The 135063-nt window shown below is 46.3% G+C and overlaps 49 protein-coding genes across 49 annotated transcripts; 22 read left to right on the top strand and 27 right to left on the bottom strand.

Moving 5' to 3' along the window:
• Window positions 1–201: 201 nt before the first annotated feature.
• On the bottom strand, window positions 202–2158 carry NRPS1_0 (Nonribosomal peptide synthetase 1; the record flags this gene model as incomplete). Its single annotated transcript, XM_014684911.1, has 3 exons — window positions 202–646; window positions 701–1204; window positions 1266–2158. 3 exons carry the CDS (start codon window positions 2156–2158, stop codon window positions 202–204), a joined length of 1842 nt encoding a protein of 613 aa, XP_014540397.1.
• Window positions 2159–2287: 129 nt separating this feature from the next.
• Window positions 2288–3386, bottom strand: TES (Nonribosomal peptide synthetase TES; the record flags this gene model as incomplete). Its single annotated transcript, XM_066130549.1, has 2 exons — window positions 2288–2897; window positions 2971–3386. The coding sequence occupies 2 exons, from the start codon at window positions 3384–3386 to the stop codon at window positions 2288–2290; spliced, it is 1026 nt and encodes a 341-aa protein (XP_065986932.1).
• Window positions 3387–3481: 95 nt separating this feature from the next.
• On the bottom strand, window positions 3482–3937 carry NRPS32_1 (Nonribosomal peptide synthetase 32; the record flags this gene model as incomplete). Its single annotated transcript, XM_014684909.1, has 1 exon — window positions 3482–3937. One exon carries the CDS (start codon window positions 3935–3937, stop codon window positions 3482–3484), a length of 456 nt encoding a protein of 151 aa, XP_014540395.1.
• A 2012-nt stretch (window positions 3938–5949) lies between these two features.
• Window positions 5950–7753, top strand: G6M90_00g052670 (uncharacterized protein; the record flags this gene model as incomplete). Its single annotated transcript, XM_066130548.1, has 4 exons — window positions 5950–5986; window positions 6060–6535; window positions 6611–7372; window positions 7430–7753. The coding sequence occupies 4 exons, from the start codon at window positions 5950–5952 to the stop codon at window positions 7751–7753; spliced, it is 1599 nt and encodes a 532-aa protein (XP_065986871.1).
• A 1188-nt stretch (window positions 7754–8941) lies between these two features.
• On the bottom strand, window positions 8942–9803 carry G6M90_00g052660 (uncharacterized protein; the record flags this gene model as incomplete). The annotated part of the gene is made up of 2 exons (XM_014684907.1): window positions 8942–9588; window positions 9641–9803. The coding sequence occupies 2 exons, from the start codon at window positions 9801–9803 to the stop codon at window positions 8942–8944; spliced, it is 810 nt and encodes a 269-aa protein (XP_014540393.1).
• A 1269-nt stretch (window positions 9804–11072) lies between these two features.
• On the bottom strand, window positions 11073–11517 carry G6M90_00g052650 (uncharacterized protein; the record flags this gene model as incomplete). Its single annotated transcript, XM_014684906.1, has 2 exons — window positions 11073–11375; window positions 11434–11517. The coding sequence occupies 2 exons, from the start codon at window positions 11515–11517 to the stop codon at window positions 11073–11075; spliced, it is 387 nt and encodes a 128-aa protein (XP_014540392.1).
• Window positions 11518–14581: 3064 nt separating this feature from the next.
• ustYa_1 (Oxidase ustYa) lies at window positions 14582–15197 on the top strand (the record flags this gene model as incomplete). Its single annotated transcript, XM_014684905.2, has 3 exons — window positions 14582–14657; window positions 14738–14859; window positions 14913–15197. 3 exons carry the CDS (start codon window positions 14582–14584, stop codon window positions 15195–15197), a joined length of 483 nt encoding a protein of 160 aa, XP_014540391.2.
• Window positions 15198–16569: 1372 nt separating this feature from the next.
• On the top strand, window positions 16570–17995 carry G6M90_00g052630 (uncharacterized protein; the record flags this gene model as incomplete). Its single annotated transcript, XM_014684904.1, has 3 exons — window positions 16570–16638; window positions 16691–17447; window positions 17511–17995. The coding sequence occupies 3 exons, from the start codon at window positions 16570–16572 to the stop codon at window positions 17993–17995; spliced, it is 1311 nt and encodes a 436-aa protein (XP_014540390.1).
• Window positions 17996–18824: 829 nt separating this feature from the next.
• G6M90_00g052620 (uncharacterized protein) lies at window positions 18825–19560 on the top strand (the record flags this gene model as incomplete). The annotated part of the gene is made up of 2 exons (XM_014684903.1): window positions 18825–18991; window positions 19365–19560. 2 exons carry the CDS (start codon window positions 18825–18827, stop codon window positions 19558–19560), a joined length of 363 nt encoding a protein of 120 aa, XP_014540389.1.
• A 596-nt stretch (window positions 19561–20156) lies between these two features.
• Window positions 20157–21205, bottom strand: G6M90_00g052610 (uncharacterized protein; the record flags this gene model as incomplete). Its single annotated transcript, XM_066130547.1, has 4 exons — window positions 20157–20330; window positions 20387–20904; window positions 20963–21146; window positions 21203–21205. The coding sequence occupies 4 exons, from the start codon at window positions 21203–21205 to the stop codon at window positions 20157–20159; spliced, it is 879 nt and encodes a 292-aa protein (XP_065986881.1).
• A 1297-nt stretch (window positions 21206–22502) lies between these two features.
• On the bottom strand, window positions 22503–28065 carry AUSA (Non-reducing polyketide synthase; the record flags this gene model as incomplete). The annotated part of the gene is made up of 4 exons (XM_014684901.1): window positions 22503–23771; window positions 23826–26192; window positions 26256–27657; window positions 27716–28065. 4 exons carry the CDS (start codon window positions 28063–28065, stop codon window positions 22503–22505), a joined length of 5388 nt encoding a protein of 1795 aa, XP_014540387.1.
• Window positions 28066–28957: 892 nt separating this feature from the next.
• On the top strand, window positions 28958–30193 carry TPCB (Atrochrysone carboxyl ACP thioesterase; the record flags this gene model as incomplete). Its single annotated transcript, XM_014684900.2, has 3 exons — window positions 28958–29011; window positions 29063–29278; window positions 29345–30193. 3 exons carry the CDS (start codon window positions 28958–28960, stop codon window positions 30191–30193), a joined length of 1119 nt encoding a protein of 372 aa, XP_014540386.2.
• Window positions 30194–31527: 1334 nt separating this feature from the next.
• Window positions 31528–32074, bottom strand: ptaC (Anthrone oxygenase ptaC; the record flags this gene model as incomplete). The annotated part of the gene is made up of 2 exons (XM_066130546.1): window positions 31528–31952; window positions 32020–32074. 2 exons carry the CDS (start codon window positions 32072–32074, stop codon window positions 31528–31530), a joined length of 480 nt encoding a protein of 159 aa, XP_065986660.1.
• A 545-nt stretch (window positions 32075–32619) lies between these two features.
• On the bottom strand, window positions 32620–33414 carry mdpK (Monooxygenase mdpK; the record flags this gene model as incomplete). The annotated part of the gene is made up of 1 exon (XM_014684899.1): window positions 32620–33414. One exon carries the CDS (start codon window positions 33412–33414, stop codon window positions 32620–32622), a length of 795 nt encoding a protein of 264 aa, XP_014540385.1.
• Window positions 33415–33928: 514 nt separating this feature from the next.
• Window positions 33929–34903, top strand: atnD_0 (Short chain dehydrogenase atnD; the record flags this gene model as incomplete). Its single annotated transcript, XM_014684898.1, has 1 exon — window positions 33929–34903. The coding sequence occupies one exon, from the start codon at window positions 33929–33931 to the stop codon at window positions 34901–34903; it is 975 nt and encodes a 324-aa protein (XP_014540384.1).
• Window positions 34904–35321: 418 nt separating this feature from the next.
• Window positions 35322–37700, bottom strand: ptaJ (Oxidoreductase ptaJ; the record flags this gene model as incomplete). Its single annotated transcript, XM_014684897.1, has 1 exon — window positions 35322–37700. One exon carries the CDS (start codon window positions 37698–37700, stop codon window positions 35322–35324), a length of 2379 nt encoding a protein of 792 aa, XP_014540383.1.
• A 910-nt stretch (window positions 37701–38610) lies between these two features.
• On the bottom strand, window positions 38611–40489 carry 4CL2 (4-coumarate--CoA ligase 2; the record flags this gene model as incomplete). Its single annotated transcript, XM_014684896.1, has 2 exons — window positions 38611–38892; window positions 38963–40489. The coding sequence occupies 2 exons, from the start codon at window positions 40487–40489 to the stop codon at window positions 38611–38613; spliced, it is 1809 nt and encodes a 602-aa protein (XP_014540382.1).
• Window positions 40490–40935: 446 nt separating this feature from the next.
• Window positions 40936–42443, bottom strand: tpcD (Trypacidin cluster transcriptional coactivator tpcD; the record flags this gene model as incomplete). The annotated part of the gene is made up of 3 exons (XM_014684895.1): window positions 40936–41511; window positions 41583–42149; window positions 42201–42443. 3 exons carry the CDS (start codon window positions 42441–42443, stop codon window positions 40936–40938), a joined length of 1386 nt encoding a protein of 461 aa, XP_014540381.1.
• A 1510-nt stretch (window positions 42444–43953) lies between these two features.
• On the top strand, window positions 43954–45252 carry mdpE (Monodictyphenone cluster transcription factor; the record flags this gene model as incomplete). Its single annotated transcript, XM_014684894.2, has 1 exon — window positions 43954–45252. One exon carries the CDS (start codon window positions 43954–43956, stop codon window positions 45250–45252), a length of 1299 nt encoding a protein of 432 aa, XP_014540380.2.
• A 1850-nt stretch (window positions 45253–47102) lies between these two features.
• pdh1 (Pyranose dehydrogenase) lies at window positions 47103–48894 on the bottom strand (the record flags this gene model as incomplete). The annotated part of the gene is made up of 2 exons (XM_014684893.1): window positions 47103–48610; window positions 48675–48894. 2 exons carry the CDS (start codon window positions 48892–48894, stop codon window positions 47103–47105), a joined length of 1728 nt encoding a protein of 575 aa, XP_014540379.1.
• A 1255-nt stretch (window positions 48895–50149) lies between these two features.
• Window positions 50150–52444, top strand: gedJ (Dihydrogeodin oxidase; the record flags this gene model as incomplete). The annotated part of the gene is made up of 8 exons (XM_066130545.1): window positions 50150–50326; window positions 50441–50510; window positions 50588–50635; window positions 50690–50811; window positions 50864–50942; window positions 50995–51012; window positions 51082–51465; window positions 51537–52444. The coding sequence occupies 8 exons, from the start codon at window positions 50150–50152 to the stop codon at window positions 52442–52444; spliced, it is 1806 nt and encodes a 601-aa protein (XP_065986714.1).
• Window positions 52445–53874: 1430 nt separating this feature from the next.
• On the top strand, window positions 53875–54549 carry tpcF (Glutathione S-transferase-like protein tpcF; the record flags this gene model as incomplete). Its single annotated transcript, XM_014684891.1, has 1 exon — window positions 53875–54549. The coding sequence occupies one exon, from the start codon at window positions 53875–53877 to the stop codon at window positions 54547–54549; it is 675 nt and encodes a 224-aa protein (XP_014540377.1).
• Window positions 54550–54813: 264 nt separating this feature from the next.
• Window positions 54814–55345, bottom strand: ptaG (Monooxygenase ptaG; the record flags this gene model as incomplete). The annotated part of the gene is made up of 2 exons (XM_014684890.1): window positions 54814–55056; window positions 55139–55345. The coding sequence occupies 2 exons, from the start codon at window positions 55343–55345 to the stop codon at window positions 54814–54816; spliced, it is 450 nt and encodes a 149-aa protein (XP_014540376.1).
• A 1943-nt stretch (window positions 55346–57288) lies between these two features.
• Window positions 57289–57582, top strand: G6M90_00g052470 (uncharacterized protein; the record flags this gene model as incomplete). Its single annotated transcript, XM_014684889.1, has 1 exon — window positions 57289–57582. The coding sequence occupies one exon, from the start codon at window positions 57289–57291 to the stop codon at window positions 57580–57582; it is 294 nt and encodes a 97-aa protein (XP_014540375.1).
• A 1747-nt stretch (window positions 57583–59329) lies between these two features.
• Window positions 59330–61115, bottom strand: Arp1_1 (Scytalone dehydratase-like protein Arp1; the record flags this gene model as incomplete). Its single annotated transcript, XM_014684888.1, has 4 exons — window positions 59330–60216; window positions 60316–60523; window positions 60574–60674; window positions 60827–61115. The coding sequence occupies 4 exons, from the start codon at window positions 61113–61115 to the stop codon at window positions 59330–59332; spliced, it is 1485 nt and encodes a 494-aa protein (XP_014540374.1).
• A 1404-nt stretch (window positions 61116–62519) lies between these two features.
• On the top strand, window positions 62520–63303 carry ota4 (Ochratoxin biosynthesis cluster transcription factor ota4; the record flags this gene model as incomplete). Its single annotated transcript, XM_066130544.1, has 2 exons — window positions 62520–62568; window positions 62618–63303. The coding sequence occupies 2 exons, from the start codon at window positions 62520–62522 to the stop codon at window positions 63301–63303; spliced, it is 735 nt and encodes a 244-aa protein (XP_065986895.1).
• Window positions 63304–64898: 1595 nt separating this feature from the next.
• On the bottom strand, window positions 64899–66703 carry G6M90_00g052440 (uncharacterized protein; the record flags this gene model as incomplete). Its single annotated transcript, XM_066130543.1, has 5 exons — window positions 64899–65070; window positions 65134–65297; window positions 65359–65443; window positions 65505–66453; window positions 66511–66703. 5 exons carry the CDS (start codon window positions 66701–66703, stop codon window positions 64899–64901), a joined length of 1563 nt encoding a protein of 520 aa, XP_065986751.1.
• A 2248-nt stretch (window positions 66704–68951) lies between these two features.
• OTAnrps (Ochratoxin nonribosomal peptide synthetase) lies at window positions 68952–74847 on the top strand (the record flags this gene model as incomplete). The annotated part of the gene is made up of 3 exons (XM_066130542.1): window positions 68952–69404; window positions 69461–69686; window positions 69716–74847. The coding sequence occupies 3 exons, from the start codon at window positions 68952–68954 to the stop codon at window positions 74845–74847; spliced, it is 5811 nt and encodes a 1936-aa protein (XP_065986907.1).
• Window positions 74848–76571: 1724 nt separating this feature from the next.
• On the top strand, window positions 76572–84803 carry OTApks (Ochratoxin highly reducing polyketide synthase; the record flags this gene model as incomplete). Its single annotated transcript, XM_066130541.1, has 10 exons — window positions 76572–76917; window positions 76976–77241; window positions 77309–78557; window positions 78634–79769; window positions 79823–81172; window positions 81227–81493; window positions 81546–81607; window positions 81661–83530; window positions 83586–83906; window positions 83967–84803. 10 exons carry the CDS (start codon window positions 76572–76574, stop codon window positions 84801–84803), a joined length of 7704 nt encoding a protein of 2567 aa, XP_065986759.1.
• Window positions 84804–85140: 337 nt separating this feature from the next.
• sirP_1 (Nonribosomal peptide synthetase sirP) lies at window positions 85141–89086 on the bottom strand (the record flags this gene model as incomplete). The annotated part of the gene is made up of 8 exons (XM_066130540.1): window positions 85141–85762; window positions 87252–87403; window positions 87474–87563; window positions 87617–87783; window positions 87837–87938; window positions 88001–88154; window positions 88385–88903; window positions 88991–89086. 8 exons carry the CDS (start codon window positions 89084–89086, stop codon window positions 85141–85143), a joined length of 1902 nt encoding a protein of 633 aa, XP_065986918.1.
• A 926-nt stretch (window positions 89087–90012) lies between these two features.
• sirP_0 (Nonribosomal peptide synthetase sirP) lies at window positions 90013–91363 on the bottom strand (the record flags this gene model as incomplete). Its single annotated transcript, XM_066130539.1, has 3 exons — window positions 90013–90543; window positions 90600–90793; window positions 91084–91363. The coding sequence occupies 3 exons, from the start codon at window positions 91361–91363 to the stop codon at window positions 90013–90015; spliced, it is 1005 nt and encodes a 334-aa protein (XP_065986770.1).
• Window positions 91364–92797: 1434 nt separating this feature from the next.
• On the bottom strand, window positions 92798–94190 carry SAT17_2 (Taurine hydroxylase-like protein SAT17; the record flags this gene model as incomplete). The annotated part of the gene is made up of 4 exons (XM_066130538.1): window positions 92798–92954; window positions 93021–93329; window positions 93388–93874; window positions 93935–94190. The coding sequence occupies 4 exons, from the start codon at window positions 94188–94190 to the stop codon at window positions 92798–92800; spliced, it is 1209 nt and encodes a 402-aa protein (XP_065986760.1).
• A 1432-nt stretch (window positions 94191–95622) lies between these two features.
• Window positions 95623–96411, top strand: GSTO1_0 (Glutathione S-transferase omega-1; the record flags this gene model as incomplete). Its single annotated transcript, XM_066130537.1, has 1 exon — window positions 95623–96411. The coding sequence occupies one exon, from the start codon at window positions 95623–95625 to the stop codon at window positions 96409–96411; it is 789 nt and encodes a 262-aa protein (XP_065986909.1).
• Window positions 96412–96463: 52 nt separating this feature from the next.
• aclN_1 (Aspirochlorine biosynthesis protein N) lies at window positions 96464–97315 on the bottom strand (the record flags this gene model as incomplete). Its single annotated transcript, XM_014684881.1, has 1 exon — window positions 96464–97315. One exon carries the CDS (start codon window positions 97313–97315, stop codon window positions 96464–96466), a length of 852 nt encoding a protein of 283 aa, XP_014540367.1.
• Window positions 97316–98325: 1010 nt separating this feature from the next.
• Window positions 98326–99825, bottom strand: FAH12_1 (Oleate hydroxylase FAH12; the record flags this gene model as incomplete). Its single annotated transcript, XM_014684880.1, has 5 exons — window positions 98326–98699; window positions 98761–99013; window positions 99073–99213; window positions 99282–99671; window positions 99724–99825. 5 exons carry the CDS (start codon window positions 99823–99825, stop codon window positions 98326–98328), a joined length of 1260 nt encoding a protein of 419 aa, XP_014540366.1.
• A 915-nt stretch (window positions 99826–100740) lies between these two features.
• Window positions 100741–101634, top strand: gstk-1_1 (Glutathione S-transferase kappa 1; the record flags this gene model as incomplete). Its single annotated transcript, XM_066130536.1, has 5 exons — window positions 100741–100774; window positions 100825–100903; window positions 100969–101009; window positions 101070–101218; window positions 101266–101634. 5 exons carry the CDS (start codon window positions 100741–100743, stop codon window positions 101632–101634), a joined length of 672 nt encoding a protein of 223 aa, XP_065986709.1.
• Window positions 101635–101930: 296 nt separating this feature from the next.
• On the bottom strand, window positions 101931–103745 carry G6M90_00g052340 (uncharacterized protein; the record flags this gene model as incomplete). The annotated part of the gene is made up of 2 exons (XM_014684878.1): window positions 101931–103487; window positions 103548–103745. The coding sequence occupies 2 exons, from the start codon at window positions 103743–103745 to the stop codon at window positions 101931–101933; spliced, it is 1755 nt and encodes a 584-aa protein (XP_014540364.1).
• An 824-nt stretch (window positions 103746–104569) lies between these two features.
• bphF (4-hydroxy-2-oxovalerate aldolase) lies at window positions 104570–105618 on the top strand (the record flags this gene model as incomplete). Its single annotated transcript, XM_014684877.1, has 4 exons — window positions 104570–104760; window positions 104818–104945; window positions 105001–105209; window positions 105274–105618. 4 exons carry the CDS (start codon window positions 104570–104572, stop codon window positions 105616–105618), a joined length of 873 nt encoding a protein of 290 aa, XP_014540363.1.
• A 536-nt stretch (window positions 105619–106154) lies between these two features.
• Window positions 106155–107993, top strand: Sugct_0 (Succinate--hydroxymethylglutarate CoA-transferase; the record flags this gene model as incomplete). The annotated part of the gene is made up of 3 exons (XM_014684876.2): window positions 106155–106444; window positions 106521–107455; window positions 107521–107993. 3 exons carry the CDS (start codon window positions 106155–106157, stop codon window positions 107991–107993), a joined length of 1698 nt encoding a protein of 565 aa, XP_014540362.2.
• Window positions 107994–108127: 134 nt separating this feature from the next.
• Window positions 108128–108725, bottom strand: Acot13_1 (Acyl-coenzyme A thioesterase 13; the record flags this gene model as incomplete). Its single annotated transcript, XM_066130535.1, has 2 exons — window positions 108128–108535; window positions 108621–108725. The coding sequence occupies 2 exons, from the start codon at window positions 108723–108725 to the stop codon at window positions 108128–108130; spliced, it is 513 nt and encodes a 170-aa protein (XP_065986730.1).
• Window positions 108726–109423: 698 nt separating this feature from the next.
• Window positions 109424–111125, top strand: azaI_1 (Cytochrome P450 monooxygenase azaI; the record flags this gene model as incomplete). Its single annotated transcript, XM_066130534.1, has 4 exons — window positions 109424–109640; window positions 109745–110124; window positions 110183–110885; window positions 110947–111125. 4 exons carry the CDS (start codon window positions 109424–109426, stop codon window positions 111123–111125), a joined length of 1479 nt encoding a protein of 492 aa, XP_065986859.1.
• A 419-nt stretch (window positions 111126–111544) lies between these two features.
• On the bottom strand, window positions 111545–112636 carry G6M90_00g052290 (uncharacterized protein; the record flags this gene model as incomplete). The annotated part of the gene is made up of 1 exon (XM_014684873.1): window positions 111545–112636. The coding sequence occupies one exon, from the start codon at window positions 112634–112636 to the stop codon at window positions 111545–111547; it is 1092 nt and encodes a 363-aa protein (XP_014540359.1).
• Window positions 112637–113778: 1142 nt separating this feature from the next.
• On the top strand, window positions 113779–114537 carry FAXDC2_1 (Fatty acid hydroxylase domain-containing protein 2; the record flags this gene model as incomplete). The annotated part of the gene is made up of 1 exon (XM_014684872.1): window positions 113779–114537. One exon carries the CDS (start codon window positions 113779–113781, stop codon window positions 114535–114537), a length of 759 nt encoding a protein of 252 aa, XP_014540358.1.
• A 1232-nt stretch (window positions 114538–115769) lies between these two features.
• ddh_2 (D-2-hydroxyacid dehydrogenase) lies at window positions 115770–116663 on the top strand (the record flags this gene model as incomplete). Its single annotated transcript, XM_066130533.1, has 3 exons — window positions 115770–115839; window positions 115915–115996; window positions 116063–116663. The coding sequence occupies 3 exons, from the start codon at window positions 115770–115772 to the stop codon at window positions 116661–116663; spliced, it is 753 nt and encodes a 250-aa protein (XP_065986813.1).
• Window positions 116664–122630: 5967 nt separating this feature from the next.
• Window positions 122631–123225, bottom strand: G6M90_00g052260 (uncharacterized protein; the record flags this gene model as incomplete). Its single annotated transcript, XM_066130532.1, has 3 exons — window positions 122631–122743; window positions 122819–122948; window positions 123001–123225. The coding sequence occupies 3 exons, from the start codon at window positions 123223–123225 to the stop codon at window positions 122631–122633; spliced, it is 468 nt and encodes a 155-aa protein (XP_065986668.1).
• A 702-nt stretch (window positions 123226–123927) lies between these two features.
• qorB (Quinone oxidoreductase 2) lies at window positions 123928–124881 on the bottom strand (the record flags this gene model as incomplete). The annotated part of the gene is made up of 1 exon (XM_014684870.1): window positions 123928–124881. One exon carries the CDS (start codon window positions 124879–124881, stop codon window positions 123928–123930), a length of 954 nt encoding a protein of 317 aa, XP_014540356.1.
• Window positions 124882–125272: 391 nt separating this feature from the next.
• Window positions 125273–125815, top strand: G6M90_00g052240 (uncharacterized protein; the record flags this gene model as incomplete). The annotated part of the gene is made up of 1 exon (XM_014684869.1): window positions 125273–125815. The coding sequence occupies one exon, from the start codon at window positions 125273–125275 to the stop codon at window positions 125813–125815; it is 543 nt and encodes a 180-aa protein (XP_014540355.1).
• Window positions 125816–130808: 4993 nt separating this feature from the next.
• Window positions 130809–131844, bottom strand: PRISS (Pristinol synthase; the record flags this gene model as incomplete). The annotated part of the gene is made up of 5 exons (XM_066130531.1): window positions 130809–131111; window positions 131165–131198; window positions 131251–131340; window positions 131403–131559; window positions 131610–131844. The coding sequence occupies 5 exons, from the start codon at window positions 131842–131844 to the stop codon at window positions 130809–130811; spliced, it is 819 nt and encodes a 272-aa protein (XP_065986789.1).
• A 2701-nt stretch (window positions 131845–134545) lies between these two features.
• On the top strand, window positions 134546–134770 carry G6M90_00g052220 (uncharacterized protein; the record flags this gene model as incomplete). Its single annotated transcript, XM_066130530.1, has 2 exons — window positions 134546–134600; window positions 134660–134770. Coding segments are annotated over 2 exons (166 nt in total), but the record flags the coding sequence as incomplete, so codon positions are not given.
• Window positions 134771–135063: the final 293 nt, after the last annotated feature.

The raw sequence follows: 135063 nt of genomic DNA, 5'->3' as shown, positions 1-135063 counted from the left end.
TGATACCAAAGACTGTTATTAGTTGAATTGAGCTATTGCTCCAAGCCCTCTTTCTGAGCCCTTGTCACACAAACAGTGCATCGTCCTGTCCTGTATGCGCAGACAAGACAAGGCCCCAGACCACCTGAAAAAAGGTAGCCATGGTGACACCGTGTTCGAGGCAAGTATTTCGATTCCTTTCCACAGTGTTGACGCATATATCTACATCAAATACTTTGTGTCTTGTCGCAGCTGCTCTTTGGCTGGTATTGGAGACGCCTGTATTCCGCGCGCAAACTTTTGCCAGTAATCGGATGACTTGGCTTTTATTTGCGCGTTTTGCCAAAAGACAAAGCTGCTGAATGCAGGTCCCGGGCCTTCTTTCAGCTGTCCTTGGTACGCTTGTTGCACATCACGAAGTATGAGAGCTGTAGAGACGCCATCATTCAGAGCGTGGCTCATCTCCAATTTGCATGCTTTGTGAGCCCCATCATTACTTGTGAAGATGGTAAGCTGATGATGCGGACGATTGAAACTTCGGTAGTCAACGGATCTGTAGGCTTGCGCTTGTGCGACAAGGTCATGCTTGTCGACACAGGTGATGACGGGCACATTGGCCGTATAATGTGCGAGCACTACCTGTTCATGGAAGCCTGCCCGTAAATCACTAGGTACAAAAATCGTACGCAGTATTGAGTGTCTGTCGATTACCTGCTGCTACGCTGATTCGAGCTTTGCTGTATTGACATTGTCTCCTGTGATGTGAAAGGCGAGCTCGACCTCGTAAATGCCCAGTCCACTCTGCTGAGCCATCAGTGATACCATGTGTTGCTGCAAAGCCGCGCATGGTACAATCTCTTGTACATTTGCCATATCAACTCCCAAATTATTAAGCATCTGTTCTTTTGAAGATAATGTCTCCTTCTTCGTTTCGCTGCCAGACTTGGCGAATAGGGTTTCCAATTCAGATGCGTTCAAGCTGCTCAAGCTTTCATCCGCGACCTTTAGTAAGGAGTGCATAGTCATAACCCATTCATGAATTTTATTCTGGTGTTGCATCCTCCTGTTGTACTTGACTGTCATCTTGAGTCTCCCACCCGTGACGATGGCGGAAACATCAAATAGAGCAAGGCGGTTCAGCTCAGGGCCGTTGTCAATGATAATCTCATTCTCTAATAGCGGAGCATTTGAAAAGAGACCCTCTTTTGACTCGAGTTGTTGGAAGCTGCCAAGGAAGTTGAAAAGAATCTCTATCTGGGTTGAGTGTGTGCCGAAATCATCTCTACCAACACTGAGACGTGGCCCCGAGGAGCTTCATCTGTAACCGGGCCTTCTGCACCTCCCGTATCGTGTTCACAATATTATCATCGACCGACACTACGTGCAGAGGTGTCAGAGTGGTGAACCAGCCAACTGTTCCCGAAGGATCGACATCCTTATCTGCAGACTCGCGGCCATGGCCTTCAGAGAACACGGTAGGGAGTATTGAGTGGTCGGTGAACACAGCTGAAAATGCTTGCAGCAGAGTTGCTACCATAATGTCAACAGACTCGGCCGCAGCAGGTGTCGACCTATTACCATATCCACTTAACAGCCTTGCAGTTTCTCCCTCGTCTAATGAGAAGGATAGTTCTACATCGCTACCGTACTTATTGGCCTGGTCGGTCATGCCCCAATAGGTGAGATCAAGTGCTTGCATGCTATTCAGGGAGGAATCGAGCCCGTTAGCCTGCACCAGATTTTCTTGGGGCTGCTCTTGTTGTGAACACAGCCAGGTTTGGAAGGAGAGGGGTTTCTCCAAAGACGGTAGGCCGGGCTTGGACCTGATCAGGAATTCTGCCATGTCACCAAGAATTACAAGCCAGGAAACGACGTCAATTACGAGGTGATGGCCTGAGAGAAGGGGAAGCTGTTCCTGGCTCCCATTATTGATGTTAAACAGGTGGGCGGCGAATATAGGGCCTTGGCTTATATCGAAAGCAGAGTTTCGCTCTGCCAGAATCTTGTACAGATTGCTTCGGTCCTCTATCCTCTCAACCTGAAAGGTAAATGATTCCTCCACCTTATCACTCACACTCTGCGTCCAATCACCCTGATTCCCGCGGGAGAATCTCGCACGGAGCATTGAGTGACGACTGACAATGGCATGAATGGCTTTGTGGATTCTCAGGGCCTCCATATGTCGGTTGACTTTGAGCAGTATGGTTTGATTAAAGTGCGATGTAGAAGAGCCTCGAGGGGGTCCAGCCCTATCAAAGAACAGTTTTTGAATAGGTGACAGCCCGAATGGTGTATCCAATACTTCAGCTCAAGGGACATCAATCTCCGCAATCGGGAATGGAGAAATGGAGTTGAGAGGTGTTGCAGCCTCGGCCATGCCAAACAGGGTTTTTGCCTTTAATATATCTCTAACGCTCAAGTCGATACCTGCTGCTCTTGCCTTGATTCGGAGCTGCATCGCAGTAATGGAATCGCCACCGAGTCCAAAGAAGCAGCGGTTCATGGGAATGACTGGAATGCCGAGGACTTGGCTGGCCAGAGTTGGAATAACTGTGGCCTGACCCGACACAGCTACCGCAGACTCTACTTTCGTATCATACTCGTTGGAGTCTAGTAGCAGGTCTTGATAAGCCTCATGGTCAAAATTTTCAGCCCATTTGGCAACTGCCGTCCCATCCATCTTGCCATATCTAGTCAGAGTCATCGTCTCAACACAAATCCAGACCGTGGGGATCATATAATCAGGGAGACGTTCTTCCAGCAACTGTCTTATGGTTGCAATCTGATCACTAGCTGCCTGATTGTCCTTTCCTCGCAGTGGCTTCAGTTGTTCATGCTCAGGGACGCCTCGTCCAGAAATATTGGACAGGGCCAGGACTGCGATAAGCTGAAGTGTAGATAGTAGTCTCTGCAGGTCCCTAGATGAAGATAAGATCCAGCCGGTTAGCCCACGTCGTGACGTTCTCGGCCGTCGGAGCTTCGCCACCCAACACGAGAGTGCGCAAAGAAGGTACCGATTCCGGATCAATTGGCTGGGCGACCGTGGGCATGATAGACATCCAGTCTGCCCGGTACTTTGTAGCAGCGCTGGTCAGGTCGTTTATACACTCATATTCGGACGGTATGCAGATTGTAGTGCCGCGCTGGAGTGTTATAAATATATCGGCGCAGCTTATGTCGAAAGTGTAAGCTGCGAATTGCAACACTCTTGTACTCTGGTTGATCTTGAATTGCCCACCTTGGGAGAACGAACTGGATGCAAGATTCTGGTGTTCAACTACAATGCCCTTTGGCCGCTCAGTGCTTCCCGAAGTGAATAACATGTATGCCGCGTTGCTGGGCCCGATTTCTGGAAGGGGTGTATTAAATTTGGGCAGCTGGGCTGTGCATTGCCGATCGATGACCATTGTTGGGACTATGCCAGTAAAATCGTCATCGATCTCGGTCGACGGTACCAGCACAAGCCTTGCTCTCGTGTCTTCGAGAATTTCCTTCTTGCGACTTAAAGGATGTATGCACCCAGCTGAGTGACGACACCTCCGGCCTTCAGGACAGCGAGCTCCGCGACAACAGCCCATTTAGACTTTTCAAAGCACAGGGGGAAAACAGTTTCATGGCCAATGGACTTTGACACCAAAATCTTGGCAACCCATGTTGAGTGCTCATCTAACTCGAGGTATGACATCTGACCATCCCAACCCGTGATGGCAACAGCATTGGGAGTCAGGTGAACCTGATCGGAAATGATATCATGGAAAGTCTTTTCTACGCCCTCCCAAGGTTGCGAGGCGTTCCAGGAAATTACCTGATCAACATCGTCACGACTTGCGAGGCGTATGTCGTCTAATGTGTCCAGTTGGTCAATATTGTCAAGTTGTTCAACAACGTGCCGAAATTGTCTGCAAAGTCCCAGTATCTGCTTCTTTGAGATGACAACTGCATCAAATCTTGCATCCATGGTGATCTGGATGTCATTTTGACCAGGCCCTTCCGTCGTAGAAATGAGGATGCACTCCATCACCAGGGGGTAGTCAAAATACCCTGTCATCAAGTCGCCAAATCCCTCTACCTCATCGAGAAAAAAATCCATATCAAGTTTTGCAAAGAATTCTGGACTAAAAAAGGGCTTTTCAGACTCAAAGCGGCTTGCACATCGGAACCCAGTTCCCGCAAAGCTTACAAACCAGCGTGCTGGTATGGAAGCATGCCGTCTGCTTGATTCTGGACCTGCTGTAAGAAATCGATGACCTTTTGCGTACTGTTTAATCGCACTGGGACATGATGAACAGGTAAGATGTAGTTCTCGGGTCAGAGTTCAACTCAATCGCACAATACGGAGGTAAAGGGAGGGGATTATTTACAAGACCCGTGCATTACAAGCGACAATCTATCCGTCCATCTTTTTCGCTTTCGCAAGCTCATTAGCCAAGACCACGATTACAAGCTGGGAAGCTCCATGGCAGACGTAGCAAGCAGTCCATGGCCCTTTGGTGACGATATCAAATATGCAACAAGCTGGTGTAGTAATTCCTTTTCTGTTGCTTACTCGCATTCATTTTTAGAATGCTTACCCTGTACCACATTTGGCACGACCCAGCAACGCAGGCTCCTTGGAGATGAATAATTCAAGGAACATGAGAGTATGTGTTTATTTGGCCACCCCTCTGGGTCCCGTATTGGGAGTGACTCACATCCTCAACTCACAAGATCGTGGCCAATTCCGCTATAACCCCAGGCCTCAACATTGAATCCCTCATTCGATCACTGGCAGCTAACTGAGCCCGTGGCGGAGACATCAGACCAGACTGCCTCATCCTTATCAGGTCCCGCGTTCCCCCAGCAGCACGAGCTAGAGCTACTGTCGGCATGTTGGCATTTCGCGACCCATGGTATCACTCTTGCCATGTTACTCCACCTGATGGGGCTATATGTGCCCGTTTTTTACGTGACTTTGTATAGCCAGAAGGAACTAGGCATCAATGGACAACTATCTTTCTTATCTGTTGTCCATCTTGAATGCAGCGAGCATCCTGGAAAGGGCGATAGTCGGCCCTATTGCTGATAGAGTAGGTGCTCTTAATCTGATGATTCCTGAGGCATCTGGCACCGGCCTCCTTCAGTTTTCACGGATAAGCGTTAATAGTACCGCTGGAATCGTTATTTTTTGCGTACTTTACGGGTTTTTGTCTAGTGCCTATGTGACTTTGCTTGGTGCGATGGTCGCGGGTATCGCACCCCATGTCAGTAAAGGGCGCACTTGGATAGGAATGAATTTTGGCATCTCAAGTGTTGGACTTTTAACTGTGAACCCGATCGCTGGAGAACTTATTAAGCATATAAACTTGATTCCTCTGCAGATTTTCGGTGGTGTCATGGTGTTTGCTAATTGCTTCATTTTCTGTTATGTCAGATATACTCAGCTGCGCAAAGGCGTGCGTGGAATGCAAAGGCATAGATGTCTTGGAGGCCGGTATCACAGGAAAGGTTTCGGGCGTGCCCAGTAGAGGAAAGCTGTTACAAAAAAAAACAATTGGTAAGGGCAGGCTGCTATTTATTTAATGAAGCTTAATGAAAAAAGGTGAGGTTCTAAATGAGGTCTTTTGCCTGTTCTGCAGTCCGTTGCACCAATCAAGAGACGAGACATGAGGATCCACCTTACCCCGCCCGAGGCAACTACTGTACTAGCTCCCGGCTTCGGTTCTTGGCGGAGCTAACGTATAAAGGCAAGGTCCTCGAACCGATCCTCCTCCATCATCAAAGGCCCCGCAATCCGATCTTTGAATCGCCTCTCGCAACCCTGTCGGGTCGGGAGCTCCTGATAAACTTGAACCACCACACGTGCACTTATATTTGCCAGAGGTTCCTTTGGATAGAGGCTTGCCGGGCTTGTTTCATGCGTGGCGCGCGACTACCGTACTCGCGAACGGCCCTGGACATCCATAAGAGTAAACGCATTGACGGTCCGTGATTATGGAGTTTCCTGCTGTTATTAGCAATTGGTTGCATGGTTGGTTGTCTGGACTCTCCCATTCTGTTAAGTGAGGTGTAGGAGAGACCACTTCTGACTCATTCACGGTTAGACGGAGGTATCGGCGCATTACAGTCGTGTAGCCCGTCAACATTCACACACATTGATCTATTCGGCTCGCAGGTCATCTCCATCGCTGCTAACATCGTCACCAACTATACGAAAACGGCACCACACCGAGAGACGGTCCACCATCCAACCATTGAGGTGAAGAACGCAACATTCTGCAATGTTACGGTGACTTATACGCATCCTGGGCAAGGAGATGTTATCAATGTCGAAACATGGCTTCCAGTCGGCGACTGGAACCAGCGCCTCCTTGCCGTGGGCGGAGGCGGATACGCCGCGGGCCGATTCGTATACTCTGAACTGGCTATGGTCGCAGCACTGGGCCAAGGATTTGCGACTGTCACTACGGACGCGGGCCTAGGAGAATCAGTTTTGGCACATGATTGGGCACTATTAAGCCCTGGAAACGTGAATCTATACAAGCTTCATAATCTCGCCTCTCGGTCTCTTTATGATGAGGTACGTTGGGGTTTCCCATTCGCGCAAGTTGAAGCAAAAGAAAAGGAGGGGCCAAGCGTTGACCTATGTGCTCAGTCGATTATTGCCAAGTCTGTTATTAAGAAGTTTTATGGAAAATCACCAGAGTATTCATACTGGAGTGGCTGCTCGCAAGGAGGAAGACAAGGCCTCATGCTTGCCCAGAGATATCCCAGCGCTTATGATGGTATTGTTGCCACGGCCCCAGCTCTCAACTGGGGGGAGCTGGTGCCTGGTTTCTTCTGGCCACAGGTAATTATGAACGAGCTGGGGGAGTATCCAGCTCCATGTGAGTTGAGCTATCTAGCAGAAGCCGCTGTGGGGGCTTGTGACGGTCTTGATGGTGTCGTCGACGGAGTCATATCACACATGGACAAATGCGAAGCCTCCTTTGACTCGTTTAGCTACGTAGGTACAGAGCTCGAGTGTTCTGAACTGGGACGCTCCATCAAGCTCAGCCAAGCCGCTGCAGTCGTAGCTAATGCGACTTGGTCTGGCCCGCGAGGATCTGACGGCAACTTCCTTTGGTATGGTATTGGTTATGGATCGAGTTTTCAAGAGGCTTTCGGTGCGGGCGTTGCAACGACTCAATGTAGCCAAGGAAAGTGCGTGGGTGTTCCATCATTGCTAGGAACGCAGTGGTTGCAGTTGTTCGTGGAGAAGAATCCGGCCTTTGACGTCAAGGAGGTAACGCGAACGGATTTTGAGAGACTATTTCACACTTCAGTGTTAGAATACTCGACTGTTTTAGGCACTAGGGATCCGGACCTGTCTGCCTTTCGTAACAGAGGCGGCAAGATTCTCAGCTTCCACGGTTTGGTAAGACAAGTTTCTACAAGGTATTCCCAATTTCTATAATCACTGACACAAGAGCAGAACGATCAATTAATCCCGTACAAGGGCACTGACCAATATTATGACTCAGTGTTAAGACATGCACCAGATGCCCGCGACTTTTATCGCTACTTTCACATTCCAGGATATGGGCACTGCGCTGGAGGGAACCATGCCGCGCCAATGACGGGATTTTCCCAGCTCCGCGCATGGGTTGAGCAGGGTAAGGCTCCAGAGACAGTGGAAATTCAGTTTAAAAACGCCCAAGGCAAGGAGTTTCATAGGCTGCTATGCCCGTATCCTCAGCAAGCACATTTCAATGGTGGAGACTCGACAAAGGCAAATAGTTTTGTTTGCCGGGAGTAGGATAGAAAAAGTCGCCTTTCCAGCATAAATATTGTTAGCTTTAGTCCTGAAACAGTTGCTTGAGATGGTTTTAGATTCTACACGCCTTACACGGAGAAGACCCAACAGATCGTGAGGCCCAACAAAAGGGGCTTCGCCGACATAGTGCCTGTTGTTTACACAGATCAAACATGTGCCCGAGCAAGAGCCCTAGGCATAAACGTTACCTCTATGTATATACAGTTGTCACTGTAAGTCCCGCTGCAGCAAAGTTCTCCTCCAAATATTTTATGCTTTTGGTGCCAGGGATGACGAAGATGTTCTCGCTTTGGCGGATTAACCAAGCCAGTATTAACTGAGATGGAGTGCACCCTTTCCGCGGGGCAACCCCAGAGAGCCTGTCAATAAGTCTCAGATTTTTGTGAAGACTTTGCTCTTGAAACCGCTGCAGAGTACGTCGACTATCGTCAAAGACGAGGTCACCCAAGGAGCGGTATCGACTACTCAACAAGCGACGACCGAGTCCACGGAGGTGCTACAGGAGGACTCGCAGAGCATCGTGAGGTCAGGTGTAGTCGTGTTCTGTAATGTACCAATAGAAAAGGCTTCGCTCAATGAGTCAAGGGGGCTTCGGGAGGTCAACTGATGCCATCCACAGCAGTTCAATCAAGTCGACAGACTGCACCTGTGTGGCAGCAACCAACAGTAGTGTGCTCTGGGATTGGCAGGTAGTTTCAACCAACATGCGTTTTCGAGCCGTGTTTGCATATCAGGCTTAGGCAGGTAGTCTTTGCAGCATGCAGTCAAACTTCGTCGCGTCAAGTACAATAGTACCAATGCTCACATGCCAGGGGATGGGGGTGAGATTTTCCTCAAGGGGCCATGTAACGCGGGCTGTTGACACCGCAAGTGGTTCAGCCATGTGTCAAAAAAAAACTAGTTACTTCCGTCTCTAGTACAATAAAAAGGGTAACTTTAATTCACGCGGACCAACTCTTTAAGAAATAAAGGCATAGGATGGCGCATAGAATGGGGCCGAGGATTCCCGTACCTTGGACCAAGACAAGGCAACATTGCTGTCGCATTTCTCAGTGTATGCGAAAGGGATTCTGGCGTCCTGGCATGTCATGATAACTCGGGGAATGAATTATAGAGAATATTTGGAGCATCTTTAGCCAATTCTCGCAATGACTCTCAGAGCACCTAAAATCATGACAAGTATCCATCACCATGAACTAATGTTGCGTCTTTTGGCATTTCCCACTTCGCCCACTTCGCCGTCAAATTATCCACCGCCTTCTCAAATGCCCAGTCCAGCAAAGCATCAAAGTCACGGCAGCTTTTGATCAAGTTGAAGTCTGCCAACGGCTCCGCGTAAGGCCTGTCGCGGTTGTCCATGTTCTCATAATGCACCCAGTTGTGCGTAATGATGTCCACGTCAGCGTGGCACATTATATTCTGCAACAGTATATGAATGCAGTGCTTTTTATGCGCAGCATGCTCAGGCGGTATCGATGTCTTGTCCCAATTCGCGCCATAGTAATAGTCGAAGTGAATCTCCTTGCGGAGTTCATTCAGACAGTGGATTTGATGGAACACGTCGATCTGTGCGAGATACTTGCCATCGCCGAAGCCCCAACTCAAAGGTGCTTTAACGCTCAGATGTGGCGACTTCCCTGATTTTATAACCGTCGTCTCATCCACGAGAATAACCTCGTATCCCTCGGTAGAGAGATGGTCCCATGCTTCATCAACTGCGGGAGATGGGTCGTGTCGGAAGATTGTAGTGTTGTCGTGTATCCTGCCATTGATCTTTTGGGAGTGTGTCGTAAGATTGACAAGGTCGAAAAAAGGTGCTATGGAGCCATGATTAGAGCCGTGCGATGTTTTCTCATGACGAAGGCTTACAAAATGAGGCCGCTCCTCTTGGGCCGCTATTCAGTGAAGCACCCCCATGGTCGTTGATGATTGAGGACGGGCAATCTTGACTGGAAACTCCAAGTAAGAGGAGAGACAAAAGGGAAAGCATCAGTACGTTTAAGACCAAAGACAAAACAAGAACAATACTCATATTTCGGCTCCTTGGACATCCATGGTCACTGATGGTAACGCTTTGACTCTCACTAATGCCACCTTTGTTCGTATCTGTGAGCAAATGTTCGCTGCTAGAGTGATCCATGGCAAGATGACCTGCGCGGGTGAAAGTTGAGAGCCTTGATAAGCTGTAGCCACTAAAGACCAAGATCTGATCGCTTGGGGAGCATAGGCCGGATCTCCTTACTGGCGGAGTCTATGAAAGACTTCTATCTGAATTAACCCCCATAAGAATGGGTAATATCTAGCTCTTTTGCCTGGCCACTCCTCTACATAGCGCTCTGATTGCTTATTATGGCGTCCAAGCGGCATATTCCCGGCTCTGCGAGTTACATGAGTCTCCACACAACTTTTGGAACGTAGTACTGCTACGCCTAGATTGTGGATATTTCGCAAATGTTACACAACGTAGTCAGGTGGCCAGCCGCCTAACTGTCAAGCCTAGCTTGGCCCCGGCCTGTATGTACTATTCTGCGTAAGCGATTGCAGACCTGACGGGTAGGATACCACTCTGTCTTTAATTTGCCGAAACAAAAGAGCTGCATGGGAGAGGCTCGGAGAGTTTAATAGACAAACGGCCCGCCAGATTGCGAGTTGGTTACGGGCAGTCGGCGACCTCCGATTCAGAAGCAAAGTCAACGAACACATCCGCGCCTGTCTGACTCTCGACCGCGGGGTAATGCTGAGAACTGTAAGGATAGGCTGTCATGTGGCAAATGAGAACAGATTTTCGAGAGCGTTATGAACGGTACGTGCATTTAGAAGCTCTAGAAGCTCCAAAAACGGGGCACATAGTACTCCATGAATCTGCCCTTCCTTGTACGACGAGATCTAACCTCTACTGCAAATTTTTACATTGAAAAACGTCTCAAACGTATCCACTTCGGCCCTGTCCGTTACCGCCTCTTTAGCAGCTACATCAGCATCCCCGCTTGTAAGCCACTTCTCACAGTGTTTGCACCCAAGACTACATTAGTCCAAGATCAACAATGATGTAGAGTTCAAGGTCTGCTTGTAAGTTATTTCGAATTGTCTCGTTTTAGCCCTCTTAGGTACAGATCATTCATTCATGAACAATCTTAGCCGAGCCAGGAAGATATATATCAATATTCTTGTTCAGATATCGAGTAGAGCCATAATATTACGAGGGTTCTATATTGCCAACACATGTAGCAATGAATCAACAACACTCGATCCCTCAAATATAACTCTACCTTGAACTTGTCGCGACGCCGTCAACGTCTTCCTAGCGCTTCTCATCGCGTGCTTTGATGTAACTCCAGCCACTTCGTGTAGCAACGCCGTCAACGTCTACCTGGCGCTTCTCATCGCGTGCTTTAATGTAACCCCAGCCACTTCTTGTAGCGACGCCGTCAACGTCTACCTGGCGCTTCTCATCGCGGTCTCTAATGTCCCAGCCGAGACGCTTAAGATCGGAATTTCTGATATATCCGCCCTCAATATGGACGGGTTTGCCGTCAATGGCGACGTCAACATCACGCTGGATAATTTCTCCATAGTCAGCGGCAAAAGAAGGCTTTCGAAGTGCCTATTTAGTTAATCTTGTAATAAGCCTTGACTTTCCATATCGAGAAAATCTTTCATACCTTGACTTCGTTCCCCTTCAACACAGGAGCCGCAATCGCAGACGCCGCTAGCAACGAGCAAACAATTGGGGATGAAATTCTCATCTTGATAGCGGAGATTAAGATCAGGAAAAGATTTGATTTAACAGATGGATTTGAAGTTTTAGTGCCTTTGGCCTGCGCTGCTAGACTGTGACAATAATTCGATGAACTATTGCTGGTTACTGCACAAGTTTATTGAAAGCCTAAGCAAGCATCCTTTTTATAGTTTATCCCACCAAGGAGGGGTCGAATACGAAAAAGAATGTGTAGAGGCTACGGAAAAATGTCTTGCAATAGGCAAATACGACTATGGGAAGATAGTACGTAGAAGAGGAAAGTTTAGACCAATGCAATTACAAACACTTTACCTAGAATTTCAATGCGTCGAACTAGCGATTCGTCTATATGACGTGACCATGCGTGTTGGTTTAACTTCATAAAAACCAAAAGGGCCTTGCAGGTTGGCTATTTCTAGCCATGCATGTTGGTTTGATTTCCTAAACACCAAAAGGACCTTGCACGTTGGCTATCTCTAGCAATGCGTGTTGGTTTGACTTCCTACAAACCAAAAGGGCCTCGCAGGTCGGCTCTGCTTTCAAAATGCCTCATTATTGCAGTAAGCTCCAGAATTTTATATGGCTCGGGGATATTTGCATGTCCAAGGCAAGCTTTAGTAGCTCATCTGTAATACGAGCTTCGTAAGCCGACATGCGGGTAGCCAGCGCGGAGGTGACATTGCACTACCCTGGCGCATTCCAAACCAACGTAATGTATGCCAACTTAGTAGTGTTATTGGACCTCGTGTCGTCGGTATCAATTAGCATACTGCTGCGTCAAGCCACCGCCGGGAACGAATGCGCAGCAGTGCCCCTAAAGAGGCCAAAGCGGAGAATTCAACTGCGCGAGGAATTATGATTTTCAAATAGATGGAGGACATGTATCTTAGTTCCTTTGAAACTACGAATTCAATAGAATCGGTGGCGATTGAGCTCATCAGTTTTGAATAAAACCTCCGCAGCCTGCTCCTTCGTAGTGATGGTTCAAAACTTCCTGGAATCAAATCCTGACCGAATAGAACTATGAAATGCTTTAGTTCCATTGTTCTCCTCAAATATAACATATTCCCACAATGCTAGTCCAGAAGATCGTCGTCATCGAAAGGTTTTGGTGGTGGACCTTCATGTATCATCTGACCAACAGTCCAAGAATCAAATCGGTTCCAATCAATACATTTATGATTTGTGGTTAAATCGAAAAATGGTACAGAAGAGTGTTTGGTCCAGTGAAATGTGTAAATGTTGAGGTCGGGGGCACACATCAAGTGTTGGCGGAGTACATCAATGCAGTGATCTGATAACGAGCCTCAGTAAATTTATTAAAAGGTCTGAAGGTAGGGACAACTTAACTTTGTGTTCGGTTCGTTCTTCGAGCGGCTCTTGGAGCATATCGAAGTCTATTTTGCTGTAGTAGTCCATGTATGTATACATCCTGATGTAGTTCTTGAGGACATTAATTCTAAATTCTCTGTAAACTTGCCGGGTTCATCAAGCTTAGCTGAGACTCACCAGACAGTGCAACTGGTGAAAAGCTTCTAAGCCAGCTTGATAGGTTTTAGTGCCAGGCCATCGTACGGCAGCCTTGGACTTGTTTGCACGAACGAGGGTTTCGTGGTTAACGGCAAAGTTGCGTACTGGATATTCTTGATCAGTCATGTGTCGGACGTATGTTAGGGGCTGTATATCGTACATTCCGCAAGATGGTACCACTTCTTATCTAATTCTGGGGTTGGTTGTCCCATATATGATGAAGGGGGAGTTACAAAATGCGGGTCAAATGTGTACGGAACGTATCTTATTTGACTCTTCAAGTCATCTATGAAGACAAAGTCATTTGATTAGAAACCTTATTGAAGTTTCGAAGAATGTAACAGCACAGAGATCTTACGCCATGCTGTATCAATATGCGCATGAGGTGGAGATGTTGGAGAGAATTTCCATCCTGAGTAGAACGCAAGCAAAGAGACTATAACCAGTAGTCCGTAATACCAAAGTCCACACAGTGGGACATGCCACAATCCGGCTTTCCGAGATAGACGAGGAGGTAGTGTTTCCTCGGTCTCGCCCTTGAGATTAATGTCCTCGATAGACAACGAATCCCTGTGCGGTTCTTTGCCTAACAGAGAATATTGTTGAGTCTTAATGAGGTCCATTTTGTGACTGAAGAATGCTCTAAGTATTGTGGATAATAAGTGGGTAAAATGGAGAGTTTTCCTTCCAGGAGAATCAACTTCCGGACAAAGCTATGTTGCAGGAGTTTCATTTGCAATTTGGACATTTTAGAGTGAGCATCGTTCTCATAGTTTACCCCACCAACGAGGAGTCTAATACGGATACAATGTACAGTGGTCGCGGCCCAAATCCTTGCAATAGGTAAATGCTACTATAGGAAGGTCGTAGAGGCGGAAAGTAGCCGGCGTCTGTGTTGCATAACGCCGTTGTTACATTTCAAGAGTTCTGTCAGCGACTTCCGTAAGCCGCCGTGAATTCCGAGCTTGCCGAGGCACCTAGCAAGATTGTTACGGTCTTCAGCAGAGCAAGGATCAGCGTGGCGCATAGGAAACCATTCTCCTTCCTCTTTAAGAGCTAACAATCTGTGCTCAACAAATTTAGCATCATGACAGCGGCAAGTCAATAATGCAAAGTCACAGAGGCGCTAGCTCCTGCTCTTTTTTTGAACCAAACTTTAGACGTTGCAATTCGATCGACACCTCAGACACTTCAACCTCTCGACAACGTTTGAAGTTCTATAACAGTTAATTATTTCTAGCAGAAATGATTCTAAAATTTGCAAATGCGCCAAAAACAAGCGCCGCGGATGAAGAACCCTTTCTTCCAGGGAATAAATTCACTCCAAGTCGACTGAGCCGACGTTGGATGTTTGTTATTTTCTTCCAATGGATCATCATCGCTACCCTCTGTGCTGCAACTGCTCACGAATTTATTCAACTACGCCGAAGGATTCCGCAGAATGGAAAGGAAATATACTGCAAGTATTTATTCTGCCGGACTGAAGATGACCTTTACCTAATTCTCTTTAGCCCCAGTGAATCATCTCCTCAGCTATAAGAATGTCGTATTCACAGGTGGATTTGGTACGGGAAGAACGAAATATCAAGGCCCCCCTACTCCAGAACGTAACGCCTTGTGGGACGATCTATATAATTGTATTGTCTTTTATGCCAGCCGGGTCTTTCGGTAAGTGTTTCAACTAACATGTAATACAGTCGGCGTTAGTCGTATTCCAAGATCATCAGCCTCGCAGCTGCTAAACAAGACCGTTCCTATTCCCAATGACGAGGGGTATTACGTCGTTAGTTTGAATGTATTCCACCAGTTACATTGCGTCGTAAGCATTGGGAGGTTCTGTTCGTACCGACTTTGACTAAATCATAATTGTAGAACATGATACGAAAACGCATCTGGTCGACTGAGACTTACAAACCTGATGATGAGCTGATGGGAATTGAGCATCTTGAGCATTGTATTGATGCTCTTCGACAGTCATTGATGTGTTCCGCTGATGTTACTCCTATTCCTTGGAAGTGGTGGGAAGAGGATCACGAGGCTAAGGCAGTGGCAGAAATCGCACACACATGTCGCAACTTCGAGGACATCAGAGTTTGGGCAAAGGAGAATCAAGTCAAAGATTTTGACAGGACTATTTATGTTGAAGATAGCGCCTAGAGATTGTTTAGTTGAGAGGGTACTTTGATCAATACATCATCCTTCAGCTTTAATGTCCCTAACCATAAATCCATGCCTCCCCAAAATCCTGCCGCGTCGATCGTTACATGATAACAACCTCATCAATGCCACATCCAACAAATTTCCTCCGAATAATGGTGTTCAGAGCACCCCTCGCCTCATTCTCCACCATCATCAACATATGACCACAGTGGCTCGTATGATTATAATTTCCGATGTAACCATCAATCATTCCGCCATTCTCTAAAGCTCTATGCATTTTTTGCCACATGAAAACACAATGAGCAATATGATATCTCCAAGACACATACACAAGCGCCACTTCTCCTTCCTGAATCGCCTCCAGAGGAACTGGCTGAGTGCCTAACGGGTCGGAAAACCATTCCCAGGATTCTAAGGCGAGAAAATTGGCAACCAGTAAATCATCGTAGCAGGCTGGTGGTAACCATGAGAATGATGTAACATCGAAGCGGCAGCCGTTAGAGCGTGCTTGAGTGGGCGTAACGCCGCATGATTCTATTTTGGGAAATTTGATCCGTGGTGATGGCGAGGCTGATATTGAGGCATAGATATAGGTGGTGATAGTGAGACCCATCAGCACGAGTGATATAGTGAAAACAGTGTACCTTTTGGGGCATTTCCGGGCGACAGTCATCTCTTCGTGATCCTTAGAGCTGCCTTCAGCAGCAACAGGTGAGTATTGTGGCATTGGGATCTTGAGCGGCTTTCCTCGTCACATGTAGATGAGGTTTGAATGTCGGATTCAGCTAGAGACATATATCAAGCAGCTAAGTTGACGAATTCGCATTATACGAAGACGGACGTGTGGCAGATTCCTTTTCCATTTTATGCTGCGCAATAATGCAAATTGAGAGCCACTTGTCAGATGGAAATGGTCTCTGAGGGAATAGACGCAAAGCCAACGAATGTCACGGCGGCCCGGAGTTTGACCCGCATGGATGTGTGATGAACTTGATGCGGAGTCGTGTGGCATTGCATATTTGGCGAATGGGAGTCAGCCCACAGGGGGCTTGCCAAATAAATTCTCATTTATGTTGTTGGTTGCGAATGCTGCTGCCTGCCTAAATATGTAAGCAAGGCCGAGGCCGACATGTCCTGCGAAGACAGGGTTTGCAGTCCTACCTTCTCCAATCGGCCGAAGGTTTTACAAGGGTCTGGTAGTTCTTTCATGCAGTATTTGTCATAACTCAAGCACATCAACAGAGATAAAACGCCCCTCGAGCTGAATAAGTCTATCAGATTTTCAGACAACCATTCTCTCCCTCTGCATTGGACACTCATACTACAGAAGAGCTGTCTAGGGATATCTCCTAGTCGCACTTTGCACACGATGAATCATGAACATTACCATTCGCGTATCGACTTTGTTAAATCAATTCTCCAGCTCAATCATCTAGAAGTACTGTCTTATCTCTTCTGTGCTGGAACGGCATATACTAACGACAATTCAGGCGACGAGCATTGAGCCAGTCGAATATGACATGGACGGCCCCCCGTTTCCCTACAACAATTTCATCTACCTTGTCACTCTTCCATCGCCGACAACCACAACGATCAAGATCAAATCTTCCCAGTTTGCTGAATTCCAACCAGGCACTGTGCCATTCCCAGCGAATGCTACGTCCCTGATTTTCAGACTCGCGAATTCCCATCCAGGAACTGGATTAAATAACACCAACCGTATTGAAAATGAAGTCGCCTTTATGACCCTCGTCCGACAGGCGCTTGCGAAGTCCAAATACAGTCATATTGTTCCAGACGTATACACTTGGGCTGGCACATCTAGTGGTCAGGGTTTTAGTATACAGCAATACATGCATGGGACCATGCCTGACAGAGGATTCGAGGATTTGACTCTGCAGGATAAATCAGTTGTGCTCGGACAAATGGCCGATATCCTAGCCCTACTCCAGCAGTTCAAGATTCCAACGACAGTGGATAGATTCGGAGGACTGAAGTTTGATGAAGATGGGAAGGTTGTCAGCGCGCAGATGACTTTATTCAAGGGCGAGCCTTGTACAACTTACAAGGACCTCTTAAGCGCTATATTCAAAGTCAAGTTTCAAGAAGCTGATGAGAACCCTGTGATCCGAGGTTGGAGAGAGAATGGTGTAAGAGCGAAACTTGAAAATTTTATCGTTTATAGACTTAAAGAGACCTTAAAGGATTATAAGGACGTCCGGAGAGTTCTCGTTCACTCTGATTTTAGTAAGTTACCATCTTCTATACAGCTTTAATTACTTCAGACGCCTCTAATATCGACGTTTCTAGCAACAAATAATCTCCTCTTCGATGCCACCACTCTTCAGGTGACTGCGCTACTGGATTTTGACTTCTCTTATATTGGGACAGTCGCAGATGAATTCATGGGATTCTCTTTTGGTAATATATCAGGTGGTAAACTTCCAGGACCATATGAAAGCCCATCTAATCTCAACCTTCGCAATGCAATGCTCAGGGGCTTTTCAAAATCTTGCCTAAATGCGGACTGCTCAGAGGTCCAATGGGATGTAGCAAAAGCTTGGGACGAGGAGCTCGCCCGGGCAGGTGCAGCAAGGCCTCACACTATCTCACACTTTGAGCAAATCGCAGATATTTACTGGCTCCAGGATAAAGTAAGTCCCTTCGAATTAGATAGCCCATTCATGAGGATGCGCAAGACTGCGGAGCAGCTCAAGGCGGCTCGGGATGAGACGGAGAGCCTGATTGTTAGGTTCTTGGAATGCACGAGCGCACCCTCTGATGGCGTACTGTGAAGGAACAATCAGGTGACTTTTATATTTTATGAGTAGCCTCATCGTCTGACTTTATAAATATCGTGCGAATAGGTTATGTCAGAGTTTGCCTTAAGAATCTATTCCTGACCCTAGTTGTCTGTCAAGATCAAGTTGCTCGCCAAGTGTCACACGGAAGTTATCCGTGTCCTGTCACGTTGTACGGCACGGGCCGCACAGAGGTCTAGGAAGACAGTTGGTACTAATCTATGTTGGCTCTGTATGATGTTGGTCACGATATTGGTTACACAACATGATCAGTGAAGCTTGCTGGGTCAAGGATGATATTGAAACCAAGGACCTTTGATACAATGGTTGAATTGAGAGATGAAAGAAAAGTGTCTGATTCTGATCCCAGAGTCCAAAGGAAGCCCCTGAAATACTTAAGAACGGCTCAGGACTTCCAGGTGAATGCAAATCTGCTCTCGTGTCCGCTCGTTCTGTCAACGTGATTCTGCCGTCCCAACTAGTTAAGCCCGTTGATTTGAAGCCGTCTCAAGACGTCTTTTTGATCATCAATCATGACGATGCCGGGCCACATTTTCCGGGCCTACTTCCGAACGTATTTCTCATCCAGGCAATGTCGCCGCAAATTCAGCCTCGGTGACCTGGCGCAGCTTTGGACGCCAGAGCGAAAAACGATACGATTTTGAACACGTCACAGCTCCCTTCCTTTCTGCTGCACATGGTGCAGCGCTGGCTAACCCTCGTGTTGGGCATGGTTGTTGCAGCGCTGGCAATTCTCATTGTGGTGCTTGCCACACAATTGCGTACGCAGTCGTGCTTCACTGGTGCTAGCATGGTCTCCATCATGACATTTGGCAAGTTCATAGCCGTCATCATCCAGAACTACACGCTACTAGAGACGTCAATAGGCGCTGTTACCTGGTTAAAGACATTCAGCGAGTCCACGCCTATCGAAGATCCCTCAGGTGAGCACACTGGGCCTCCCTCATCTTGGCCAGATAGGGGTGTCATGTAAGTACAAGATGTCTCCGCATCTTATGCGTAAGTACTCTCGATCAGACGGCCCGATAAGGGTTAGGGTTAGGGTTGCCGCTGACATTTCGCTTGAAGTGGTGACAAAAGAGGGCGACAGAAACCTCGCCCTCCGGGGTCTCACAATGAAGATTGAAGCCGGGCAAAAGATGACCTTGTGTGGGCGAACAGGAAGGCAAGTTCACCATCACTATCTTCTTTTTTCAAAACCTGTACAGAGACTAAGAGTAATTTTGTGCAGTGGGAAATCGTCCATCACTCTGCTTCTCCTGGGCCTGCTGGACTCGATCCAGTCCTATTTTGCAGGCTCAGTGCGCTGAAGCATCCGAGGCTGAGATTGACACCATCTCAGCAACACAGCCGACCGTGAAAAGGGCGGCGTGCTCATCCTGGATGACTTCAGCAGTAGCTTGGATGTTGATACCGACAAGTTGATGCAGGAGATTGTTCTGCACGAGTTTGGCGGGTATACGATAATAATGGTAAGCCATCGACTTGAGATGACCATGCGCTCAACCAAGTCGTTGTCCTGGACAAACGGTCTGTGATTGAGCAGGGAGTGCCGACTGTTTTGGCCCAGCAGCAAGGGAGCCGCTTCAGAGACCTATACATGGTATTGAGGGAAGAGGGAGTAAGTATTGGCATATTCCCTCCAGACATGGAGACTGCTAGACTTTGAGATGTCATTGTTACATGTACCTGCGTAAATATCGACAATGCTAGTCTACTTATGTTTGGCCATTTCCATTGAAGACGTCGACGATCGAGCCAAGGCCGCGCTGGCCACTAATGCTGTGGCAACTGGACGCGTTTTATTTTGTTGGACATCTGGAATCTTCCAGCGCTGTGCCTCATGTATTAATTTATTCAACCACTAATCAATTTTGTGTTTCGTTGACACTGCACATGTGTCGCCAACAGTATGAACACCTACACCCCCAACCCAGCTGTAGCATAGGGGTCAATACCAACGAAAATGTGTACATTATATTACGTAGCTTCGCAGATAAAATTATTCAAGCCTTCTCAATGGGGACGCTTTTGTAGAAGGAGCAGCTTTCCACTAGTGCCCTCAATGTTCATAAAAAGAAAGTGTAGGGTATGCGCATTCGCTCATCTAACGCATCACTGTACCGGCTCAAGGTCAGGCGAACTCAAATTGGCCCTTCATAACCAAGGCAGCTCCAAGTATCAGGGTCGATGTGATTGCAACACTGGCGAATGCCAGCTGAGGGTTGGACCACTTTCCTTGGGCGCGTCGCGTACCAACGACCAACATCTTGCCAGCTTGTTGCGACCCGATGGTGTCGGCATAGCTCTGAATCCGTAGAACCATTAGCAGTCTGTCAAGAAGCAGAGCAAACTGGGGGGAACAGTTAGGGTACAAGCCTTTTCACACGCCTTGTTAATCTCCGCGAAGTTGGGGTCCGCGGGGTCGTTCTTCTGTTGGATCCGTATACTGTAACGGCGGAAAATGGCACAAACAACAATAATGTCTCTGCTGGACTCGATCATTAACTGGAAAGCATCGCCCTTGGGGATTTTGATGTTGCGCTGGAACATGGCCGGATTGCGGAAGCATAGCTCAAAAGTAGCCATGGCCATGGATTGAGGAATGGCACAAAAGTTGAAGACGCTTTGGTCGTGCAGGCACTTAAGATAGGAGAAGCAGTAGCATGTATGCAGCAAAGCATTAAGGACCATCTCGGAACTGCAGTTTAGAGCAGCGTCAAGATATTCTGGCTTGAACAAGTCTTCAAACTTGTCGACATGCTTGGACCAAATCTCCTCAGGCCAGAAGCAGCGGTTATCGTCGAAATCCTCACGCACATCCCGGGTGATATTATTTTTCTGCAGCAGCAGACCCATTGATTTGTAGAGCTGCGCGTTCTCTGCCAGTCTTGCGTCGCCCATATTGGCCTCGACAAATGAGGCGGGTCAGACCCTCACCAACCACACCAGCAACATACCAGCAGTAGAGGTCGTACGCCTCGAGGGTCTTGATGCTTACGTCCCCTGAAGCAGCTTTTCGCACGAAATCGGCCGTGCCATTGCCCATTTGAGAGGTGATGTCCTTGATGATCGCTTGGTAGGCGGGCTTTATCTTCTTAAATTCAGTAATGACGTTGTGGAACTGCACCAGCAGTTCCCGATCCTTTTCTTCAGGCCTGTTGCCCGTAAAAGTCCAACCATCTTGATCGAGAAAGTTGTGGAAATCTCACAGGAGGGGCTCTTTTGTGTTGAGAGAGATGGACGTATCGTCTTCGATGGTGTCTAGGCCACGAAGTACCAGATAGAACAATCATATAGGTAATCGTAGCTCGGGGTGTAGTTCCTTGATGACAGGGCTAAAGCTACGACTGGTCTGGTCTAGGAACTTTTAGCAGATTTTGGCTGTTGTCAGTTCTTTGTCTTCGTCTGTCTTGTGCAGGGGATTATGCCAAAGTTTCCTACGTCCATGCAATTAATCACAGGTTAGCAGGCTCGGCATATGGATAGACAGCATCGATGATGGGACAGAACCTCGAGAATTCTGAGGGAGGGTTAAAGCCAACCACTGAATTATCATCCGCAGTTGGTGTGGATAAAAAGCAAAGTAAATGGCTTGTGGTACGAGACCCATGGTAACGGATGACTGGCGCGCAGGAACACTGATGGGGCAAGATATGACGCAAAGGACGATTTTAAGGCGGCTTATGTATACAGCACGGGCGATTGGGTTGTTGTGCGTGCGGCTACAAAATGAAAAGCTACTGCGATACAGGCTCCATGGATGGGGTAAAGTTCTGTTGTGAAAAGGAGACGGGGTTGTCAGGGTATCTAGATTGGGGCGAATGACTAAGTGGCCCGGCCCTGAATGATCATTGATCACTTCCTCTCGTCAGTGCTCTCTCGAGGACCTCATTTGCCGAGGGTTTACTGACATGAATTTGATCCCCCAAGCCCCTTTTTTAACTTCTGCTTAGGGCGGCGGCACAAATGTCCCCATAATGTTCTAGACACTTGTCTCGTTTTAAACAACGAAGCCCAACAAAGGAGCTTCACCGACAAAGCGACCTCAAGGTTGCACAGACTGAACACATAACCGGACAGAAGCCCGTGGCACAGACATTCCCTCAAAGTATATACAGCGGTCACTTGTCCGTCTCTCCATCTTGAGAAACCAAGGATCTTGACATCCTTCGTTATCACTTCAAGCCTTCCGAACCCTTGTCACATATATTTAGTCCCATTTGTGTAATCCGAGAGGCACACCGCGCCGGGCCTGCTCAAACCTACTAGGTCGTCAACGCATACAATAACCAAGTATGGCTAAGCATCAAGGCGTCTGGAAATTGACCATGGTAACTCCTATAAGAAATCACTTATTTTTACGAAGCTTAAGCCATCATCTAAATAAGATGAGTGTCAGATTGCTATTCAGTGAAATTCCACTTTCCTCCGTCTATAGCTACATATCGTTGTAAAGGCATCCTGAAACGGTCTTGAATTAGCCGTAATATTCCTCAAGCCACTTCCGGAAATCGCCAATCGTCGGGTAGTCCAAGAAAAGACTCCCGCCAACTTTGATGTCCAGCTCAATCCTGAACTTCTCCACAATCACAAGCGACATCAGGCTATCTATTCCCAGATTGTCGAAACTAGCATCATCCTCCAGGTCGGAAACTTCCAAGGCGGCTTCTCTGGCAATGACTTGCAGTGCCTTGGATGCGACGCTGTTAGACCCCGTGGCGGACTCCACGGCTGGTACCCCAGCACTGGTAGGTGGAAGCTTGTCTTTGCTCGGTTCATCAGCAACTTCAGCAGCAGGCTTGACTGGTGGCAGATTATTTTTGCCGTGATCCCTTTCAGGACCAGCAGACTTGAGGGCTGGCCGTGTCGTCTTTGGCTGCGGCGCAACAATACCTTGCTTGCCTTCCATAGCTGCCGCCTTGTCTGGAGGCGAGAAGAATCGGCCCAAGAGAATGCGTGGATAGCGACGGAACTGAATGCCGCCAACCATGCCTACAATCATGTCGTCTTGCATGATGTAGACATCACCAAAATATATCGTTGGGTCCTCGACTGTTGGTATCATTTTGACATAGGAGCGATACTGCGCCCCTGGAACCAGTGGCTTCGCAAACCTCATGGAATTCCAGCCAGGGGTGACACAGTAGTTGTTCTTCGTGTCGATGGCGTCAGAACAGTTCATAATGAAGCCCGCCAGGTGTGCCACGCTGTCGATAAAATATGGCGGGACTGTCCAGACTCCGCCCTCTTTGGTGGTGAGCTCTATGTTGGCGAAGCCTTCCAGTTGATGCATCACGACGGACTGCATGCCCCGGTACTTTTCTGCGTAGTCTACCAAGTTGCTTGCAAACAGCGTATACGCCATGTTGCCGGAGAATCTGCTAGCCCTGCCCTCTACGGCCAGGCGCTCAAGAGTTTCAATCCGGCTGTGTATGAGATGAGCAATGGGATTCCAACTGGAGATCCATTCATTTGCATCACCATAAATGATGTTGGCAGTAGCGAACGGCTCATGGACGTAGCCGTTGTTGTCCACATTCTGCCACGTCAAGTCAACAACACCTGAGTGGGCATCAACAGTCGAGGCTGTCACACGGATCAACTGAGGAGACTTTGTGTCGCTATTAGCCACGAGCCCTTTTGTGACGACCAGGTTGCTAATATTCATGTTTGCTTGTTTGGCTTTGGGAAGCAACTTGCGGTGCAGATAGCTACCGAGGGTGTAGGCAATGTCGGCGTGGATAGACTATAAAAATTGTGAGCACGTGGTAGCAAAGAGTCATGCGATTACAAGGCTTACAGAAGTCACAACGCCGCAATCATTCATACGGTGTCCGTAGGCGGCAGCAAGAAAATCAGGTTGCATGAGATCAGACTGCATAACCACTGAACCAGCTGAGCCATTAAAGCTCTCTTCGATAATCTGCTGCACTGTTGATGTCTGAAGCTCGCTTGGCGGGGGCGACTTCAGCGCTGCCTTGGCCTTAGTTGCGTCATTCCCAGTCTCATAGAAGTTGTTGCCTTTTGTCAAACACCAGTCGCCATTGTACTGCATCCAATAGGTCTTGTTATTCCAGGAGTAGGCCGGAAGATGAAGTAGACGAAGCCGGACCTCAAAGGGACGGTGAAACTCATTCCACCTGACGGGGATACCCGCGAGATGCAGAGCCGCCAGGCTCTCGGCCATGGTCTTCCAGTTGTCTTCACCACGCCGGATAGATGGAACGGCGAGCTGTGTGGCGGGGATTATAGACTTCACAAAGCCAGTGCATACAGGATGCGGACCAGCCTCGACCCAAACCGTCTCATCACTGATGGTGGAAACCCTCTGGGCGTTCTCCAAAGCAGACAGAAAGTCAACTGGTTCCCTAGTAGCGCGGCGGACATAGTTGGCGCCGAGTGTCTTGCCATCGAATATAACCTTGCCAAGCAACGGGGAGATGACAGGCAACTTGGGTTCCTGAAAAGTGACTCCAGACTTACATATGGCCTCAAAGTCATCCAAAATAGGATCCGTCTGCTCCGAGTGAAAGGCAAAGGCGACATCCAGCTTGATACACCGGAAACCGGCTTGCTCGAGGAGAATAGAAACCTCGTCTATTTGTTGCTTGGTGCCACTGAGCACCGTATCCGAGGGGCCGTTGATACACGCAATTGTGTACGGCTTGCCTTCTGACCTCGCCTTTATCTCTTCTAGAGAAGCCCGGACGGCCATCATACAGTGACTGCCGCTCTCACATTTTTCCTGCAGCATTTGTGCCCGTTTTCCGACCATGTATAAGGTGTCGCTGGCAGTAACCACCCCGGCTACGTGCATCGCCGCATACTCGCCAAGGCTATGGCCCATGACGACGTCGGGTTTCACTCCGAGAGAAGCCCAGTATTTAGCCAAGGCTATCTCGGTACTAACCAACGCAAGCTGCGTAACAACTGGGGAATGTTCGTGTTCCTTTGGATGTGATCCGTCAAGAGCAGGGATAAAAGAGGGGAAACCCTGAGACTGAGAGAGAGAGTCAAGATGGCGAATGTGATGTTGGAACGTAGGAACATCTCGATACAGCTCTAGACTCATCGACTTGTAAGACGCTCCTTGACCAGTGAAGGTGAAGGCAATTGGCGGCGGGCCAGATTTTGCGACGGGCTTGATAGAATCGATCTGATCCAGGCGCGAAGTCAACTGTTTCCTCAGCTGTGTAATGTTGGATGCGGCGATGGCAACGCGGTGGGTGTGCTGATAGCGTCGCGCTGTCGTCGTGTACGCAAGATTGCCCAAGTTGGTGTTTGGATTTTTATCCAGGAATCCGAGTAAGGACTCGATATTTCCAGCCAGCGATGATCTAGTCTTGGCCGATACAGAAATAACATGAGTCTGCCGCGGGTCCGTCTCATCCGCTGGGCGGACTGGTGCCTCTTCGAGGACCATGGTCGTGTTGCCACCGGCGGCTCCAAAGTTGTTCACTGCAGCAATTCGCTTTTTTCCGGGAACATGTGGCCATGGCGTCATCTCGAGCGGAATTTTGAGATGACGTTTGTCGATGTCGCGGCCAAACTTTGGGTTTATCTCCGTCTTAATACCAATATGCGGTGGAATGGCATTCTTCTGGAGCATGAGAAGCACCTTGATCAAAGCTGTCGTACCAGCAACGGATTCTCCGTGACCCAAATTTGCCTTGACAGCGCCTATATGTAGAGGTTTATCTTTGCTACGGCGCTTGGCTAGAGGAGCATAAACGTCCATGATCCCCTGCATCTCTTCGTAATCGCCGGCTTGAGTGCCGGTGCCATGTAGTTCGACATAGGACACGTCTAAAGGATTAACACAAGCCTGGCGAAGCACTTGACGAGAAAGATAAGCTTGGTGACCGGCATGAGGGTGTGTAATAGATACTGCTTCCGCGGAATGGTTGGTCCCGGCGCCGAGAATGACGCCGAGGATGTTATCGTTGTCCAGCTCGGCATCTTCAAGCCTCTTAATTACAAGAGATCCAACGCCATCTGCTCTGCAGTAACCATCCGCAGTGGCGTCCCAGGTCTTGCATGCGTTGTGGCCTTTGGTAAGGAAGTGACCGTTGCATAATCCAGCGAAACCATCGGGATTGGTGAGCACGTTCACGCCGCCAGCGACTGCCATGTCTACATCGCCAGCCCACAGAGCCTGACAAGCTACCTATCCACGTATATTAGCTTCGTTTGCTTAGGAAACCCCGTCAGATACTGCTGCGTCACTCACTTCAATCGCTGCCAGGCCGGAGGAGCAGGCGGTATCAATACTGTAACTGGGGCCAGCGAATTTGAAGAAGTAATTGATACGGCCCGGGCCAAACGCACGACAACCTCCGGGGATATAGTAAGTTCCAACCTCCTGGCCCTGATTCACCTCACGATAGTCGTCGGCAGCTTGGCCATAGTACGTCCCAATTCGTGGCAATGCTGTCGAGGCGGTGCGGTTTGCAACAAACCCGGCTTGTTCCAGTGCCTCATAAGCTGTGACTAGAGATAATCGCATCTGTGGATCAACTACCAGTGACTCACGGGGTGACATGTTGAAGAAGGGTGCGTCGAACAAGCCGGGCTCATCTATGAAACAACCGTATTGTGTCATGGTCTTGTTAAGCTCTTTGCCGGTTGGGTCGTAATGCGTGTTGATATCGAAGCGGTCAGCAGGTATCTGCCGCGAAACATCCAGGCCCTTTTCCAGGATATCCCAAAACTTTTCAGTACTTGTTGCGCCCCCTGGGAGTCTGCAAGACATGCCAACGATGGCGAGCTTGGACTGCGCGGCACCGCGGGGAGTGTTGCTTCTTGGCGCAGCAAGGGAGAGCCATGGAATGAAGTCTTTTATTAAAAGCTTGCAGTCCGGCAGCGTACTCGTCAAGGCAAGATTGAGGTCATTGAGTGGAATTGAATTCCCAAAGCAATTCAACACCACTCCGCGAGGTCCAGCACACTGAACCTGGTCCACCACGACACGAATAACTTCATCCCAGCAGATTGCTTTTGTCATCAGCTCTGATATGACACACTCAAACAGTTCTGCCGCATTATTTGCCGTGTATGGCAGTCCGGTCCTGGTTGAGTAAACCAACAAAGCTGGCCGAGCTTTCGACACAATGGTGTTCAAGGAGCTACCGTACACTACAGCGTGTATATCTTGTTGGTTGTAGATGTGTGGTGCGTGGCAGAGGCCTCCGTAGACTTGTAAAGGAATGCATCGTGACACGCGGAAGAACTCTGACTTGTTGAACAGACCCTTTAATCTTCCAGGTGGCCCGCTGACTGTGACAGAATTCTGACTGATAGCACTCACAAAGATTTTCGCCGTACTCGGTGTGTTTAATCGAGAATGAAATATGTCGAGCTCGTTCTGGGCTGCAACTGGGTCGACATTATGAACTACGTACGCCCATGAGTCCTCCTTTTGCGACACGTCCCTGGCCTCCAGGTTCTCCGAGACGCTCAGAACGTGGATTCCCAAACGGAAGGCCAACCGAACTGCATCTGCGCCTGCAAGCGGCAACTCCGATAGGGTCGATGACAACGAGATGGCTGTCGAGGCTAGCAACCCAATGCCCAAGCCAAGGAGGCCGGAATTTGAAACGTCGACGGACTCTTCAGGGTGACTTTCCGTATATCTACGCCGTGAACTGTTAACGAGCCTAGGTGACAGCATGGAGGAAAACGGCTACTCACCCAATATACGCCGCTAACTGAACGACGACGAGGAGAACTCCATCCACAGCGCCGCAGATGAGACCCTCGCGAAGGCCGCCATCTTCAGCCCAACTCAGAATGGTAGTAAATGACGGAATCAAATCTTTCAACTCGCTTGGTAGAGCGCGAACTTCGTCCTTGACGGCCCGCGTAGCTTCATCTATGAATTGGGCTAGAACTGGGTGATGTTTGTCCTTGCTGTGGCTATGCAGGAGACGTAGAAGATCTTGAAGATCGCCTTTCGGAAACTCATTGCTGAAGTATATGAAATTCATCTTGCATAGTTCTCCATCGCTGTCTGAAATTGTATTGGGGGTGTGTATAACCATTGTTGGGAGCGAGGATCGATGAAGCAGAGATGGCAACGGAATGCTTAGCACCGATAGGGGCTTTTTGCGGCTGGGGCCACCAGACTTAATTCAAGTTCAGAAGTGCGGAGAGCGAGCCCAGACTTCAACAAACTGATGGTACGGACGGGGCATGTATCCAACAAGATATGCTCATCGGTTGCTGACGGCGAGACATGAACTCGCCAGTTGGACTTGCTTCATACGAAGAAAATGTCTCCAGCTAGGTATATAAGTAAGAATTGTACAATTACAAATTTGGTTGTACCGTTATGCCCTGTGGGAGGGCGTTTCTCGTCTATAGTCCCCAATTTGCCACGTAAATGCAGCCGGATTTGCCCAGTCGTGGCATGCCGAGGTGAGCTTTGTGCTCCGAAACGATGGACACTCCGTAGCCTCCCACAACATCAAAGTCAACGTAAATCTCCTTCTGTCAGAATCTCACAGTGGATCATGGGCCTGTTCTTTCTGAACCACATGCTCCTTCGCCCCGAGTGGATTCATCCGAAGGCCGTTCGACTTGCACCGGAACTTCTTGCTTGATTCGGAACTCTTTGTCCGCTTGAGTCAGTTTAGGACTGTCAGAAAGTGGAGAATTTTGTCGATAGGAAAGCTGATACAAGACTACTGCATGGCGGCAACCTCCTCGGATAGACTCGTTCAAGTGTCGGAGTCCGAGCGTCAGGTTTCCTTCGGCATAAATCGAAATACCTAGCGAATTCATGGTGGCTCATTTTTCATCTGGATTTCGGCGACGCCGCTGCAGACCCTGTTTAGGCTTATTATTTTCGCCACTCGGCTTCCATCGAATTGGCACGCCGGCAAACAGGGTGTTGATGTCGCATTCTATACACTGAGCCTGGCTCTTGCCACGATGTTTTTTTCTGCAAAAAGCATCACCAAATCTTTCCTGGAGCCTCAACTATCTGTAAGCGAGTTTGAAACGAAAGAGTCATTACGACGGCTAAATTGAGTCTAGAGAAATCTTCCCGATACGCTTGATGAAATGGTTCAAGATATCAACACAGCGGTCATGCAAGCAGACAAAGGCGGATACAGGCAGATCAACAAGTCGTTGAATATATGTGCGTTTGAAGACTATCTACAGGGACAAACAACGAATCTGCCGAAACTACCGAATGTCGAGCAGCTCACGCCTCGAGTTCTACGTATACTGGGTCAGAATCCCGGAAAGGTGCGCTTTGGATGATTTTTGATCCCAGAATGTAAATACATGTCAGTGATTAACGCTTTCACATAGTTCACATATCAAGGTACCAACACCTATGTCATCGGCACTGGCACGCATCGACTTATCGTGGATACTTCTGGGGGGGAACCAGCGTGGGCTGAACTGGTCTCGTCCACACTCGAATCCATGGGTGTCAGCTTGTCTCATGTCTTGCTGACTCACTGGCACGGAGATCACACTGGCGGCGTCCCTGACCTTCTGAGATTGTATCCGCACTTGGAAGGGTCGATATACAAGAATGAGCCAGACAAGGGCCAGCAGAATATTACCGATGGCCAGGTTTTTAGAGTCGAGGGAGCGACTATCCGTGCTGTACATGTTCCCGGACACTCGGAAGACCACATGTGCTTCGTTCTGGAGGAGGAGCAGGCCATGTTTACCGGTGACAACATCCTCGGTCACGGAACAAGCGCCGTAGAGGACTTGGGCATCTTCATGGCCAGCCTACAGAAGATGTATATGCAGAATTGCCCCGTTGGCTTCTCTGCACATGGAGTCACCATCACTGATTTGCCGGCGAAGCTGAAAAAGGAATTGGATGGCAAGCTGAGACGCGAGAGACAAGTAATGCAGGCGCTTGGTCGCGCTCGTACCCGTGGTGAGAGGAGCATCACCGTACAGGGCCTTGTCACCGAAATCTACGGCGAGGCGTTGGAGGAGAGCACTCGAACTCTTGCATTAGAACCGTTCATTGACGAGGTTCTAAGAAAGTTGGCGGGTGACTGCCGTGTTGCTTTTGAGATCCGCGGGGGCAAGAAGAAGTGGTACTCTGTAGAGGCAATGCCGCAAAATGCGGGAGGGCTGATGCCGGGCCCGATGACTGCCTCGAGGGCCGATGCTCGTGTTCAAGTGATGTAGGGTGAAAATGAGTGGGTTATGGTGATGATTTAAATGCGTTTCTGCGTTTTATGCTAGCACTAGAGTCTTCAATTAAATATAAAGTTTTTTTTGAATTAGATAAATTAAAATACCAACTTTATCCTGGAACTAAGTAATAATAAGTTTAACCATATTTAATATCCTCAAGCATCTACGCTATTTTAATAAATTTAAAATATAGTACTTGATTAAGAGGTTTAAAAATTTTTAGACTTTAGGTCCCCTTAGATGTAGATGTCATGTGTCCACCACGAAATCCGTGCATCTGGCAATTACCATTTGGTATTTCAGTTGATGAATTTCAGCAAGGTAGCATATTTAAGAGAAACGTGCTGTCGAATAAAATTAATACCCCCAGGTTTGTAAGAGTAGTAATATAGGTTGACATTTTCCGGTAAATGTATTGCTACCTGGCTGCCGATGGCGTCGGAGTCCGTGGAGTGCCCAGTATTTAACCAGACAATTGGCCGTTATAATTGACCCTCCTTACAATCCCACTTATCCTGTTTTTAGAAGCAGGATATTTCCCAGACTAGCGCTAGCATGTCTGACCACCCAGAAATTCCAGCTCCCCCGTCGGGGGAACCCAACACTCACTTTCTTTGCTTGACAATCTGTGGCTACCGCCGACCAGGCATGAGCGAACAAGACTACAGGGAGCACATGACTCAAGTTTCTGCCCCAATGACGAGTGGATTGATGGTGAAATATGGCGTTAAAAGATGGACCATGGTAAGTTGATTTGAGGCATCATGCTTGGCCATGAGTGGCTCCTCAGCATTTCCACCTTTTGTCTTCGTGTTTTGACACCACAATTTCGTTTTTATTGTTTTGAGAATAAAAATTGACATCAGAAAGATTCACAACACGCTTGAGACGCGCGGCCTAATGGCTCGGCTCTTTGACCATCAGATGACAAACTTGGCTGACTTTGACTGTTTCAGCCAAGTTGTGTTTCAAAATGTGGATGACTACAAGAGAATGAAACAAGATCCTTGGTATAAAGAACACTTGGTTGGGGATCACGAGAAGTTTGCTGATACCAAAAGGAGCATGATGACGATTGGGTGGGTTACAGAGATAATTAGGGATGGAGTCGAGGTCAATAGTACAAAAGTCGATTAGACAGCATTCTATTTTGAGACATTTACGTACAGAATAAACATTGCAATGTACTCCCTGACATGCGTTCTTTGCTGAAACGGATTTCCCTTGACCGACGCTCGTGGTACCATGTCAACTTGTTGACTATGGACCCTCTGAGTAAGGGATGAGATCGATAGACCAATGGTATTGATATAATAGCCCAAGAATCAAAATATCCCCAGTGTGCCCAAGATGGCTCCCAATAATGGTAGCAGCGATCTCGTAAAGTGCAACCAGTTCCACGTCTCCAACAGCTCCGCGACTCCCGTAACTTCCACCGTCGGGGAGAGCATCTTGCTCGCTGCCTCCAACTGGAAAAGTCTATTATTCGTGCTTGCCATAATGAACCATGTAAACGGTATCATGATGACTGTTGCCGCGGCAGCAAGGGCGAAGATGCCGTATGGCCTTTTAGCAGCATGGTATTTGATGCACGTAACGGCATACAACGCAAATGTACCTATTGCCAAGACCGGCATAATCTGGTGCCCGTAATGATACATGCGTCTCCACTGGTTAACAAGAAGCACCTCGTCGACAGTCGTGTCAAAGAAGACTGGAACCGTGATAAAAGTGAGAGACATCATTGCTCCTGTGGAAATCATGTTAGTCACCCTGTACCTGATGGAATGCATTTCGTCTGAGATTGGTTTACCAACCGGAGAGGAATGACCCCGTAATTACGGCAGCAACTGGAGCAATAGTTCCCGACATGGCGTTATGATCGTACAATGTTCGCAATGTGAGATCTTGACGGCCAATATAGTAGGTTGTAATATGAGATGACAAGAACGCTCAGGGCAGCAGAGAGCGCTCGCAATGGGAGCAAGCCACTTTATCTCGTCGGCTATGCCACATGGTTGATCTCCGACTCGCATCCGAAAGCCAGAGGTAGGGGTGTCCGGACTTCCGACCTGCTGCGCACGGAAAATTGCCTCGGACGAAGCTTTATCGTCTATATACGGACGTTGATTTGGCACTCTATACGCCGGGTTCAATCGAACAAGGACAATAGCAAGGACTCTCTGTAAAATGTATAAAACAGCAGAAGGTCCAAAGATTGCGTGCCACGTAGCAAGATAACAGCAAATTTGGCTGGTTGTTGTCGCGACGGTTGTAATTATGATGTCCTTCCGCCTCCCGGAAAATACATTCCAGGTCAGGTCATATTTCACAACATCAGTAGTAGCTATAATCATATACAGATTGAGTGTATTTTATATGTCGTTATTCTTCAGAATAATCCCAAAAAAGAATTGTTACGCAGGTCCAGTCTTGGGCAAATAGTTGTGTGCAAAGGGGAAAAAATGCCGAAACAAGCCCATCAAAATACAAAAGGGGGTTCCCCTCGGAAACTTTGCCCCTACGCCACGCGTCTTATTTACCACGCTCACGTTCTTGCCATTGTATTTTCCTTCTTTATCATCTGCTGCCTCGATCATGGCTGCAGAGAGATCCAAGTAACTGATAAAACTCTCCTCTTCATCAAAGCTCAGCTGATGGCCACGTGAGACATCTGGCGATAGTCCTCCCGGCTTGATGAAAATGGTAGTAACCCAGTCTTGATGCGACCGCAAATACGCCTCGGCGAGACGCAGATCTCGATACACATGCGAAGCCGCAGTCAACATGATGGGGCGGAACCAACCCGGCATGTTGCGGGCGAGATGATCGTCAATAGTGGCAGAACTCAACAGGACGAGTTTTGGCAGCTCGATACCAGGGCGCGAATCAGCCTTGATTCTTTCCAGGGCTTGAATCACGCTTGTGGCGCTGTCCTGGCTGAGAGAACAGCCCGGAATGTTGTCGTTGGTCGTCACGACCATGAAGACGGCCTTGGTGCCTCGAATACAGCTCGTCATGAGGTCCACATCGTGTATGCTGCCTTGGAAAACTTGCACCCGTTTGTTGTCGACAATTTCAGGTAGCAGGTCATGAAGTTTCGGCTGGTTTCTGCAGTATACGTTGATTCTGGTGTCGGGAGTCTGGAGAAAGTTTTGGATAAGAGCAGCGCCGCAGTTCCCTGTGCCGCCGAGCACAGCATACGTCGCCATGGTGTTGAAAGAGGTTGGGAAATGGTACAGCAACTAGGGGTATAACCGAGGCGGGCCAGCAACAACGCTCTCCCAGAATGCGACACCGGCGCTTTCCCGATATAAAGTATAACCTGCCATGGCGGGCGGGGATTTCACGGTGCCTGCCTGGTTGCGGGATGATGCTGGCTAACGTAGTGAGTAGTTTCCAACATTGAAATGCTGGTCCAATGGAAACTGCGTGCCATGACCGAACACCTTTATTCCATCTTACCGTTGTTCCGAGACATTCGGAGAGCGAAGTGGGCCCTTGTGCCTCGTTCCCCTTTCATGGCAGGGTGGTGTGCGAAGGTCTGGGCTGTGCTGCATTTGAACTTCGGGGTTGGTTAGTTGGGTTAGTTGCCGACCTGTATGTATCCTGGTCACCAAGTCAGCCATGTCCGATGGCCCGAGTAGATTAATGCGTGTCCGTGATTTAGAGGAAAACTGACATTGTCTCTTTGTGCCAACAAACACCAGACATTCTTGTCACACAATGGGATTCCTCTACAGCCAGCTGTTCAAGCAACTTCCATACCCCACCGGCTCGTACAATGGCAAAACCATCGTCATCACCGGCAGCAATGTAGGGCTTGGTAAAGAAGCCGCCCGCCACTTTGCGCGCATGGGGGCCGGCAAGATCATTCTTGCTGTGCGCAACCTGGACAAAGGGAACAACGCCAAGGTCGACATCGAAACTACAACAGGCTGCGCAAACGACGTCATTCAAGTCTGGCAAGTGGACATGGCCAGCTACGCCAGCGTGGAAAGCTTTGCCGCCCGTGTCAACGCCGAGTTAGATCGCGTCGACATTTTCATCGCCAACGCCGGCATCGCCCCCGCGAAATACGCAATCGCCGAGGACAACGAAGCCAGCATCACGGTCAACTTTATTTCCACATTTCTACTTGCCGCCCTCGTGGTGCCCAAGCTAAAGAGCACGGCGCGGCTGTACAATACGAGACCCATGTTTTCTATTGTGTCGTCTGATGTGCACGCGCACACGACACTTCCGCAGAAATCAGCACCGAATGGCGAAATTTTGACGACTGTCAACGACAGGGTTTTTGCGGAGAAGCATTGGAATGAACAGTATCCGGTTTCCAAGCTGCTAGGGGTGTTTTGTGTGCGCGCTCTTGCAGAGAAATATCCTGCCTCGACGTTGCCCGTCACATTCAACTGCGTGAACCCCGGACTGTGCCACTCTGAGCTCGGCCGTGACTTTCCCACGTTGGCATTTTGGCTCATAAAACTTGTCTTGGCCCGGTCGACTGAAGTTGGGAGTAGAACATTGGTTCATGCAGCATCTCAGGACGCTGCGTCGCATGGCCAATACATGACGGACTGTGGCACGGGTGCACCATCTGCATTTGTTACCAGTGAGGAAGGAAAGGAGGTACAGGCAAGGGTGTGGGACGAGTTGGTTTTAAAGCTGGAATCCATAAAGCCGGATTGCATGAGTAATTTTTAAGCTTTTTTTTATCGTGATAATATACACTTTAGGTTGTTGACTTTGCAGACTACCCTGTGTCTTTGCTTGGCCCGACTACCAACTAAACCCTCCACCAACTAATGGTTTGAAGTGGTCAATTAAATAGGAAACCTCTTGGTAGGTGATATAGTGGAGAATGGGAAATATGTGGCAAGTAACTTGCAAGGTAAATTGGGCCAATACATGCAATGAATTCACTCAACCTGCAAGGACAAGGCCAAGTTTGCCTCTTATTAAGAAGTGATGTCCTCAAGTCCTGTCATACAATTTATTGTCGAGACACTAGCAGACTAATAAACATAGACAGCTGTTCCGAATTAAAGAACCCAAGACAGGTGTAATCGTGCTAAACAAGTCTGGTCGCTCATCTGGCATAGTCCTTTTCGCTGATGCTTCTTCATATTCTGGCAGGGACATTCGCCCAAGCTTGCTCGAATCCAGCGCCCCAAACCCATTTTGCCTCGTCTGCAAGTCCGACAGTGGAATCATATGCCATCCGTGCCAGATTCAGCCACGCGTCTCCCTGAAGAGGGAACATGGCCGGGTTTTGTTTCTCAAAGGGCCGAGAGACATCTTGGCCGCTCTTGAGCGCACGCACAAACTTGGCCACGTGGCCGTCATCGTGCATCTTGTTGATGGCGCGGTAGAGCTCGCTCCAGCCCATCGATGAACTCGCCTTGGCCTCGTATTCGACGATTTCCTCGATGCGAGGCGCAGCGCACCTGCTGGCCGCATACCACAGAAGATCAGTGCGGCCCTTCCATTCCACGATTCGAACCTTGTTCTCGTGGCTGATCCATGTCTGCCGGAGCAAAACTGTCACAAAGATGGAACTCGTTACCGCATGCATATGGAAGAAGTCAATCTTGGGTGCCTTGTCGGATCGCTGTGACGCCCCGGCGAGAAACGCACTGCAGTTGATGGATTCGGCAGCTCGCCTCTCCAAGTCCATCGGGTCAACGCGAAGTTGTGCCGCCAGGTTGGTGATGGCATCCTTTGATCTCCCAAGGACGCCGTCTCTCATTTTGAGCCCCATGTCCTCCCAGCGTGGGCCGTGGAGAATGACGTCGTTTGCTCGGGCCTGCTCGAAGAGCTCTACAAGAGAGGGACTGGGAACATGATGGCCTATTTGGCTGGCGAGCTCGTCACTTCGTAGGAGGCATTCGGGAATACCGGACCACGGGTGTGTCACGGCCTGCGCGAGAGCTTCCGCAATGATGCTAGGCTGTTCAAATTCGACTCCGAGACCCAGGTGGATGATGGGATGATACGCACCCTCGTACATGCGGGCCAGAATAGTATCTGCCAGTCTTGTCCGACTGAAACAGTACCTATGAAGGACCTCCTTCCAGTTGCTTTGGTCTATCTGCCGTTCGAAAAACGCAAGGACGTTGGTGTATTGGGGAATTTGGCCCAGTATCCCAAGCATCTTGTCGTCGTCGGCGAGGCCGTTTACTACATCATTGTCGAGCTCTGGCGCCGGCCGCTGGACCGAGATGCCGTCGTCGTATGCACGCTGCAGTTCGCGACCATCGCCGCCCATGGCAAACGTCGTCAGAAGAGAGTGTGCCATGTGATTGTGGCCATTGACATCTCGCCAAAAGATGTGCAACTCATCATGATTCTTCTGTAGCAAATCGTTGGCCTTCTGCACAGCGTCGGCTGGAATTTCATTGACTCGACCAAGGATCGAAGAGTTTACCGAGAGTTGAACCCTGTTGGCTGTCGTTGGGACGATACCAACAGGCTTGATGGGAGCATCAGGGGCCGCTTTCTTCGTAGCCAGGATCAACACGACGGGAAATGTCACCTTTCTCCTTTCGCCGCCCATGGCATCGCGCAGCTCTTCCAACAAGACCTCCACTTTAGAATATTGATGGCCAGCCTTTTGTCGGTAGTTGGGATAGACCGACTCCAAGTACGCTTGGACGTCCTCTATAGACCAGTCTGCGCCCCAGAAATTGCGGTCTATTGTTTGCTTGGTAATTTCGTTCTCATGTCTTCGATCCACGGGGTTGAAGTCAAAATCGAATCCAGCCTTGCTATTGAAGATGAGGGGGAAATCGCAGTTCCATTTATGGCGCTCAACGCTCTCCCATTCCGCTTGCGGTATGGCAATGTTATCCAGGTAGCTTATCAAAGTCTCAGCACCGCGCAGGTGGAAAGGAAACCCTGGCGTGCCCTTCATTGGCTGGTTGAAGCGGCATATACGCGTTGCGACCTTGTCATAGGCCTTGTTGCAGCTTTCCACATCTCCGTCGGCGAAGAGGCAGGGACCATAGAAGTAAATGCCCAAAGTGCCACCGGGACGAAGGAGTTGGTGAAACGACTCGAGTGCCTTGGGTGCATCTAGCAGAGGCATGCACTCGCTCACGGTAATCAGGTCCGTGTTGCCCTGGCCACCAGCCTGAACTGGTGTTTTCTCTGCCAGCGCCTCTGCTGGGGAGGTGATGAAGGTGACTCTGTCCCCAAGTTCCTGCGGCAACAGAGCCGGCGCGGCGGTTAATGCTTTGTCATTGACATCTGAGCCGACGACACGGTCAAAGTACGTTGCCAGTCTTGCCGCGATGTTACCTGGCCCCGTCCCGACGTCGTGAGCAAGGCCAGTGTTGCCGTTGCCATGCGTCTTGTGGTATTGGCTGATGAGACGGAAGAAGTCCTCAGTCGGGCTTGGACGGGCTTGTACATATGACCTCCAGAAATCCAGACTACTGCCGCTTTTTACGGCGCCGGATGTGAAGGGCGTTTCGATTGTTTCCACTTTGGTTGGAGACATGCTGTTGACTGACTATGTAGCGAGGTTCGCCAGAATGAAGATGGTGACTTGGTTGACAGTTGACCCCAAGGCGATTATGGGAGACGGGGCAAGATACTTTTGGATAAATACCATCTTTGTGAGCTAGGGTCCCTCGGGCTTGTAGCTGTGCCTATCGGAGGTCCTGGCGCAGCGGGAATGTCAAGTTCCGACTGGCATGGCTTTAATACCCCGAACCGACATTTCATGGCTACTGATTGGGCGTCGGAACAAGACACAAGGAAAAGGATTTCCATTGGTGATCAAGAGTCGAGACATAGCTACCAAGCTACGAAGCACACATGCTGGTGCTGCCGATGTCTGAGGTACTTGATTCAGACGTGGTGATAAATATATTACCATAAGCAAATTTGTACATCTATGGTATTTGTTACACGGGCATCATAACACCAGGGAACGAACGGTCCCCAAAGCTCGTGATAGTTAATGGAGGGCACAAGATCCAATTGAAGCATTGGGCGCTTGTGACATGGTCCCTACCTTGCTTTGCATAATGAAGGCTGTTTTGGTTGAAGGACGTTGGGAGAGACCGAGAACCATAAATGCCAAAGATATTTGTTAGAATGAATTGAACGTCTTTGCTCCAAGCCCATACAAGCCTCTGCCACAGTATTCAGCGGTCTCATGGTAAACAGTACGACGAATATCTAACTTCGGACAAATGTACTTTAATCAGACTGCGTAATGAATCACTCTACCTTGAAAGTATGCGGGTCTTTTACAAAGTACATTATCAGCGAAATACGCCCAACACATCTCTCGCCAAGGACGCCACTTGGTTGACTATGCAGGGATGGGAAAATATTAAAACTCCATTGCTGACACAGCTGTTCAATGAGTCCATGGTCCATGAAAATAAATTCTTCCCCCCCTAGTTCACAGTACCTGCAGTCATGTTTGAGTCCCTGTGAGATTGAAGATATTTTAGCAGTGCGGTTTTTATCTCCGATTTCATTATCTTATGTGTAGCATTCACCGGGAACGCGGCTAGTCCCAACTGTTCCAAAGTCAGCAAGCCATCCAGTACATACTGCTTGCCGAGCATTTTTTCAATGTGTCGATTAATATCTCCCGGAGAATTGGAAGCCAAAGAACGCAGGACAGCAAATAGTTGCTCGCCCTGGGATTTACTCGTTACGCTGACAGCGACAGCCTGCAAGAATTAGCCGACTTGGCTCACTATAGGGGTCAATAGAAGTCAATGGGAACACATTTGCACTCACCTGCTCTCCGGTAAGTATTTCTATGCAGTTCTGCAGTGGCGCTGGCATTATCATCACGCCGTCGCGATTAATCATGTCCTTCTCCCTGCCCAGGATATATACGAGTCCCTTGGGATCCATGACGGCGACATCACCGGTGCGAAACCAGCGGCCTTGCCCATCTTCGTAGAAAGAAGTCTCAGAGGCGCCAGACATGTAATTTGGTATTTGACTCCCGCTCCGTATGTGCAGAGCCCCGGACTCGCCGCGCTTGCACACACTCGCTTCTGCAGTATTCCATATGCGAACTACTGACCCCGGAGACACTAAGCCTACCGGACAAAGACCGCCGAAGTGTGGAAGTTGGCTCATGGGCGTATGTTCAAACGGCCAGCGAAATGATCCCCCTCCTTCTGTCATGCCATGAGCTACGACAACCTTTGCGCCTCGAAATGCAGTTGCACATTTGGCCAAGATGCCGGCGGTTACGGCATCACCGCCAACTTGCACTGTTTGAACCGAGTCTGTATTCAACGAAGCATTCGTAACCTCTTTGCTAATCTCGTGTACCATGGGCGGAGAGAGAACGACGAAAGTGATTGGGAGCCGTCGAATTGCTTCGACAATGTCGCTCACACAGAAGCCACGTCCCGTCAAGACGGCCGTGCCACCGGCTCTCCAGGTCAGGAGGATCTGCAGATGAGCAATGGCGCGAGACGGATGAGCTTGCTGTAGAGCCAGTGGGCAGGCCCTTTCATCAACAAGCCATGATTGCGAAAGCATGTAGTGAGTTTGCCCTCCCACCCGCATGGGACAACCTTTTGGACGGCCAGACGACCCTGACGTGAAGAGAACTGAATGAATGCGCTCTGGATCATCGCTACGAGCAGCCTCGATTATTTCGTCTCGATCTATCGCTGGCCCGTTGCCTTGCTCCATGATTTCTGACAGAGTTATCCAGCCTGACTTCTTGGCTAAACGATCCACGTGAATGCAGAGAGGCCTCACAGTCGGAAAGTCGTCAACAAGCCGGTCTATCTCGAGCACGGTTCGTGTGTCTTGTGCTACAATTATAGATGGTTCAAGGGTCCAAAGCAAATGTGGCAGCTCATCAGGCCCCGTGGCAGCAAGGACGTCCGGGTCCGCGCATGAAATCGTCAATCTTGCCATAACCGAAGTCCATAGAAGCAAGCCGAATTCTGCGCCATTCGGTATAAGCATCAAAATAGTGGATTTTGGTTGCACTCCGTTGGTAAGAAGCCCTGCCGCGAGACATTTTGCAATGGAGTGAATTTGGTGATAGGTGAGCGTCAAGTAGTTGTATCCATTTTCTCCGTCATAGATAGTACTCGTCTTTGTATGGGTATATGCATCCTCACGCTCCTGGTCGTCGTGACTCTTGGCTAGGGCGAGGAGATCTGACAGGTGGTTTGCAGGCTGGTGTGTTGATATTATTCCTGGTTTATTGTAGCTTTTCCCCAGGCCTTGTTCGAGATGCCCAAGCAAAGATGTCGTATTGATGAGGGGGCCGCCGTCAATCTCGGCCATGCTCTCTGACCTGCTTCGGTTGTATGAAGTTACTTTGTGTTGGATTTGCCGAAACTGTAACAAGACTATCAGAGCTAAGCTCAGAACACAAGAACATCTCCAAGGCCGTACTAATGAATACTGACATAATATTTTTGGGTTCTGACCGTTTTGCTTCCTCTGAAGAATCTTGCCGCCTTGTCTGCTTGTTTCGGGTCAAGGGCTGCTGATCGGAGTCCGATTCTCGGGCTATACGGCCACAGCCCCAGAACCGTCAAGCTGCATGCTGTTGGCTCGATGCGTAAATCACACTTGCTATATATGTGTCAAATGATTCCATTGTTAGGCGCGTGAATATTACATTGGAGAGAATACTTCTACAACCGGGTCCCTAAGCTGCTACTTTGCTACTTGTATGGCCCAAGGGGGACTTCACCCATTGCTCACTCTTCATCAAATCTACCAACCTATCCAGTGACATATTCATGATACCGAATCTCCAGAGCAGAGGCTCCACTGGTAGGCGAGCAGTACTTATTTTCCACGATTAGACGGCCGGTGTTATCCCCCATACTATTCAGAATGCCCATCATCTCAGCCATCTCCAACTCCCTTTGATTCGCGAGTTGAAACATTGTCAAGTCCCTTAGCCGAGCGAGGGCCTCTACGCTACGGCGTATTGTTCCAAGTTCGGGGAGTAACCCCGACGTAAGAACGATTCTCCCGGGCTTGTTATTTTTCAAGACTTCCACCAGTTGTTTCAGCTCGGCCTGAACACCCTCTGTAACACCTGTGCATGAAGTGAGATGAAGGATATACACTCTGGCATCACGAATGGTCTGTGTGGTACCCATAGGGCGACGCTGAGTAGTCACTCGTCCGTCTACTATACACCCCGGTTGGTCTAGCATAGACTCGTAGGATATGTTCTTCCCCCCGGAATTTTGCCATTGAGCTTCCAAATCGCCCATCTGCACTATAATCTTCAGGCAAGGATAATGACTTGCCAGAGCCATTGCTTGCGTCGTTGACTCGGCCCCAATCTGAGAAGGCGTATTCGACGTCAGCCAAGGGACAGATATGCTGTATGGCCCGATGAAAGGCGGACGCTCACCTCCACAACGGTACATGGTTTACCAACAAATTGGTTGGCACATTGCAGTGACTGAAGAATTTCCACCAGGTCATCGTCCACATCGCCGGTTCCGTAGCGCCGGAAAGCAGACCATTGTCGCCTCAGCTGCGGTCGTTGTTCGCACTCGGCGCTAAATGAGCTCGCGTGATTGCTAGCAAGGTTATACGCAGTCGCCTGCGGAGTGCTGGAGTAGTTGAGCCGCTGGGTATTGACAGCCATTTTCAACGCGGACGGAGTCGCTGTGCCAGCAAGAAACATGACGGCGTCGAGCAGAGAAGGATTGGTGACAAAGGCGGCAGACAAGGCATTATGCGATAGACGTCCTGGTTGCGGCTCGCATAAAAACCCAAAGGCCATTGTCATACGCGCTATTCGACAGAGTTGAGCTTCCGGCACGCCTGCCAAGTCGGAGATATCTTTGATCGGCACGCTGTGACGAAGGGGGATACAAGCCAAGACTTGAAAATCCCCCAGCCAGTGCAGGCAAGCCAATAATTGGGACTTGATGAGGCATTCTTTAGTTGACGTTCTCAACACCTGTGCAGTCTAATGGGGGAGAGCAGGAGTTTAGCATTGAGCGGCTGGGGCAAAGCATACCTGACAGGCGAGCTGTTGTAGCAGCTCCGACGGCTCCATGATGAGTTGTTGAAGATTTGTAACATTAGCCATCATGGACTTTTTGAGCCTTTGTAATTCGGCCGGCCCATCTTGAAGGATTGCATGGATCTTGATTGACTCGTCCGCCTCACTTGGGCACTGCACTCGACACATGGCGACAAGAGCTTCGACATCGGCTGTGGTGGCAGCGGCGCAGGAAACGAGGTTGGCGATACTGTCCATGGCAGCTAGGCAGCATGACGATACTGCTATTCAGTTGAAGCCTAAGCTAAAGCATGTGAGTCTCAGGAGTTGCCCGCAGCTTGACGGTGTCGAACTTTGAAAGTGAATATGGCTCAAGCTCGTTGGGATCGTGGCACTGAAACCCGCACCATCCTACAAGACACCGTCGTAAAGTTTTGCATCAAGGCAACAAAGCATCCCCTTGTTCGACGGCGTTAAGATTTGGGCCGTACTTACATAATTCTCGGAGTGTGGCTTTCTATCCTGGTATGGTATAACCTCACTACGCAGACACAAGGCATTCGCTCTTGATGCTCGTTGGTGGACTAATCCGCAGAGTCGGGCTATTACTCTCAGAGGCTTCCCTGACAGTCTTGCTCCAATGTTCCGTTGAACCGACCTTCAGCGCATGTGCTTCCAGAAACAGGGCAGGAGGAGATATCGAGGGTTGAGCAGGCTTCTAGATCCCGGCCACATCCCTGAGCGGCTGACAACGGCAAGCGCCATCCTGAAAGCCCCCCGTCATGGATCTTGTGCTCTCATATGCATTCCCATTTCATGTGAGGCTCAGTCAACCATCACGTACATATGGTTCCGCCGCAACTGCGAGCATCATCACATCTATCACCACCATCCAGAGCCAAAAAGGCTCGACAATGACGCAAGCCGTCAGATTCATTCCACCCAGGCCGACGGGGCTCGATCGATTTCCAAACCCTTGTTGCTTGACTCGACGGCGCTCACCACACTCGGTAGCAACCGGGCGGATCAGATGCCTTCACTTTGGTACGGCGCCCCACGCTTGTGTCGTATCCGTCGCTTGTGAGTGAGGTACATTCAATGATGTTGCCACATAGTTCTTTTCCAAAGGCAACGCGGGTGTGGCGCAGAGTCGACGAACCAACATTCAAGAGCCCGGTCTTGTTCCTATCGGGCTCGACGTGCGTAAGGGCCGGGGAAACGAGGCTGCGCTAGCAACACCAGGCGGACGCCACAATAGATTCAGGAACTGCAAGGTCAGCACGGATATGGATTGCGCCGTCCTGCGTTTCCGGGCGATAAGGTTGGGGTATCTGGACATGTCCTGGTCCGCCGTTGCGCCCCCGTTTCCCCGCTCTGCCATAATGTCTCGCCGGTTGGGACGAATGAGAACGGGAGAACGGGTGCATGCTGTCGCTCTTGATGACACGGAGGCGATGGGATATACCGATGGATTCGTATCCGGGCATGCAGGCTTCCAAGTCTGTGTGCGGCGCTGCAGGCGTGACAAGAATGGCCATGTCGTTGGGTCAGTTCGTGTCAGCCAAACAAGGTGCAATGCAAATATATCTACTATTATCAAGCGTGGAGGACTAAGCTCACGTCACACCGCGCGGTGCAGCTCTTCTACCTTCTTTAACTTTCTACTCCATCCTTGTCAAATCTGCATACTTCCCACATGGCGACGTTGCAGTCGTCCCGAGCAGGAGGATCGAGCAATATCGTTTCCTCCACCGCGGCAACGTCGACAATGACGACAACGACTATAGCAATGGCAGTCAAACTCAGAGATAGCTGTCACGCTTGTGCCTCATCGAAGCTCCGATGTTCCAAGGAGAAACCGACGTGTTCACGGTGCGCCAAGCGAGGCAAGGTATGCGAGTATTTTGCTACACGACGGGCCGGGAGAAAACATGCGAGAAAGTCGACAACTCGGCCAAGCACGGTGCCGTCTCTTCCCACGCCGTCGCCAACCTTGATGCAGCCGTCCAAAGGCACCACTCCGGCATCAGGCACAATTCAAGTATTCCTGGATCAGTATCATGGCAACTATGCTGATTCTATACCAAGTCCCATTGCCTCGGCCGAAACGCCACTCTTGAGCGCGCCAACCCCCGCCGCCACGGACATGAATTTCGACGACTGCTTTGCTTCGCCTATAGATATATGCGTCTCTGGAGGGCCGGACGCCTGCAGTCACCCAGAGGACTACCTCGGATCGTGGGACCTGAGTTACTCGCTCGATCCGACAACTCTCTGGACCGAGGTGCCCGACAAGTCGACTTCGCTTCTTGATGACGCATTACAAGTATCCCCCAACCACCTTGGGCCGCAGGCTTCGCTCTCTATGCCGCAGTCAGCGGCAAGTTGGCAGCAGCAACAAGGACAACAAGAGTTGAAGGCGACGCTTGAAGGGTCCTCGTGCAACTGCCTCAATCAAACGCTCGCGCTCTTGAGCCAACTTTTCCAGACTTCTACCACTGCGGCTTCTGGCTCCAGTTCTCCGACCGAAGGCCAAGCAGGAGCTTCCAGCAGCGGTCGACCCTCGCCATGCCCCCTCAACGGCTCCTTTGCGGACAGTGAGCATGCCATCGAGTCCATCGACACCATGCTGCAATGTTCCTGCGCCCAGGACGGCTATCTACTCGCCCTCATGTCGCTTATTGTGTTCAAGGCGCTGGCCTGGTACGAGAACGCGGCCCGACAACCACCCGGGAGAGCCGACCCGGCGGACAGCATCAGCAAGGCGGGCGGTCTCGATGACGGCAACCACCAGAGCAGGCTGGCGGCGCAGTCTGTTCTCGGCAAACTCTATCGAGTGCAGGGGCTCATCAACACCATATCGCAGCGGCTCAAGGCTCGGAATCACCACGGGGCACTGGACGTGGCATCCAACAATTCACTTCCGAGGGACAGGCGAGAGGCACCAGGTGGCGACGGTGCGACACTGCCCTTTTCTGCTGCTCTTCTTGATCAACTAGAGGTGGATCTTCGCAGACGAGTGCGGGCTGTATCATCTTGTGTTGTAGATATTTTACGGCATTCATAGTACCCACAATCATGTACATCTCAAATGACTGATTATTGACCATAATTGAAGTATAAGGTCAAGGCGAAAGACTAACGAGACAGGGGTTAAGAGCAACAGGCTAGCAAAGTAGTCTGGTAGACGATTCGGATACAATTAAACTCGACGCATCTAAAGATGAACCATCGCCCCGCGATTCATGTTTACAATAGCACTCATCATCCGTCGGCTACTTTACACCCTTCTAATAAGTTGATAACTCTAATCCGCATAACCGGGTTTAACATGTAGGAGGATCCCGGTAGGGGGCGAAAACATTTGGTAATCTCTCTGATATAATTGGGCACGGAAGTCGACTGGGCCGAACCGCGGATCAAGTCAAAAACATTGCCTGCGGTGCGTGTAAACTTTGTTGCCTTGGTGGAATCGCTGGAAAAATGCAGGGGTGCCTCCCTAGTGTCGCCCGAGATGGTTGCTGGGGTGCTCACGGCTGATGCATGATGATGGTTTCGCCATGGACGCATTTCGAGATTTGAAGATGCTCCAAGTACGGAAGCATGCACATGTAGCTATAGCAGCGGGCGCCCAATCTCGACTAGGAGTTAGTTGGTTTCAGGGATATACGCTAAAGTCCAACTTTATCTTGCTATTTTGTATCAATAGGTTTTGCCGACTTGATAGCCGATGGACTACTTATGTGCGTTTTCGCGATCCACAATTTGCTTACTCTTGGCATTTCACGATGTAACCCCCGCAGTTGTCCATGGCAATTTTGATGGGAATGTAGGCAAGGGCTGACTGCACGGACATGCCTGACTGAAGTTTACCTCCGCGGCTGAGTTGCAAGTTGAAGGGCTAGTTCTGAGCAGAGTTCATTCCACCAACGAGACGTCTTGCTCTCGTTGCAACTGGTTTGAATCGTTGCAACTTTGCGGCTCGTCCAATCTTGGGGTCGGATGGTGGGACTTGAGTCATTTTGCTCAAAGTATAACCTTGATACTTTGTACTGACTGTTCAAGCATGAGCACAGGGAATAACCCCTGCTCCAGGTAATAACTCGGAACGTCGCTGCAGAAGAAAGAAGAGAAAAAAACACCCAGTGTTCTGTTTCTGCAGGCACATGCAAGACTATGTGCTGCTAGTCGCAGCCGTCAGTCTCGGTTTATAATTTTATGCATGTGACACTCCGCGATATGCTTCCTACCGCCTCCTGTGTGTTGTACAACGGTGGCAGTGATTTAAACCGCTTCAGCGACAATCTTTACATGTTGGTCATACGCAGCGCCGGCTTTCTTGTTTCTGGGCCAGTATTGACAACAGACGACAATAGATAAGCATTGCCACTATATTGCGGCTGTGAAATACCCAGCTTGGACGCTAAGGAATATTATGCCGTGCTTATTCCACCCTCGTAGAGTCTTCAATCATTCCGCAAGTACCTGATTGGCTGGCTGTTTCTCTGGTCTTGCACTGCATCATGGTATTCGGAGTAAATCACTGCGTCGCGCTTGTTCGGTCCGACGGTGGAGGGGGATTAGATTGATTTGACTCTACTAAATCAAGGCAAAGGTATCGCTCTACCCTTGCCTTTCAGCTATAAAGTACAATGTCTGTGGCGGGAAGGGGCGTCTTTGGCGCCAAATTGCCTTTAGGAGAACAAGATACTATCGTTGAAAATCTCATGGGGGAGGAGGGGGGTCAATCTGGGTTCCCAGATGTTTCAAGGAATCAGTATTATCGAGATACGCTTATCTTGTTGTATGTACTGTCTGTGTATACTACGGCTGCACATGAGAATTGCTGGTAAGATGATGTACTTGTTGGCACACATATTTTTTCCACCGAGGTACCACGAGCATAAAATATGGACACTACCTCTTGCAATCGGCCTCAAGGATATCTTTCGCCGCCCTGCTTGCCAGTGCATACACCACCGCTTGGGGGTGGCAAGTCGTCGGATAGGGAAATGTGCTCGAGTCAACGACTCTGATACCTTTCAGGCCCTTGACTCTCCAGTTTCTATCCAGCACCTTTCCAATGGCAACAGTACCCACGGGATGGCGGAACGAGTATGTCTGATTCCCCATTGCCGCCCATATAGCTTCGTCTGTAGTCACACCCGGTCCTGGGTAATGCTCCGATTCAATGAGCGGACTTACTTCCGGGCGATGCAATATCTCGCGAAGCTTCTTGTATGTCCACAAGATGGCCGCTTTATCGGCGACGGAGCCGTAGTAGTTGGTGTATATCAGCGGGTCGTCCTGGTAGTTTCCCGACCTGAGGCTCACCCGGCCAGACGCCTCTGGCTGCACGAGGCTCGCCCAGGCCGTGATTGTGCTCGCATTTGGCGAAGGTATAAACGGCACAGTGCTGAACTCTATCATGACGTGTGGCCGATCCTGCGGCAAGGAGCGGAAATGCGAGCCGTCCATGCCATCCCAGACTGAGTCGGGAACACGAAATGTGGCAAAAACGAGTCCGTTGTTCCACCCCAATGGGCCCGAAGCGTTGGCAGCATACTGTTTTTTTGCTATATCTGCCTCGGTCTCGTTAAACGCCCATTGCCAGAGTGTGAGTACTTCTGGCGTGACGCGAAGTTCCACAATAGAAACCGGGTGGTCTCTGAGGTTCGCGCCCACCTCGGGGCTCTCGGCGACAACGGGAATGCCCCATTTTGAGAGCACATCTTTTGGTCCGACTCCAGAAAGCATAAGGAGTTTGGGAGTGTTGATGGCCCCGCCGCTGACTATAACCTCCCTGGCTTTAATCTTGACATCTTTTCCGTTGAAACGGTATGTTGCGCCAACCGCAGTTTGGCCCTTGAAGTCGACCTTGGACACCCAGGCGTCATGTATAATTCGCACATTTTGCCTTCTCTCAGCAATGAGCCCAAACGTGTTTCGAGGGTATGATCTAGTGCGGTTCTTGGCAAAGATGGTGGCAACCCCCATGTCAATGCCGATGCCAGTCCCATCCGTCAGGTCGGCCTCGTGAAGGCCGAGTTGGCCCTGGATGGCTTCTTTAAAGGGGAATTCGAAGCCGGTCAAACCGCTTGAACGACTCACTTCCAGCGGGCCATTCCCGTACCCCGAGATGTTCACATATTGTTCGTACTCGGCGTGGGGAGGGTCTTGGTAGTGGCTCACCTCTCTGAACTCCTGCAACATTGACTTCCAGGCCAGCCCCGGATTGCCAGAAAGCTGTGCCCATTCATCGAACACTGACGACGCTCCTCTGCAGTAGGCCATGCCGTTCACCGCGGAGCCACCTCCGAGTGTTCGACCTTGTGCAATACCAGGCGCATGTCCTCCCAAATTAGAGTCGGGTTCAGTTGTGAAGTTCCAATGCTGCTCCTTGATGAGGGGATAGTGAGCCGGTGCTAGAAGATTGACGGTTAGGGAGTGCGTGGGCGAACAGTGTCTGGTGGAAGTAGCAGCACCTACTATTGACCAATGAATCGTTTATGCTGTCTGGCCCAGCTTCGAGGAGGACAATGTGCTTTCGGGGGTTTCGAGAGAGTTTTTCTGCGAGTACCAGGCCTGCAGGACCGCCGCCTATAATCAGATAGTCGGCGCTGGTGCCGTCAATACCATCGTTCGAGGCCACGGCCAAACTCACAACCGCCGCGCCGAGCACGGCACGAAGCCAGGGGAAGTGGCCCATCAGGTGTAGCACTGAAACTCAATTTCTTTGCGTCAATAGCGTGATATTTGTTGATGATTTGGTACTCGTTGGTGGAGCAGATTCTCATATATTTGGTTTCAGTGTTGTTTGATTATATAGTCCATGGCCTTCTACGCCGAATCCGGTGACAGTCGACCTAATATTCTAGCTCAGCCACGAGTATAGTGTCTCGCAAAGGGGCAGAGTAATCGGGCGTTGGTACCCTAGCGCGTTCCTTTGCTAATTGTTTTGGCAATTTCGGAAGAAAGCTTTTCGGATCCCGACTAGTCCCGGTCATGGTTGTGGCCATGGCCCTGGCTGCTGGCCCCCAACGGAGCTGGTCTAGGGATATCGTGTGACTCGGAAATTCCATCCACGCTTTGCACTGTAATAATTTCAGAGAGACGATCAACTCGTACAGTTAGACTCTCGGAGCCTTAAACACTTGTAGTGCTGTATGCTCGCAATGCTATATTGCGCTGGCAAGTTGTCGCATACACGGTTAACATTACGAACTATGTGAAAATGGACAGATCTAAAGGACGAATCTTGGAATAAAAGCTTTCGCTTTCCATATTAAATTTGGGACTGAATTGAAATATGAATGGGGGCAGCATGACGGATACAAAGGCTTTACATGTCATCGCCAGCCAGATTTCTAACAGGACCGGTTTCGCTACTAAAATTAAACGATTATTGCCTAGACACAGCGTAGCAGCGGTGTGTGAGACCCCGATATGGCAATTCTGAAACGTTATTGAATAGAAAGATAGATGACCGCACGTTCATGCATCGAAACATGAGCTCTGTTGTTCTAGAATGTATGTCTGACGGTTCATGCCGATTGGCTTCCGTAATACTACTACCTGCCAGTGTCTTACATGACAGCCTCCTACCCCGAGTCATGATAGAACCGCTTCGCTAGCTAGAGTCTTGGCGAATTCTGATCCTCAATCTCAGCATAACTTGGCTTCTGATGCAAACATTCGAGGCAGACTGTTGCCGACGCCGAGCCATACCCGGAGCCCGGTGCCTCGGAACCCGGTGCCTGGGGTTGAGGGGATGGTCTCCGATACCCTGAAATGATGGCGGCCGAGTCCAACATGTGGTCCAAGTCTCATCTATTGATGGTTTATACACATAAATGGATTATACGTTCTAGCTAATACTTGCCACATATCTCCACGGCTATGCGTCTCATCCTATTGTGGATTGATTGACCACAAGGCGTTGCTCAACTTCCACAAAGCCTGCCATGGCTCTCTTGCGTCGTCTGACCCAATTGCTGGCCCTTTGCCACGGTGGGTTTGCATCGAAACCCAAGGCCAATTGTTCCTGCACCAACAGCCCCCAACACCGAGATTGTTGGCGCCAGGGCTTCAACATACATTCGGACCCTGACAAGGTCGTACCAAAAGGACGCTTGAGGGAGGTATGTGTTTCGGTCGTTTCCTTTTTTACAATGTAGCATTGATGCTTCATGTTGTTTTTTCCGTTCTATTTTCACATTTAAGATATTTTGTGATTCCGTCCTAAGGAGATACAGTACGAACTTACCGTCACCCAAGAGTTGATTGCCCCAGACGGATACTTGGTCAAGGGGACAGTGTTCAATGGTTCGTATTACAACATGACGTCGAGCCGAATCCAACCGACCAGATAAGGAAGGACACATATTAATACTTCTCTACAGGCCAATACCCTGGTCCACTGATCGAGGCCGACTGGGGCGATACCCTTCGTATGGCTCCCTGCTGATGGATTCGATTGAGTGCATCCAAAGTTGACCAAATAGGCATTACCGTGCACAATAACTTGACCAACTTTAATGGAACGGGGGTTCACTGGCACGGTATCCGACAATCCGAGACTGTCTGGCTGGATGGTGTGCCTGGTGTGACGCAATGCCCCTCAAAGGTAGGCCTCCTATTCCATTTGCAATTCTCTTCCTGGAGCTAATAGTCCCCAGCCCGGATCTTCGCAAACGTATGAGTTTCGGGCCATGCAATACGGTACCTCGTGGTATCACTCGCACTTTAGTTTGCAGTGTACGTTTACCTCGGGACCGCAAGGGGCAACATTGAGCTAACACCGACTCAGACAGCAACGGACTATATGGTTGAGGCGCCCCCCATTTTGAACATGGTTTGAGATGACGGGCAGCACATGGCTAACTACATGTTTCAGGGCCACTTGTAATCCACGGCCCGTCGAGCGCGAATTGGGATGTCGACCTTGGGCCCTGGCTGCTGTCTGACTGGTATCACGACGACGCCTTCAAGCTCTATTATTACGAGATCTTTACACCCCGGGCCGCGATCCCGAATTCCATGGTTCTAAATGGCAAAGGACTGTACGACTGTGACCCGAAGAACGACACCAGATGCACGGGCAAGAAGGATTTTTTCGAGGTGACGCTTGAACGCGGCACCAAGTACAAAATCGGCCTGACTCACACGGGTACTCTGCTCACAGAGACGTTCTGGATTGACGGGCACAACTTTACAGTCATCTCCAACGACTTTGTGGCCATTGAGCCATATGTGACTGACGTTATCAACATTGGTATAGGTATGGTTTCTCCCCCCCCAGGCTTTGCAAACAGCCCCGAGAGTATGTACGTGTCTCTCATGCCGCCATAGGCCAACGGTACGAAATCATTGTCGAGGCCAATGCGAGCCTCGAGAACGGTCCCAACTTCTGGATCCACGCACAGTACTGCAACGAGCCCGACATATTGGACCACCGCGTAGGCATCGTGCGGTACGACGCCAAGAACAAAAGCGATCCCTACACGCCCCCTCGAGCCCACCTCAAGTATGGATGTGCTGATCCAGGACCAAACGAGCTGGTACCAGTCGTGCCAATGCAGGTTGGTCGACGGGTGAACAACATGGAGCCCAGCGAATACCTCAAGATAGGGCTGCAGGGCTGGCCCAACGCCAGTGACCCGAACTCCCTGATTCACAAATGGGTTTTGCGCCACACGCCCATGTATCTCGACTGGCGGGAGCCGAGTCTGAAGAAGCTGGCTCTGAACACCGGCAACGCGTCGTTGTTCACACCCGAGACGGAGCCCATCTATCTCGACTATGAGACGGGCGAGTGGGTGTACTTTGTCATCACGAGCAACTATACCCTGGAGGGCGTCGACCCGCCACGGACGATTCCTCAGTCGGTGCATCCGATGCATCTACACGGACATGACTTATTGGTGCTCGCCCAGGGACAAGGTCCCTTCACCGAGGACGTTGTGCCCAAGCTCGACAACCCGCCTCGTCGGGACGTGGCCAATTGCCCGATAGACGGGTATCTGTGGATTGCGTTCCGCATCGACAACCCGGGCGCCTGGCTGATGCATTGCCATATTGCGTGGCATGCCAGCGATGGCTTGTCGATCCAGTTCCTCGAGCAGCCCGGCAAGATTAAGGGGCTGATGGAGAAGGCGGGCGTGATGCCCGAGTTTTCGCAGCGCTGCGAGGAATGGACCGAGTGGTACGAGAACAATAATATGGTGCATGAGGCAGAGCAGGATGATTCGGGAATTTAGCACCGTCACTCGGTGGATGGTAGTTGAGAGACTGCGAATATGCTCCTCCTGTCGGTTAGCAGACGAGTGGTCTTGATGGTGATGGCATCACTGGACCGCTTCGAAATGGGCCTGGGTCCTGGAACTTGGACAAGATGTATAGTAGCGCCAAGGATACAGTCATGTCCCAATATAGAGCATATCAACTACTCGCGACCACGTAATTTATTGGCTGAAAACAACAAACCCAGACTCCAATCCCTTGTAGCCGCGCGAGGAACAGGGACATGACATGATGCTTGTATATATAGGAATAGAGACTTGCCATGAATACAAGACTGGCGTTGATGCCAAATCCCGTTGGCGGCCCGGAGCCCACATATGTATGGTGTGGCTTGTTCTGTCCATGACTGCCAACAGGTTTTGCCAACATCTGCCCAAATGAGGTGTGTGTTTGTGCTTCACCACCTGGAGGATATTATATACCAAGTCATCGATCTTCGTCGATCCAAACCTGGACCGGGGACCGTCTATCCTAAACCACTTGGACTTGCGGTGCCCTATTATTCTTGTGGATAGGAATCTACATATTCAGGGTATTATTGACTGGGAATTTTCAGGCACTGTTCCGCGGCAGTTGTTCGCGCCACCATCAAGGATCGTCGCGCACGATTCGATCAAGACAAGGAAATGCACGTCGAGTTCCGCAAAGTCTTGGACGAGCAAAGCAACACAGCCGATACGACCAGCTGCGGCACATCAGCACACATGCCGGATAGTGCGGGGAATGCATCCCGACAGACCAATTCGACGCGAGTGCCATGATGAAAACCGGCCACGTCGTGATGCTAGTTTTTGTAGCGCGTACGGAGTATCGGTATGGCATTTCACCACCCACGTCATGTTGGCCCGTGCCCCTCGCATTTGCATCTCTTGTTCAGTCAAGAGAATCGAGATCTTGCTTACCCAGATCGGCCCCCATCAACACCGGCCACACCATTACATCTTCCCACCACCATAGCTACGCGGCCGTCAGCCGCCCGTGCATGTGGCTGTTCATGGTTCTTACATCACGTCTGGTACAAAGCAGGGCCAAATTTTGCATTTGTCATCGTCCCGCGCGGTAATCTCCATGACTAGTTCTAATTGGATCATCGGACTCCGAAAACCCGCAGCATGCAGACGCACTGCCCATGCGAGAATGATGCTGTAGCATTATGTGGTGTCAATAGGACCAGGTGGCATGTTAAAAAATTAAAACCAGCAAATAACATATATAACCGTAGCTCTAAAAGACAACCTACGGGCTCTTCCTCCATCACAGCCAGTAACAACATATACGCCATCTCATTTCGGACTTGGTAGCCAACTTGCCACATCTACATCTCACTCTCCCGCCTCCAGTTTCAACCCTGTCACAACCACCACACCAGAGTCCAGACGCCACCGCCATGTCCAGCATCAAGCCAATCAAAGTCTGGGGCAAGGGTGGCCCCAACCCGCCCAAGGTCGCCATCGTCCTCGAGGAGCTTGGCCTTCCCTACGAGGCCGTCGTCGTGCCCCTGGCCGATGTTAAGAAGCCCGAATACTTGGCCGTCAACCCCAACGGACGCCTGCCGGCCATCCACGACCCCAACACCAACATTACCCTGTGGGAGTCCGGGGCCATCGTCGAGTACCTCGTCGAAAAGTACGACGCCGGCCACAAAATCAGCTTCCCGGCCGGCAGCCCCGAGTCGTACGAGGCCAGGCAGTTCCTCTACTTCCAGGCGTCTGGCCAGGGCCCCTACTACGGCCAGGCCGCCTGGTTCAAGAAGTTCCACCACGAGAATCTGCCCAGCGCCCTCGACCGCTACGTCAAGGAAGTTCAGCGTGTCACGGGCGTCTTGGAAAAGGTCCTGTCGGAGAAGAAGGTGTCCCCGGGCCAGGATGGGCCGTGGCTCGTGGGTGGGAAGTGCTCGGTTGCCGATCTCGCCTTCATCTCGTGGCAAAACGTCATTGGCATCATCTTTGACAAGACAGACTACAACCTCGAGGGTTATCCGCACGTCAAGGCCTGGCAGGACCGCATGTTTGCGCGGCCGGCCGTTCAGGCTGGGCTGGGCAAATCAGAAAAGCTGCAGTAGTGTCGTTGCTGGCTTTAAAGGGACTTCTCTCCTCTGTGGAAAGTGGAAGCAATGGTACTTGGATGTCTTCCCTGGATAGCGAAATCGTGGTTTCTGTAGTATATTTTTCAATCCTGGGCCCAAGACGTCGTTCCCAGCCCACTTGAAGTATACCGTGCAGATCTATTCTCGCAGCTAAGTAACTAGTCTCGTAGTTTTGTTTTAATCCATTAAAGGCTTTAACAAGACAAGCGGTGCCAATATACACATGAGGCTATTAGTGAATTAAGCTGGCTTCTCATTTGATGCCTGGTCGCGCATATACTGCTGGAACTTGGGGAAGAAGTCCTTCATGAACGCTGTATCAACCATCTCCTCGATTTTTGTAATCTCTTGCCCGTTTTCGTTAAAGCTGAAAAACACGGCATATTCATTGTTCCAGTCTCCAAAGGGCGTTTTACCCGAGGACAGTGCATATACAACGGCCTTGCGCTGAGGCACATCGTGCACGACTTGGTGAATCACAAGCTATCTACTATTAGTATTTCCATGGCTCATATCTATATTTGTGGTACAAAATATAAGTGCGCGGCGAGAGCGTTTTACTTACTGTGTAGTCGGTGACGACTTGTTGGAGGAGCGGAAGAGTCGCCTCTACTTGGGCTCGAGACCGAGCTGGATGGCCCATGGAAAACGGTAGAGCCGCTTGCGTACAGTCGTCTGACCAGTTTGCAATCATATCGGCAGCCGACCAATTTCCCCAGGCGACGAGGAATTTATCAAGCGTGGCGTGCTGAGCTTCAGATTCGGTTCCCATAGTTACACGAGTTGGGCTTTACTTTGATTCGGCTTCGTTTGTAACTGTCAGCTCCAGAGTATTGGGAGAGATTGGAGACGAAGCAGCGTTAAAGAGCTATCGTTCCGACGGGGGGTACCGTCATTCTATTCTACTTTGAACATATGGGTATTAATGCCAATCATTCTCGTACTGCACTAGCGGTATTGGCTATTTCTTCCTGGTGGCTTTATTCCCGCGAGCCCCGCAATACGTGTGGTGGAAAACTACGCCGCTTCCAAGTAGACAGATAGTGTTGCTCGATAATGTACTTTCTGGTTGTGGAAACTTTCTATATTACCGAAGTTCTGTCTAATTTCGTCACACCAAGATACAATGCCACACAAAACGATTTCGCTGTCCGACATGTTCTATGACATGCAACTTGGGTATCGGAGTCCGATACATACCTAGGGTAGTCTGGCTACCGGACTGGCGTTATGATGCGACGCGCCTCGTCCATCTCGGCACGTACCTGGCGGCATCCAGGAAGCAACCGGCTGGCAAAAGGCCGAAGTATCTTTGGAAAGATGCGCAGAGACTCGGCGGCGAGGAAGGAGTGCACGCAATATTCCACAGTAATTCGCAACCAGTCTCGGTTCCGACATATTTCTTCACCCAAGAAAACTCTGGATGATAGACGAGCTACTGTCTTTATGAAGCTTGGTTTAAGTTCAATCTCATGCTACTCTCCTCGCTGGTGAGTATGAGTTTCTATAGATAATAAGAGTTCAGAGTATTTACCTCGTTTATCTGTCCAGTTTGCTGGAAAGGCCAATGATGTCTCTGTAAACAGTCGGAGGCATATCCTTCCTTTAACTTACTGGTTAGGGGTCTCTTTTGAAATATTCGTCTTTATTCCTGGGATGACTCCGGACAGACACATACCCAAAGATTGCGTTAGTTTCATCCTGACAGCATCTTGAAAGATTTGATTGTCAATACCAACCACGTTGAATGGTTTAAAACCTTTAAGATATGCATTACATTCCTAGATGATATAGCTGAATTATTGGCATATCATAATCTAATTTACTTTTATAAAAAAAAAATTATAAAAGAGAAACTGGCATACCTTGGCAATAGCTTTCCTAAAACTCAAGTCGTGATGGTCGCGCAGCTCCTTAGTATACCAAGAAGATAATATTATATTATAACTAATATCGCTAATAATACGAAATGCATTTCTTAACTTAACACAATCAAAACCCATCAGTTAAGGTTAATAATAACATTGATATAAGACGCGGTAATTACCGGCCTTGGCGAATCCAGCCCAGATCAAGTTCTGCGCATGAGCAACAAATCTACGTCTTGCATGCTGCGATCTGAATTCCCCCTTTTTAAGGTCATTAACCAGCGGCAGATCAGGTTTAGAAGATGACATGGAAATATACAAGATGGTGCCTAGAACGACTAATCCTAGGAACGAGAACACATCGACGTTGGCATGCCAATAAGGCCTATTAGTTTTGGTCGTATTAATACTACCAGTTCCTACCCTGATATGTCAATGTCACAAATATTAATATCACAAAAAAAAAGGTACTTTCAAAAATTTCATTCTCGTTTATTGTTGCAAGTTATTAATATGACTAGCCCTATAGCTTCCCTCAACGGCCGCTGAACACAAATAGTGTCAAATTGCCGCCTTTTTCGCTCGTCACAGATACTGTATATGCCTTCAACGCTTGCATATTTGGTGAATAACTGCTCCGCCGACAGCCGTTCACAATCATGTCGATTGCGTGGGCATACATGCAGAAGCCAGAAGTATGCTCATCCTTAACCCGTTTTACTCACTCGGAACGTGACGCTTACCTTAAGCACTGCACTATATCCTCGAGTCAGCACCGCGATCGTTGTCGCTTGCAACACCTGACTCTACGACGTCTGCTCATCTCGCGGCCCGCAGTTACCACGCCATGACCTTTGATGGCGACAAAACCCTCTATCTCCACGCGCGATGTCCTTCCCAGGGTGGCCTTTCTGACTTCTGGGCATTCAACATTGAGACTTTAGTATGGATAGAGATCCCGCCTGCTCCTGCTACTGCACGTCGAACCACATCCATTGCGTTTTGTCAAGCGGAGCTCTACCGCATGGGTGGCTTCCATAGAAAGACTGAACTAGGCGGAAATATTAACATTTACGAGCCCTCTGTCAAAGGATGGACCACTACATCGTTCAAAGTTGATGAGATGCACGGCCCAGTTTGATAGATAATTCGGAGACCATAGTATTATGCGGAGCTATAAAGGAGTCCTGTGTTGTTTTGAAGACGAGATTATCCCGACCCAAGTATGAGTCAGATTGTACGCCGCCTCCTGCAAAGGAAAGTACTTGGTATGGCTCGTGATAACATTGCATCCGTTCCTGGCCGCCCCAGGGGAGGACTCGGTATCGCCACGCGTTGTCGTTGCTGCCAGCGATGTTTCCGTTGAAGGATAACTTGAGAAGTGCTATCACTTTATACAATGATCGAAGGACGATAGATATTTCCCCCGGTTAGTAAAACTCGGACGACCACCCCCTAAAACAGAACAAAGCCAGGCTTACTTGCCAATGCTATTCTGCAGGTTATAGGAGTGCTCAGCAAATTCGCACACACCTTCTCTAACAGCCGGTTCGCCATGATCTCCCGGATCGGACGATAGAAAGTGCTCCACGAGTCACCCGATCGTCCCGAAGAGTCGATAACTGGAAAAATATACGAAGAACTTTTGAGCTGGAAGCAAGATGACCAGGGTATATATATACCCAGGCCAAAAACTAGGCTTTCAGTTTACGACTACTCAACGGGTTTGTTGTGTTGGCTATCCCATAAGAGTTTGGTTAGCTACCCAGCTGCCTACTTAACCAGACCTAAAGGATAGTTATAACAGCTTATCTCGGCTTTGTGCGGCAAAAGTTACGGTCTCATTGAGAATCATCACACACCTGACGTCAATCTTCCTCAATTATATCATTCTTGGACAAGCTGCAGGATCTCGTGCAGTGGTTGGCTACTCCTGCCTAACACCATCTTCAAGTAAACCAATAGCTGTTAAAACAGCCGTCGATCATATTCACAAAATGTGAGAACCTGGTGGGCGCTTGCAAAGTCGCCGGCCGTGAATATTCCGCACCCCATCCGCTCCCTTTATGGGTGTCTTGCCGCCCCCCTTACTCTCGTAATGCGTCGTTTTCATTTTCATGACTACCAGACTCTATGGCCATGTCTCATCAAACTGGCAGTTTCTCCAGACTCGTGTGTGTCAAGAGCCCCTGAGCTGCCGTTATAATCCATTCCATATCAGTAATCGGCCATCTCTATTCAACTTGTTGTCTTGGAGTAGGGTATTTAGGGACTTGCACGGGCTCCAGCTATATCTGGCAGTACCAAGGCCGTTAAGGACGATAATACAGGGCAGTCGCGTTCAAGTTTTAATAAAATGGCACTGGGATTCCGCATACAAGGACGACGAAGCGAACATCTAAAAGAGACACACACGAGCAAGAACTAGTCAATTATATAATAAATAACAAGACTAGCTATTAGGTTATACAGTTACTCCTGTCCTGGCTGTTCTGATAGCCCCAACACGATACAGTTCTTCAACCAGGTTAAGAATCATAACATCGCATCCCTTGGCCGCCATAATATCAACTGCAAGTGGTAAACTCTGATTCTTGAACGTTGATTCGGAGAAATTAACATCTCCTAGGTTAAAGCTTCCAAGAGTGAGGGCATAATCCGGCAAATCGGCAACAGATGCAAGACGTCGTGGAGACACTGGGTAGTGCCGCAGTGTAGCAGCCTCTTCAAGTGCCTTTTTTGAATGTTCGCGAGTCTCCTTGGAACCTAGAGTCGTGTTGCAGTTAATAGTTACGTTCTGCTGTAGGATATGTAATTCCTGCTTAGAGATACTACTGATTAACTCTGCAATATATGGATTTGACCAGCCTGGAATTTGTTAGCGCCATCTAATTGTAGTGGTGTCGTAGAACATACTCTCCTGATATATCTGGTTTATAGGACTTGTACGGCATGTTAAAGTAGACATAAATTGCGTTTGAGCATGTATCTTCATCTCGTGTGAGAAATTTCTTCGCAACCCATTCTGCAACTCCCGACTTGTCCTTTAGATCGCCTTTGTAATCGTCCTCTGTCAGTGAGGCATTGGCGAGCAGCCAGCCTACCCGAACATCAGGCACCATGTGAGGGAATTCCCCGTTATGAGTCTCCATGTACTCACTTACAATGGCCTTACCGAAATCGTTCCATTGCTCGTAGCGCGTGAGGTCGCTGTAAATGCGATCCACAGCATTCACAATGGGTGTAGTGTTGAATGCAACAGGCGTAGATTTATTCCACGCTTCGTCAATCGAGAAGGTAGAAACATTGGCGGCTAGGATCTTCGACAAGTGATTCAAGAAATTGTTCGCCGCAGCTGCAATTTTCGGATACTCTTGATCAGCTGCTGAGAGTTTCTTGGCGGAGGATGGATCAAGAAGTATTGACTTTGGAAACTTTGCAAACTCTTTAACAGAGCCCGCGTACAAGACCCTATTAATCTTGGACCAGAGCAAGGGATCTCGCGCAAGCATACCGACGGTGTCCATAGCAGGGCTCAAAGGAATGGCACCATAAAGGTCAACTGCACTATGAGTCGGTCGATTCCCATGCACACCATTCTGCTGCGCCGGTCCTCGAACAGAGCCACCTGTGTCACTGCCCACGCTCGCATCAAGCCAGTCATACGAGGCAACTGAGGCCCCAGAACCGCCAGAACTGTCGCTTGGAAGGTTGTATCCATCACCTCGAGGGTTGAATGGCAGTAAATAGTCAATGTGGCTGGTAAAGTATGACCCTCCAAATGCAAAGTCAGACAACTTTGTCTTGCCAACAACCACAGCACCGGCATCAATAAGCTTTTGGACAGCAATTGCAGTTTAGTTTTTGATGTTACTCCTTGCGTAGAATGCTCGATTTCCTCCGCTTGTTTTGAGACCCTTGAGATCAAAGAGATCTTTTACTGATATTCGCACACCGGCAAGTGGTTTGTCCTTTGTAGGAGCATAGTATAAGCGGGACGGGACTGCCACGGTGAGGCTTGCGTCTGAGGAGATTGCCGCGCGCAAGGGGTGATGCGTATCTTGTGGATCTTGATACGAGGACTACTGAGTTTTGTCAAAAGGGTTGAATAGCATTTGCTGGAGCGACAAACCTGAATAAATGCTTGGTTTGTGTCGGCAAAGAGTCGGTAAGCCTGGTATGCATTTCCTGTGCTCGTATGCAGGAAATAAGGCCCCGAGGGAACAATTCTGTCTGTGTTACCAAAAACGAGTTTAGATATAGTATACTGAGCGGACTTTTCCTTTTACAACAGAGTGCTTGCAGATCCGGTTGAAGACTTAATATAAAGAACTTGTACCGAAGTCAGTTGGAAGATTTGAAGCCAGAGGCAGTAGCTGGCTTACTCTGAGTAAATGACGATGTCCACACATCATCAGTTGCATTAAACTTGTCTAGCATAGCTCTAATATTGGCATCATTTTTAGTTCCATTCAGGTTCATAACCGTAATCGGCACAAACTCGTCCACGGTCGCATTTTGCAAGAAGTTGGAGTCCCACGACGGTACTTTCCAAGAGGAAGATGGAGGCATAAAGTACTCATGTTGACCTAATTGAATCTGCCTGGACACCACCTTCGCAGACACGATTGAGACAAAGAGAGCGGCTAATTGGGCCAGAAAGAGTATAAGCATTGCGAAACTGATAAAGGGTTATAGTTCTCGGCAAAATAGAGAAAAAATACGGGAGACATGGCCCTTTTATATCACCTAACGAACCAACAGTCGTCGTCGGTTGGTCTATATTAAGGTGTAAAATTAGGTACCCATGGGCGTCCATGGGTATCAATTGATCCGTTATAATTTTTAGGTATTCACGGGGGAACTATTTCAGGTAGTGGGTAAAGAAGGCAACCCGTGGATACCTAATTTTATAGATGGGTAAGAACAGGTACCTATTAAGAAACTAAAAGCCTACTATAGCCAATGATAGTAGGTAAAAAATAGCGCATAATTGAGGTCGTACAAGGGTCGAGTTATGCTTACTCTTTAGACTCGGTACCTGCCCGTCTGGGGTTCCAAGCAAGTCGGCTCCTTGTCGTTGTGCTGGCCTGTGAAGAGATTATATGCGCGAAATAAGAACCGTTACCATGTTCAATTTTACTGTAAACGAGAGAGTGAGGCTGCACCTGCGCCAGATAGGCTTCTAGAATACTATTCTGCCGATGTGACGAATCCGACTCCCGGCCGATAATGGAGACGTCCAGGTATTGCCGAGACACCGGGAATTGCAAAAGACGCCTTCCCACTTCTCAGAGGAGAAGAATAACAAGAATTCTGGTTCATATTTAATATGTGAAAGATACGGCGTAAAATTTTAACCTTTTTATTTATTTTTTTACTGGCGCTTAGAAGTGAAAAAGGATAGTTCAGGCAATAAATACACAAAAAGTCGTCGCCAGGTGAGTACTACATTAATCAGGAGAGGATACATTTATGCGGTCTAATACATGCAAGTAGAAGATTTCTTGCGAGTTTAGATAGTGGGCCCTAGTAATTCCGAAGTTTTCCAATTTACTACATGTATTTATCTTTTTAGTTGCGGAATAGCTTACGGAGACTTGCTTACTTAGGAAAATTGTATAGCAAAGAAGTCGTTATAAGCTATTTCGCAGCTAAAAAATAGAAAATCTTTCGGAATTATCGGCATAAACAATATAAACCCATGATTTGACCCGCTTATTCAGCGGGGTTAGCTGTACGAAGTCAATCGCGGATAATCGTACGATACTTTGTTTTACAAGGTGGTATTGGTAAAGCTGATTAGGCCCTATTTCTTGGCAGTGGCTTGGGGGCGTCGATCTTGAATGTACCTTTGAGCCTTTTTGATCGCTGGCCAGATATGGGGTAGAATTGCAAACTACGATACGCGTTACCGATATATGGAGTACGGAGTATCAGGACCAGGGCTGTTCAAAACTGCTGCTAGGAGTCTATTATTTCTCTAATATTTCTCTAAAACCAAGTCTGATTACACAAATACGCCCATCGCTTGAAACCACTACGTGACCATGGAAGTATCACGGCCAGAATCACACAATGAGGAAAGTTTCTCCTATCTACATCTGGTTGATCCAGAACTCTCAAGGTACCTAGTCTCACAAATATCTGGCAAGACCCAGTCTCATATTACTCAGAATTCACGATTAATCTATATGGTGGCAGAAGTCCGACGTTTACATTTAGCCAAAATAAAAAGATTAGGGTGGATGCATTCTCATCTGATAATTTTACGCTACTCGAGACATTCGAACTCAACGATGAGATTGTTAAATCGACAAATACAGACATCAATGATACACCTTTTCTTCAGTTTACATTGCCATCACTTGATGAGACGCCATCATCAGCAACACCAGAGATGAGCCTGCCACTGTGGTCTTCAAATGCGTTGGGTTCTGAGTTTGGACACACCCAAAACGTAGACCCCAAGTGCCAACAAACACCCTCTTCAGACCACTACCAGATGCAACTACTAGCGTCTCAGCAAGACGGTTCTACATCAAGGGTGAGAGACCGCACTAGTAACACGTCCAGCGCTCTAGCACATGAATCAAGCAGTGACACACAACGGTTTCGTGACAGAACCCCGGCCAAGTACAGGGAGAGAAACCGATTAGCGGCAGCCAGGTCGCGCCAAAAGCAAGCGGACCTCATTCAATTACTAGAGGAAGAGAAACGAGACGAAGATAGAAGGCGAAGGGTCATTGAGGCGGATCTTTCGAGCCTCAAGACAGAAGTGACTAAGCTTCGAGAGGAGATACGGCTTCATATTCGTTTGTCAAAATATCTAGCCGTCACCTCATTTAGTCAGGAGCTATAGTTAATAGGTTAGTCCTTTATTGTCGACTAAACAAGACATGGTCTGACCGGAAGCTTTCGCCAATTGCCCCAATATCCAAGGGAAGTTTAAATTCTTTACACGCAACTACTACAGAAGCAATAACTATCCCGACCTTTTTATGTCGTCCCTCCAATATATAGCATGACAGATTCCATCGCCGTTTTCTCGAACTGTACTCCGCAGGTGTCCACTGGTAGAAAGAATAGCTTGGTGGGATTTTCAACATCTGGGCATGTTGAAACATGCTATAATGCCGCGAGTTGCGACGTGGCCAAGGTTTGCGGTCCAACTTATGGTTCACCTTGACAGAGCTGGCCACAGCGTGACTCACCGCAACTTGAAGGCAATGGAGCCGACGATACAAGATGTAGCCATCGAAATCCTGGCATCACATATACTGATAGAGTCTTGGTGGCCAATGACGGCGAGAAAAGAGGTTGCATCGAAACTCTGCCCGCCCATGCATGCATACACTGCATATGTAGCCACCAAGGTGCGAGCATTATTATACGAGCAACAAGATGGAGCGTGACACGCGTAAGGTCCACAAGAAAAGCCCGAGCTTCTCTATCCGGTCGACCTGCATCTTGGTAAGGGTTTCAGTAATAACATTTTGGCATCTTGCTACCGACCAAGTGGCAGGGCAGCATGGCACTCATGCATGTTTATTTACTTGGCAGGGATAGACTGGTAACAAGCCCGGACACAAGCGGAGTTCTGTACGCTAGAAAGCCAATGAGATGGTGGTTCTTTTGAGGCCATCTCCCTGCATGACAATATTGACATGTATCGGCACCGGCGGCCCGCGGGCGTCAGGGTCTGCCGGATAAAAGTGGCTGTCGGGGCTAAGAACCAGGATTCCCTAGGCAATCGGTCCCATGGTGTTTTGCTGAAGTAACAATGTGTCAGCCATCACGACTAGAATATGGGGCAAGTCGTTGGTGTTGACAATACCATGGTGCGGCAATTTATCATTGGACTCCTAGTCTCGAGACTTTTGGATGTGGATGATTGTTCTCGCTTCACCAACGCAACGGAAAAGACGTTTTGTTTCCTCTCGGAACTTTCCGCTTAATGGACTTGGCGCTGTTGGTATAGTCATGCCCGGATCTTATGATCCCCCAATCGTCTGCCACAATGCTATCTGCCCCCAAGGGGAGTGGCTCTGATCGACTCGGCTCCATGCCATGTGCATGCGCTTAGTGCGAGTTTAATAGCCGTCGTGTCAGGTTAGATGGTTTGCCGAGCCAATCCCCTCGGCAGTTGAGCCCTTGTGCCGTCACGACAATCGCAAATATGGACTAAGACATCCGTCGTCTAGGGGTACGCATAATGTATTATAGCAAGCTTATCCAGTTAATTGAAGAAGCAGAAAAAGGACTGGATGATGCAAGATATGCAGTAACACCTCGTTTTGCCCGTACTTTTGTCAGGGAACCGTTACTAACCACGCAATAAACCACCAAATCATTGCTAGCCGAATTGGTGATTCATCCGCGAATAGCAGTCTCATCTTCAAATCCATCCATCTCCAAGAAACTTCCAGAATCATAGCTAGACTCGATAAAGACATCTCAAACAATGGGACGCTTAATTTTAACTCGAACTCCTTTACTAGTAAGCTTTGGCCGCGGAAGCATGACATCATGCTCCAGCTTAATGTCATCTTCAGTCGTTTCGAATAATTGCATTTCGAACTTTCGGAACATGGTGGACACGGTGAAGTACAGATTAGCCAAAGCCAAACTTCGGGCTGTTATTAGCATCTCTGTTCAACTACTCTCATCCACAACCGAGAGAGATGCTTACTGCCTTCCAATACACTGTCGAGACCCTTTGCTAAAGGCGACGAGGTACTTGCTCAATCTCCGCCGTTCTTCTGGGTCAGTCCATCTCTCTGGCATGAACTTGTGCGAGTCGGGGAAGCTTGTTTCGTTATGATGCATAATCACAGATGCCATGCCAATGGCCACCTATACGTCCCAATGGTTAGATATTTTGCTAGCTGCAGTTCATCGTGACTTGTCAACTTGCATTGGGTGGTATGATTGTGTCTCCAAACTGCAGCGCCTCGTCGGGCGAAACGCGCGGAGACCGGGTGGAGAGACCGTAACTGAGCCTGGCAGGGGTGTGAGTGTATTATTTTCATCTAGTAATAGGTGTCAAGGGCTCTGCCGAACCTTAGCCCCTCGTATATCACCCCGGTCTGAAACGCATAGCTGAGATTAGTAGCTGTAGCAACAATCTTTGGCACCTCCTCACCTACCAGGTATGGCAGCTGCTCCAACTCGGTCCAAGTCATTGCGTTTCCGTCCCCAAAGGCTTGATATAGTTCGTCACGCAGTTTTTGCTTTATTTTGATATTGTTTAGGACATGAAATGTAATGGCCGTCAGAGTGTTTGACGTGGTCTCGGTTCCCGCTGTTATGATGGATATAAACTCGTGCAACACCCTCTCCTCGGCATCGGGGGAACTCTCTAGCTTGAGGAGATCATGGAACAAGGTGGGCTCCTGGCAAAATTTGACCTCGGCCATCTCCTTGGAATCCGATGTATTGTGAAACATGTGCGCAACTTCCTTTATACAGTCAGCGCGAAAGTTCATGACAGTAATGAGCTTTGGGTAGATTTGCTTGACAAGACGCCTCGGTAAGCATGCCAAAATTCCGAAGACCCCTGGAAGATTCCGAGACATCATTGCGCACTCGGACAGGTCTTTCGTGGTGTCTGCCCAGATGGGCTGGAAGTCGGGAGAGTCGAGGTAGTTGAAGCATTTGTAGTTTGTATATTCCGAGACAATGTCAACAAGTAGGCAGCTAAACACTGGATCCAGTTTCAGTGGCTGTTGGCTGTGGACAAACTCTTCCAGTCGTCGAACCAGCTTGTCTACCTTGGCAAGGATCGTAGACCCAATGCGCTGAACACGAGCTTTGGAGAAGTATGGTGCCATCAATGACCTTCTCGATCTGTGCACGTCGTGGCTCAGAGTGCCGAAAGACGATTTAGGGACAGCAAAATTCGAGGTAAACCAAGGGTCCTTGTTTCGTTTCCCGCGCAGTGCGTACACGGTTTCATAGAAGTCGGGATTGTTAATGTGTACCTCCCGGGGGCCTACTCGGATAATAGGGCCTTGTTCACAGTGAGACGTTGGTTAGGGCGTAATGCATTGGCAGAAGGCCTTCTTACCGTACTGGCTGTGCATCTCCGCTATCTTGTGCGTATATTTACCCCGTAGCACCACATCGTAGTACAGTTCATAAAGACGAGTAAACGCTGCCAGTTTTGGTCCGGGAATATGGCTTAGTCTAGAAAAATGCAGCTCGTAAACTGCCTTGCAAAGAGTTGTAGCGAAAAACAATAGTGCAAGTTGCCAAAACATGTTTCCTGGTCAAGTGAAACAAACGTGTGCTCTTGGCAGCAAATTGAACAAGATTCAAAATCCAAGTTCCAAGGGTTACGGTATTATTCGTTGACTAAAGCAACACAAGACGGGCGTAGAGTGCAAGCTTCATGTAGTTGGATTATATCATGTGGTCTCAAGGCATGCATAGTCCATCTCGATGACGTGTTTGTGTTGTCCATGACGTGTAAAACATTTTGAAGGAGAGAGGGGCGTTCATCCACTTTTGTTGCATTAAAGATATGTTTGTGAAGCTATTAGTAATGATATTTGCTTTTTCTTAGGCTCAAACTATACAGGCTGAGCGTTGGCCAGGGATTGTTACACGGAAGAGGCCCAAAAAAGATCGTGAGATCAAGAAAGGGGCCTCACGGATCAGGGATTTGATATTTACACAACAGGAACACGTGCTCGGGCAGGAGCCCTAGGTACAGACTTTTTCTTCTTGTATATATAGTGGTCACTGATCCCTTTCTTCCTGTTAGAAAACCAAGGACCTTTGATACCAAAGACTGTTATCAGGTGAATTGAGCCCTTGTCACAGGGATGGAAAGGGTCTGGTCAGACTGACAGGGCATTCATGGAGATCTTTCATTAACATCACCACTATCATCAACATTGTAAAACTCATCATATTGAGCTTACCTTCCGCTGTGCACTTTGCTCATCGATATAGCTGCAAATCCAACATTTCCGCGTAAGCATGTAATTAGTAATCTGCATCCTTTATTCTCCTAAGCCTTAATTTAGAACATTGCAGTTTTCCTTGCTCACTTTTCCCTGTTGTGGTAGGCTGCAAGACATAGAATATTATTTGACGCTTGCTCTATCCACTGCTTTAGTCAATTTGTATGGAAGTAGATTAACTATGAGTAAGTAACCAAGTGAAACACCACTCTACAAGACAGGTAGCTTAATGGAGAGCTTTCACTTGGAAACTTCTTCTGTCCTTGAAGACAATAGTTTCGACCGTGTTCGTGCTCTCGTGTCATCAACCCACTAGCTCCATTGTCATTGCAATCTAAATTATTAATGCATACCCGGACAGCTTCGTGTCATATTTAGCATTTTGTCGATAGCCATGGCCAAATGCCGGTTTGTCGATTTTTCTCGCGTGAAGGCATGTACGAACTCTTCTCGAAGCGAGGTGTCGAATATAGTTGTAAGGCTCTTACTCCAAGCCATGTATGGGTCTGCTAGGCCATACACATGAACCGTGGGTATTTTCAGAGGCTCAAATCCAGGAAAGAATCTTGAAATGTCCCCTGGAGGACCAAATTGACTTGGAGGATCTGCAACAGACGCTTGCTCTTTCAAGTCCGTCAACGTGGGCACCAAGGATTCTTGCATCACAGAAGCATCCGAGACTGTTATAATTTCTGCTGGTAGGACGCCGCTTATGAAAATGAGTATTTTCAAGGAAAATAACGTCTCTCGCTCTATAGCCTTTTTGAGGAGAAAACTGGCGACCAGGCCGCAGGCTTGAGAGAACATCATGATTCCGTCAAACGGCCCATAGGCGGCAAACACGTTGAGAAGCCATGCATGCGATTTTTGCACAATCTCGGCGCCGTTGCTCTCCCAATAGCAATAAAATGGTCCGTTATAGAAAAGATCTAGGCCATGGGCTGCGGAACAAGGAAACGGGCCGTCTACAAAAACGAAGTGGACGTCCTGACTAGAGAGCGAGGCTCTTAAATTTTCTGCTTTGACGTTTCAGCCATGTCGTCAATTATTGATGTCGATGAATATTGAAATCAACTATACCTGACTGAGACCTGAAAATATTTGCATTTGATCCCCCGCCATGTAAGCACAGTATTTTCATGTTGCGCTGCTGCTCTGCGCGTAGCTTCTTGGTAGGGAAATATTCAATTACTGAGGGACAGCGCTCCCTTTACATACAAAGGCGGGGTTGATGATTAAAAAAGAGCAAAGATGGCTCCAAGTATGGCAGAAGACGCGCCTGTTCTCGAATCTCCCTATTTGTTTGTATGTCGGATGGGTTGCTATGACGTGTAACCATGCGGTGTATGGTAGCTATGACGTGTATGACGTGGAACAGAATCAACGCGGCGTTTGCTAATATTAGCAGAAGATTACTTGTTCATCATGGTCATGTTAATATCGGTGGTGCTGGAATGTATTTTGGTGAAAGATGGCATTATTTTATTATTCCCACGCGTTTCCATAGCGCCATCCCACTTTACAACACAAGAACATCAAGATGCATCACAAAGAACCGTGTCTGTTCCCTTCTTTGGCAGAAGAAGAAGGCCCGATAGACAAGACCGATTTTATCCGCGTAATCGAGGTAGAAACTAGTAATGTAACCCTCTCACCCGGGGTCACGGAAAGGAAGAATCTGGTGCAGCATCTCCAACTCGCGTGGGCTGTTTTACTGCAAGCATTTGTCGGAAGCGAGACTGTCACATTTGGCGTGACGGAGACGGATACTTGCAGCACTGATAGACCCGACGCCTTGGAGAATATCAATAAAAATCTTCGAATAATCAGTACTACTGCTGATAGTAGCACGTATCTGCACGAGATCGAATTCACATCAGTCCAAGAGACATCCGTCAAAGAAAAGTTAACAAATACTGGCTTGTGGGTTGTTCAAAATGAACAAAGGCAAGCTCCGTCGTTGGAATGGGTTTTTCATGGCAGTCCCCCGTTGGTAAGTACAGTCAACTGTTTGAGCATCTGGACTTGGTGGGCTAAGAATAGTCACAGGATATTGACCTTGTTTTAATTGTCGAACTGTTCCCGGATGCATATGTAATATCCCTGGCCTACCGATGTTCATTGTTGACACCTCCTCAAGCTGCAAACGTCTCAAGCACCTTTCAAAAAATATTCAATACTGTCCAATCTGATCCATCTCAAACCATTCGAGATATTGAAATGATAAGCAGCCGCAACTGGGATTCGTTCAACATGTTCAACTATGGGTTCCACCGTCAGAAGCTAAATGCCTTCATAGCCTAGTGGAGGCTCAAGCCCAGGAAAATGGCGACCGGATTTGTATCGAGTCCTGGGATGGGAGTCTGACTTACAGTGAGTTGAACCAGTATTCAGACTTACTTTGCTGGCGTCTGCGGTCAGAAGGCGTACAGTCTGGCGATTTCATTCCATTTTGCATGGAAAAGTCCATGTGTGCAATTGTTGGGATTCTGGGAATCTTGAAGGCTGGGGCGGCATGCTCTCCTTTGGACCCTTCGTACCCATCACACATGTTGGATGTTGCCGTCAAATCGTGTGCCTCCAACGTTGTGGTAGTATCAACGACTCAGGCCTCTCGATTTTCCTCTTCCAAAGCCATCATCGTTAGTATTGGCACCTTGGATGTTATTCAAAACCCTACAGAGGCTCAGAATATACATGTCCGATCTTCTGATGTTGCGTTTTTGATGTGGACGTCTGGAAGCACAGGAAATCCGAAAGGTGTTCTGCTCAACCACAGTGCCTTATCCCTCAGCACCAAGGCTTACGCAGCGGCAAATGGCTTCACCAGCACCACACGTACATTTCAATTCACTTCTTTTACCTTTACCGCGAGTTTATGTGATATCTTTGGGACATTCGCGAATGGGGCATGCCTTTGTTTGCCTTCAGAATCTCAAAGGCTGGACGAATTGGAGGCCTCCATCAAACTCTTTCGTGCTAATTTCGCCTGGCTCACGACAACCTCTCTTTCAGGAATATCTCCTGAAAATGTCCCGGACCTGAGCGCAGTTACAGTTGGTGGTGAGACTCTATCTACAGATAAGCTGGTTCAGTGGTCGCAATCGCGCAGATTGAACATCTCCTACGGCACCACAGAGACAACTGGCTGGTGCTTATTGAACCCCGGATTGAACTCCAGGAGCAATGTGCGCGTTCTGGGAAAGCCTATTCTCCCCTGTGCCTTCATCTGCGACAAGGACAACCATGACCGTCCAGTCCCTGTCGGCGTTGTTGGCGAGCTGGTGATAGGCGGGCCATTCCTTTCTCTTGGCTATTTTAAGGATGAAGAACACACGAAGGCGGCTTTCATTCCGTCGCCTACATGGCAAGAGAGTTTAAATTCGTCTTATACTGGAACTTGGTACAAAACGAATGATCTTGTACGCTACAACTCGGACGGAGCCATTTGTTTCGTTGGCAGAAAACAGGCACACGAAAAGATCCGTGGGCAACGCGTCGACCTCGAGTATATCGAACATCATACAAAGAAGGCGTTTCGCACATGTGACGACGTCATTGTCGAGGTTGTTCGGCCAAATAATGCACATCAGTCACCCATCCTCGTGGCCTTTGTCGTCTTGCCACATACGCCACGGTTGAATAATGGATTATCACAGAATATGATTGCCTCTGCAGATGATGCCTTTCGGGAACGGGTAGCCGACACTTTGCAAAAGCTCTCTGCTTCTATTCCAAGCTACATGGTGCCACGCGCGTTCCTTTGCCTCCATTTTGTGCCACTTACAAGAACAAACAAGACCAATCGGCGCCAGCTTCGAGAGCAGGCGGCTTCGATGCCGCGACATGAGCTGTTGGGAATTGACGCTCAATGTTCCAATTCAAACCCATCAGCACCAGAGGACATCTTAATCATGCAGCAGCTATGGTCCAACGTCTTGGGCCTACCCACAACTGTCATCGGATTAGACGACAATTTCTTCCATCTGAGTGGAGATTCGGCCAAGGCAATACAATTGGTCTCGCTGGCCCGACGTGAAGGCATCGTCGTACAAGTCCAGAACATCTTCCAATTTCCAAACTTGTCGGCTTTGGTCCAATATAGCGGTGGGAAGACAAATCGGATTGCCCAACCCGAATCTGACGGAGCAGACCTATCCGGAATAAGCCTCCTGGATGAATGCAAACTTGAAGCTGCTAGGCAATGCCATGTGTCACCAGGCGATGTTGAGGACGTGTATCCCTGCACCGCTCTGCAGCAGGGTCTGATGAGTCTGAGCCTCCGGCGGCCAGGCTCGTATGTGAGCGAGATGGTATACGATATATCGCCTGAAATCGACCTAGAGAGATTCAAGGATGCGTGGTCAAGGGTCACAGAGTCTATTCCCGTCCTGCGAACCCGGTTTGCATATCTTGGGGACCACGGAACATGTCAAATTGTATTGAAAGAGTCTATATCGTGGATCAGTTTTACCGGCCAGCCTGGAGAAATTTCTGGACGCCTTAGAAAGGAAATGTCTCTGGGTTCACGGCTGGTTCACTTTGTGGTTCTCTTGGGGGACCAACCAACACAACGACGATTACTTGTAATGATTCACCACTCATTGTTTGACCGCTGGTCTGCCGCATGCTTGCTTCGAGTGTTTGATGCATCGTGGCAGCTTAGGTCGCTCAGCAAGCAGGACTTCAAGCCATTTGTCAAGCACTGTCTCTCTCAGTCTGATGGAAAGGCCGATGTCTATTGGAGGAACTACATTGGCGACCAAGATTATCCTGTATTTCCCAGACTGCCAAGTGATAATTACTTCCCATATGCAAACTTGACAATACGCAAGCGCATTTTGTTGCCGGGAGAACTGGCGAGTCGACACACACTGGCAACCAAGATTCGCCTCGCCTTGGCTCTTGTGATTTACCGCTTGACGGGGAGTTCTAACGTTTTGTTTGGAACTGTGTCAAATGGCCGCAGTGCCCCCGTCGAGGACATCGACTGGTTAATTGGAGCAACCCTTGCAACGACACCCTTTCGGGTAACTATAGACCCCAACTCAAGTGTCGATGATGCCCTGGAGATGGTGCAAAATCAGGCCGTGGAAATGCTATCACATGAGCAGAGGGGTCTGCAAAACATCTCTCGATTATCACAGAGTTGTAACAAGGCGTGCGAGTTCCAGACCTTACTCGTTGTGCATTCCCCAAACATGGATCCCAGACTCAAGCCGTTCACCACCGAACAAGGACAACCGGATTTCTATTCCTATGGACTCAATCTCTCGTGCGAAATCATCAATAACAAACAGGTTGTGGTCGAATCGTACTTTGATAACAATATGATTGGGCAACAACAGGTGACCCTCATTTTGAGTCAGCTGGATCATACCTTGCAGGAGTTGCATCAAAAGGGATCGACTAAGCTAAATGAGTTGAATCGACTGAGTAAGCACGACTGCGAACTTCTGCAGCAGTGGACAAAAGATCCTGGAACTAACGCCAGCTGCATTCAAGGCGTAATCGAACAGAATTGTATCAAGAGTCCCGACAAGGAGGCAGTCCGCTCTTGGGACGGGGTAATGACATACTCGGAGCTGGACGCATATGCCAATCAGTTTGTTGGTCACTTGCTCAGGCATGGCATGGCACCTGGACAGTTCGTGCCCTTGCTCTTTGAGAAGTCAAAGTGGACGGTGGTTGCTATTCTTGCCGTCATAAAGTCCGGGGGTGCATTTGTCTTGATGGACCCGACTTATCCGCTCCAGAGACTACAAGACATATGCAAGCAAGTCAACGCGCAATTGGTTCTAGCCTCCTTCAAATATGTCGACAAAGCCAAAGAGCTTGCTCAGGTGGTCATCACAGTGGATGGCAATGTTGACGACATTTCCCAACACACGGTGAAAAGGGATCTCGCAGAAACCAAGGCAACGGATATTTTATATGCAGTCTTTACTTCAGGATCAACTGGGCAGCCCAAGGGAGTTTTGATTCATCATTCAGCTTACTACGCAAGCGCCATGGCACAAATAAAAGCGTGGTCAATGACTTCTGAGTCGAGGGTTCTGCAATTCTCGTCGTACGCTTTTGATGCTAGCATTGCTGAAATCCTGAGTACTCTCATAGCTGGTGCATGCATATGCATCATGTCTGATGATGAAAGGACCAATGATCTTGCCGAAGCCGTGGCTAGATTACAGGCAAATTTCGCAATACTGACCCCTTCTGTGGCTCGGTCCTTGCATCCTGCAGACTACCCCTCACTACAGAGAGTATTGCTTGTTGGAGAAAAGGTGAGCAAGTTTGAAATCGAGAAATGGGCGCCTCATGTCAAGTTGATGCAAGGCTATGGCCCAGCCGAGTGTGCTGTGAGCGCAACCGCCCAGCCTTTGCTAGGCATTGGCTCCGACCCCAGAGATATCGGCTTTCCGGCAGGCTCATACTGTTGGGTGGTTGACGTAGACGACCCCAACCGGCTATCGCCAGTCGGAGCCGTGGGAGAACTGCTCATCGGCGGTCCCATCGTCGGCATGGGATATAAGGCAGATGTCGCAAAAACGGAAAGTGCCTTTATTCAGGCACCGCCGTGGCTTACAGAGTTTGCGTTGCCACAGGAAGGGGATCAGGTGACGAGCATCCAGCGACTCTATAAGACAGGTGATTTGGTTCAGTACCACCCAAAACTTGACGGCTCATTGCTATTCATCTCCCGCAAGGACACGCAAGCAAAGTTAAGGGGCCAGCGACTAGAGTTGGGCGAGGTTGAGTATCACCTTAGAGATGCAGCGGCATCTAATGGATTACAAGACTATCAAGTTGTAGTTGACATAGTCAAAACCGGCAGAAACCACACCGAGATGTTGATCGTCGCCTTTGCTTTCGGGGAACCTAAGGCGGCCGCGTCTTCATACTCTCAACATCCATCACTCCCGGAATGCAAGCTTTTACCTCTCTCCGAAAGCCTCACAAGTCAATTCCTGCACCTGAAGGAAGTATTGGGAAAACAAGTTCCATCTTTCATGGTTCCAAGTCAATGGTTTCTTCTTGAAAATATTCCCATCACTGCCTCGGGCAAGATTGATCGGAACCAAATCCGGGAATTCCTCATAGCACAGCCTGCGGAGATGTTGAAAAGTTACATGCTGGACCAGGCTGCTCATCAGCAAGAATTTGGATGCAACCAAACACTTCAGAACTGCCAGTCTGAGCGTTTGACCAAGGACGAGCAAACACTGCGAGCCCTGGTACTAGATGCAATTTACCAGGGAAATAATGCATCAGAATCTCTACAGGCCCCAATACAAATGGAACAAGGGTTCATCACCAACGGGGGCGACTCAGTTGGCACGATTGCGCTTGTTACAGCGTCTAAGAAACACGGCTTCACTTTCACGGCCATTGACGTTTTCTCATGCACTCTAAACGAACTCGCCGGTTTTAAATAGTAGCCGTAATCAAGTCAAGAGTACAAAATACGTTGGCATTGAATCATATTCCAGTACAATGACGACATTTCTTGCCAGTCCCATTTACATGTCAGGCGGTTATGACAGCCGGGCATCACAACATGACAACATGACGGCACGGACCGGCCCTTGAATCCGATGATGGTTACACAAAGGCTCAAGGGTCTAGTTGGAAGCCTTGCGCGTTCGTAAGCTCAGGCCTCGAGGGCTCGCCGATGCTGTGCATAAATTAGGGGAACTTAGCCGGGGTGTTGCGAAAACCCGAGGACCTTTAAGACGAAAGAGAGATATTAGCCGAATTCGAACCTTCGATCCAAGCCCTTACTACTGTGCAGGCGATATTGAAGCTTTTTATCCCCATGTGTTTGAAAGTTTTGCCTGAATAAGTATTCTCTTAATACAGGGCAACCATCATACATTGACTATTTTCAGAGCTCCTGTCTGCAAAATCTTTTTATTCAATACAAGTTTAGGAACCACAACTGGGGCCATCGCTTCAGAGTATGACCATTGACATTGCTCAAGATGCTGTCCACGCCCAGGTTTAACATGACCCTCATATCGTAGACCGTCTGCCGAAAAGCTCTCCGTTAGCCGATACACGTCTCCCTCTGGATTCCGCGACTTTGTTTGATCCGACCACTTTCTTCAAACTCAAACATGTGGATATCGTCCATTGGACCCTTTCCGAACCTTCCTTGTACCTCTGAATATACCCACACGGTTGAACGCTCTGATATGCATGCTTTTATGGTCACCCGGAACTGAGGGCTTTTCTCTAATAGTGCCGGCCAAAACGCGAGGAACTCTCCTTTATTCATTGGTGGCATGTCATTATGGTAAAACAGAACATCGGGATGCAAGTCATCTGTGATGGCTACCACGTCGCGTTGGTTGCCTATGCTATCCAGGAACCTCGTCGCTATCTGTTTCAGATTCGCTCTATCCATAGTCTATACTAGCTTGGTGGGCACAGGATAATGGCAGAGGTGGTATTAGGCTGCGATAGGAAACCCTTGGCGAAAGTAAATGGCGATGTTGAGAGATGGAAGGCAATGAGAGGGTGGTAGTATTCTGTGAGCTGTGGAATTGTGACAAGGGCTCGATAGAGAGGGCTTCGAGTCAATAGCTCAATTCATCTAATGACAGTCTTTGCTATCAAAGGCCCTTGGCTTTCCTCAACCCCTCGTTGACCAAAGACCTCTATAAATACAAGAAGTCGGTGAGGGACTTTGCCATAGGTCTCGTGACCGTAGCCCTTGGGTTACAGGCCTTTTCCATGTGACAGGAATCAACTGCAATTTTCATTTCGTATTGAAACAAGGCACTGCCCTCATGTATAACTCAGTGGCTGAAATCTACTTGTTTTGCATTGCCATGGCTGCGAACCAAGGTCCGTCAGAGTTGAAGCGTTGAATTGACGTGTAGTTGCTTGCAATGACGTGTAGCAAGGTATACAGCGCAATAACACGTCATTGTGCCATCGAATTTATGGAGCATTTGAATTCGGCTCGGTATTCACACCGAGCTGCCCTATATGTAAGGACTAAGAGACGATACGTCAAGGGGAACTGGCGGCCAAATTAAAATTCTTTTCCTGCAAAACAACAGCAAGCTTCCTTACTTGCATCGCTCGCGTCACGGCCCAACAACGATTACTTGACATTTGCATTCTACTGGGATTCATCTCGAAACTCCTAGCCATGGGTTCGGCTAGCCGGAATGAAGACATGTACGAGCCAATTGCCATTATAGGTTTGGCATGTAGGTATGGAGGTGATGTGAAGAATAGCTCGGAACTTCTGCGACATGTTATGAAAGCCAGGTCGGTGTATGGAGCGGTACCTGAAGGTCGACTAGACGCAAGGCATTTATACCATCCAGCGACGGGACATATTGGATCCATCTATTCAAATGGTGGCTACTTTCTGAAGGACGATATTAATAATTTTGACTCGGCCTTCTTCCAGCTTCCCGAAAATGATGTGGTGGCTATGGATCCCCAACAAAAGATGCTCCTCGAGGGTGTGTACCATGCCTTGGAAAACGGTGAGACAAGCCTTTTGAACCGAAACATTGTCATAGTTGTAACATTTTACCCCTTTAGCCGGAATGTCTATGAAGGAGATTGCTTCCACAACAACCTCTGTATATGTCGGCTGTTCCAACAATGACTCCCTGGCCATTGCCAACTCGGATCTCTTATCGACCTTGCAATGTACATCCACCGGAACGAGCCCGTCTATTCTATCAAACCGTATTAGCTGGTTCTATGACCTCCGTGGAACCAGTCAAACCATCGATACTGCCTGCTCAAGCAGCCTGGTTGCCTTTCATCAAGCATGCCAGAGCATACAGCATGGACACTCCATGGTGAGCATCAACTACGGCTCCAAGGCCATATCCATTCCACATTGGCTAATTCTGCCGTGACATGCAGGCCATCGCGTGCGGTGTCAACATTATGGAACATCCAGGGGCGACACAAAACTTATGCAGTCTAGGGGTACTATCGCCTGACGGACAATGCTTCACATTTGACGAGCGTGCCAATGGATACGGACGGGGAGAGGGCGTCGGCACCGTCATCCTCAAGCCGCTACGAGCTGCTCTAAGGGATGGCAACCACGTTCGGGCTGTCGTTCGCAGTACTGGCTCAAACCAGGACGGAAGGACGGCGGGCATCACGCTTCCCAATGCCGTTGCCCAAGAGCAGTTGATCCGTTCAGTTTACGCCGCTGCAAATCTCAACATGGCCGACACGGGATACGTCGAAGCACACGGAACAGGTACATTTGTCGGAGACCCTCTTGAGCTTACTGCCATCTCTTCGGCATTTGCGCCCAACAGGGAAAGCGATCTGTTTGTCAGTTCGGTCAAGTCGGTGATAGGACACTTGGAAGGCGGCGCAGGCATAGCCGGGCTGATATCAGCAACCCTCGCCGTAGAATCCGGTTCGATACCACCCGTCACAAATCTACAGAAACTGAACCCCAATATACCGAATCAAAAGAGGATACGGTTTACCAAGGAAGCGATACCATGGCCAAGAAGTGATTTGCGTCGCGCGTCTGTCAACTCGTTTGGGTTTGGGGGAACGAATGCCCACGTTGTATTGGAAGACATTGGCGGATTTCTATCCCAAAATGAGGGTTTTGCAGCCGAAAGTCTCAATACAATGAAGCCTTTCACTAATGGACATGCACATACCAACGGGCTTAACCACCAAGACAGTGACATTGAAAGCAGCGTCAACGGGTTAACGCACAAACCAAATGGTGCTGTAATTTCCTCACCGGCTAAGAAAAGAATCCTCACACTGTCAGGATTTGATGAAGACGGAATACAGCGAAATAACGCTCGTCTCGTGGAATATCTGCAATCTGTGCCTGTTAAAGGGCAATTCCTGGAGAATTTTCTGCATACTGTTAACGAAAAGAGGTCATCTTTTGACTGGCGATGTTACTATATCCTAGACAGCCACGACAGTCTACTCAGCTCCTTACGCCAGGTTCCGCATCCTATTCGGGTGTCCAAGACTCCCAAGATTGTGCGATTTGTCTTCACCGGTCAGGGAGCAAATTGGCCTGGAATGGCTCAAGACCTACTGGTGTACCGGATTTTCGAGACGAGGATTTGCGAGGCGGCAAAGTACTTTATGGACCTTGGGGCTGACTGGGATCTTAGAGGTAAGTTGTAACGCCCCCTTCCTCCCGGGCCACTCAGTGTCTTGAATTATGCGGACAATTGCTCATAGAATCTTAGAAATTCTCGCACGCTCCGACTTGGACATGACGGAGCCCACTCTGGCGCAGTCGACCTGTATCGCGGTCCAAGTTGGGCTGGTTGACTTGTTGATGAGCTGGAATATTGTCCCGACAACGGTCGTAGGTCACTCTTCAGGTGAAATTGCTGCGGCCTATTGCGCTGGAAAAATATCTCGGCAGGCTGCTTGGAAAGTTGCTTTCTGCAGGGGCGTGGTTTGTTCAAAGTCCATGGGAAATGGCACCATGATGGCCGCGGCCGTTGGCGAAAAGCAAGCCGAAGAGTTGCTCTCACGGCTTGGTGGCATCGAACAACCACTGCAAGTACAAATTGGTTGTTTTAACAGCCCCAAGAATTTGACTTTTACAGGTAAAAGGGAAAGCCTGGATACACTAAAGCAAGAGTTGGAACAATCGGGCATTTTCTGCAAATTGCTCGGCGTCAAGGTTGCATACCACTCAGCAGAGTTAAAAGCCGTTGCAGGAGAGTATTTGACAAGCCTAGGGGACCTGAACTTTGGAGACAGAGTTAACCAGAATACCGGTATTCGCATGCATTCATCCCTCACAGGCGAATGCATTGGACCTCATGAAGATATTGGGCCGGAATATTGGGTCAAGAACCTCGTTTCTCCTGTACGGTTTACTTCCGCCCTCCTGCATTCAATTGGAGCCGACAGCGATTTGAAGCGGCTGGACAAGGTCACAGACACAATCATCGAGATTGGTCCTCATTCAGCTCTGAGAAGCGCCATTCAAGATACGTTTGCGGATTCTCAAATCCTGCAGTCCATCGGATATGCAAGCATATTGAAGCGAGGTGAAACAAGTGGCGAGACCGTACTGCAAACCATGGGTCTTCTCTACACCTTGGGCTATCCAGTGGATATTACTGCTGTCAACGAAAGGGAAATGGCTAATGGATTTAGTACCAAACATGTCCTCAATGATCTCCCTCCATATGCCTTTCGCCACACAAGCAAGAGAGCAACGACAAGGCAGATTGAAGCTTTAAAGTTTCCAGCTTTTGGAAGACACGAATTGCTAGGTGTTCCCCTTCTGGACTCAAATCCATTCGAACAGCGCTGGAGGAACTTCATTGGGCCGCAGCAAGTCCCATGGCTGTCGTCAAACAGGGTTCGCACTCCATCCACCTCCCGTTACTCGTTCCAGATGCTGACCTATCATAGTTGAATGATAAGATCCTCTTTCCAGGAGTTGCCTATATTCTTATGGCGGTAGAAGCCGCGTTGCTAAGATTTGGAGCACTTGACGCTGGAGCTGTGGAACTGCGAAATATCTCGATTTTGGAGTCGTTGTTTGTTCCTGATGATGCAGTCGGGGTCGAGATAATATTCTCCCTGTCCCAGTTACACGAAGCAACTGAACTATCCGGTGGATGGTCAAGATTCCGCTTCGTTTCCCATAATCTCGACGGAGATAGTTGGACAGAACACTGTGTGGGAAGCATTAGGGTAGAAAAGGGAACGGCATCACCACCCCGACCACTATTCTCGGAGGCGATGCGAGCTGCAACCGCCTCAACCGAAGCAGAAAACCGGTATTTCACTGAGATGATTGAACCGGACAAGTTGTATCAAAGCTTTTCGTCCGCAGGAACCAACTTTGGAGATTACTTAAAGGGCATTAGCGAATTCCGCCGGTCTCAAGATCGGATGGCTTACATGTCGCATGTTTTATCGCCAGATATACCCAGGACAGCTCATGACCGATACACCATTCACCCCTGCGCTCTCGAAAGCATCCTACAAGGTCTTTTATGTCTAGGAAGCCCGGAAGACACGACAGTCAATGGCTCGATGGTTGCCAATCGTTTGGGGCATGTTTGGATTACAAACCCTCTCAGCGACGAGACAGCTACCAGCCGCCAGTTTAAAACCTTTGCCGAGACGGAGAGGAAAACATCAACCATTTATACATCAGACGTCGCGATATATGCTCAAGGATCGTTGGAGCCAAATTTCCTCATCAAGGGACTCGATCTGGTTCTTCTGCCACCCCAGGAAGACGGACAGGCTGCCGACGAGTCTTTCTACGTTGAAACATGGAAGCCAGACGCAAAAATGCTGACATCTTTTGAAAAAGTCTGCAGCTCTCAGGAGTTGTCTGGCAGCTTAATCAGGGCATTTACAAGAGAGGACCACCAAGGCCTTCAACTCACATGTTCGGTATTCGTGCTAGACTCGCTACAGAAAATTTCCGGATTGAACGAAGACGACCTGCCCTTGCATCTGCGGTCATTCGTTGACTGGATAAAGGCGCAAGCCGAAATTATTACGCAAGGCAGAGCTCCTTTTGTCGACCTCACGGCATTGGAGCAGGTTCGTGTCAAAGATGAGCTCAAACAGGCCTTGTTCGATAGTGTAGCCAGACGAAGTGCCCGGGGAGAGCTTCTTATTCGAGTTGGCGTCAATCTTGTACCTATTCTGACCCAACAAGTCGACAGCTTGGAACTCATGTTTGGGAGCGACGATATCATGAGTCGAACATACAACGAAGGCCTACCCGGAGACGTTGCAGTCCGCATTTCGCATTACCTGGAGTAGTTGTCACACAACCAGTCTCGCATAAAGATTCTCGAAGTCGGCGCGGGTACGGGCAGCGCAACCAAGATTGTACTCGATGCGTTTAGGAATTCCGGTGGACAGGATGCCGAAAGCGGCATTTTGCCTATTGATACGTACGACTTCACCGACATGTCTGGCGCATTCTTTGAACGCGCCAAGTCTCGTTTTGCCGACTGGTCCGACGTTCTGCGCTACCAGACGTTTGACGTCGAAAAGGATCCAGCACTTCAGGGATTCGAACTCGCATCTTATGACCTTGTTATTGCGACTCATGTAAGTGATTCTGGTCCCTCTACGTGGAAGCAGTGCTGATACAAACTGTCAGGTCCTACATGCTACAGCCAATCTTCAAGTGAGCTTGAAGAACATAAAAAGTCTCTTAAAGAGGTAATGCCTAGTCTCTCAAAACAAACTGGTCTGGTGCCTAACAGTCTTCTTAGTGGAGGAGACCTCATCGTCATCGAAAATGTCAAGCCTCAGTTGATGTGCACGCCGCTGGCGTTTGGCATACTACCAGGGTGGTGGCGCGGCATCGAGTCTTATCGTCAATCAAACCCTCTTATAGACCAAAAGCAATGGGATGCTGAGCTGGAGCAAGCTGGCTTCAAGCTGAGGATGCAAATACAGGACACAGACGAGGCCGCTAACCAGGAGACATCAGCAACTATTGCATCTACACAGCAGCTTCTTGACGAAACATGTCAACATGGCTACAAATGCGCAATCATCTACCATGCCGACTATGTCTCGCAACTGCAGCTCGCTAGAGAGTGTGCCTCAACACTAACCAAGGTTCTTGAATGCGATTGCTCCTTGGTAAGCCTACGTGAGGCTGATGCCGGTGAACTTGACGCAGACTTTTGTGTATCTCTGTTGAACTTGCAGGGATTTGATCTTTCGGATATAACGGATCCCGACTTCCAACAGATCAAGTTGGTCCTGGAAACCTGCATCAATATGATATGGGTCTCGGGCAATCCGGACGACGACTCCAAGGCGGCAATGTGCCGTGGTCTCGTCCGAAGTGCCAGATGGGAGCGCGATCAGGATGCAGTCAACTTCATCACGCTTGGGATATGCAATCCATTGCCTCCCAACTCTGTCATCTCAGAACAAGTTGCCCGTGTGGCTCGTGGAGCCTTCATCTCTCAGGGCGTGATAGCTGCCAACGGTGAATACGCCACAAAGGACGGAGTACTCTTGACAAACAGGCTTCTACCTGCCAAGAAGATTAACACGGCTGTGAATAGGAGATCGGACCCGAAAACTGAGCCTATTCAGCTTGGAGCCATATCCCAAGGGATCAAGCTCACTTCAATTGACCCTCATAAACCGCAAGCATTCCATTTCATTCGTGATGAACTGGCAGAGAGCCCCCTGGGCCATGATGAAGTTCAACTGAAGGTACATGCCGCTGGCGTACGACGAGAAGACATCGATGAGGCTAGCCGTTTGATACCCGGGCAAGGCATAGGCCGAGATTGTGTTGGTCTTGTGACTGAAATTGGGTCATCCGTAACAGACGTTGTTGTTGGCGACCGAGTCATGGCCGTGAGGACTATTCCATCGAGCGGCGCTCTATCAAGTCTCTTCCGAACCCATTGCAGCGCAGTCCAAAAGATCCCAGACGGGGTGGGATATCTCGAGGCTGCAACAATTCCCTGGAACTTCTGCACTGCCCATTACTGCATCGTCAAAGTGGCTCGTGTGCAACCGGGCGAAACCATCATGATCCAGTGCGCAGACAACGCTATCGGGCAAGCGGCTATTCAACTCGCCAAGTCGATCGGCGCCAACTTGCTATGCACTGTCTCTTCAAACGAGGACAATCTCGTTCTGGCTTCTCGATATAACCTCGACCAGGCAGCTGTCTTGTCGAATGACAAAGTACCATTAGGCGTGGAGGCTATTCTTTCCTCAATGTGCAAAGGAGGAATTAATGTGTATCTGAACTGTGATCCAATGGGAATCTCTGACGCGTACCAATCCCAAGTTACACCCTTTGGTCGCGTCGTTGATCTCCATGGCGCAGCTACCGCTAATCATCTCTCCTTGAAAGATCTTTCCAAGGCAAGCATTTCTTATATATCCGTCGCCATGGATCCAGTAGCCCAGTCCCGGCCCGAACTCATCCAAGAGGCACTTTTAGACACGTCGCGTCGGCTCTCTTGCTCTCAGTTCAAACCCTTGAGTCATGTTGAGGTATTAGGATACTCGGAACTTCCAAAAGCTATCCTCCGGTGTCGCGATAGACAGTCAAAGAACCCCTCCATGTTTGTTGTCCAGCCTAAAGATGATGAAGTGGTCCCCGTAAGTGTTTCTCATACTTGTTGCAACGCATGAAAGGGTCCTAACAGCTACACAGATGCGTCTTGAACCAATCGGTGATTATCTTCTGAGAGGAGACGCATCCTACCTTCTTGTTGGGGGGTTCGGGGGCATTGGAAGAAGACTAGCGCTTTGGATGCACTCGCGCGGAGCGAGGAACTTCATCTTCCTATCAAGATCGGGACCGACGGATCCCAGGGCCCGAGAACTCTGTGAAACGCTAAAGTCTTCTGGTTGCCGGGTGGAAAGTATCGTAAGCGATGCAGCAGACACGGAATCGGTGAACAAGTCCATGCAAAGGTGTCGCGACATAATGCCTCCCATCAAGGGCTGCGTGCAATGTTCCATGGTGCTGGTCGTATGTTATCCTACCACCCGCTTGGGTTATTGTGTTGGATTTTTTTCTGACAAAATGTAGGATTCTATGATTTGCAACATGTCACACAGCCAATTCATGGCCGCTATTCGACCTAAGGTACAAGGAACAATTAACATTACTAATAACCTCCCTGAAAAACTGGACTTCTTTATCTTACTATCATCCTCGTCCGCTATTATCGGCAACCGTGGGCAAGCTAACTACGCGGCCGCAAACGTATTCCTAGACACGTTCGCAAGACATCTCACGGCCCAAGGACGGCCAACAACATCTATTAGTCTTGGAAGCGTTCTGTCGTTTGGCTGGGTTGCTGAAAACCAAGACCGACTCCCTATTGCTCTTGCATACGGAACCATCACAGAAGACCGTCTCCTGTCCATCCTAGAGTACCACATGGATCCGCGACTGGGCGCCGCCGAGAACAGTGACAACTGTCACACAATTGCTGGCCTCCGTTCCGCGAGCGACTTTCAGCGCCACTCAGTCCCGCTGCCAGCTTTCATGTCGCACCCGTTGTTTACGCACTTGCGCGCCTCGGGACGGCAAGGCAGAGCCAAGGAGGCAGAGGCGACTATATCCATTGCACAAGGACTCGCCGGTGCAGCGTCCACGGAAGAGGCAGTTGATTTCGTCTCCGACGCCATCATTGCCAAGATATCCAGGATTATGGCCATTTCTCCCAAGGATATGGAAACGTACCGAACCTTGAGCTCGTATGGCGTTGACTCTCTGGTTACTGTTGATATGAAGTCGTGGTTCAAGAGGGAACTTGGCGCTACAGTTGGCACAAAGGACATCCTGGGCGAGCTTACGATTTATGGCTTGGCAGGAAAGGTTGTTACAGGAAGTAGTTTAAGGAAAGAATCTGTTATATAGCTATGAGAATTATAATAAAATACATGGGTTATAGCGATCCGAATTAGTCGCTGCCTGTTTTACCATCTTTTTTTTTTTATTTTTTTATAAAAAGTTTTATTAAGATTACAGGTTAATATCGGCGAAAAAAAGGTAATTAATAATATTAATTTTTGGTTATTTCGCCTTATAATCAAATAAAATTACACGTATAATACAAGTATCGTGTAAGCGTAAAATCTAAAATAGTATTAAGCTGTATCAGGCCAAGATCAGTAAGAGACTAGAAACGTAGACCGTTTACGCATCCTAACTAATTTATTTAATTTATTATTAAATACTTAAGCTTTTTAAAAAACTACAATTGTAGTTTTTCTGTAAATGCTCTGGATTGGGATTTGATTCTATAGAGTGTTTCCAGCTGTCCTATCTTGCAAATTTTAGAAAGAACCTCTACAATTGTTAATTGTAGACGGCTGATATAGTCGTCGGTGAATATAGTTGTTCTGTACTCTATGCAGAGAGAAATTGTGCCATTTTGCATCTCTGTCAGCTCAACCATGAGCGGAAATTTCGAACCTCCCCGGGGCCGTACAAGAACAAGGTCAAGCGGTCCTCCCAAAAACTCGCGGGTGCCAGTAGAGTCATCTATAGAGTGATAAGCGACCATTGCGTCAAATAACGGGTCGTGTCTTGTGTCCCCTTGCTTCCTTAGAGACTTTTGAATAGCTTGATAACTCGCAAAGTCAGCCATAGCACTCTCTGCTGACTGCCGAATATGGGCAAAGAATTCTTCAGTCGACGAGAGGTTGGGTTCGTTAATTATGAAGCGAATTGGAACACGATCGAGTAAAAGCCCAAAAACGTCCTCTGCGCCCGATTCGTTGCGATTATGGAATGATATACCCAGAACAATATCTGACGCCTCGGTCAGAGCATAGATTGTCAACGCAAGCGATCCCAATAGAAGCTGCTTCCGGCTGCAGGATGTGAGAGAGAATAAAGAAGAAAGACCTGTCACAACAGAGCTTGGCAAACTTTCATCTCGAAAATCTCCAGGTCCGGATATTGGGATGTGGTCCGGAACGCTGAACGGAGTGGCGGGTCTTGGATGCAAATAGGTATTCCAAAATCTATCAGCGTCACTGTGAAGAGCACTTTTTATTCTCGACCAGTTTGCCCAGTCGATATAATCAAGATCTGCGCTTGCCACCTCTTGACTATTTGCATTTTTTCTCCCGCGCTCCACACCAACTACCCGTTTTGAACTTTCGCGATAAAAGGAGTCAATCTTCTTAATTAATAGTGAAATAGCCGCCTTGTCAGCCACAATACGAGGACAGACTGAAACGAGTCGACCTCTACTCTTATCCCTGTTTAAATTAATTAAACTCCGAAATGGTTGTTCTTTCTCCAGGTCGAACAGAGTGTTGCTGATGATGTCGATTAAACGGTCTTGGATAAGACCTGGTGTACTCACGACGATATCTGTCTTTCTAAATTGGTCCGACAAAATTCTCTGAGGAACTCCGTTGACCAGGATGTATTGTAATCGAAGCAACTCGTACGACTTGATCGCTGAATCTACAGCGATCCGCAGCCTATCCGCCGAAACATTAGCTGGATAATGGAGGACACAGGCAACATTCATCGCCGATGGATGTTCTGTCATTACGCACTGCAGGAACATTTCTTCTTCCAGGTAAGAAAGAGGGAGTGCGACGTTTGAGCGTGGCAGCCTCGGGCTTAACTGAAACGAACGAGCCACACTCGACCTCTCCTGAGCCGTAACTATATATTCATCCACTGCCTTTGCGAGCCGTCGGAGGCAAGGGTTGTTGATGACGAGGCCAAGGGGTATCGATCGTCCAAGATGAGTGGAAAGCTCTCTTGAGGCTCTAATCTGGAGCAAAGAATGGCCTCCCAAGGTAACAAAATCGTCCAAGGCACTTATTTGTTCATATTCCCGACTTAGAACTGTTGCCCAGATACGGGCTATTATCTGCTCGGTGGCAGTCTCAAATTCCACGTGCTGCTTCAGGTTCCTTCGCCACGCATTTTGTTCGAGGCTCTTTCGGTCAATCTTCTGGTTTACTGTCCTTGGAAGTCGGTCCATGCCAAGTATAACAGAAGGCAAGGAATGCCGGGGAAGCAATTTAGAAAGTTCATCAATTATCTGAGTAGTCTCCGTGTCGGCTGGCTCAACGAAACCTATCAAGTTGCCGTTGGAGACAATAACGCAGACGCCAGTTAACGCAGATGATAGCTTTCAAATGGCGTTTCGATTTCAGATAAATCTACCCGAAATCCTCTCACTTTGACGAGGATATCAGTTATCCTCATATACTCAATGTCACCACCCTGTGTCCAACATCCTCGGTCTCGTTACAGGCGTCCGTTTTTGGTGAATGGGTTTCGTATAAACTGCTTCTCAGTCTCCATTGTTTGGTTCAGATACCCAGAAGTCACTTGTATACCTGCGAGGCAATTTCACCGGGAACGCCGACTGGCTCAGGTCTGAGATCCTCGTCTAATATGTAGACATTCATTCTTGGGATGGGTCGACCAAGCGTGATAGGCTGGTCAATGAAAAGCGGACAGAAGGTGGAACCGATAGTGCACTGGTCTTAAGGTTAACTTGGATTGCTCAAGCTGGTTTAAAGAAACATGAGAGAGCTAATTAGAGCTTACTTCACTCGGTCCATAACTATTGAACACTTTTCTGCCCGGTCCCCATCGTTCAAGTAGAGCCGAAGGAATAGATTCTCCACCGACTACAATCTAGACCTTCAAGTCAGCATTACGTGTCATCAGTTACAAAGTCCTAGACTTACCATTTCCAGCTTTGCAAAGTCTTTGGGATCTAAAGCGCCCAGGATAGACGGGGTTGTCAAGGTTGCGTCTACGGTTTGGAGATGAGAGAATAGATCGTCATGTCGAGGAACCAACGTCGCGCCGTAACAGAGGGCGCCAAATATCTCGGCAACACAAGTATCGAATCCTTGATAAATTATCCACAGACCTGCGTCATGGACAAGCAAAGTGCGGCCATACCGACAGACAAATTTTGGGCGGTGTGACGTCCAGGCCCAGCTTCTAGGCGAGCTGCAGGAAATGAGATGTACGAAAGAATCCCAAAATGCTGAAGTGCAATTGCTTTTGAAAGGAGAGTTAGTTAGGCACTCTATACGTCACTTGAAATATCCTAGCAGGCTTACCTTTTGGCACGCCCGGACTTCCGGATGTGAAGATTATGCACGCGGTGCCGCCCCGGGTGGTTTTAACCGACAATGTATCTGACATGACATTGACGGCAACGGGATTCAGATCCTCGAGCAGTATGACCGGTCGAGTAGGTATTTGTTGGTACGCCTCCCGTGATGAGATGTTTGGGCAGAGTATGACAGGGAATTACTCTCTGAGATCATCGTGCTCATTCTCTCCGCTGGAAGCTTGACGTCGATAGGGCAATACGCAGCTCCCGCTTTTAACACTGCCAAAATACAGATAGTCCACTCTATTAACCTATCACTCATCACTGAGACGACATTCTCACCATGAGCGAGTATTTCCTTGAGCCCACATGCAGCTCTACTGGATACATCATCAAGCTCCATGTAGGTTAGAGCTTCGCGGCCAGACTGCACAGCAACCAAGTCTGGCCATTGCCGAACTGCGTTGCAAATGGCTGTGACAAGGTTGTCTGCGCCTTCGAAGTATGTGTAAAACTGATTATGGGGTCTAGTCAACCGGCAATACTCGTCCGGATCCATTATCCTGCCCAGTACACTGCCGACGGTAGACTTGTCACTTTGCAACACTTGGTCGACAATGTTTTGGTAATGGTTAACTAGGGTTTTGACATAATTCTTGCCAAGGGGTTGATGATCATACACAATGCGTATCCTGAGACACTCGTCGCCTTGTTCTTCCACGTCTAATATCAGTGGAAATTCGCTCTTGGCCTTAAGCGTCCAGTCCCAGTCGTATGTTCGATGTCTACTGTTACCGAATCGGTTCTGTAGATTGACTTGCATAGCGACAAGGCTGCTAAACATGTCTGACTGCAAAGTCGAAGAGATGTTCTCAGTCAGGTATTTGGATGCTGACCACTGAAATTCCTGTATATTTAGCAGTTTCTCCTGTACTCCGGCTAATAATGCGGCCGCACTCCGCTCTTCATCGATCTCGATCGGAAACGGGCATACATTAATCATGGGGCCGACAATTCTATCAGAATTGATCAAGTCAATGTCTCGTCCTGAAAGAACAGTGCCAAAGATGACACGGGTAGAAGAGACCATATCGCGACAGTAGCATCGCCCAAGTTCTGTATACAACTGTCGCTTCTGATACGGACAATTGAGACGAGAGCGTCCTTAAAGGAGTCTTGCCACACTGGAGAATAGACCTCTCTTCCAGCCAAAAGTCGTCAGACGCTGCATCTCTATACTAGCTTAGAAGATGTAGTAGATTTGCAGGCAAAAGGCCTTTTAATGAATTATTCCAAAAATCCATGTCCACATCTGCGGCCTTGGCCATTAAATTATTTTGTACTCTTGATACCTGGTTAAAACCAGGAGCTAATTCGGGCATTTCTGAGTAGTTTAGGGAGGCTTCAAGTTCATTAATAATGAGCTGTGTTGACCACCCATGTGTTAAACTGTGGTGAACACACACAGAATATTGGTGACTTGGTATGGCGCTGATATAACCCTCAACGACTTGAGTGGCCCTATTTTATCAGTGTTGTAATGGCTTCCGCCGTAGACATTGCCTAGAAGGATGTTCTCACAACGTGATATTGTTTCATTCAGGTCCTGGACCGTACAAATATCTTGTTTGTACTCAAGTGAAGGTTCTTCCTCAATAATGTGGGTCTGCAAGTGGGCGTCAAAGGCGGTTCGAAAGATAGCATGTCTGTGAAACAAGTACAAAAACGCTCGTCGAAGTCTGTCCAGGTCAAAGGGTTGATTTTCATGGCGTATTCTTATAGTTACAAGAAGATGGCTTAACGCTGGATAGGTCATTGTCGCTCGTGACAGTTTCTGCTGCACGGTCATCGGCGCGGACCCTGTACTGTCCGTATGGGAAATGCCGTTGGAGTGGCCATTTGTGAGGGCTTCATCTGGGTCACGGAAATGTGTCAAGGATGGTAGAAGATCTGTCAAGGGTTGCTTATATATCATCTTGATTGATGGAATGGCGAAGCTGTGCCTTTTAAGTTCACTCATAAGTCGGATAGCCGAGAGAGAATTTCCGCCAAGCCCCAGGATGAAGACGCAAGGGCCTCCTGTTGCGGCGCGATGCTCAGCGCCGATGATAGAGCGTGGACAAGTGTTTCAAATGGCGTGGACGTTGCATCAGAAGTCGATGTCTGATCATCCACGGACTTTGTTTGTTCATTCAACCAACTTTCCAGAGCCCTTGGATCAACCTTGTCATTCGCGGTGACAGGAAACCGATCTAGAGGGTATATCCGTTCCGGGACAAGGAACGCGTCAAGCCGAGCGGCCAAGTCTTCTCGGATCTTCGGTCCTGATACAGCTCCTGGGGTGACAAATCCTATGCGATTGTCTCGATGCATGATAGCTGTCGCTTCGTCTACTCCGGGGCAAGAGAGCAGAGCAGGTTTAACGTCTGCTCCCAGGTTGATGAGGAAGCCGCGGTTCTTTACGACGAAATCATTACGTCCGAGGAACTGTATCCCGGAGACGGTACGCCTTGCAATGTCCCCGGTTCGATAATAACGTTCCTGGGTCTGTTCACAGATGATGAACTTCTCTCTCGTGAGCGCTTCAGTGTCAAAGTACCCACAGGCGAGGCCAGGGCCGCTGATGCAAAGCTCTCCTTGGTTCGATTTTCGAAGAACTTATATAGGAGAATAACGTCACTGCCGACTATCGGGTGCCCCAAAACAACCGGCTCACTGGGAGTGAGCTTTTGGATGAGGGATGTACAGGTTGTCTCCGTTGGCCGTAGCAGTTGTGAAGAGCCCGGCCTAGGGTAGCCTATTTCGCCATCAAGCAGTCAGAGGGCGCTTCCCCTCCCATGAATACTGATCGTACGGACGAATACCCCTGAGAAGGATCAAGTGCCGAGAGCATAGATGGTGTTACTGTCATTATTGTACATGTCTCTGCGACTTGAGAAAATTGGTGTACGGTGCCGAGGACAGCGGTTGCTCCGTTACATAGAGATGAGAATAAAGCACCAGTGAAGGCTGAGAGGATAAGCAACTACGTTAGTAATATGGCATTACTGTCTTTGAGATGGGGAAGAGGGGCATGTGTGTTATTACCATCAAATGCCGGGGAGAAGGGCAAGAATACCCTATCTGATTGTCCTGCATCGAGGTTGAATGGGGTTTGTTGACCATAGTTGACTAATATGCGATGAGGAATCATGACTCCTTTGGGAGCACCGGTGCTACCCGAAGTAAATATTATATATGCCAGCTGGTCCGGAGCAGATTCGGCTTCTGTGACTACCGACTTGTCTATGCTCGCTTCGTCGGCCTCTGGCACGTAGCATCGCTGTACGTCTTCAAGACTGATGACATCAAATTCGCCGGGTGGCATCTCCTTGAGACAGATTTAGCCGACCCAAAACGACTGTAGTCCTCCTGGGCTGTGGATAGGAAAGCATAGCCCTAGTCGGCCTGTACATGTAGGTTTGCAACGATACCAGCCGAAGCCATTCCACCGCTGGTGATGCCTGGAGGGACAGCCTTCAACGGGGAGCCACAGTCACCGGCAGCGTAAACCCCTTTGATGTTGGTGGCATAGACAGGCTGCGAAGTCTTTACCTCGGCTCCGGATGGGGTCAGCTCTAAGCCCAAGTCCTTTGCAAACGCCACATTTCTTATTTTAGCACTATAAGCCGTGTATAAAAGCGGCTTATAAAAGAGGTTATTATAATAATAATACTACAAATAAAAGCTATAATACTTATATATATTTTATTAATAGCTTTTTTAAAAAAGTTTAAGCGGTATATATACCGGGTATTACAAATAGCCTGAAATAATAGAATGTTCCTATTCAATTATAGATAACCGCAATTCAACTGGGGCACGGCTTTTCTGCCAACACAACCAGTATCCTAGGAAATAGCGTAGATCAGGTATCTGTATCTCTAAAAGAATATAAAGTCCAACCTTGATTAACAGACGAGTTCTCTAACACTGCTGAAAGGACGAATCGCAATTGCTGGCTGCAACCAAGCCACGGGTGTAACCCATTGAATATCCCGGCAGGGTCGTATAACACTACAGCTCTAATCTTGCAGTCTCTCGAGAATATTTGAAAGATTGCAGGTATTCGTATGTTATTTAGGCGGACAGGTATCTCATCGCGTTCAGGATCTCGTAATGCACGTAACACAAGCTTGAATGACTTTGGAAAGTCGGGACCTTGACGAGGATCGGTGAGATGTAGATGAATTTCTGCCACTGAGGGCGCTGGCGAAGTATAGATATGTAAAAGACGTTCGTTAACGATTCAAGCTAGTAGACGCTTTGCGGTTTCGCTTTGAGTGTCCTGACTGAAGTCCGTGGGCATGCCGACAATAAGTTCTGATGCTATTATGAAAAGGGCACAATATGTGGGCTTGTAAAAGGGTTCAAACTTAAAGTTATTACTGTAAGGTATCCAAGGTTCTTAGTTTCCTAAGAGAAAAAGAGGGCATTAATAACTATTATATATACCAAAAGAGCGTCTGTGCCGAGGGCCCTTGCCAGGACACGTGTATAATTTGTGTAACCAACAATCTGTAGCGGCAAGCAGGCTCGTTGCCGTATATTGAGCACTTAGTAACTATCAGTTTTCTCCTGGTATATTTTCCACCTTTAACCAACGAGGCCAATTGATCCCTCCCGTCAAGAAAAAGCTCGAGCACATGGATGCCGTGGTCACTCGTAGGAACCGTCCCTCCGTAGAGAAAACGTACATTATTCCGCAGTCTAATATTTTCATCTCCGACCCCCGAGAGAGACTCGCAACATTTTCAGTAGATTACGCCGATGAAGTTGATCGAATGGATGGCTCTAGTGGGAAAAACTGCGATTCTGGCGTTATATCATCGAACAATCTGCGCCAGCGACTTTGGAGCGCAGCAGGAGTATCCCAGGCCAACTCATCGTCTCGAAGCCACAATCGCAAAAGATGGCGCCTGATGCATGTATTGTAGGTATCAGCCGTGAGGTAAAAATACGCAGTGTGTCATTAAAGAACTCACTGTTTATCCGGGGTGTCGCGAAATGCGCCTCTTCCATGAAGAATACTCAGATTATTAATAAACTGAATATCACCAGACTGGAATTCAAGAGCTAATGCGTGTTTCTGGGCTGTAAAGTGCAAAGCATCAAGTGCCTCTGCTTGAGCTTCTGTGATGGGCGGGAGATGGCTGCTTCGGGGTAAACCCCAGTATCCAGTAAACGCTCGTCGGGCATACTGTATAATCACCCGTTCTGGATTGCTCGCCGTTGCTGCTTGATGAAAGAGGAGTGGTCGAGATGTAGGCGCGGATTTGCCGAATCTGGCTGCTCTGTCGGTATGTGATAATCCAAACAGTTTGTATAAAGAGCAGAGGAGACTATACTCACCCGTCAACATGCCAAGGCTCGGATAAGGTCCGAATCAAATCAGGTCTTGTAGCTGCCAGCTCATTATATACTGTCCAGCTGCTTGCGATGTAGCTTTTACCCCCCTCGGCTGCGTCCGCCAGCGCGAACAACGCAATCACGTCACCCGCGTCTGTGTGAAAGCCCTGTTGCTCTGCAGTGTATGCTGGAGACCCAATATGCTTTGCATCTAACTTTAAAGTGAGGTTCTTAATGTGGTCAAGGACCACATTGGCTGGCCGTCCATTAAACTGGTGGTCTTGTCGTGCTCGCCTAGTAGTCACATGAGATGCTATACCTGCATAGACAATAATGTTCTCCTCCCTGGTGTATTTTTTTACTGGAATACCTCGTATAACTTTAAATCCAAAGGTGTTGTGGATATCATTCGATACGGATCGTAACCGTGAATGAAGGGTAGGAAGGGGAAACGTTTGCTGGTTGATGTAACCAAGTGATTTGCCCGTGTCTTTTGTTCTCATGGTCAGGACGTTTTACAAAGCAAACATGTGGCAAGGTATCAAATTACCCTTAAAAATGTCCAGCGCCTGCTGAATCTCGTCCAGATCAGGTTCACTCAGCTCATAAAGCCACCCATATTGGTCACTTACGGTCGTACTAGTCCAAGCCATATGAGAATGTAACTTGTGTGGAAACCCATCAGGCAAGGTCTTATCCAGCTCTTCAGTGTCTTGGCGCCGTTTAAGGCGCTGCTGGTAGATTTCCAAGTTTGGCGTGTAGGCAATATCAGGTTGGCCAGATTGGCCCGTCACTTGTGCCGCCATACTTTGTATTTTTGATATATGCCGCACGCAGTCTTGTATTGAGAATTCGGAGCTTGGAACAGAATCCTACCCGGTAGTAAAATCCGAGACCAGAGGAGTCTCTTGTCCTGCCAAATGGAAGGGGGTCCTGGATGAGATCATGGCGCGTGGCCACGTTACGTAGGTCAAGCATAGCTTAACGAGGGAAAGAAACATGTCCATGAATGACAATAGAGATCACCCGGATCATGAACGGTCAATCTGGCGTATGTGGAGGTCCCCTCAATCGGGATTCTTTTCTTTGGAGGACATTACACTCCAAGCCCTTGAGCGGAATATGCAGCTGCACGGCTTGCATTACCTGTTGCGCAATGTTGGGTCGCAACAAAGGGCACGGGATGTGCAAGTGTAACCCTTGGGATCCGCGGCCAGTGGACACTTGTTGGGCCTACCAGATGGAAGCGACTTTGACCAAAGCTTAGATGGCGGTGGAGGCCGTGATGAAAAGATGAACCAACAAGGCCATTATCTCAGACCACGAGCCGTTCCAGCAACGCCTGCATGCGCCACTTTTGTCAGTCAAATAAAGACACCCTCCGGGTATATGATTGTATTCAGTACGACGCTGAGACTTGTTTTTTCTTTACCGACCCTGCAAGACAACCTGTGCATGTCTTGCTCGTACAGAATAGATATCCCGTTATGGTTTGATTGGATAAAGACGGTCTAGGTGGCGTAATGAGGTGAAATACCTTGGCCTTTTGATTGACCCTACGTGGCAGAAACAAGGACTGCGTTGTACCATGCGACGCGGGATAATCAATGCAAGAATCAAGCAGCAACCGATGCATCAATGCGCTGGAAAGCGACTTATGCATGTGGCTGCGGCAAGTGCAGTTACCAATGACTCATGAGTACATGTATTTGCCCTCGACCAATCAGAGCCCAAGGGACGGTCGTATTATATCAACATATACATGTGTCGGGTATTATATTTTCAAAGATGCAAAGCGGGAAGCTGCATACATGTACCGGGTATTGCTTGCCAACGTCCCGTATTCACTGTCCTCAGCCACCATTTGCCCAACTAACCAATTAAATGATATTGATGAATTGACAGACACGATATCAACATTGAACTCTTGGCAATTGCTACGGGGGCCCGACTTTGACCGCTTCTGATTCCCCCAAAATTCCGCACCCTCAGCTGGTACTTCCTGGCAAAGGCGCCACGGGCTTCAATGTTACCCAACATCTCCTCAGATCCCCTCGCCGTTGAATTGCCATTCTAATCTAGCACACTGTCAAGAAGCAATCGATTCCCATTCCTGTCCTGGAAGAAAGCAGTTACGCTGTTGCAAGTTGCAGCTCAAATCCTTTCCAAGTGCCTCATATTCATGACCACATCTACGACTAAACGGACGCACACTGACTGGTATTGATATCAAACTAGATGCCTCTTCCGCCACACGCCTCTGGTGCTGCCGCCGAACTGGCTGGCAAACATGCCGCTGACCACCCAACTAAACTGTATGGCGCGTGGTTTAGTCCCTTTGTCCAACGAGTTTGGATCACTTTGTGCGAGAAGAACGTCCCCCATCAATACATTGAAGTCGACCTGGGCAGGAAAGAGCCCGAGTTCCTGGCCATGAACCCTCGCGGCTTGGTACCGATCCTCGCTTTGGCAGCCGACCAAAGGCCGCTATATGAAAGCTCAATCATATGCGAATATTTGGAGGACAAATTTCCACATCATCAGCTGCTGCCGTCAGATCCATATACGCGAGCCCACGCACGGCTGTGGATTAATCACATCAATACAAGAATCATCCCGGCATTCTACAAGCTTCTTCAGCACACGACAGACAGGTCGTATAGCCTCGAAGAAATTCGGACTGAATTCCTTGGTCACATTCGAAGCTTCACAGAGCAAATGCATTCACAGGGGCCATGGTTCTTAGGCGAAGATATAAGCCTAGTCGACATTAGTCTAGCTCCATGGGCACAACGTCTTTGGTTACTAGATCACTTTAAGATTGGCGGAGCAGGTATTCCATTAAAGGATAGGGATCATATCTGGCAACGGTGGTCTAAGTGGTATGGTGCGGTTATGAAGCGGCAGAGCGTTCAGGAAACATGGAGCGAGGATGAAAAGTATATTATAACTTATCAACGCTATGCGGATGACACCACCAAGACACTTGTTGGGCAGGCAACGAGGCTGGGACAGATGTTGCCATAGCATGCTGGACGACCTTGTAGAGTTGAATGAAATTTCAATGACAAGTACTAAGCTACTTGCTAAACAACAGGCAGCGGACCTCGATGCTCACTCTCTTCTCAGCATCTTCCCTTGTTCGCGGGTCATTGAATGCTGCATGGGGGCATATCCCTCTGATTCCAGAGCTCTGTTTCAGCGACTCACTATCAAAGCACTCCATAATCACCCGGTCGTTATTGGTGATACCACTAAGGTAGTACCACTTCTGATTCGGGTTATACTTTATAAGCGCCACTTCCCGGATGAATCTGCCATCCTCACCGCGGCGCTCAACAGTGACGGAATCCTCATCTGCAACCGTTGCGGCAGAGCAAAAGGCCAACGGGCATTCTTCTACGGGATTCTTGTTGAGAGGACACCAAACGTTGACGGTACGGTACCGATGCCGCAAGAGCTCATCTGCCTCGGTGGGGAGATACTCCCTCACGCGCTGAACGATGGAGTTGGGTGTGTGATCATTATGAACGCGAGTCAATGGGCGGTATGCCGCACCTGGGACTTGTGACCGGATCGTGTGGTTGTAAATAAAGATGTAATCGATCCCTGGAAGGTGGGCAGAGACCAGCTCTTTCACCTCCGGGTAGAAGTTCATCTGGATAGACTCGTCATCGGTGAAGTCGGTTTCCTTTGACGGTGGTACCCCTTCGATAATCTGAAAGGCGTCACGGTCAATCGTGAACTCGACGTCTTGGTCACGGACATCATGGATGATGATGTCGTGGGGACAATGCGAGTAATTGCGTTGGAATTCAGAATTCATCTCCTCGTTGTAAATGTGAAAGGGAGGCGATCCGTCAGTCGGAGGTCCGTAAAAGTTCAAGGTTGCTTTGACATCTCCACGGGGAACAGAGATTGTGCCAGGCATTGTGTGATGGTGAGGTGAGTTTGGCTATACGATCGAAATGACAGCAAGAGTAAGAGCTCCAAAACTCGAGCGGGGTAAAAATGCGACGATTTATATGACGGAATATTAGTAATACACGGGGCATACAACATTCTGTCGCACAAATAAAGAGACGATGCCTTGGCTGAGCGTGTAACCAGTCATTGTCTATTGCTCAGGAAAGAGCCTCTGCCGCGTCCTATCTCTTCTGCTTAGCCGGCTAGTGGGTGACTCGAACATCTATAGCGTCTTCTTGTTCAAAGTTGACGTCAAGTCCAAACCCTCGTATTACTCCTATAGACATATATGAAACCAACGAGAAGCGGCAGGTGTTACACGGAAAAGGCCCAACAGATCATGACGCCCAATAAATGGGCTTCGCTAATACAGGACTTATTAGTTACATAGCTAGAACATATATCCGGGTAAGGACCCTAGGCCTAGGCGCTCCTTTTATATATATAAGACGGTTACTCTTCTTCTCTCTTCTCTTAGTAACTTAAGACCTTAGAGACTCTTCGAGATTATTATTGAATTGAGCCCTTTTAGCTCTAAGCCCTCATGACGAGCCCTTGTCACAGCAGGAAACGAGCTTTCAAAGACACCGTGGGCTGATTTTAGCCGATTCATTTTTCTATACACGCAAATCTGCTTCACGAGGGATTTATTTACTACTCTTCTTTCAACTCTCCAATGCTGTTCTGTGTTTTCTCATTGCATCTCAATAGTTCAAGTATTGGCTTGGCTCCGTTTTCCACCACAACTCGAAGCAACTCGACCACGATGCATGCCGATTTTAGAAGTTCTGGCAACAGGATCAACGTGCGTGAGAATGAGCTCTCACTGCAACACTCACTTTCGCATTACCATGACTGGGCGAGGCATCTTTCCCAAATGATACCAGTATATACCTTCTCTATCGTCTTGTGTTGTTCCAGCATCCGTCAGGTGGCGCTGCGGCAAAACAGAATCAAGTCAGCTTGAGAAAAAACTTACCCCAGCTTGAGAAGGTCGATGCGGCTCACCTTTGGAACGTTTTCTATCCACTCAGAGGAGGGATTGGGCTCGACCCATTGACAATCTCTGAAGTTTGAATACAGTGCACCATAGTATGACCCCTTATCCTGATGATAGTACTTGCCCAGAAGTGGACGAAGAGCATCAGTAGCTTCCTGTGCGTGATAATGCGGAATGCGTGGGAACAGATGATGAACAACATGGAGGTCAATGATGTGATGCAACAAGTGTCTCAAGAAGTAGCCGGGGTCTCGATCCACGGTACTCAAAGCACCACGGAGAAAGGTCCATGACTCTGGCGAGAACTTGGGTAGACAGGGAGACGTATGATGAAGGTAAGTGATGATGACTATGTCGGCATTAGCAAGTCTGCCGACGAACGATGCAGCTCACGTTGTGAGGTTCCATACCAATGTAGTGATTCACCCACATCAACGGCAATATGTAGGTCCAAGTAATCGTCCACCAGCCGTACACACATGCGGCTTTATACACGAGATAGCTCATGGCGATAATGCCAACGTCAGAGGCCACAATGGACCAGAATTCTTCAGCGCGAAACAGAGCCCCCCATGGGTCGAAATGGCTGTTGTTCCACCAGCCGTGGGATGGCCGGCGCACAGCCTGACTGCCGGCTGTGATGTTGGTGAGCAAGTACCAGGGCTGTAGCACATGGATCAGTGTGATTCTGAGAATAAGAATCGAATTGGGTGTAAACAAACCCATCCAATGAGCTGCTGTAATATCACTCGTGCCAGAATTACGATGGGAGCGTCTTCAGTCATCTCACGGAGCTCAAAGTCTCCTTTGGGTTTGAACAATTCCGAGTATTCATGCCTTCTTGGGGGCACATAGTTGTGATCCTGCGAGGAAAAAGTTTGAACAACATGTTTCAAGACAGAATTGTGATGATTGACGTATGCAGTCATACCTTAACCATATGATTGGCATACACGTGATGTCTGGAATGTGTTGACCTCCAGCTGAAGAACGGCGACATGAGAAACGAATGGGCGGTGAAACCGAAAAAGTCACCAACCAGGCGGTTCTTGCAAAACGAGCCATGGCCTGCCTCGTGTCCCAAAACCCAAAATCCCGTCGCAGGCATGCCCGCGAGAAAGGGATACACGAGACCGCAGACTACAAACTTGAGCACAGGGCTTTCGATTTGCCGTTCAAGGTACAGCGCCAGTGTCAGCAAAGATACCATGAACAGAATGTCTCGTAAATAAAACCCCAACGAGCGCACAATTGACGGTTGGAAACAGTGTTTTGGGACTGCCGCACGAAGCCCGTCTATGCCTATCAACCCATCGACATACTACGAGACATGTTAGCATCCATTGAATGAGAATATTCGTCAAGGAACTTACTCCAGGCCGTACCGGCTCCTCATGGTATGTGTCCGGAACGTAGAGAACATGCTTGGTCTCGGTTGTAACATTCTCGGTCGTGCTAGTAGTCGCCATTGTCATTGTTGATTTCGTATCAAAAGTGGAGGGGGAAGACTGTAGTCGTTGCAAAGCAAGATTGAATCATGTAAGATGAATTCCACTTATGAGTGCTCCTTCTGTGAAGAGGACGAATCTCACATGATGCGGTGTGTGAAAATGAAGCTGCCGTTGGCTGCATGACAAGGGCCATCTTGGACGTGGCTTGCGTTTGCCACGTCGAGCAGACTGGATGCTGTTACTGTACGGAGTATATTTCGCAACCAGTCATGTGCACAACTTGTCCCCAATTCAATATGCAGTTACCATGCAGCTTGACCGCTGCCTACACGTATAGTCTCGTATATTCCTTTGAGGTTCTCGGACAAGTTTGCATCTCCAAACAACGTGTCCAGTGTATTCCGTCCCGGTTGCATGAGTGGCCGAAAGTTGTGTCACATCCCGTTGATACCCAATCATGCCAGGCAAAACTCCCGGTGCATGCGAATGAAACTTTTCAGGTGGCACTTGTCTCTGAAGCCCCGACGGTCCTCCACGTCTTTCTTGCCCCTGATTCTTTATGCAAGCCCAGCAGTCAGCCACACTGCAGCTTGGAGTCAAAAGTACGGTGTAGATGCTTTCACCATTCAGCGTCACTGTAACGCTGAATGGGTGTGTATGCATCAGCCCAGTGTATTCATTGTTGTCTCATCTGTTCAATGTCCTTCTCTCTTTTCTACGCATTAAAGCGTGTCGCGGTCAACACACCCCGGTATGCACTTGACCTATTAAAATGAGGATATGCAAATAGAGTTGTCACGATAACCACATTCCCTCAGTGTCCTGCTCTGGCTCGCCACTGGGTCAATCGCATGCAATTCTACTGCAAGATTTTCTCAACATTCCAAGTATTGCTAGTAAATTCTATTCGGTGACATTAAAGCCCAATCAGATTGCAACATGGGTAGCAAAATCGACTGCTATATCGATGTTGGTACGTACATTTTGACCGGCAACGTGGAGCGGGATGGCTAATTGTCTCAGCTTCGTTTTACAGCTTCCTGGCATTCCACCACCTGATCAACAGTCTTGATCTTTTAGCAAGGCACAACGTTGAAGTCGAGTGAGTTGTCGTGACATTATTATCCGCGTTGCTCTGGGAGCTGACACTGCTGTGCCGTGACCAAGATTCCACCCCATCTTCTTGGGCGCGGTTCATGCCAGTTCAGGCATGTCAATCCTGTTATGATATTCACCAGTGGCAGAAAGTTTAACAGCTGAGGCATCAGGTAATACACCACCGTGGGCCGGGAGTAAAGCCAAGAGAGAATACCTCAAAAAGTACGAACTTGTCAGAGCAGCAAAGATGCTGCGCGTAGAGGATATTGTTTTACCAGAAGACCTCAGAGACCTGTTAGACCTGGGTTGGACCCAGAAGGCAAGTAGCGGATATCTACTGTGAGACGAAATATACTGACTTTTCAGCCTTGCCGCGCTCTCATGTACATCAAGGATCATTATCCACGCAACGTGTATCACGCGTCGTTCCACTACCTTTTTCATTTCTTCTGGACGACCCCAGAAAAGCGGGTTTTCGATGAGCTGGTACTTGCACAAGTCCTTTCCAACATGCCACTAGAATTTCATGGGTCCGAAACTCACCATGGCTCTCAACGAATGTTTTCCGAGGATGAGGTGACGGTCATTATGTCAAACCAGGCCAGTCTGAAGTACAAGGATATGCTCAAGGCCAATTCTCAGTCTCTCAGTGACCTGGGTGCCTTTGGTCTGCCTTGGCTTGTAGTCAGCAACTCTGAAGGGCACAAAGAGCCTTTTTTTGGCAGTGACAGGTAAACGGCTGAATCACACCCTCATCCTCGCAAAGCTTGGGTAACCTAACTTGATTCAGGTTTCACCATATATACAAGTTTCTACGCTTGCCTGTCCAGGATTTTGAATTTCTTCCCTCTCTCGACTTTTTCCAGGATGCAAGACTAAAGCTTTGAAAGACCAAAATGGTTTGACGTTTTTCCTGTATCTCCGTCTATATAGACACATAAAACAAGACACTCAACCTTTGGAGTCAACTTGACATCATGGCCCCCCACGATATGGAGAGGCGACTTGTGACCAGTTTGATTTTGTCAACTTTAATGTGCTCCCGACTTCTCCTGACACTCACTTTCAACTTCATCAGACAGACCCCAGCGTTTCTCAAGATGTTCAATCGCGTCCTCCAGACCGTACAATCGTAAAAATTGATTCACGGCGCTGTAGGCACTGTCCAAAGCGCCCACTATCCAGCCGTGATGAAGACTCGAGGCTTCGCCAACAATATGGAATTTTCCTTGTGCGGCGGGCCGCGTCAAGAATGGCAGTAGATTTTTGACTTGTGAAGGACTAGGAGATGCATGTGCGCCCGAAGCATAGCCGTCGTTTCCCCACGAATAGGCATGATACTCGCCAGTGTATGCGTCCTTGATCATGTCATACGTCACATGCTGGCCGTGTAGCGTCGCCAGGTCCCGTAATATCAGATCGATGAGCGGCTCACCATCCGACGCAGACGCACCGATCAGAGACGCAATACGACGTGCATCTTGGCCTTGTGTATACGATGCAATAAGGACCGATGGCCCGTCAGGACCGTCGAGGATATTGTATGAAGGGTACACACAACTTCGCATCGGCAAGTCCGTCATGCCCATGCCGCCACGGCGTATGCCACAGTGAACAATCCACCAAGGGTATTTGAATTTGATGGCCACTTTGGTCGCGTCTTCGTAGTGCATCGCACGGATGGCCTCACTTTGTGAGGGATGCAAGTCCAGGCTTGCCAGATCGATACGTTCCAGGGCGCCTAGAGTGGTGGTGCTGAATACCGTGCTAAATCCCGTACGAGGCTGATATTCGCCTTGGACATGGATTGACAAGTTGTTCTCTTCAGACATGTCTCGAGCCATCGTAACAGCCGTGACATGTTTCTTGGTTTCGACCTGGTTTCGGATCCGCCTTCGCATCGCATCAATCAGGACGCCGGAGCCTCCGTCAATGCACCACCACGAAACCCCAATGGTCAAGTATGATCTCAGCACACTGGCGGAAAATGCCCTCTCAAAGAAGCCAGTGTATGTGCTCTGCCTCTCCAGCCATTGGATACTGAAAAAGTCGTACTTGGGCCGGGCGCGGCGTAACCCACCGTGAGCGAGATGCTGTCGAGTACTGACATCATCGGATTTCAAGAGCTCCTCAATACCAGTCGAAAAATCTTGCCTCAGACCCTCCTTATAGCGTGCATATTCCCGTTCCAGAAGCTCCCGGGATTGAGCCACCACAAAATCAGGAACTGAACCGCCGTTGCCCTCACCGACGTGATGTGGATCGGCATCGTCAGGTGCAGAGAATCTTCCGTTGAAATACCTGGGACAGCTTTCTCTGTCCATTATATAGTATGGTATGAGTGGAACCTTTGTGTCATGGAATAAGCGGAAGGCTCTCCGCATGGGCGGAACCTTGGGATATCTCATGGCACCAACGTCATAATAGTCGTGCTTGTCACTGCTGAAATGGTGCGTAAACAGTCGCCCACCTACTCGAGAACTAGCCTCAAGAATTTCATAAGTGAGATCCGCGATGGCAAGGTCATCTAGAATCATGGCGATGTAAAGACCTGCTATCCCAGCACCAATGATGCCGATCTTGTGAGACTGGTATAATTGCGGTCAGAGAATAAGAGGTTTAGAATTGCCAAATTGGTTGTCACGTACGTTACCGACATGATTTTGAGACTGCTCAGTATCGGGCAAAGAAGAGTTTGGAACTGAATCATCCGGATCGCAGCATGGTTCGCGATGAGGGGATTCACAGTCGAGTAGCGGGAGCCTTGACACCTGCTCTTGCGCGGGTTGGTCTGCTCCGTCATTGACCGAGTCGTCATCAGCCACATACGATAACTTGATACGCATTGTTGAATGTGTTGAAGGCATTCGGCCCAAGCTGAAGCACGATTTTGCAACCCAGTGCTCGGAGTACTGGTACGACTATTGTAATTTGTGAGTGGTCGACGGGACATCATGGCCGTAGTCTGGTCATCATTTTACTTACCCACCCTTGAACGAATTGTGTCCAACAGATGATACGTCTATCTGAAGGTGCTGCTTGGTGTCGCGTCACCGGTCTCTTCTTGGTGACCCGGAGTCAGGCACAGATGTAGAGCGAGACTTGGTCCAAGGCGGAAATTCAACTGAGACAATCGGCCGGGAGCAACAGGTGGTACAAGATATCCACGACAGACCATTCTCTGCGCCATGCATGATGGTGCATGAGCTAAGAATATAGCTTTTGTAAATGGCGGTGTGACTAGAAACATGATGTCGCATGCATTGATAGTCGTATGCAAGCCTATACTATACGATATTGTATGCCGTGCTCCCGTATTTCTCGACGGAGCAGGGTAGGATGTTCATTGAGAAGCATGTAGGTTTTCCTTGGCTTGTAGCGTAACATGCGCGATGTGGCCGGGAGTAGCAGAGGATATTGATTGCTCATATCGGAATGTTCAGCTATGGACAAGTACTTCAATGATGAATGTCGGTGCGATGGCCAAGTTTTGCTCACCCTGGTTCGAAGCTTGATAATGTATCCAGACGTTGCAGGGTAGCGGTTCAAATCCTCCCCAGCATCTGAACAAGTTCCATTCTCGAGCGCGGGGCAGATCCAAGCCTTGAATTCTTGTTACAGGTTGTCTTTTTGTGGCAGTTTGGATATTTGCTTCAATTCAATCTCAGTCATGGAAGCATTCCGGGCATTGTCGCTTTTCCAGCCATCAAACTTTGTCGCCGCCATTCAGTCTACTCGCGACAGTGACTCGAGTGGACAGAAACGGTTGTTTGGCGCCATGCTGTCTATTCCACACATGGAAGCGGCGCGGTCTGCGTCTGTGCTAGGGTTCGAGTTTATTCTTATTGATGCGCAACACACGTATGTGTCATGATAGCACACTCAACACAACCAGTTGCTAACGCGCAACCCATGCAGAGCCATCGATGCCGAGAATCTGGTGGGACTCATTCGAACAATCAACTTTACAAGCGAGGGCAAGACGTGTACGCTGGTGCGCGTTCCAGGCGCTGAATCCCATTTGCTCGCCTACGCTTTGGACGCTGGTGAGGAAGATGTTACCCTCTCGTTGTGGCCAAGGGAGAGTGCTGACTCTCCTAGGGGCATCTGGCATTGTCTTTCCGCACATAAATTCACGAAAGGATGCCATGGCGGCGGTAAACAAGGTCAGATATGCTTACAAGGGTGGTGAAAGATCACTGGCACCATGGGCTCTTGTGCCGTTCCTTACAGATCAAGCACCGGATGGACACACGGCCGAGACAATCTCGGATGAGCATGTCGCCGTCATATGCCAGATTGAAACTACCGTAAGACTTTTGGCACTCTTGTCTTCACAACCTGAACTAGACCTTTTCTAATCAATAACAACAGCTTGGGCTAGAAAATGTCGACGAGATTGCAGCTACACCAGGCATCAATGCCCTGATGCTCGGCCCGGGTGATATGCGAGTCTCACTGCGCCTACCGGTCAGAGGCCCAGGAAGGAAAGAAGACGATGCCGTATTCTGCGAGGCCAGAGACAGACTGGTCAAGGCGGCCAAAGCTCATCAAATGGCGCTCATGACTATAGCTTTCAGGGCCACCCCGGGCATTGAGGAGTGGTTAAAGGACTTTGATCTCATCGTTACAAGTTCCGATATCAATAGCATCGTCAGGTTTCATCTAGATGGCCGAGCGGCGATAAGATGCGCTTTGCGTGCAAGTAGTATAGCCTAATGTCGATAATGGACACCGCATCCCCGATTGTTTCCAGGTTGTGATGAGTTTTCCGGCCATTGATTGCGAAAGATAATGTTTTCCATGGCCGCGCACTATGTATACCGGAGCTTGACCCTTTGGCAATGCTTGGGCGTATTCCAGCAGTAAATGTGGGACGGGCTGAGACAGAGCAGCAGTACATTGATACACATGTAGGCTATATTCGTCCTGTTGCAGAAGGCTGCAGGCCACGAGCTCCAGAATTCTGCGGGAAGACGCCACGACGCCATATCTGGACCAGGTTGTTTCTTGTCACGGTCCTACAGGGGCAGTGGCGTCTCGTCCATGCGCTGGTAGGGCATTCATGCTTCAAGTGCAGGCACTCAACTACAGTCTGTGACTAATCTCACGCTGCAAATGAGGCGTGCCTACATGTACTTTGTCTATATCATTGTGTGACACGGGGTAATCGATACTTTGCGCAACACAAGTCAGTGTTGATAAACCAACAGGACACTACAACCAATTGATACTCGATCCCGATTCACATCAACATGACACGCCCAGAAACGATTTGCAAAATGGACAACTATTCAGTGCAAGAAGAAAGCGCGCGTATTTTCCACGAACATCTCATCAACAACGAGCAGTTGGGTCTGCCTGCATCCATTATTGAAGCAGCAAAGCATGTCCAGTTTGTTGGCATCGATCCCAAGCCATACATGCCCACTTGTTGCAAAATGACAGAATCTGCCTCTGCCCTTTCAGGATTTGTAGCAGCGACAGCGAATGCAATATGCGCACATCGATACGGAACAGAGTACCAAGACGTTCAAGTCGACACGTAAGCAATCCCCAACTCGTCACGGTGCAAACGAAGTTTTCGAGAGTATGCAACAGCCTTGCTAAATAAAAGACAGTGACCTCGCAACATTGTTTCTCCAGTCATTCTTTTTACCTGAAATCAATGGCAAGCCCTTCTGGCAACATGCTCCCTTGGCGGCTGAGCTTGATAAAGGTGATTTATATGATATACAAAAACCAATTCATCAACAAGCTACAAATATTTATCAAGCAAAGGATGGGAAGTGGTATCAGCTACATGGATCGCTCAACTCCAAGCCAACAATGGATATGCTCGGTGTGCAAGAGCAACATGTCACACACGAGGAAGCCTTTAGCATTTACGCCAGAAAGGTGAAACAACTTGACGCGGCCACGTTAGAACGGATGGCAAATGATGATTTCAGTCAACCGGGAGTCACATGTCTGACACATGAAGAGTTTCTCGCCTCAGAACATGGCAGGATTATAAGCAAAGAGCCGCTTTGGACTATGAAGTCTATACCCGCGCCTTCAACTAACTGGCCACCAAACCCACACGCAGCCAATTTAAAACCCCTTGCAGGAATTCGGGTTATTGACTTTTCTAGGGCAATGGCCGGTCCTATCGTGTCTAAACTCTTGGCGCTTTTTGGTGCCGAAGTCATTAAAATATCACACAAGGAACTTCCTGACTTTCCCATCACCTGGGTTGACTTGAACACTGGAAAACATGATGCAGAGATTAACCTGAAAGATGCCGAGGGAAAATTAAAACTTGCTGAGCTTATTGCCGGCGCTGATGTTTTGGTTGACTGCTATCGACCTGGCGTATTGGCAAGACTTGGTTTTGATAGCAAGTCAATGCGCAAAATCAACGAGCGTCTGATCTATCTGAGGGAGAACTGCTATGGGTTTCAAGGACCGCTTGCGCATCGCGCAGGCTTACAGCAGATTAGCGATTGCTTGGTCGGCCATTCATGGCTGCAGGGACAATTTTTGGGGCTGGACGAACCTGTGCTGCCTCCGCTGCGTAAGTACCACCGTTTTAGAATATACATCTACGTCGGAATAAATGGCTCAACTTGAAACAAACAGCGAATTCGGACTATCAAGCCGGCCTAGTGGGTGCGGCCGTTGCCATGCTGGCTCTTCTCGAACGTTCCAAAGGGGATACAGCGTTTGATATCAATATCAGCTTGACCCAATATAATATTTGGTTCTACCGTCTGGGTCAATACACGGATGATCAGTGCCGCAGGCTAAGGGCACGTAATCCAAGTTTCCAGGCCAGGCACTATGACGGGATGCGAACGCTGGTTGCCAGAACTCACGCTGCCATGATCAAGGCTAGGCCTGAGTTGTGCAAAACGCCCGAGTACTTTACCAAGATGTCTGGGAGGGAATGGGGTTTAGATGATGACATATCCATTCTGGAACCCCCATTTAGATTTTCACGCCTGAAGCTAGAGTATGAAGTGCCTTCGGGGGCACGAGGGAGATCAAAGCCGCAATGGAGCGGTGGAGGCGAACTTGGCACAGGCAATATGCAGAGTGTTCATGGTAGATGATGGCCGATTCGAGGCTGAATTGAGAAGCCACTGTTTCACACAGGCACGTGCACAAGTACCGGAGGAGACAACGTTTATGCGGTTACTATAAAATCATGTCGATTCTCTGAGGCATCTACACACAAACTGTCCAACTACAAACTGACGGCTGAATCGATATTGACTTTGAGGTGCTCAGCAGTACACAACAGCTGACCGTCCTCCTTGCGGCGAATGCTGCCCCTCAGAGTAGCGAGCCTTTTCCCAACCTGTACAATCTCAGTCTCGATGAGAACTTGATCGCCTGCTCGGGCGGGACGTAGGTACGAGACGGTGAGACAGCGGCTCACCCCGAGGTACTGCCAAAAGCCGGGCCGGCTGACGAGAGAAAGGGGGACGCTGGTACAAAAGTCCAGGAGAGTGGCGGTGGCGCCGCCATGCAGGTGATGTAGACGGTTGCAATGTTGAGGTTGGACCGTGTATGTGAAGGTGATGGAAGCCGTGTTGGCGCTGGCCGTGGCTGAGTGAACGTCCAAGAAGGGCATGACGGAAACCATCCAGTCCTGTTGGAGAGCATACATGTAAGCCCGACTGCTCGCTTTTTCCTGCTAAAGGATGAGGAATGACAGGGAATGGCAAAATACGTACTCCCTCTTTCAGGGGACCATGGCCGTTCTTGGTGAGTTGGAGCCAATCGCGGATCTTGTCGCCCACGGCGTCGTTGAGAGTGGCATCGGAGCCTTGGTTGGCCATGTTGGGATGCTGATTTGTAGTTTGTGGCATCACAATTGGAAACACAAAGGTAAAAACACGGACAACGACTTTGGGTTCTGTGGATCACATCAGTTATTTGATGTACAGCGCCGCTTCGGCAGGGAAACCATGCGAGAATCTCCAAAGGGTTTCCATGCGGGGTCGAGCTGGAACAATGCTATTATTGTCTGATGCCCGAAACGTGTCAAGCAATGCACCGGACGCGCATGCATTTTCGGTGTAGATGTGCATGGACTGACTTGGTGCGAAAACGCCATGATGCAGCGTGATGCATCTGCATGTGCATGTGCATGTACGTGACTACCATGGTCGTACTAGAAAAGCAATTATGTATGCACAGGACAGCTGTGCAGTGTCCAGGTTCACGATATTAGCGGTCAAGTATTTGTTTCGTGATATCAGCGGTGAAGCATTTGCTGAGCCTTGATTCTCGTCGCGCTGCACACGTCCGAGACAGTCCAGACGTCTCTTTAGCTGACAGGTATTGCTGCCGAGGCACACTCTGCACCATGATGCGTCTGGTTCTTGTTGAACTTGCCTTGTCCCCGACAAGAGGATGTGATTGCCAAGTTTCGTGGCCGAAATCCTTGGTTGGCTCTTGCGGTATGCCAAAGAGGTAAAATAGAGAACCGGCCTCTACAGTGTGAACGAGCAAGGGCGCCGTCACATCGAGTAACATGGATCTTTTCATCGCAAATTACTTGCACATAGTGCTGGCCGTTTCCAGTGTATACCTGCTTCATCGTCTCAGTCGCATCGTCAAACGAGTCACTCGCTCCTCGATATCGCGCGTCCCCGGGCCCTGGTACTCGAAGTGGACGAGAGTGGTCATCGACTACCACTTCCTCCGTGGTACACGCAGCTTATACATCCACGATTTACATGCCCAATATGGTTTGTATCTACCGGCACCGGATTCCACGATGCTTACCCCCCAACCCAAACCTTGCCATTGACTGACCTGCCATTGACTGACCGCGGCCATCATCTCTTCCCAGGACCCATTGTGCGAATCGCGCCAGACGAAGTCAACGTTACCGATATTGACGCCGTAAAAACAATTTACAGTGTCAAAGACACTTTCCTCAAGTCGGGATTCTATCGCCGCATCGTCCCACCCGAGTCTATATTCAGCACCGCCAATGTTGACTTTCACCGGCGTCACCGCAGGCTTCTCGCGGGGCCACTGACGGAGACATCTCTCAAAAAGACGATTCCTGCCATCCGCACCATCTCGGATCTGGTGGTGCAGCGCATGGGAGAGGAGATGAAGGTGCGCGGCGCGGCCGACGTGTTCAAATGGGCCACGTTTATGGCAACGGATACTATTGCACAACTTACTTTTGGCGACTCGTTCCACATGGTCGAGCTTGGTCGGGTTTGTTTTTTATGTCCCTTTTGGCCCTGTTCACTATACTCATGGATCAATGGCATAGAAAACTGAATACGCCCTCGAACTCCAGAATGTGAGCAGCGTGGCTGCTCTGCGTTCTACTTTCCCGGGCCTGACCCGTCTCGCCTTCAAATTACCTTTCCAGCTGCCCATTTTCCAACGGGCGGTCAAGGGGTCGAGCAATATCAAACGGTATTGCACAGAGTCACTAGATCGCTACCGGCAGCTCCTCGACGCAGATCCGGGCATGGCCCACAAGACTCTGTTGGCCAAAGCCTTTGAAGCAGAGCAAGAGGACAACTTGCCCTTCCACGAGGTGATCGCCGATGCCCAGACTTATATCGTTGCCGGAAGCGGCTCGACAGCCAATACGCTTGCCTTTCTCATCTGGGCCGTCTGCCGCAACCCGTACATCCGGGACCGGGTAGTCAAGGAGTTGGCATCTCTTCCGCCAGATTACCAAGAATCACATCTGCGAGAACTACCCTACCTTGGCCAAGTCGCCGAGGAGACGCTCCGGCTCTACGGCGGCGCGCAGGCAGGTCTTCCACGGACTGTGCCGCCCGGAGGAGCTGAGCTAGCGGGATTCTGGCTCGATCAGGGTACAGTCGTTAGTACGCAGGCGTATAGCTTGCACCGTGATGCCATCATTTTCCCCGACCCATTCGTCTTTGACCCCTCGCGTTGGGAAAACCCCACTCAGGCTATGAAGGACGCCTTCATGCCTTTTGGTCGAGGCTCTCGAAGTAGGCGCCATCTATATACCCGTCTCCATGCTTGATTCTTCTAACACGACGCCTTTTGCAGGTTGCATTGGGTTGCACCTCGCACAGATTGAGATCCGGCTCGCTGCCGCGCGATTCTTCCTGACGTTTCCCGAGGCTAAGCCCTCATCGCTAGAAGGCATGTCAGACCGTGACATGGTGCCTGCGATATATTTCACCACGGTACCTGCCGGCAACCGCTGCCTGATTCAAGCGGCTTAGAGCATACGAGACATGTTGGGCAACTACAACAATCCATGCTTCGAGAGCAATGCAGGGCAAGCGAGCATGTGATAAGAACATGTCTACTGAACTAGCATCAATTATTACAAATAGTTTCTGCGTGTTGTTTGAATCATGATATTGCATACTACCGAATGGCTCCTATTATCTTGTGATTATCTTGTGACTTTGCCCAATGGGCTTGCATAAATAGCACATATAAAGCAAACGTAAAATTAAAAGGCGTTTTTACGTTGCATGGGAAGCAATACCAGTACATCACTTGGTTGCTACAATAAAGCTAGACCCTCCTGCTTCATCGGCTATTGCCATTCGAATAGCTCATGATACGAAGAATAGTAATGTAAACGCAATTGGTCTTCGACTTCAACTCCATCGGTTCCGTCATGAGTCTGCTTTCATAGCTTTGCAATCATGTTTGAACCCGCCTGAATATTCTTGATAGCATCATTGACAAACTCAATGACCACTTCCTGGGCAGGCTTGATCTCATTGACGACAGCAGCACACTTGCCCATCAAGAAAGGATGAAACTGGGCCAACGGGTTTTCATCTCCATCGGAGTCATTTCCCTTGCCATCACCTCTCACGAGCTTATCATAGTCGAAATTATATGGTATTATCCCTTTACCTGTGAGGTCTCTCATCTCCCGTTGGCGATTGGTCTCCCAATCCTCGATATAACTGTTGGTACGCACGCGCATAGGCCGGCCAGTAAAGACGACGGTGCGAATGGTGTCATCGTACCCGGCACTGAGTACCGCCTCTTTGTGAGCAGTTGGGGCGCCAGACTCGTTTGTCAAGATAAATCGGGTTCCCACCCATACAGCGCTCGCGCCCATCATAAGAGCGGCCGCAAGTAACTGGCCATTATAGATACCGCCAGCGGCAATAACTTGAATAGGGCCCCCAGTCAGTGGCGCCCGGTGATTTATAACCTCTCTGGCAACGGCAGGAATAAGAATAGTTGTTGGCGTATCGCCAGTATGTCCGCCGCCCTCGCCGCCCTGGGCGCAAATTATATCAACGCCGACAGCGAGGCACTTTTTGAGATGCTTTACATGGCCAATGACATTCATGTATGCAATACCATTGGCATGAAGTCTATCCACGATGGCCTTGGGCGGGACCCCGATGGCTGAGACGAAGAGGCGGGCACCCGATTCAATGACAACGTCTATGAGCTCGTCGAGTTTTCCCTTTGTGTAGTCATGGTTGGTCTTTCGTGCACCACCACCCACTTGAGCCAAGAGTAAGTCAATGCCAAACGCAGCATTCTTGTCCTCCAAGTGCTCTTTGAGCTCGGCAATCTGCTCACGGAGCATGTCAGGACTGTAGCCGACGCCGCCAATCACACCGAGGCCTCCGGCATTTGTTACAGCAGCAGCCAGCCTAGGACCGGCGGCAGCGTTCATACCAGCCAACAGGATTGGATGTTTGATGTTGAACATGTCTGTGATTGGTGTGCGGATACATTGCGAGGTTGCCATCTTGACATTGACAGACTTGATGGCACGGTAAAGAAGGGGGGATACTAATCCGGGCTTGCAAACAAATAGAACAAGGCAAATTACACAGTCATATGAGCTGTTTGCGATATCTGAACTTCTGACTAGCCACACCAAGCTCGTTTCCGAAGAGAATACCATCTACTGACCAGCTCCCAGTTCGGCCTTGAGGCGGTCTGGCTCGGGAGCATGGGCGCACAGGGATACACGCGGCTTCGACGAAGCCCATCTGGAATAGGCGATCTACGTATTGACTGCATGAGTCCATACTCTGCCGACGATGGCGCAGATCAGCTGTGGCGACATACGCACCAACTCTGCATTCCATGGCTCGTGTACAGCTGGCTGCACCCTGAGCAATGCGTCTGCGCCGTCCGTATTTTCTGTCCATTGTGACTCAACGGCTGAAGAGTGAACAAAGGATGCGGTCAGTCCTATCCTTCCAAGGTGTGGGCGTAGTACTGCATGCCTTCATCCAGGCTGCAGCTGAAATACAACGACGCGGCACACTTCATCCAAGTATGAGACATGCATATTGTACCGCATCCCTATCGACAAGGAGATACTCCGTATTTTGCTCGCAGTAGGAGCACAGCTTATTGGCCCGTGCTTGATACTATCTCAACGTATCACGCTCCTTGCGGTCACATCGTCAAGCTTCAGAGTCGGTAGCATGATGGCATGTCTCCCGACGTTGCATTGGGCGGTTTTTTTTCCTCTTCTTCTCTCAGGCGTCTTCAGGTGGGCTGCTGAAGAAGCCCGCATAGGGGTCGGCTAGCATACGTGGCAAAAACTGCACCACGGCACGGCTGGCTCACCTCTCACCGTATCTTTATCACGGCGTGGACAATGTTGTGTATAACCCATGGCGTATCATCTGTCCTACTGAACACCCCATGCCTTTGATGCGGAATGTGCCTTTTCATGCCTAGCGAAAAGATCCGGCGTGCGCCATCGGCGAATGCTAGTCAAGATAGCACGGTACTGCAATACAAAGTCAAATAATAAGCAGTAGCAAGCACTGGCTCCAACGATTCAAGTTGCATGCCAGACCCATATTCTACCTTTCCCATTCTCAAGTGAATTTCTTCGACGTCGTTCCAATGGCGAGTGAGCGAACCGCCATGGCGGATCTTTTTGAAAGCATTACATCAAGTCAAGACGTTTACACTGTCGAGCTCGGTGTTCATTTTGCATTGCAGATACTCTTCTGGTGGCTGCCTGGCATCACTTTGGTGTCATTGAACTACTTGGCGCCGTCTTTTTCAACCAGGTACAAGATTCAGCCAGCAGAGAAACAGCCCACGCTTCTGGATATCGGGCGATGTGTCGCCGTCTCCATCTGCAATCAAGCCATCGAGTTGCTCCTTCATTTTTGTTTGCTCAACTATTACACATCTCGCGGCCGTGAGGCCACAGTACGGATGACGGGCGATTTACCTAGCCTTGCCGAGTTTACACGCGATTTTGTGCTGAGTTTCATCGCGCGCGAGGCGATACATTATTACCTGCACCGCCTGCTGCACTGGCGGCCGTTGTATAAACGCCTACACAAGATACATCACAACTTCACGGCGCCTATGGCTTTTGCATCGCAGTACGCCCATCCCGTCGAACACATCTTGCTCAATGTGTTGCCGATTACTCTGCCGCTGGTGGTGTTGCGCTCCCATGTGCTGGTCTTGGTCGTCATGGTGGGTTGGGACCTCCTTGCCACTTCGGTGGCACATAGTGGTTATGATTTCTTCCTGGGGCTGGCCAAGATGCATGACCGTCATCATGAGAGGTTTCACGTCTACTTTGGTTCTTCGGGGGGGTTTGGAATCATGGACTGGGCTCACAGGACAAACGAGGAGTCAGTTGTCCAAAAAAAGGTCGACTAGACATTGGTACCAACAAAAGGTTCATTTTGTATGCAAAATAAAGAGTCACCTACACCAGTCGCAGTTTGAAAAGGGGACAGCAAAGCACCTAAATAAAACCACGAAAAACCCCAAATGCAAAACTGCCATGTGTAATCTCAATCTCCATCTTTGCTACCGAGTGTCTACGCGACAAGAAATGGTGGCAATACCCTAGAGTTAATTTTTGATCTGGTAACAAGTCCAAGTCGTTAGTCGTCTACTAGATTCCTCTTGTACTACAAGACACAATACCAGGGCAAAAGCAGCTTGAACAACTGTGGCGCATACACCCATGTCCAGACGTTGTATCCTGTTGATCAATGCATTTATTTAAATTGTCTAGTTACATATGTATGCTCAATTTAACGCCACAACAGACGGTGTTCCTCTCCGTTCCGCCAAATCTCCACTGATGCCCAAAACGACTTGCCGGACCAATTGGAACTGTGCAAGGGTCAATACTTGCCGCATCAAAGACAAAGACACACAGTTGGGTGCTTGTGCCGGGCATGGCGGCAAGTCGGTGAGCGACATGCAGTACTACACTGCCAAGTGCACACAAGGACACCCAAGATACGTGTCATTGGCAAGGCACCGTTGCCAGCTAGTTCGTGTGCGTACTTGTACGCGTTGCCTGTTTATTATGAGCTTCTACAAGTTTCAAGGGTACACTCAGAAGAGGGTGTTTCCATTTAACTTCACACCAGCCATCCTCCTGCTGCTGTGCGCTGATCAGTTCCATACCTCCCTCCATACCAGATTATTTCTCAGAGCGCTTTGGACAAAACGATTGCCTCCTTGACCGACAAGGTTGACGTGATAATGCGGATACATGTAGATGTTAACAACACGTTGCAAGGTCACAAATTGCTTTTGCTATGCCCTTGGCGGGTCCTGCCTGAGCATCTTGACCACCTTCACAAGCGATTTCCCGATCTTGCCATAGAATCTCGCCGGCAGTCGTGGAATAGTGTGCTTGACTGTGACGACAATCCAGAGCAGCTATGGAAGGATGTGACAATCCTGGTCACATGCAGCGCACTGCCCAGTGCCGAACAAGCCCCCAGGTTGGAATATGTTCAACTCTTGACGGCGGGCGCGGACCCGGTATTGAGAAAGCCCATTTTTAAACAAAAGACAATCACCTTTTGTACTGCAAACGGAGTACACGGGTAAGCTGCTTCGAGCCTCTGGGGGCAATGGGAAGCAAAATGACTTACATGTGCAGACCTCAGCTTTCAGAGTGGGTGGTTGCTTCATATCTCGCCCTGCAACACAGATGTGAGTAGTTACAACAACTATAGCAAAACACGGTGGAAATAAAAGCTGACGTTGTTCTTGCTCTTTTTTTTCTAGTTCCAACCTACTGGAAGCAGCAGAGCCAAGGAAGATGGGCTAAACTCGAGGACGTGCCGGATGACTCTGTCGGCAGGCGAATGTAAGTCGCTCCCACAGATAATTACCTGGGTAATACAACAATACTTAGTCGGCCTTTCAAATCTAGTGGAATCTTGGGGTATGGTAGTATTGGGCGACAGACAGGCCGCGTTGCCAAAGCACTAGGAATGGATGTGCATGCTTACACTCTCCATCCACGCCCGACCCCCGAGTCACGTCGCGATAAGGGCTATACGCCTGTTGGGCTTGGAGATCCAGACGGCACCCTGCCAAGTAAATGGTTTTCTGGAAGCTCGACTCAAGAGTTGCACAACTTCCTCGGCTCGGGCCTCGATCTCTTAGTTATAGCTACTCCTCTAACTGAAGCTACGAGGGGGCTCATAGCCGAGGCCGAGTTCGAAATCTTGGCCAAGAACAAGACGTTTGTTTCAAATATAGCTCGCGGTCCTGTTGTTAACGCTGATGTTCTGATTCGATCATTGAACAATAATTCAATTAGGGGCGCGGCACTGGACGTGACAGATCCCGAACCACTCCCAGATGGCCATCCACTTTGGACAGCCAAGAATGTAATCATCACACCGCATGTAAGTGGCAGATCGACAGGATACGGTACAAGGATAATGGAACTCCTGGAAATGAATCTAGAGAGACTAAGCAAAGGACGGCCCCTCGAAAATGTAGTGAGCAGAAAAACTGGCTACTAGTCAAGAAACTCGGGATTGACGACTTCAAGAAATGCGTCGCCTCCTGCAACTGTGCGTCTGCGGTGATGGTATGACCTTCGAAGTTCTGGGATGCCGCTTGCTGCTACAAATTCAGAATTACCTTTTGGCACATGCTTCTCATAGATTTTGTTGGAGACACAGAAAACATCCAATGTCTGGTCCGGAATTTTAGATGCGTATGCGCTCTGCAGCCCTCGTTTCACGTGCTGATTGCGAGCCTCAATGAATAGAAGTCTGTGCCTGCAACACCAGGGTGTGGTTAGAAAAAGTCGAATCGTAGAGGCTGGGATAAAATCGCCATACTTTAGCTTTAGGCGCTTCTTCTGCGCAGAGTCGCCAGTCCGCCTTGCAGCCTCGAGCTCACTCTCAAGCTTGTCGCATTCGTCGAGGTCAACGGAATTACCAGGGCCACAGAATTCCTGCTTGGCGTTCTCAATGTCTATATCCTACATAATAGTAGTCAGATCCATATCTATTTTATATTAGGAATTAATACACAGGTATAATACTTTTATTATTTAGGTATAATTATTATTTAAGTATAAATTTTATTACTTTTAATTAATTATAAGTTTTTATATAAATTTTTTTTAAATTTTATTATTTTTATTATAAATATTTTAAGTTTTAAAAGTATTTTAAAAGTTTTATTAATTATAATATTATATTAAATTATATTAAAATTAAATTATTTATTTAAAATAAATATAATATATTATTATTTATTAAATAATAATATTTATTATATTATTATATAAAAAATAATAATATTTTAATAAGTATTTAATTTTATAAGTTTTTATTTTTTAAAATATAAAATTAAAAGTTTTTTATTATTTTATTTATAAAAACTTTTTTATTTAATTATTATTAAATTATATAAAATAAATTATAAAATAAATAAATTAAATTTACTTATAATAAAATTTATAATTTTTTTTATTAAAATTTAATTAAATAAAAAATAATAATTAAAAATAAAAGTAATTTATTTTATAATTATTATTTAATATAATATTTTTTTATATATTTATATTTTTTAAAAAAATTAAAAAGTTATTTAAAGTATAAATAATTACTTTTAATTTATATTTAATTTATTATAATTTTATAATTATTTAATAAATAATTATTTAATATAAAATATAATTTATTACTTTTAATTATTAAAATATATAAAAATAAAAGTAATTTTAAAAAGTTTATAATTATTTTTAAATATTTTATTTATATAAAATTATACTAATAATAAATCTTAAATTTAATTAATTAAATATATTAAAAAAAGTAATTATATTTAAAAAGTTAAAGTAAAAGTAATTTTTTATTAATTAAAAGTAAAATATAATTAATAAGTAGTTTTATTATAAGTATTAATTAATTTTATAAAATTAAAAATTATTATATTATTAATAATTTATTTATTTTTTTTTATAAATATTTTTAAGCTTTTTTTATTTTTATAATAAATAATAATATTTTAAGCTTATTTTAGATTTTAGTTTTAAAAATAAAATTTATTTTTAAAATAACTTTTTTTATAAATAAAAAAGAAAAAGCTTTTAAAAAGTTATAATATAAATATTAGATTTGAAGCTTAATTTTTTTAGCTTTAAGCTTTTTAAATTATAGTTTATTTTATAATATTTAATAATAATATTTATTAAGTTTAAATTTATATTATATATAATATAAAATATTATTAATAAAAAGTATAAATTAATTATAAATTTTACTTAATTATATAAATAAATATAAGCTTAAAAAAAAAATAAAAATAATTACTTTTAAGTTCTAAAATATATAATTTTTTTTATTATATTTTTTATTATATAATTTATTAATATAATTATTTTAAATATTATTAAAAGTTAAAAAAACTATTTTATTATTAATTTAATAGTTTTTATTTTTTATTTTAAAGTTAATTTTAAATCTAATAATTCTAAAAAACCTAGCTTTTTTAGCTAAAATTATTTTTAATAAAATTAATATATTTATAAAAAAAAATAAGTTTAAAATTATTTAATAAAATAAATATTTTTATAAAAAGTAATTAATTAAATATTTTTTTTAATATAATTATTTTAAGTAATTTTATAATTTAAAAAGTTTTAAGCTTTAAAATTAAAAATTTTAAAAATATAAGTATAATTAAATATTAAGTATTAAAATAATAAAAAATAATAAATAGCTTTTTTAATAATATAAATACTTAAAGTATTATTAATATAATTATAAAAAAAATATTATTTTATTTATATATTTTTCTTATTAATATTTTATTATATTAATTAAAATAATAATTAAATTAATAAGCTATTAAGTAAATATTTAAGCTAGTAATATAGCTATTATTATAAAAAAATAGTATTTTACTTTTATATATATTTAAAAAAATATTTATAGTATTTATTTTTTTATTAATTAAAAAAAGCTTAATAAATATATATTTATTATAATATTAATTAAAATTTTTAATAAGAAAAAAATTTTATATATTATAAAATAAGCTAATAATAATTCTAATAAATTACTTAGTTTTATTTAAATTTTTTCTTATTATTTATAAATATAAAAGTATTTTCTTAAAATTATTAGCTTTAATAATATATATAATATAAATTATTTTAAGCTTTTTTTATTTTAAGTTATTAATTAAATTTATTTTAAAATAATATTTAATATTATATTTAATTTAATAAATAATAAAGTAAAAAGATTTTTAGTTTTTTATAAAAAATATTTAAAAAATAATTATAAAATACTTAATTAAAAAGCCTAATATTATTATTATAAACTTTAATAAAACTATAAAAATTACTTTTAATAATAAATTTTTAAATATATAATAATAATTTTATATTTATTATATTTTTTTAAATATTTTACTTAAATTAAAAATTAAGTAAAAAAATAAACTTAAAAAAATATTAACTTTAATATTAATAATAATAAATATATTTACTTTTAAATATAAATTAAATTAAATATTAAAAATAAATATTTAATTAATAATTTTTTAATTAATAATAAAATTTTTTATACTTATTAAAATAAAAAAATATTTAAATAAATATAAAAAGCTTTTTATAAAAAATTTAATAATTAGCTTAAAATTTTATAATATTTTTATTTAACTTATTTATTTATTAATATTTAATAAGTATATTACTTTATTTATTATTATTATAATTTTAATATTTAAGTAATATTTAATATAAAATTAAGTAATAATAATATTAAAAACTATTTATTAAATAATATAAGCTACTTTTATTAACTTATTAAGGTAATATAAAATATAATATATTAATTAATTTGTGGTTAATTCGCTTTATAATTAAATAAAATTATATATATAATATAAGTATTATATAAGCATAAAATCTAAAATAATATTAGATTATATTAGGCTAAGAATAGTAAAAGATTAAAAAAGTAGAGTATTTATATATATATTATAACGTGTTAAATATACTAGCGTAATTAGTATTATACCGCGGCTATTAGCTAAGGCTATTTCGCGATAGCCTTAGCTACTATTATTATAAAAGTAAACTTTATACTTATAACTTAATATAAGTTATAAGTATAAAATTATTATAATATATAAGGTTTACTTTTATAATAATAATAATTAAGGCTATTATAAAATAGCCTTAGCTAATAGCTATAATATAGTATTAATTATATTAATATATCTAATATATTATAATATATATATAAATAGTTTAGTTTTTTAGTTTCTTATTATTTTTAGCCTAATATAGCCTAATATTATTTTAAATTTTACGCTTATATAATACTTATATTATATATGTAATTTTATTTAATTATAAAGTAAATTAACTATAAATTAATTAAAAAAATTAATTAATAAGTAATATTATATAACTTATAAATTTTTATTAATAAGTAAAAATTCTTTTTTTAAGTTTATTAAATTTTATAATAATAATTATATAATTTTTATTAAGCTTAAAATATTTTATTATTATATAATTTATATAAAGCTAAATTTTATAATAATTTTTATTAAATAAAAGGTTTATTTATAATAATAATTATAAAAAGTAATATTTTAAAATTTATATTAATAAATTCTTAATTTAAAAGTTATTATAATATTATATAAAAAATTAAAAAATATTATATAACTTATTTTAATAAGCTTAATAATAAAAATAAAAAGCTAATTTAATAATTAATTAAGTAAAAAAAAATAAAAATAATTATAATATTAGCTTATTATATTAGTTAATATTAAAAAAATATAAAAAATTACTTAAAAAACTATTTTATAATTTAATAATTAAGCTTATATATTAATTTAATAATAAGTAAATAAACTTTTAATAATTTTTATAAAAAAAAATTATAAGTATATATTTTAATAATTAAAAAATATAATAAAATATTTATAAAATAAAAAGTTAATAAAAACTAATTAAAAATAATAAAAAAATATAAATTATATTATTATTTAATAATAAAAAAAATTAATTATTTAACTTTTAATTTATAATTATTTAATTATTTTTATAAGTTTTCTTAATAATTAATAATAATTATTATTAAAAATAAATTTAATTTATAATTAAAGCTTAAAAAATAAATTATATTAAATAATTATTAATAATTAATTCCCTCCAGAAGAGGTAAAACCGCTAATATAAATTTATTTGGCAGCTTTGGCCTTATAAGCTTTTTTAGCTTTTTTAGCCTTTTTAGCCTTAGCTTTATTAGCCTTATTAGCCTTTTTTATAGCTAGTTTTATAGCTTTTTTAGTATTATACTTTAGTTTAATATTTTTAAAGGCCTTTTTTTTTAAATTCTTAATTATTTTTATAACCTTTTTAATTTTTATAAAATTAGGATTTTTAGCCTTAAAGTAAGTATCCCTTTTATTATAAAAAGCTTTTAATTTATTAATAATTATATTACCTATTAAGCCTTATTAGCTTTAACCCTTAAAGGTTATAATAAGTAACTTACTTATATTAGGCTTTTTATTATACTTAGTTATCTTATTATTATATATACTTTATATATAATAGTTTATAAATAGTTATAGTGGATATTAGTAAGTGCTTATAGGAGATATATATATATAAGGGCAGTAACTCACGATTAGTTGTGTTAGTACTATTAATCTTAGTATTTACTAATAATAGATATTTTACTAATACTAATATATAGTTATAGTAGGGTCTTAATAATAAAAGAATAACTTAGATATAAAATTAACTTAAAATATAAGAGAGGGTAAACCTTATAAATATATTATATATATAAGTATTTTAGGTTTTTAGCGTAACTTAGTATAAGTTATAGCTATAAAATTATAATAATATATAAGGTTTAATTATATAATAATAGCTAAGGCTATTATAAAATAGCTATAATTAATAGGCTATAATATAATACTAATTATACTAGTATATTTAACGTGTTATAATATATAAATAATTTACTTTTTTAGTTTTTTATTATTTTTAGCCTAATATAACCTAATATTATTTTAGATTTTATGCTTATATAATATTAATATTATATATATAATTTTATTTAATTATAAAGCGAATTAATTAAATATTAATTAATAATTAATTAATTTTAAGGTAATTTTAAGCTTTATTAAATAAAATTATTATATTACTTTTATAAAAAAATACTTATAAGCTAAGAAAGTATTAAGTAAATTAAAGTTAATAAAAGTTATACTTAGATAAAAGCTATACCTGGGTAGTAAAAGTGTTATGCCCGTGTATTAATTCCCACATTAAAGATGTATCTGCAGTATCGACAGGGTTTCTCTATCCGCGTTTGCGGGAGTACTCATGAAATCTCATCGCCGCAGCACTTGTACAGGAGAGCCTAATCAAGCCATTATATATAAGCAATTGATTTCAACTTCGGATAGAAGAGAAATACTGTATGCGATTAAACCCACATTGCAAGGTAGCCATTAGCTATTTCCGGAATGCTCATTGCTTGAGAGTAGTTTGTTGGCCTATACTCATCTTCGCCCGTCTCTGTAATATAGCCCATGGCGGCTAGATGACGCATTAGACGGCCTGACCTTCCGTCAATACATCGGAATTCACTACCATGACATTACTAATACATACATAGCAGAGTAGGATCAACACCAAGGGTCTTGGCTAGGCCATTGACCTTCTGCGGCTGATCGCGGCTCTTGGCCATTAACAACCATAGTCCGCAATCAACCCCGAAATTCAGAGCCGCCATTGCGCCCGTCTTTGACTTAAATTAGCCCCAAAAAGCAAATATAGGTTTATAGAACGCTCACCTCCGCCCGGCAATGTCTTATCATGGTTTCTTGGGGAGTCTCTAACGCCAGAACAAGGGAGCGACAGCTGCGCAGTAGCTGTTTGCGGTCCTCATCTATACCTGCATTTAAGTTGTGAACCTTTGCCGAAAGTTCTTCCAATAAGATAGGGATAGCCTCAATATTGTTTGGATTCAAGGCAATTGAAATGTCAACCTCATTCCACTGTGCTTGGCCTGTAGTCATCGCGATCAAGCACACATCCAGTTGAATAGAGTCCGTGGGAATTGTTGTAATTGAGAATCTTGCTCAGTGCTGCTGGATGGGCTGACTGGCTAGGTTTTCGACTGTAAAAAAACCCAAGTGAGTTCTATACTGAAAACAATGTCTCCATCTATTCCTGTCGTTGCCTTGTCGTAAGTGGCATAAATAAGTCTTCCAAGCAGTGTCGGAAGGCCCGGAGGCAAGCGGATGTGCTAAGGTCAAGTCAGCATTCGCCCATCCCGGAGCGTGGCATGGATAGCCCGGTATGAGATAAACAAGTCTCGCCCACTAAGGTGGGTGCTGGACACACAAATGAACAGATGGCCCGATCAAACGAATTCTTTTCCATCAACGTAATTGATCTGATGAGTTCATCGCTGGAGGCAAGGTTTAGGCGAGAAGGCCGAGGTTTTGTGGCAGCCTCTGGTGGAGCACGTTACGGTGCTGACATATGATTGGTGGCGAGAATCACCAGTGCCACGCCCCCCTCGTTTTTGGTACAGAAGCGTGCAGCGAAGTCGCCACCCGAAAAAGTGGTGGCGTGGCACGAGTAGAGTTTGTCGACAATTTTCCATGTTTAACCTTTTGACTACAAAATATCAAGGCTCGAGAACGCATCACAAGTTTTTTCTATCTCCATAATAGGGCCAGCGTATTTCTGACAGTACTCTAGGATGCGGCATTCTAAGGCTGTGGAAAGATTCCTCTATACTTGAGCAGAGCAACCTGGAATGCAATTGCCGGTTGTCCAGTCAGTTCCTCAACAGCATTGCTGGTATTGCGCATATAGCCCTTGGCAACCATTTCGCCGCAACACAAAAGATCCTCAATACATAACTTCATCGGCAAATTTGAGGAGTTTCCAGAATTGACTGATGGTAATCCACGATCTAGCCAGAATTTCTTCAATCCCTCATCGGTCATGCTCACAAACTGCCCTTGGTAACCAGACTGACTGCAGACCCACTCGAATATTCTTTCATCGGTAATCGCCTCTGGACCAGTCACGTCATACACCGTATTGGGCTGGCCCCTGCCAAGGAGCAGGGAGGCTAGGACCCGACCACAATCCTCTCGCGCAACATATGCACCGGCCTTCCCATGACTATTTGAGAGCCATCTGTCATTGCAGATTTTCCAAGACGGCCCGAAAAGTACGGGGATGTTGTCGATGTAGAGGTAGTTGCGCTGAATATTGTACTCCAAGCCTGATTCGTAGATGTACGCTTCGATGACGCGGTGGTCTCGGGGTAAAAACGGAACATCCTCTTCTCTCTCAGCCTGCATACCAGCGCCAACAAATGAGGTATAGCATATACGCTTCACCCCGCATTGCTTTGCCGCATCGATAACAGTCCTAGCCTGGCAACGTCGGCCTTCCCCAAGGAGCCAGGTTGAAATAAGAGTCACGGCTTCTGCACCGACGAAAACTGACCTCAGACTCTCGGCATCATCATATGATGCAAAACAGACTCTTGCGCCCTTCCTGATCCAGTCCTTCAGTGTCACAGCCGAGATACCGTCTACATCGGAGGTTGTAAGGACGATCTCATCGTCAGGCTTGGCAATATCGAGTGCGTATGAGGCTGCAGCGCCACCCAGATTTCCTCCAGCCCGGGTAAGGACGTATTTCGGCATTTTGAGGAGTTGCGGGGGACACGGCTGATGCGTGCAAGTAATATGGCAGTGCTGCTCCACGGGCACCTTGGCAAGATAATTGAAGGAATGAGTCTCGATCTTATACTCACCATCACCATTATGTACTGTACATGCCGACAACAGCATCAAGACAGAAAAAGCGGCTCCACAGTAGGGGTGTGTCCTAAGTACCACCACGCGCTAAAAGGTTCAGATGAAAAAAATTGGCGGCGGGAGGGGTCTTGGTAATCGGGATGATTACAGTTGCGATGCTGAATTTGGTCATAAAAGCGATCAACGATTCCTTACCAATCTCAATTCAAAGAATAAACCGAGTTCCTCTACCCTCCTTTCTCCCCCTCCCCGTCCGTTCCGTGGTCCGTATCCAACTATGTCATCACTGACTCCTCTACCTCACTTCCTCAGTGCTACCAAATTCCATCCCTCATTTGAAACTGACGTTCGGGACGTCCATCTTGTGTATGATTACGACACCCATGCAATTGACGGGAAACCAGAGAAATGGCGCTATGAAATGTGGTTCTTCTCCGAAAACCGTATCGTCTACGCCATACACGGTGGTCCGATGGCAGGCAGAATCAATTACCAAACAGCCACATACCAATGTATTCGACCTGGGGAACTCTGGCAGTGCAACTGGCTCGAGGAGACTGGAACCATCTGCTCACTTGTCTATGATATCACCAACAAAAGTATCACAACGTTCATCGCGTTTTCAAAAGGTCACTGGGAAATGCCACATTATGCGCACGGCGACAAGAGGGACGCTGTGGATTTTGATAGGTGGAGGGGGCTTGCAAAGCTTGGCATACACACTGATCGATATTTGCTTTCGGAGCAGGCGCAGATTCTGCAGCACTTTAAGGGCAAGGGCGATCTAGTACCTATTGACGACGATGTCCCTACCTTCTGAACACAGCAAGCGTTGGCTGCTTGTTCGGTTTGGGGCCTCGGCTTTCTTGGCTAAGCGTGAGGCGTGGCACAAGTAGTACTCCTTTGCGGACGCTGATCCTGGTCTCTGCTGTACAGCAAAGACTATTGAATCTGAGCCCTGGTCTACTATTTATAAGAGAATTGAATTTCTTAGTTTCCTCGTATCTTATGTGTCCCTAATATCACGGGGCGAATCTAAGGTGCTAGTAGTAACGTAGTTTGTGCCTTAAGGAGGAGGGAGGAGAAAGCTATCTAGACTACAGCTTTATGGTGCGCTAATAGTTTGTGCTCACGTGAATATCATGGACAAGTCGTGATGGTGCTGTGACACCTCACGAGATTCGTATTCATCTTCCGGTGGGAGACATTTCTCGGGAAAGATGCCTACCTGTGTAACAGCAGAAGAAACATCAGAAGAAGTCTCGGTTTGGGCACTCAACATGATATCATGTACACTAGAATTTTGTTGGAATTAAATGACCAGTACTTTTCCCAATCTATTTGACGCCTAACTGCCAACACAATAAGGGAAAGAGTGCTACTTTATATTTGCCGCCACTTTATAGCCAATAAAACCAGTTTAAATAATATTAAATAAAAAAATTTAGTATACTTATATTATTAATAAAAATTTATATATACTTTTATTTATTATTATATTAGTAGTATCTAGCTTTCTTTTACCTCTCTTACTAGACTAGAATATTATATAAATAGTTAATTACTACTATAATTATAAGAATAATATTAGGGCTGGTATAATACTACTTATTATATCAGGTATATTTTATCTTCTTATAATAGTAATAATTTTAGACTAAATTTAATAAATTACTAGTATATATAATACTATTTATAATATTTAACTTATTATTAGTATTACTAGTATATTTATTATAATAATACCTAGAGTAACTTTTACTATTATTAGTTATTACTTTAACTGCCCTATTAAGACTATTTAACTTCTTAATAACCTTTTTTAGATATTTTTTCTTATTTTCTAGTTAATTTTTATAGCTTAAAGCTTTTCTTTTATATATACTATTCTTATTAACTTTTAAGCTAAGCTTTTATTTCTTAAACTTATAGCTCTTATTAATATCTTAGTTTTTATTACTTATATTCTATTTATAACTATATATTATATTAAAACTAGCCTAATAATATAAAATAATATAATTAGTTTTTAAATTCTAATTATTTCTTTTAGTATTTAGGTTATAATTAACTATACCTGCCTTATATAAGTAGTAATAGCTATAAATATATAAGTATATTAGAGATAATATCTTAAATATTAGAACTTTAAAATAAACTAAGTTATTACTTTCCCTCTAGAAGAGGTAAAACTACTAATACAAATTTATTTGGCAGCTTTAGCCTTATAAGCCTTTTTAGCTTTTTTAGCCTTTTTAGTCTTAGCTTTACTAGCCTTATTAGCTTTTTTTATAGCTAGTTTTATAGCTTTTTTAATATTATATTTTAGTTTAATATTTTTAAAAGCTTTTTTTTTTAAATTCTTAATTATTTTTATAATCTTTTTAATTTTTATAAAATTAAAATTTTTAGCCTTAAAATAAGTATTTTTTTTATTATAAAAAGCTTTTAATTTATTAATAATTATATTATTTACTAGGCTTTATTAACTTTAACTCTTAAAAGTTATAATAAGTAATCTACTTATATTAGGCTTTTTATTATACTTAATTATCTTATTATTATTATTTATAAATAGCTATAATAAATATTAATAAGTACTTATAAGAAATATATATATATAGGGGTAATAACTTATAATTAATTATATTATTATAGCAAGGTTTTAATAGTAAAAAAGGCAAATAACTTAGATATAAAATTAACTTAAAATATAAGAAAAATCTTATAAATATATTATATATATAAGTATTTTAGGTTTTTAGTATAACTTAATATAAGTTATAGCTATAAAGTTAATAAGTTTATATAATAATATATAAGGTTTAATTATATAATAATAGCTAAGGCTATTATAAGGTAGTGTAACGGTGGCTTAGGTTCTAAGGCACAGTAGGTCTGTTTCTTAGGAAGTAAGTTAGGTTAAATACTATAAAGTAGCTTTTAAGTAATATTATAATAAGGCTATTAAGAGTATAACTCTTAATAGTAAAACTATTACTTAGATTAATTAATAAAGATCTAGATTATTTGATTATAAGAATACCTCCTCCTTAAGTACCTATTTATCTCTTTATTATAGACCTGGATTAATTGACTTAACTATTAATCCCTTTAAACCTTAATTAACTAGCTTAACTATTAATCTCCTTAAGTCTTATCCTAGATTATTAGCTTAAAGCCTTAAGCCTTTAATCCTCCTTTAAATCACGTGATAGGTCACGTGCTTCTCTCCCTCTTATTCCTGTGACCAGGCCTTGCCTTGTCGGTGCGGCCCTGTCCTGTGTCTTATGCAGTGACGTTTGTAACAGGTAGCTGTAATTAATAGGCTATAACACGGTATTAATTACGCTAAAATAATTTACTTTTCTAGTCTTTTACTATTTTTAGCCTAATATAGCCTAATATTATTTTAGATTTTACGCTTATATAATACTAGTATTATATATATAATTTTATTTAACTATAAAGTAAATTAACTAAATATTAATATTAATTATTACTTTTATAATAATATATTATAGTATTATAAGCTTAGTATTACTAGCTGTATATAATTTTAAGATTATAGCTAAAATAATTTCTTATTATAATTTATTATAGTTAAGTTACTTATTTAATATTAAGCTATATAAAGCTAATAAAAATTAAAAAAGATAATATAGCTATTTCTAAGAGATAAAATTTTTAAGACTAGATAGATTTATTATTATATAAATTATATATAAGCTTAAGCCTAATTACCTTTAATAATACCTTCCCCTATAAAGGTGTATATTCTTATTACTTATTATAATTACCTACTATAATTATCTCTATCTAGAATAGTATTTTTTAAGTTTTATAATAGTAGCCTCTAACTTATATAAGCCGCCAAAGGTAATTTTTATAAGCTATTAAACCAAGTTACTACTATAAACCAAGTTGCTACTTCTATATAGTTTAAGAGTTTAGACGCTAATATTTCTAAAAAAAAAAAAAAAAAAAAAAAAAAAGCCTTAAAATTCTTTAACTAAGTAGTAGTTATAAACTTATAATTAAGGTAGGCTTAATATATAATAATAATTTTATTAATTTCTCTTAATACTTACTTATTTTAAGCTTTTTAATTAATTAAATTATTATTTTATTAAATAAAATATATTAAATATAATATATAGTTTTAAATTAATATTTTCTTTAATTATATAGCTATAAATCCGGTCTAAAATATTATATATTTTAGTAGATATTTTATTATAATTAACTAATAGTATAAGTATAATTAGTTTTTATAATTATTAAGTATAAAAAGTTTTTTAGTTTTAAATAAAATACTTATTATTAAGCTACCAAATAAACCTTATTTAAGAATTAATATTTACTTTTATTAGGTATAAACTACTTAAAGCTATTAAATATAAATTATAATAATATCTACTTCCTAGGTAAAGCTCTATTAAGATTTAAATAGGTATTAACTAGGTTATTACTTATTAGGGTAATATATAAAAATACCTTTCTAATAAGAATTACTATTATAATAATACTTATTAAATACTAAGTATTTTGGCTTATTTTTATAAAATATACGCTTATTACGCTAAGTATTTTTAGTATAAAGCTTTAAGGCTTTAGTATTATACCTCTTTTTATAATATTAACTTTAAGGAAGGGTATAATAACTAATATATATAATAAATTATTAATATAATTATTAAAATCTATTAGTTATTTAGGATAATTTTAGGTACTATTATTACTTATTATTTTATAAAAGTTATATAATTTATACTTTTTATAACTTATACTAGATTTTACCTAGTAGTAATAAAAATAATAATAATAATATTAATAGTATAAGTATTATATCCGCTAATAACCCCTATTATTACTAAGGTAATAAGATTTTTTAAATTATTAATTTAAATTATTACTTTTTAATTAATATTTGGTTAATTCGCTTTATAATTAAATAAAATTATATATATAATACTAGTATTATATAAGCGTAAAATCTAAAATAATATTAGGCTATATTAGGCTAAAAATAATAAAAAACTAAAAAAGTAAACTATTTATACACGTATTATAATATATTAGATATACTAGTATAATTAGTGCCGCGCTATACTCTACTAATCGCGGCTACCTCGCAATAGCCTTAGCTACTATTATATAATTAAACCTTATATATTATTATAACTTTATAGCTATAACTTATACTAAGTCACGCTAAAAACCTAAAATACCTATATATATAGTATATTTATAAGGTTTACCCTCTCTTATATTTTAAGTTAATCTTATATCTAAGTTATTCTTCTGCTATTAAGACTATAACTAATCGTGAGTTACTGCCCCTACACACACATATCTCCTACAAGCACTTGCTGATATCCACCACAGCTATCTACAAACAACAACAATAAGATGACCAAGCATGACAAGAAGCCTAACACAAGTAGGTTGCCTATTGCAACCTTTAAGGGTTAAAGCTAACAAGGCCCAGTGGGCAACGCAGCTTAAATTATTACTTTAATAATATATTTTAAGACTAATTAAATAACTTAATATAGAATAATAGCTTCTGCTACAATACTCTTACCTCTACCTTCAATCCAATTAAGCGCAGAAGCTTGGTGTGATTTCTATGTTATAGCGTCGGCTATCATAACTAAACTTAGTCGAAAGTTAAATTCGGACAAAAGGAAGTTTTGTGGTATTAAGAAGAGAGCTGCAAACGGAGCCTGCAGCACAAACAATAAACAACAATAAAAACTTTTGTAAAACCAAGCTTAGTTAACATGAGTCTCATAACGTGACACCAGCGATCAAAGGGGAATCTTAAAGACTCCACCCTCATCCTCATACTGACTTAGATTATATCTCGCAGTCTTCTTACTCCATTCTATCAGTCCAGTGACCAAGGTACGGCAACTGTCAGCATAAACATGCATATCCTTATCTACAACATGATCGTCTTTGACTTTGACAACCAAATTGTCGAAACCATTCTCGAACTGTTGAGCTGCGGTACGGAACATGATAGAGAGTTGGAGCATCGTTTCGTCCAGGGTTTTCCCCTTGCTTCTATGGAGCAGTATTGGGACAATATTCTGAGGTGTTTGGGATATCTAGGAGTTTTATTATTTAGTCAGCCATGCATCCGAGTAAACGGAAGCCATACTATTTCTTTCTTTAGAGAATAAATGTCGTTGACACTATTAGGGTTAGTGTCTCAGTTCGAATAAGACTAGTTAGGTATATGCTTACAACATAGCCAACCTAGTTGTCTCAATTTTCAGGGTAGTCATCTCATCGCTTTGCATGACCCACTCAGGGAGTCTTATCCCGTTTATGCAGCTAGAAATATGAACAAGTTAATCTCTCACGTCTTATAATGTATAGTACTGACGAAGTCTTACTCCGAAAAGGCCAGAAACACCATTATGCCTGAAGTGCCCATACGCATTTGCAAATACTCATCTACATTCGGTAAAATTTTATCGTACTGCCGTGCATGTTCTCCTGCAACCTCAGAGATGTAAACCTCAATCTCTGCAAACACACGCTGGCGTTGTGCTAGTATACGAATCAGTGAAGCCTGTAGGATGATACAACGGATGGCAAACCTTGATCGGTAGCACCAAGTAGGGTCGATGCAAACTCGTCAAACAAACCCATTATTGGAAATGGGGCTCGCACCTTGACATCATTAACGCCTCCTGATCGAGTGAGACTAAGGGATTTTCGAGCCGACTCGACAGACTCTCGGCAATATGCGATTGCTTGCCCTTTGGTACTTGCAACCTCAGAGTATGGCAGGTCTAGATCGTCATCCCATACGAATATCCACACAAGAAACATAGCCAAGGAATGAAGCTCCTTCCAACCGGCATTTGGGCAGATCCTAGCTACCGTTAAGCCATCACATCATACATCCGAGGTTTGGGCCAACATACAGACAAGCGAGACGTGCAAAATCGCAATCTATAATTTTGTTGAGTTTTTGGGGATTGTTCACAACACTGCTGCCAAGTTAGAATAATTTAGAGAGTCAGTCGCGATTAAAACCTCCCCTTCGATCATGCGTCTCACCAGTGGCCGAAGCTCCTCTAGGTGTGGATTAATCTTCGTCTGCCAGTTACCAAGGAGGGAAGTTAAGTCAGGGATGTGCAACTCCTGTCCAGAGACTCGGCTAAGCAAATCATGAAATTGCCTTGCCATTGCATGAATAGTGGAATCAGTTCAAAAGTGAATGGTAGATTGACTAGTTAGGTTAGAAAAATATACGTCGAGAATAGATTAAGTTTTATGCTTCCTAATCCCCTTGGCTAGATATATATAGTTTCTGTCCACTTTTGTAGACTGCTTGAAATAGAGCAACAGAGGAACTGGCATTCTAATTGAAGCTTTAGCTTCTTCTATACTCCCTGCCCGCGATCACGTGTAAGTTACATTAGTGCGTGTGAGCACACTGCACTATTAATGCGTCTGAATCGGCTACACTACATCGACCCCACCGTTTGACCCGACAAAACTACACTACCAGTCCGTTAGATTTAGCTAAACTACACTAGCGAACAGTTTGCTTAGGTTCACACTGAACTATAGTGCAGTTTGGGAGCAGCGCACTGCACTGTCAGTACGGTGTGGTTACTTCGCACCAAACTATAGTGCAACCTAGAAGTATCACACTCCACTAATAAGGTAGTGCGTGGACTATTAATGCACACTGCAGTACGCACTATTAGGAGCTCTGCTCCAAGTTGATCAATAACGATCGATCACTAGTTTAAATCGAATCAATCGATATTGATCGACAATCAAAATTAATCAAGACTAGACCTCATTATCCATATCTATATTAATCCTGCCTGTAGTTAAAAAACCAATTTCTAATTATCCCTTTTAATAATACTAAGAGGAAGAGTAGGTTAATAAATACCAGCCTTACTCCACGAACGAAGGCACTGCATCTTGGAGACAATATGCCGTCACAGGCGATATCTGGATGGCGTTAGCATCCAGGACTGTTGAGTTTCTTCTCACTTTCCGCGGACGATGATGCAATAGAAAGCCAGTTTATAGCCACATAGGGCAGCCGAGGGAACCGCACAGCACCGACATCCTGTAAGAGAAGGCCCCGGTTTTGAGACTTTGTTAGCTCGAGTCAGAATTTCCTTCGCTCGAAAGCTCTTACTCGCCTTATGCGCAATCACTTTATCTAAGACGCATTCGACCTTGCTCGGCCCCTGTATTGCCACAGGTTACTGTAGAGTAGGAGACGTTTGAAGCGGTCGGACTGTACGACATTGTAGGGAAGGTCGTGATACGTAAGCCAGTCGAGCATGAGTATTTGATTCATCCTTAGATTGAATAGCGTATTCAGGTTACCCAGAAGTATTTGATCTCTGGGTTTCATTGGATCGGCGGGAAGCGTGTCGAGGTTCTATTCTACACCTCACTCCCGGCAATCACGCTGGCATCCTGTCTAGAAGGTGGCTGACAAAAATTTAGTTAGCGCTTAAAAAACTGCTAACAGGAGCACATGAGAGATGGAACACACCATGATGTTATGCTGCTTTCTCAGATGTCGGATAGTGCTTCAGGCGTCGACACGATGAACATGTAACTTACTGTGTAGACCTCGTTACGACAATACTTCCCCTTCAAAGCGATCAGACCGCTGGCGCGACCAGAGTTCCACCTACGTCTGACTACCCCCTTCAAAAAGACCACGCATATCAGACCCAACTGACGCCGCGGTGAACCCGTCTGATAAGAATACTCTGCCAGACGCCCCATTTACCCGCACTCAGAGCTTACTACAAAGCTTATACCCGCCCCGACTTCTCCGTCCATCAACGCTGACCTCGGAGAGTCTTCCTAACCCTGGGTCCGCCCCTCCTGTCTCTAATAGCAGCGCTCGGCCACGTCGTAATCGCCCCCGCCCCCCCAAACAAGAGAATGGGTCGGCGTAGAGTAGAACGTTAGTAAAATGTATACAGCCACTCGGAAATTGGCAACAGTGCCATTAATGGAAGACAGCACCACAGGGACCCAAACTATATTTCCTCCCCACCCTAGGTGTGTAATTTTCTTGTGTTCCGTCTAGTCCTGCCCCTAGCTTGGCAGTTCCTAAACCCCCGCACTAGAATCGGCCACTAAGAAGGTTGTCGCATATCAAGCTTACTCTGATCATACCATCGTTTACCTCATGTGTGGTACTACAGCCGCTGCTACCGCCTAAACTATTAATGGTTTTTTTTGTGTACAAAGAGCCTGCACGGGGACTGTGCATAATACGTGGAAGGGTGGTTGTTTAGTAGCCTGGGCTGTGCTCCTGGTATATGAGAACCGTCAACCAGAGTTAATAGAAGCAACTTCAATCGCAAAAGATATCGCAGACACCTGACAATCTCTCCAACCTAACGCTTTGGACGGTGTTGGATAATATTTTTATCTTCCACTTCGTATCACAACCTCAACCAATAGCTGAAAAGATAGCATGTCTGACCTCCGCTATACTATCTATCCCCTCCACGGGGAATGGGCCCGCGATATAATGTCTTATTCCCAAGCGGTTCGTGTTGGTGATCGGATCGAGTGTTCTGGCCAAGGTGGGAAATTCTATCCGATTTACCTTTCGCTGTTCAAAATATTAATATTACCTATCTAGGTGGTTGGGATCCTGATGCTCGCGGTGTAGTTGTTCCAGACGATATTCATGAGGAGATTGCCCAAGCTTTCAGCAACGTTGAGCTCGCGCTGCGTAGTGCGGGGGGCAAAGGTTGGTGTCAAGTCTTTCGTATCAATTCGTATCATACCAACCTGACCCCCGAAATCACGATGGTAATGGGGGAGCACTTTCGCAAATGGATGCCAAACCAAAAGCCAATTTGGGTTGCGATAGGAGTTAGCCAATTAGGTGCGCCAGGCATGCATGTTGAAATCCAAGTTGTGGTTAGGGTTAGGGTTAGGGTTAGGGTTAGGGTTAGGGTTAGGGTTAGGGTTAGGGTTAGGGTTAGGGTTAGGGTTAGGGTTAGGGTTAGGGTTAGGGTTAGGGTTAGGGTTAGGGTTAGG

The sequence above is a fragment of the Metarhizium brunneum genome, chromosome 3 (assembly GCF_013426205.1).
Source record: "Metarhizium brunneum chromosome 3, complete sequence".
In the NCBI taxonomy this organism is placed as follows: Eukaryota; Fungi; Ascomycota; class Sordariomycetes; order Hypocreales; family Clavicipitaceae; genus Metarhizium; species Metarhizium brunneum.
Note: the sequence above shows the minus strand (reverse complement) of the source record. Positions and strands in the feature narration are given on the sequence as shown.